A 144,179-nucleotide genomic window follows, 5' to 3' on the forward strand; every position below is an offset into this window, starting at 1 on the left:
AGAGTAGCTAATACATTGTTTATATTTAAATAGTCAACAACAAACTTGAAACAAAAGAAAATATGCAGCTGACTGTGCAATCTCCAGTACCAAATAATGAGCACATTATTTCAAAATAACAGATATAAAAGGGAATTGCATATGTTACCATTGTCCCCTTTTAACTACAGTTTTGAGTTTTTTTTTTCTGTCATTGCAGCTTATGGGACCAATATATCTAATGAGCATATATATATAAAAATGTTTTAAAAAACTGTTGTATGGTTAGCATTGTCCCCTTGTAACTATTATGCTGAGGCGGAATTCTGTGCAGCTGCTCTTACTGGAACTAATTAGATCATAGACGTCAGTTGAGGCAAACATTTTTCTTGATGGGTCCAACTTGATAACAACTATGATACACAAAAAGAGATCAGCTGGTAAAGGTCCTGTGATTACAATGCAAAGAATTACCCCTTGTTTGCAAAGGGGTGAAACTTTCCTGCACTCCTCAAGGGTCAGTGCCCTTCTTATCTTCTTTCTTAATTGTAAAGTAATATTTTTTGGAATTCAAGCGTATTTACTTGTATTGTCATTCACAATATTCAAATCTTGATTATTTCAGTTTCAGAAATCCAAAATACGTATTTCTACACACATTCAAAAATTATACATATTTTAATCCAGTGAGTCACAATAAGCAATCATTACAAAACCTAACCGGCTTTGTTGGCAATTATGACTTCCAATTGTATACCATATTCAAAATGCATGTAAATTACTTCAGTTAAAACATAACAATTTCAATTCAAACATACAGAATGTATCAAGGTGTGTCAAGTAGTTAACAATCCGCATATTCCCCATTAAGTTCATGGGGTTCTATGAATCGGTGTCTTTCGTTTATGAACCATCCAAAATAATCTTTTTCAATATAGGAAATATTTCCAGAGTCCAAAAGTTACTTGAAAAGATGTTATTTCTAAAGGGGATTAGTGCCAATGCGTTTCGAACTCATTAGAGTTCATCTTCAGGGCCATCAAGTACTCTGCTCCTTAGGCAAATATTCATTCTGTAGATAAAACAGAAATGGGCATAATTAAAGTATCTGTGTAATGTCTCTGTAATAACCATATAAGTATAATGGCTGATTATTACTTTTACAAGTTTCCATCTGTATAACGTGCAGCTTTCATTTCTATGTATGTGTAGAGGTCAGTACTCACCACAAGGGCGATTGTATTCTTTCCCTGGTAGGTACGGTATCAGAGGGTAGCTGGTCATTCACCCACAGGAAATGTTACCAGATACTAAAAAGATAAAGTTTGTTTCAATGCAGTGAATTTGTGGCATGATTTTCACAAGCTGTTAACTCGACGTGTATTCAAGTCTGTTGGGCGGCGGGATAACTCATACGTGTATTCGAGTCTACTGGGCGGCGGGATATCAATGCTTAGAAGTGCTGTTGATTAGCTAGGACGTCTGATTACTCATTAGTGCTCGTGACTTATGTAGTTTTATCTTTATTCGACATATCGTCTAAAAAGGTATTGCTCTGAGCCGGTGATGGTTATAGCAATTTGTAAATGCTAATTACCTTGCTTGCGGGGTTCTTCTCGCCGTGCGACTCGGGCGGTCACCATCGAGATTGTATTCTCGTAACTATGGTGACCGCGCGCATGCGTCTATCCTAATATAGCGCCCGCCATCTTGGTGTGGGCTCTTCACATGTAGTCATGGGAACTGTTTGTGTTTGTATCCTTACGATTATGTCACAATCTACATTTTGACCAATACAAGTAATCATGGATCACGAGCGCTTGTCAACTGTCAGATTAACCAAGTTTTTTCTACTATCTTTCTCAATTACAGCGCTGACTGTAAGATACATAGTTCTATGACCCTAAGTGCCCGGGTGTCGGAACGCTGGGAAGTAACCCTTCGTTCCTCTAAAGCACCTGGGTCATCTGCTATCGGATTTTTTGTGTTTTCATTCTAAGCTCATCTTTCACTTATTGCTCATACCAAATTTGCATGCGAGGGAGTTAAAAGGGATACTGTTTACCAGTTGTGTGGGGTGGCCCCATTATACAAAGGTCATCTTGAATAATCACAATAGGCGTATTATATATTCATGAAAGACGATTTTGGGGCAATCACAAATTGTACTGTACATCACATATCTCTAGATTGATTACATCAGACTCTTAGTTGGTATAAGGTATCTGTTGGAGATTCCACTCACATTCTATTTGTTTTGTTCTTCGAGTGATACAATACTGTTCATACAAAACACATCAAATCGAAATCACAATTCATTCCTCTTGGGTGTAGTATGTCTAGCTTATCAACCCAATAGATTTCTCGTTGTAATAATTTTTTCCGTAAATTGCCGCCCCTAGAGGCTACTTTAACTTGTTCCAAAATTACACATTTCAGCTGTGCAATGGTGTGTTTCTGTTCCTTAAAGTGTGCTGCGACTGGTGATTTTGTGTTCTGTGTTCTAATGTTGGATGTATGTTCGGTCATCTAATTTTGACTTTGCGAGTGGTAACTCCTACATAATAGAGGCCGCATGGGCATTTCAATGCATACACTACATTACTGGCATCGCAAGTGCAAGAGTGTTGAAGTTCAATGTTTTTCCCTGAGTGTGGATGTGAAATATATGTTCCTGTAATCACATTGCTACAATGTTGGCAGTTATGGCACGGCTGAGTGCCTCGATGCTGTATCTTGGGCTTCCGTACATCTGTCATTTCAGCTTTTATCAGGCTGTTGCATATGGATTTACTGTTTCTGTAAGCGAAAACCGGGTTTTCTGGAAAGAGTTCTTTTAGTTGTGGGTCTAATTGAAGCATAGCCCAGTTCTTCTTGATAATGCGTTTAATCTTCTTGCTTTGCGTAGAGTACGTAGTTACATATACTAGCTGTCCTTCAGTTTTTTTGTTTTTACTCTCGAAAAGACTCTCTCTTTCTATGGTCTCCACTCTGGTTGCCAATCCGCTGATGGTGCTCTGTTTATAGCCTCTTTCGAATAATTTAGCTTCTAGAGTTTTCCATTGTTGTTTGTACTCCTCTGTGTCAGAGATATTCCTCCTGTATCTTAGGAATTGACTGTAAGGTACACTGTCTAGTGTCCGTTGAGGATGAAAACGTATGCTTATAAGAGGCTGTTCCTATCCGTTGTTTTCGTGAAAATTCTTGTATTTAGACGGTCTCTCTCCCAGTAGATCTGTACGTCCAGAAAGTTAATTTTTGTGTCACTGGTTTGTGTGGTAAATTTAATCCGTCTGTTCATATTATTTATCATGGTGAAAAATTCCTCTAGTTCCTCTGGTGGACCTGTCCAGATCCCAAAAACATCGTCTATGTAACGGACAAATATTGACAAGTGTCTTAGCCATCGGGGACAGTTAAGTACATGTTCTGTCTCGAGATGTAACATGAAGGTATTAGCGTAGCAAGGGGCCATTGCTGCGCCAATGCTTGTTCCCGATAGTTGCAGATAATGTTTATCTTTAAATTTAAAGAAATTGTTTGTTAATACCAGTTTCAGTAATGTCAATATGAAAAGCCTATCTCCAAGGCATGTTTCCGCATTTAACAGTAGCCATTCCACTGCTTCCAGGCCATCCTCGTGTATGATGTTAGTGTACAATGAGGTCACATCCATGGTAAATAGTATATCTCTGCCTTTCACAAACTGAGTGTCCTTCAGCAGTGTGAGGAAGTGAGTAGTATCCTTCACGTAAGTGGGGCTATTTTGTATCAATGGTTGTAGGACTTTGTCTAGGTATTTTGCTAGCGGTTCCAAGATGCTCTCTGTTGCTGCAATGATAGGTCTCCCAGGTGGTTTTTCTAGGCTTTTATGCACTTTCGGTAATATATAGAAGACCGGCATAATTGGATGATCCTTCAACAGGAAGTTGTATGTTTTCTAACTAATAACTCCTCTTTCCAATGCTTCATCTACTACCTCTGTGATTAAGGTACGTACTTTCTCTGTCGGGTCAAAATTGATTTCTCTGTAGGTCTCTTCATCCTCCAATTGTCTATTGACCTCATCTATATAATCACTATTATCCATTAGGACTAGGGCTCCCCCTTTGTCTGTGGGTTTGAAATTAATATCTTGGTTGTCTAGTAATCTCTTAAGAATCAAACTCTCATGTTTAGAGAAGTTGCTGTGTTTTTTGTGAGTGTATGATAGTTTCTTAAGGTCTTCCAGAACCTTTTTTTCAAAGGTTGTAAGTATGTGGTTCTGTATAGGTGGGTTGAACACGCTTTTGGGTGCTAGTTCAAGGAACTCTGTTGTGGGCTCCATAACCACTTCTTCATGTGAGTTGAAAAATACTTTTAATCGCATTTTTCGTATTAGTTTAAAAAAATCTATTTTTTCTTTTAGAAGTGTACTTGAGTGTTGAGGGACAAAGGAGAGGACTTTTTGTAGGACCTTTGATTCCAGTTTAGAGAGGTGGTATCTAGAGATATTGATAACTAAGTTTTCTTTGGTCCCGTCTTCTTCCTTGGTGCGTTTTTTCTTCTTTCCCCTTCTTGTGGGTCTATTTCTAAAAAATCTGATCTATCCCTATCTATTATTGGTATGCTGGATGTTGTCGGTGCTTCCACAGATACTGGATTCTGGATGTTGTCTAACTCGGTGCTGGAGGCTTCCGAGGATGTTTGTTCTGCACTTGGATTCTTCTTTGGTTGTGGACGTGGTTGGAAGGGTCTCGATGTACGTTGTCCATAGTACTCCTGCCAGGAGTATACGATGTCCAGTTGATAATCCTTTGATGTGAGAAATGTTTTTCCAAACCCATTACATGAAGAATATTTGTGGATGAGCAAGGAAGGCGATTGTGGACCACTAAGAAATCATGACAGAACTGGAATGAATGGGGCCAGAAGACAGATGACTAACAGCTGATCAGTAAAAATGAGCTGACCAGATGATTGTATCATTTTGAAACTTGAATTGGACTTCTGAAACTCTATTTTGCATTTTTACATGCTCTTCAATAGGGCTTCTGAGAGATCAGGCATTTTATCATGATATGCTTTTAAGAGTCTCTTAAGATAAACCTATACATATTGTGGTACATGCCTGAATCTACTTCAAACAAAAGCCTTTGCTCTTGCTTTTACTTCTTCTATCTGGGACGATAGCCTCAAACTTGCATCTTGCAGAGTGGAGAGAGGAACAATACATGGATTGCTAATATTTGTTTGCTGTTATATTTTTGCATGGGCTAGATTTCCTTGTTGCTTCCTTTTTAATATTCATTAGATTTGTATAGGGTTCATCTGAACATTTTTAATAATTGTGTTGTCTCTGGAGTGACCACCCTGGATCCATCATGAGTACACACATTTCTAGTTCTATGATAGGGTTGCATTCAAGTATATTTTTGCTTAATGTATTCATCATGTGTTACTGTTTACAACAACATTTACACAATTAAAAGTCTTGTCATTCAGGTAAAATAAAATGAGCAGTTGTGTCTTAGTTAATAGGAAAGATCATCAATACAACCCTAATAGTAACTAACATAAAGAAAATTGGTATTCATTTAAAATTGTATGGCAGAATTCATCGGATGTTAAAATACAGTTATCATATACAAAAGTTTGAAAGCGTAATAATCTCATTGTGCTCAATTTTTGACATTCAGCTAGTATGTGTTGTAAAGTCTCTAAACTGAATCCATCATTGCAGATCCTACATAATGTGGATCTCTATGATATTGTGATCTAGCATCAATTAATTCAAATATGGGAAACAAATTTTGCCAAAGCCTCAAAAACTGTTATCTTCAGAAAGGATTCAGAATCTGTTTTAAATAGCGAGGAGGAGAATTTAATGGATTATTCATTAAATTGATATACCTAAAAAGAGTATATTATATAACTATTTATTTAGTTTTACACAAATCCCTCCAAAGGAGTTTATTTTTTTATTACTTCTACTGGACACAGTTTTATAACTTTAGAAAATAATTGATGATTATATAAAAGATTTTAACAAAAACTAAGCAAGCCACTGAGCTATTCTCCAGTAGAGGCAAACATTTACATATAGAAAGAAAGAGGATGAGGACACAATACTTTTCAGAAAAAACATAGGAACTTTCACCACACAATAACAGTTACTGGAAACTCATTAGGTAGGTTCAAAACGTGTCTCCAAAATAGTCCTTCTAACCTTGACCAATAGTTCATAGTAATTGTATTAAGGAACTCTGCATAATTAGTTAATCAGATACATATTTTGTTTTATAACAACTAACCACAGATATCATAGAGAAACTATCAAATTTTGACTGCATTTTGTTGGATTGTATAGCCAAAGCCAGAATTTTGTTTTTGCGTCTTGACTAAGAATGTGTTATATCTTTCTTCAAAAAAACAAATACCACCAAGATATGTAAAAGAGTTATTCACTTCTAACTTGACTTTGTTTAAGGGTCAAGGGAAATCTAAATATTTCTTATTTTTATGAGCTGACAAAACAAGGATTTCAGATTTTGCAGAATTGATTTCCTGGACCTTCTTGTTGACATACTGTTGAAGCTCATGTAGGGAAAGTTGTAAGCCAATGTGATGTTGGTTGCCACAGGGATGGAGCCTAGAGGTGGAAGAAATGATGTAGCATTGAGAAAGGCTTCCTCAATGTCTGAAATAAATAGATTACATAAAGCATGGAAAAGGACACATCCTTGCCATAGTTTGGGAAAGTACTGGTTTAGACATATGGCTGCCTGTGGTCTTACTTTAACTGTGGCACTGGTATGGATGTATTTCAAAATGTCAAGCAAAGCAGGTGGGCAGCCTTAATTTCATCATTTGGCCCAAAGCAATGGCCTATTTACCTGATCAAAACACTAGTTACATATATGAAAGCAAGAAGTGAGCATAAATCTATTTTGTAAAAATTGAAGTATTGTGCAATTCAGTCGGGAGGATAGTTTAGGAGCAGCGCGCTCGCCTTGGAAGCAAGACGACACGGAGCAACACAGGTTCGATCCCCGGGTCAGCACTTAGAAACCTCTGCACGTTATAAATAACCTATCATATCATATCATATCAATACCCAGGTCCTTCCTAAATCAAAATGGTATGTGTATTTCCAGCCACTATCTTAGGTCCAAGGACCTAGATCTCATAGAATGAGAGATTAACAAATCTTACTTGTAACATCTAAGAGAGCTATCGGATAACAACTTACAGGGCATAGTCAATCACCCTTCTTAAAAATGGGTATCACAAACTTACTAAAAGTGGCATGCTATGGGTTTTAAAAATTAAAATGAATAGGTAAGCCATGATTCAGGCCCACACCTTGGGTCTCTCTTTTACAGTGAAATTTGATAGGCCGCCATGGTCATGGGCTCAAGAGAATTTAGCTTTAACAATGAGTTCATAGATCAACCTGCGAGAGATTTGATGCGCCATTCTGAAGTAATAAAATCATTAGTCTTTGGTTACTGGACTTCATCAATTGGATTGGCTTGATAATAAATCAGAAGATCAGACTCTTTTTTTAATGATATTTCAGAAAATAGCTAGATTCTTAGATGCTAAACAATGTAACATATTTTCAAAGTCATTACGAATTAGATGATACATATAGAACCTTATCTAATTCTGTAGTGTAGTTTGAGGTATATGAACCGTTCTGTCCTTAAAAGAGAAATAGTCTTTTCAGTTCTCTGATGTTACATCCCAATACCCTTTTATTAATTGCACAGTAACATCAAAGAGGTGGTCAAACTAAGCTGTTTTCAGTGTTCACATATTATTTTTACATGAGAATAAATGTTGAATTGATGTCTGACACAATTTTTTGTTGGTTCTTTTTTAAGACTATAAAAGGCACAATGCTGCAGGTGTACATGTGTGCTGTTGTTTAGTGAGAAAACTGTCAGGACATTTAATACATTTAAATGTTAGTCATATGTACAAATTAACATGGACATATTTATGGATGTTCTGTTGGTAGGCCTATGCCTGTATTGCTGACTAATAATAAGACTGTAAATTGCTCATGATTAGAGGGTTTGCTTGCTATAGGTAAAATGAAGATCTCTCTGACACCCTCTACCAGATATAGTACTTTTTCCTGTCCTAAACCTGCCATAACCTGGTTGCGTATACTGACTAAATGGTCATAATATTCTGGCAACAAAAACTACAATAAAATAGCTAGGATGGACATTTACCTGTGATAAATTCAAGTAACTGGGAAAATATTTGGAAGTGCAGCAGCTCAACCACAGTAATTGAAAATGAAAGCATTTGTCCACTTAATAAGACACTTGGTTTATCCACCTGATCACAAGACTGGGTTATTTGCCATAAGAATGAAACCTCAGCATATCTACAGTTCAGAATGAAAGAACCCTGCTATAGATTGTGAAGCAAAGATATTGAACTGTAAGATATGTGGTCTTATTGGGGTAAATTTGGGGTTTGGCTGTATTTTCTTACTGTAAAAATGTTGGTGGTAATTTGGTGGTAAATTAGTCTTGCATTTGGATTGGGTATTTAGTGATGAGCATGGAGTTCTTCCTTATATTATAACCCCATCATAAAACAACACCTTCCTTTCTATTATAATACCTCCCAGTGGTCTATAGAGAGCGTTGGACCTAGGCACTGTTATAATCCAATAATGTTATTCACAGCACCATCTACAATTCGAGGCTGGCATCACTGGCTTATCTATATCCAGTGATCTATTTGTCATTAGGTATTACTGGCTAATGGACGTCCAGTAATCTATATATATTATCATAAAGTATCACTGGTTTATTTTCATCCAGTAATCTATGCCTTTCCCATCAGCCTGCAAGCAATGCACAGACACAGACACACACACAGACACAAACCTGCTTTATCTGTTACTTGACTTGCATTAGGAAATAGGCAAAAGCACTACTGCACTTAATATGAGCCTCCCCTTTAGACCTTGTCTACTAAAAAGAATTCATAGAAGCATGAATGACACCAACTACCATGTGTTTTCATAGGTATTCATTATATTAAGTTACATATACATGTCATCAAGTCTTACCATGTTTATTTACAGCAGCCTCTGGAATACAAAAAAGAAAACAAAGCAGAACAAGCAGGTCTATTTGCAACCTGGATTAATGTTCCCACATTTTGACATTGACAAAAATAACATGCAGTGATTTTCTAGCCTTTCTACACTATGATAACATTGTAACCATACATACGAAGTTCAAAAGATCCTCACTTGGCACAAAGCTTACCAAAATTAGCTCTGCTATGAAGTTCTTAGCCTGCCCTTGCTCCACTCACAAAGGCAGGCCCAGTCAGTTCAGAATGCTTCTGTAAATCTTGTGTGTGTGGGGAGTACCTGCGAGATATTTTCTCTAGCCAGCACTCTATAACCCCTTGGAACTCTGTCTGTCTTCACAGCCCAGTCTCCACTAACTTCTCTCTGCAGGTTTTTCCATTAGCAAAACTCAGAGCCTTCCCACTTTATTTACGTGGCACATCTGCCTATAATTCTCCCCCAATGAGGTTGAGAAGAATTCATACTGTATCAACCCTCCTGTCCCAAACAATGAGAGTTTCAGAAGAGAACAATTGTATCTCTTTCGTTTCCTGCTGCCTCTTCCCTCTGCTCTCCACAAGTTAACACAGAAGAAGAAAAAAAAAATGCCAGTGTGCATTTAAAAAACGAATTACAGCAGTGCCACCAAAACATGTATTTTCACCTCATTTTGCACATGAGACTACATTATAATGTTATGGAGGTTAGAATTTGTATTTATCAATGTTAATTGAGTTATTCAGTTATAAGAATATTGTAGTCTTCCATGTATGTGCTTTGTGCTTTCCTTTGTGCTGTAGCAGAGGAGGTGAGTGGATAGCATATTGGAACCCACCTAGGCCCACCACATTGTACATTTTGGTAGAAATCAAGCCCCCAGCCCCCGTTGTCTGTCCTTGCATTGCCGTACCGTCTTCCTGGTTGCTACTTCCCCTTGCCGCCCCCCGACCCTCCCACTGCCCATGATTGGCCCATTCTCTGTGTTGCCTGCAGGCCTTACAGCCCACGCTGCCTCCCGCTCTCTTCTTTGTGCTGTAGCAGAGAAGGTGAGTGGATAGCATATTGGAACCCACCTAGGCCCACCACATTGTACATTTTGGTAGAAATCAAGCCCCCGTTGTCCACCCTTGCATTGCCGTACCCTCTTCCTGGTTGCTGCTTCCACTTCCCGCCCCCCGACCCTCCCACCGCCCATGATTGGCCCATTCTCTGTGCTGCCTGCAGGCCTTACAGCCCGCGCTGCCTCCCGCTCGCCTCTTTGTGCTGTAGCAGAGGAGGTGAGTGGATAGCATATTGGAACCCACCTAGGCCCACCACATTGTAAATTTTGGTAGAAATCAAACCCGCAGCCCCAGTTGTCTGCCCTTGCTTTGCCGTACCCTCTTCTTGGTTGCTGCTTCCCCTTCCCGCCCCCGACCCTCCCACCGCCCCTGATTGGCCCATTCTCCATGTTGCCCGCAGGCCTTACAGCCCGCGCTGCCTCCCGCTCGCTTCTTTGTGCTGTAGCAGAGGAGGTGAGTGGATAGCATATTGGAACCCACCTAGGCCCACCACATTGTACATTTTGGTAGAAATCAAGACCCCAGCCCCTGTTGTCTGCCCTTGCATTCCCGTACCCTCTTCCTGGTTGCTGCTTCCCCTTCCCGTGCCCCGACCCTCCCTCCGCCCATGATTGGCCCATTCTCCATGTTGCCTGCAGGCCTTACAGCCCGCCCTGCCTCCTGCTTGCTTCTTTGTGCTGTAGCATAGGTGAGTGGATAGCATATTGGAACCCACCTAGGCCCACCACATTGTAAATGTTGGTAGAAATCAAGCCCCCGTTGTCCGCCCTTGCATTGCCGTACCCTCTTCTTGGTTGCTGCTTCCCCTTCCCGCCCCCGACCCTCCCACCGTTTCTGATTGTCCCATTCTTCGTGTCACACGGCCCATTACTGCCATCCCAGGGCAGCCCTCTGCCCGTGCAGCCCTCCGGCTAAGGACCGAAGGCAAAGGACGGCTCCTACAGTGAAGGCTCCAGATCGTATCTGCAGGTATCCGCAGGAGAAGCAAGAAGCCGACAATAAGTAAGCAGGGCAGGGTCAGAAGCAATTACTTCCCGCCATACTACCCTACCACTCAACCTAGAAACTAGAACACTGTACAATCTTCATATGGTAACACTACATTTAGAAATCTGCATTTACAAACATGTCTGTGATACAGTTGCATTCATAAAACATGAAACTAACAATTTAAGTTAGAACTGCACCCTATAGCCTCTCTGTGAAAGCTGAATTTAGAAGTGCGCCCAATAGCCTCTCTGTGAAAGCTGAATTTAGAAGTGTGCCCAATAGCATCTATGTAAATGTTGATTTTAGAAGGCCCAATAGCCTATCTGAGAAAGCTGAATTTAGAAGTGTGTCCAATAGCCTCACTGTGAAAGCTGAATTTAGAAGTGTGCCCAATAGCCTCTCTGTGAAAGCTGAACTTAGAAGTGTGCCCAATAGCCGCCCCGTGAAAAGTTGAATTTAGAAGTGCACCCAATAGCCTCTCTGTGATAGTGGAATTTAGAAGTGTGCCCAATAGCATCTATGTAATTGTTGAATTTAGAAGTGCTCCCAATAGCATCTATGTAATTGTTGAATTTAGAAGTGTGCCCAATAACCTCTCTGTGACAGCTGAATTTAGAAGTGTGCCCAATAGCATCTATGTAATTGTTGATTTTAGAAGTGTGCCCAATAGCCTCTGTGTGAAAGCTGAATTTAGAAGTGTGCCCAATAGCCTCTCTGTGAAAACTGAATTTAGAAGTGTGCTCAATAGCCTCTCTGTGAAAGCTGAATTTAGAAGTGTGCCCAATAGCATCTATGTAATTGTTGATTTTAGAAGTGTGCCAAATAGTCTCTCTGTGAAAGCTGAATTTAGAAGTGTGGCCAATAGCCTCTCTGTGAAAGCTGAATTTAGAAGTGTGCCCAATAGCCTCTCTGTGAAAGCTGAATTTAGAAGCGTGGCCAATAGCCTCTCTTTGAAAGCTGAATTTAGAAGTGTGCCCAATAGCTTCTCTGTGAAAGCTGAATTTAGAAGTGTGCCCAATAGCCTCTCTGGGAAAGATGAATTTAGAAGTGTGCCCAATAGCATCTATGTGAAAGCTGAATTTAGAAGTGTGCCCAATAGCCTCTCTGTGAAAGCTGAATTTAGAAGTGTGCCCAATAGCCTCTCTGTGAAAACTGAATTTAGAAGTGTGCTCAGTAGCCTCTCTGTGAAAGCTGAATTTAGAAGTGTGCCCAATAGCATCTATGTAATTGTTGATTTTAGAAGTGTGCCAAATAGTCTCTCTGTGAAAGCTGAATTTAGAAGTGTGGCCAATAGCCTCTCTGTGAAAGCTGAATTTAGAAGTGTGCCCAATAGCCTCTCTGTGAAAGCTGAATTTAGAAGCGTGGCCAATAGCCTCTCTTTGAAAGCTGAATTTAGAAGTGTGCCCAATAGCTTCTCTGTGAAAGCTGAATTTAGACGTGTGCCCAATAGCCTCTCTGGGAAAGATGAATTTAGAAGTGTGCCCAATAGCATCTATGTGAAAGCTGAATTTAGAAGTGTGCCCAATAGCCTCTCTGTGAAAGCTGAATTTAGAAGTGTGCCCAATAGCCTATCTGTGAAAGCTGAATTTAGAAGTGTGCCAATAGACTCTCTTTGAAAGCTGAATTTAGAAGTGTGTCCAATAGCCACCCCGTTAAAAGTTGAATTTAGAGGCACGCCCAATAGCCTCTCTGTGATAGTTGAATTTAGAAGTGTGCCCAATAGCATCTATGTGGAAGCTGAATTTAGAAGTCTGCCCAATAGCCTCTCTGTGAAGGCTGAATTTAGAAGTGCGCCCAATAGCCTCTCTGTGAAAGTTGAATTTAGAAGTGTGCCCAATAGCATCTATGTAAATGTTGATTTTAGAAGTGTGCCCAATAGCCGCCCCGTGAAAGGTTGAATTTAGAAGTGCGCCCAATAGCCTCTCTGTGATAGGTGAATTTAGAAGTGTGCCCAATAGCCTCTCTATGAAAGCTGAATTTTGAACTGCGCCCAATAGCCTCTCTGTGAAAGCTGAATTTAGAAGTGTGTCCAAAGGCCTCCCTGTGAAAGTTGAATTTAGAAGTGCGCCCAATAGTCTCTCTGTGATAGTTGAATTTAGAAGAGTACCTAATAGTCTAATATCATCTCTTGTACAGCTGAATTTAGAAGTGTACCTAATATTCTAACATCTCTGTGTAAAGTAGAATCTGGAACTGTGCCTAAAATTGTCTCTGTGCAAAACTTGAATTTAGAAGTCAGCCTAAATATCCCCTCTGCCCAAAGCTGAATTTAGAAGTGTCCCTAAATATCCTCTCTGTGTAAAGCTAAATTTAGAAGTGGACCTAATAGCGCACCTTGCCCGAATTTAGACGTGTGCCTGACAACGTGCCCTAGCTGAATTCAAAAGCATCCCTAATACCCTCTCTGAACTTGGAAGTGTGACTAATATCCTCTCTCTACCAACATAACATGACTTATGTGTACGGATAATGCATGGAGAAAGGATAACGTGGTAGAACGAATGAAAGGAGTAGTGCATAAAATGGTGGAGTGCATAAAATGGTTGAAGTACATGGAACGGATGGGAGTGCATGGAACGGATGGGAGTGCATGGAAAGGATGGGAGTGCATGGAGCGGATGGGAGTGCATGGAGCGGATTGGAGTGCACAGAATGGCGGGACGTACATGAAATGGTTTGGAGGGCATGGAACGTCTGAAAGAGCATTGAAAGGAATGGCCTGAGTAATTGAAACGGTCGTAATGCACGGAACAGTCGTAGTACATGGAACGGATGAAGTTCATGAAACTGTTGGAGTGGGTGCGATCTCAAGCACCTACAGTAAACCACCATATTCACATCTCCACGTTTACTCTCTTCTTTACACCACCACTCAAATAGAACACAGCGATACTATGACACCATTCGGTATAGCTGTTCCCATACCAACATCTGCTGCATACTCCACATCACTCTAACTAAACACTGCTGGTTACACACCCCCCAGCCAGGCGTTCTCCTCAGGCCTAACGCAGCCATGATCGGTCTGGATAAATCCTGCCAGAACAAACACATACTATTGACCTCTCAACCACCACACCTACCGCTAAGAAGCAGCTATTACACGAATGCCACACCAGCTGCACACATATTCGGTGCTCACACGCACCTTTGACTCTCTCTACTCTCTCTACTGACTTGAACTTCGGTTCCCACGGGAGTTCAACCTACCAGCGCCTTCAGACCATACCAATGGTTTATAAGGCGCTATATAAATGCAAAGTAACATAACATAACATAACATGAGGTATTAAAAAAATGGGGCACTTCATTGTTTGGCCTGGCAGCACTAAGCTGCTATGCGTGCATTTCATCATCTGCAGTTTGAAGTTGGGCTTGGCTGTGTTATAAATTCTGTACTTCCACTCAGGTTATATTATACTGGCTAAATAAAAATTCTATACTGCTGCTGGCAACATACCACTACATGCTGGCAGTAAAATGCCATTGCATTTGCAATAAAAAAAAATGCCATTACATTTTAGTAAAATATATATGTTCTTACATATTCCCTCCTTTTCCGACAATTTTGGCTACCCAAATCCACAATTGGAGGAAACACAAATTGTTATTCTTTCTTTTCAACATATAAATCACAATTGAAATAATAGCAACGTAATACAATGAACATTAACATATTTCGTAATAAACCACTGCTTAATCACAATAGCAGTAACATCTCCCAAATGGGTCCATGAGTCCTCATACACATGTGCATATGTATGTATAGTTTTTTTTTTTTTAAAACCAAGTGTCCGCCATCAACTAAAACAAATAATTAAAATAATAAACATTGATTCTGCACCAAACTCTTTTTCAGTTCCATAGAATAATAGCATGCTTTATCAGGAACACCGTAGAATTAAGTTCAATTCACTACTGTCCTTTTAAAACGTTTTTATGATTGACATGCACCTCCACGATGTTCTGATCATCAACTTTTCATTATCTGGTTCATTCAGTGAAATCCATCTTTCCACCCTTGCATTCTTTTCCAGAGATGTCATCTCTTTGGGCGTCCCAATTACTTTGTCTTCACCTCCATATTTTGGTCCGAAGGCATTACTTGAGCTTCATCCCGTGGACTCCAGGACTCCGTCATCTCTCGTGTCCTCCGGTCCTGCGACCTCCGACCTCAAAAGATATATTAGTTGTTCTAAATCAAATAGAAAAGAGACAAATTAAGTACATAGTACAATACCAATTTCACCCTTTCTACCATAAAAAAATAGTCCAAAACATTCTGCTTCATTCTGAAACTAAGAGAGAAAACAAACATATATAAGACACCATTATACATCAAAATATATTTCAACCTTACACCATAATAATTCATTCTACTTCAGCCCCTTACATCAATATTTATCATCTATGGTATTTTCATCTACATTTATCTCTATAATAAGGACCACAACTATTTTTATTTCTATGATGTGGGATGCTATGAAAACAGCCACTGTGTCTTCCCTTCCATGTCTTCAGGGCACCTAAACTGTTTCTACTTGCTCAAGTCTCCTGATTTCATGTTTGGGATGACAGGGCTTGATTTGGTTAACATGAACAAATTGCTCTGTTACCGTTTCACCCCCTGTCTTTAATATTTTGTACTCATAAATCCCAGCTGGAACATGCCTCTTCTACAAATTTCTTTCATATTTCCACAACAGATCTGTTGCAACGTTCAACATTTCCAGAAGAGGCGGGTCAGTATGCAATATGCAGTTTTCTTTTCACCCCCAGTATCTGCCACACTTTACTCATTAAAGCGCTTCTAAAATGACTTCCTCTGTCTGTTTGTGGTAACCCAAATCTTGAAAATATATGATTTACCAGTAATGTAGCTGTGGTTTGCGCACTACAATCTGGTGGCAGGAATACACTCTACCCATTTTGACATCAAACAAACCACGCTCAAAATATAATGGTTCCCCCTACTCAACCTTTTTACAGGCCCTACATAGTCTATTTGCAAATCTGACCATGGAAGGGTCAAGCCCCTTTTCATCAGTGGAGCTCTATGCATTGGTGAAGCGGGTTTAAATTGGGCACATACCAGGCAACCCCTAGTATATAATTCCACATCTTGGGACATATGTGGCCAGTAAGCATAATCTTTCAGCATCTCTAAAGTCTTTTGTGAACCTCTGTGTCCTGCAGTTATTGCATTATGTGCATGGTGTAGTATTAGCCCTCTGAATGAAAGAGGTACCACCCACTGTATTTGTCCTGTTATGGATTCCGTAATCATGAGTCCATCCTGTAGTTAAATTTGTGTTTTACTCTTTAATAATACCCTCAACTCCTCTTTTCCTGTACAATCATTCTCAGTTAAAGGATTTTGTTTGGGATACATCAAATGATTATAATAGATCCCCAATATTGGATCATCGTTTTGTGCCTTAATCAGATCTTGATCTGGTGCATCATAACTCAATTGCACTACTGGTTGTTCTACCTGTTTTGGAGCCTTAGAGCGTGTAACTGCATCTATCTGTATTTCACCAATTAAGTGTTCAATGGGTAGCAGCTCTCCCATCACAGCCCCAATTTTGGCTAAATGATCTGCTTCATCATTTCCCTCCTTATCTTCTCCTGGAGTTTTTAAATGTCCACGAATTTTCCTCCAATGCATTGTTAAATCATTCTCTGACACTAATTTGTCTATGGCCTGTATCATTTTTCCATGTTTGAGGGGCTTTTTGCCTACATGTAAGCATGCTTCTTGTCTTCCAGCCAGGAAAATACTCTACAGAACTATTTCAGGCATAATCAGAATCAGTCAACAGGACAATTTCACTGAATTTATTATCAACTGCAATAGTAATTGCTTTATAAATGACTGCGAATTCCGCTACTTGACTACTCCTATCCCCAATTCTCATCCCTATACTAGGAATGCCTTCACATTTCAACCAAACATTTCCTATTCCTGATACCAATTGTTTATTATTGTCATTTTCAATATGAAAAGCACAACCATCAACATATACAGTTGGTAAATTCTTGCATGTCTTTTCATCAAACGCTTTGTGTGGTGATTGTTCAAACTCCTGCAAACTAGATTTACCTCTACTTTGTCTGATACACATTCAGCTGCAGAGTCATGTACATCCGCTAAACCTTGAGCAACTGGACTATTTTTATTTTGGCCATAGCTCACTTCTACAGGAAAGTCTTGCAATGACAATGTCCATGAAGTAATTCTGGACTGTGCTAGGTTGCCTGACCTAATCCTTTTACTCTATAGAAACTGCAATGGTTGATGATTTGTCTCAATGATTACCTTTTCTTCTTGAACAATGGGGTGGAAATGCTGCAACTCCCACACAGTGGTCAAAAGGGCCTTTTCACATTCACTGAATTCAATTTCAACTTGAGAAAATGCCTTAATTGCATACGCAATGGTTTTGTGGTTCACAATCATGTTTTTGAGATAACACTGCTGACATACAATGTTCAGTGAAACATATTTCTATAAAGAAATCTCTGTTTTTTATGGGATATGCTAAACATGGTGCCTTTATGAGACATTCCTTCAATTTAGCAACTGCCTCAGATTGCTCATTTTCCCATTTGCAGTGCGTATTCAGCTTCAATAGTTTAGTTAATGGTTGAGTAATTTCAGCATAATTTTCAATAAATTTCCTGTTATATCCCGTCATTCCTAATAACATTTTTAAACTTTTCACATTTCTAGGATCTTTCAATTGCTGTATGGCGTCCACCTTTTTCTTTTGTGGATTTAGTCCATGTTCAGTTACTTCATGGCCTAGGAAATTCACCTTTTTCTTGCACCATTGTGCTTTCTGTAAAGATACTTTGGCACCCGCCTTTTGCAATTGGCCATGAACATGTCTAATTTCATCAAGTTTTCATTTTTTATCAGGACATCATCCATATAAACTATAGTTCCTCTTTCCGCTGCATCAGGCATAGTCTTTCTCAAAAATATACCAAATTCGTTCCCACTATTGACGTACTCGAATGGTGTTCTAGCCCATGCGAATTGCGTTTTATCAAATGAAAATGAAAACAAATTCTGAAATTCCTCTGCCAGTGGCACACACCAATATCCAGATGTGAGATCTAATGTGGTAAATACCTTTGAGCCATGCACCTGAGCAAGGCCTTGATCAATGAATTGCAGTGGCCATCCGGACACTGGCACTCTTTTATTTAACTCTCTGAAGTCTGCACACATACGCCATTGGCCATTTGGCTTTAACACACCCAAAATAGGAGTGTTGGAGGTGATATGAATGGCCCTGATAATTCCCCGAGCCTCCAAGTTTTTAATTATCTATGCCAATGACTCTAAACATGCCAGTGGTAATCTATATTGGTGCACAAACACTGGATTTCTACCACATCCTTCCGGTAACGTAGCAACATGTACATTAGTTAGGCCATGGTCATATGCATCTTGGGCAAAAACTTCTTTCAATTCCATAAATATTTTTCTCAATTCACTCTTATCCTCGTCACTATCACATGCATCTGCTAACAAAATCTGCTCCTCTACCATTTTCAAAATTCTGGGAAATCCTCCAGCAGAGGAATCTCTGTGCTTTCTTCCAACTGTGTAGCTGTGTCTCTCTGTAAAGTTGCCACTTTTAAATATTTTGGCATATCAACCTCCACTTCAATGTGCTGATTTTCTATTTCATTTTCATTTAATTCAAACACTATACAATTTCCCTTGGTGACAGCACACTGTCTTATTTGAATCATAAGGGTACACAGATTGAATTTTAAAGATCCCTTTGCGCTGAGAATTCCGATATTCTGGCAACACACCCTGTGCATCTACATATCTCTCAGGGATATTTCAAATCGCCATGTTACTGAAATCTGCAGTAATGTGATTTTTGTATGGCCATTCCTTATGAAGAATTGTCTTCTAAATTAATATCCTGACACCCTTTATTATTCACCATAATTTTAACAGATCCTTCCCCAGCATCTATCAATGGGGTGTATTCATAATCCAGGCCTTTTTGCTTCATGGATTCATTTAAGCACACAAATGCATCAGAATATTTCATTTGCTGTTCATTCTTGTACTTTAGTGTTATAGCAACTTGTTTGGTGAATGCAGGAATAGTAATATCCTTTTTCACCTGTAATTCAATTGTATATGGGACCAGTTGTGCACAATGATAAGCCTTTCTCTTGTCTTCAATTTCGGGCACAGGCTCACCTAGCCGGGACCATATTTTTTGGTTAAGGAAATCTAACACCATACACATTCTGTGCATGATATCATTGCCCATGTAAAAATAATGTTGTGTTCCACTCACTATCCACACATTGTGGTAGATGTTTTTTTTTGTCCAATGTTAATCTTTAGCATGCATCTTCCTGCAATTCAGTTTTCAAAATCTGGGTTGTCCAAATCAGAGATATATTGGTTTTTAATTCTAAATTGTGGGATCTCCTTCTTCTCCATTATTGTCTTCAGTATTTTCTCATTAATAAAGTTCCTTTCCTGTTCAAGCGCCAAGGTAGCTTTTATCACTTTAGAATGGTCATTTATACCAATGTAAATCCATGGCTGCTCATCTTCCATGTGCGTTTCAGCAAGGCTGGTAATGTGTTTTCCTGTGTCTGTTTTAGGAATAGTATTCTGTTTGCATTTCTTCTCTTTTAAATAGAAGCACAATGTGTGTTCATCTATTTCAGTTTGTGAGAGAGAACAGCAGACACCAGAAGCACACCCTTATTTAATGTTTAGGTATGTTGATAAAAAAGGAAAGTCTTAATGGTATAAAGAATGTATTTAAGGTGCAGGGGAGAAGGATGCAACCTTGACAACTAGGTTGCGTTAAGTGCCACAAAAAACAAGATAAGTTCCCTAGTCGGGAACTCAAGTCCCCTGCACACTTTCACTGACTGGAAAACCAGACCAGTTGTGTTTAAATTATAAATTTAGTAGTTACAAATGCTTTAGAAATGCAATAACTTAAAGAAATGTTCATTAACACAAACTCAGGTCACACAAAACCATCTTCTTTTTATTCATTTTCATGATGTGGTAGTCAAAAGGGGCCCAACGCGTTTCGAGTATTAAACACTCTTCATCAGGAATAATAAGCGATTTCTAAGAAAAAATATATATTTACATCCATATCAGTGGCGGGTCAACCTTAGTGTAAACAAAATACATTACTGACTGTCATTTCATGATTACATCCTTTTTTCTAATAGTAGACATTGTCTTTAAATAGAAGCATTTTAGCATAAGCTTAATTGGGAAGTCCTGATCCACATTTCTATACATATGGGTTTCAATAAATTTGAACCAATCTTTTTATAAATCAATGAGCAACAGAAAACTTTCTGTCTACAAATCCTGGTGTGCAGTAAATAGTACTAAAGAGAAAGAGAGAAACAAAGGATGCTAACCTTGTGATTGTTTTTGTCCTTACGAAAATATTATGGAGCTTGAAAGAAGTTGTCAAAGTGGAAAAGTCCAGTTCACAAACTCATCCGAATAATACTCCTGGTAAAAGCTTGGATTCTGCTTCTAAAATCTTGAGGAACCCGCTACCTGCAAGTAAGGCCAAGGTTATAACTCTAAACAAGAGAGTGGTCCACTAAATAGAGTAAGCCAAAGAATTTGTACTTACTTAGAAGCACTGAGGATATTTCTCTATGGGAAAGTCCAGCAGGTGCCTTATCTCTAAGATTCGAGGTCCCGAAGCGCAGACACCTCGGTGTCAACACGAATTCTAAGGGATAAAAGGTAACAAAAGGGGGGATAAAACTTAAGTTAGTCTAATGAAGTTCCTAAATAGGAAGGGTTTTATAACTATGCTAACGTTTCTCTATAGGGAGTATGGTCTCATCTGTAGCGTGTACTCCAGTCCAAAGGAAAACGGGAACCATCACGCTTGACAGTACCCGTGCTGATCTTTGTGGCATCTTTTAAGGGGTGCATACTGATGACGTCATCACGCGCATGCACGTGTGACGCATCATCTTCAAAAACATGAGCGCTCAGGCTCTCATTAATAAGGAGCGCAATGTCATAGTCCATGTTGGAGTAAACTCAGTGTGCGTAAGGAAACTCATGAAAAAGTGTGTTCAGTCTATATCTGATATTTAGGAGGACGCGCTCATTGTTTACATTGTGACGTCATCACGCGGCTCACGTGCATGCCATCACAAGTAAACAACGGCCGGCCGAACACGCACTAGAATGATATAAGCAGGCTGTCTATTTCATTATGCCAAAAAGGTAAAAAGAGCTCTAAGTTTCCTTGCTGATATGTTCAGTGTTAATGTGGTGGTGAAATGGAGGCAACATGGAGATAGAAGTGGAAGGATGCACTTGCATTATTCAATGCTTACTGAACGTGCTCCTAGAGGATTTAAAAGTCTCACAATGACATAAAGCACTTCACATCACTGTCCTGATCCAGGTTCACATTCTCATGGATATATGATCCCCACAGTGGGATATGTTTTTAATCATCTACACATTCTTATGGATATCTGATACCCCCAATGGGGTTTGTTTTGATCTTTTACCCCATAATAGAGTCCAATACAAGACTCCACTTGACATGAGTTTTAAGCCATACATTTTATAGACAACCTGATACAACTCATATACTCTATTTTTACTGGTTATTGAACTGGATAGTAATAGTCCTGTCCTCAATTGGGTTCACATTCTTTCACAATGCTGTTGATCCATAATTGTCAATCAAACTCTAACACAGCATTCCTCAGAGGGTTCTGAATATGTTTTTAAATGAATGGACCTAAATAATATTTTTCATTTAGGCCAAGTGGGTACATGGCATCAAGTTTGTGTATCCAGAAAAGCTCTCTCTGTGATAACAGTTTCGGAAGGTCTCCTCCCCTAGCTAGGGGATGTAAAACTTCCAGAATGGCAAATCTCATTTGTGAGATGTTATGGTTATTATCTCTAAAGTGACAAAATACTGGTGATTTTAGATTTTTTGTCCTGATTTGGGACTTGTGTTCCGTCCATCTGTCTTTTGCCGGTCGGCTAGTTATACCTACATAGTATTTCCAACAAGGGCATCTGATAGTATAGATCACATTTTTTTCGATTTGCAAGTTGCGTAACTTCTTAATGGAGTCTTTTTCCCATTGTTTGGATGCCTAATGTGATCTCCTTTTATGATATTCGAGCAGTGCTGGCAATTTAAACAGGGGAAGGTCCCTTGTTTTTGTTCAGTCAGTAATCTTTGAGTAGATTTTTTTGGTCTCTCCGCTTTAATTAGAGTGTCACGCAAGTTTCTACCTCTTTTGTAGGCCAACATCGGAGGTGATGGAAAAAGACGATTAAGGTTGGGGTCTGATTTAATGGAGTCCCAGTTCTTGTTTATAATTTTCTTAATTTGGAAGCTTTGTCCAGAATACTTAAGTGTATAGATGAGATTAGATTTGGCTTGAGTTGGTTGTTTTGTCAGCAGTGTCTCACAGGGATTGGTTTCTGTCCTTCGAATGGCTTGAGTAACAATTTCTGCTGGAAAACCTCTTTCTTGGTATTTATTTCTCATAATTTCAAATTCAGTCTGTTGTCTTTCGGTGTTTGAAGTGATTCGTTTTGCTCTTAAAAGTTGACTATATAGAAGATTCTCCTTCAAATGTCTTGGGTGAAAACTGTTGAAATGTAGAGTATTGTTGACATCAGTAGGCTTTCTAAAAATGGATGTAATTAGCTCCATGTCCTTCCATTCTACTGAGTCTACCAAAAAGTTCACTACTGGTTTCCCAATTTCAATGGTAAATGTAATCCTCGGATTACAGTGATTAGTATATTGCCAGAATTCCATCAACTCTTGTTCAGAACCGTTCCAAATTCCAAAAATGTCATCTATGTATCTTATCCAACAATGTATGTGATTCTTCCATTGTGGGTGGTCTAGTACATGTGTCTTTTCAAAGTAAAACATAAAGATATTCGCGTATGAGGGGGCCACAGCTGAACCCATGGACGTCCCTGAGACTTGCATGTAGTACTGATCATTAAACCTAAAATAATTGTTATACAGAATTAGGTTTATAAGTTCAATTGCAAAGATCTTGTGGATAGAGATCTCTTTGTTATTTACAAGGAACCATTCCAAAGCAGTTATCCCCTCATTGTGCGGAATTGAAGTATTTAGGGGGTAATTCATAGAAATCAGCGCACAAGTGGCGCACGTGGCTGGTGCACAGTGTGCACGTGCGAATCCCTGTGCCAGCCGCGTGCGCTAAAATACATTTCCGCGCACAGCGTATTGATGGATTCCAGCCACCAAAACCAGCCGTGGTGCACAGTGGCGCAGCGAACCTGCAGCAGCGCCAGTTACGCCCCCAAGAACGCCCCTTGCGCAGGGAAAAGCCGTCAAAATCCCCAATCCAGCGCAAAGGGCTGCGCTAACCCTGTACCAGCATGGCAAGCGGGGTACGTATATTACTTGGGTGCGCGGGAAGTTTCACACGCGATTTCAGCTAGGTACGTGTATTTCAGGGGTGTGTGGGAAGTTTCACACGCAAATTCAGCAGGGTACGTGTATTTCAGAGGTGTGCGGGAAGTTTCACACGCGAATTCAGCAGGGTACGTGTATTTCAGGAGTGCGCGGGAAGTTCCACACGCGAATGTCTTGTGTACGTGTATTTCGGGGTGCGCAGGAAGTTTCACACGTGAATTCAGCAGGGTATGTGTATTTCAGGTGTGCGCGGAAGTTTCACAGGCGATTGGCCCTGTGCGAGCGGGGTACGTGTATCACTGGGGTGTGCGGGAAGTTCCACACGCGATTGGCCCTGTGCGAGCGGGGTACGTGTATTACTGGGGTGCGCGGGAAGTTCCACACGCGATTGGCCCTGTGCTAGCGGGGTATGTGTATTACTGGGGTGCGTGGGAAGTTCCACACTCGATTTCAGCTGGGTACGTGTATTTCAGGGATGCGCGGGAAGTTTCACACGCAAATTCAGCAGGGTACGTGTATTTCAGGGGTGCGATGGAAGTTCCACACGAGATTCCATCAGGGTACGTGTATTTCAGGGGTGCGTGGGAAGTTCCACACGCGAATGTCCTGTGTACATGTATTTCGGGGTGCGCGGGAAGTTTCACACGCAAATTCAGCAGGGTACGTGTATTTCAGGGGTGCGCGGGAAGTTCCACATGCAATTCCATCAGGGTACGTGTAATTCAGGGGTGCCCAGGAAGTTCCACACGCAAATGTCCTGTGTACGTGTATTTCGGGGTGCGCGGGAAGTTTCGCACATGAATTCAGCAGGGTAGGTGTATTTCAGGGGTGCGCAGGAAGTTCCACACACAATTCCATCAGGGTACGTGTATTTCAGGGGTGCGCGGGAAGTTCCACACGCGAATGTCCTGTGTACGTGTATTTCGGGGTACACGGGAAGTTTCACACGCGATTTCAGCAGGGTACGTGTATTTCAGGGGTGCGCGGGAAGTTCCACACGCGAATGTCCTGTGTACGTGTATTTCGGGGTACACGGGAAGTTTCACACGCGATTTCAGCAGGGTACATGTATTTCAGGGGTTCCGGGGAGTACTACACGTGAATTTTCTGTGTGGGTCCTCCCAGGTGTTTGCTCTACAACCTCCACGGGCCCTGCAGGCAGCCCACAACACGGGGGACAACCCTGCACCCCTGCTCATGTCCCGCAGGCAGCCCATCCACCATGGGCATGCCCCCCAGCCAAGCCACATGTCAACTTGCACTAATGATCAACAACGCATGTCTCCCAGCACCCCCAACCCCCAGCAGTGCAGGGCACCCTCCACCAGGCCCACACACTTGTCTCCCAGCACCCCCACCCCCCAGCAGTGCAGGGCACCCTCCACCAGGCCCCTACACATGTCTCCCAGCACCCCCACCCCCACCAGTCAGGGGCACCCTCCACCAGGCCCCCACACATGTCCCCCTACACTCCCACCCCCCAGCATTGCGAGGCACCTGCCAGCAGGCCCCCACTCATGTCCCACTCATGTCCCCCTGCACCTCCAGCAGTGCAGGGCACCCTCCACCAGGCCCCCACACATGTCTCCCAGTACCCCCACCCCCCAGCAGTGCAGGGCACCCTCCACCAGGCCCTCACACATGTCTCCCAGCACCCCCAACCCCCACCAGTCAGGGGCACCCTCCACCAGGCCCCCACACATGTCTCCCAGCACCCCCACCCCCCAGCATTGCGAGGCACCTGCCAGCAGGACCCCACTCATGTCCCACTCATGTCCCCCTGCACTCCCACCCCCCAGCATTGCGAGGCACCTGCCAGCAGGCCCCCACACATGTCCCACTCATGTCCCCCCGGACCCACAGCCCCAGCAGTGCAGGGCAACCTCCACCAGGCCCCCACACATGTCTCCCAGCACCCCCACCCCCCAGCAGTGCAGGGCACCCTCCACCAGGCCCCCACACATGTCTCCCAGCAACCCCACCCCCCACCAGTCAGGGGCACCCTCCACCAGGCCCCCAAACATGTCTCCCAGCACCCCCACCCCACAGCATTGCGAGGCACCCTCCACCAGGCCACCACTCCCGTCTCCCTGCACCCCCACCCCCCAGCAGTGCAGGGCACCCTCCACCAGGCCCCCACACATGTCTCCCAGCACCCCCACCCCCCAGCAGTGCAGGGCACCCTCCACCAGACCCCCACACATGTCTCCCAGCACCCCCACCCCCCAGCATCCAGGGGCACCCTCCACCAGGCCCCCACACATGTCTCCCAGCACCCCCACCCCCCAGCAGTGCAGGGCACCCTCCACCAGGCCCCCACTCCTGTCACCCTGCACCCCCACCCCCCAGCAGTGCAGGGCACCCTCCACCAGGCCCCCACACATGTCTCCCAGCACCCCCACCCCCCAGCAGTGCAGGGCACCCTCCGCCAGGCCCGCACACATGTCTCCCAGCACTCCCACCCCCCAGCATTGCGAGGCACCTGCCAGCAGGCCCCCACTCATGTCCCACTCATGTCCCCCTGCACTCCCACCCCCCAGCATTGTGAGGCACCTGCCAGCAGGCCCCCACTCATGTCCCACTCATGTCCCCCTGCACTCCCACTCCCCAGCATTGCGAGGCACCTGCCAGCAGGCCCCCACTCATGTCCCACTCATGTCCCCCTGCCCCCCCGCCCCCCAGCAGTGCAGGGCACCCTCCACCAGGCCCCCACACATGTTTCCCAGCACCCCCACCCCCCACCAGTCAGGAGCACCCTCCACCAGGCCCCCACACATGTCTCCCAGCACTCCCACCCCCCAGCATTGCGAGGCACCTGCCAGCAGGCCCCCACTCATGTCCCACTCATGTCCCCCTGCACTCCCACCCCCCAGCATTGCGAGGCACCTGCCAGCAGGCCCCCACTCATGTCCCACTCATGTCCCCCTGCATCCCCACAACCCCAGCAGTGCAGGGCACCCTCCACCAGGCCCCCACTCCTGTCTCCCTGCACCCCCATCCCCCAGCATTGCGAGGCACCTGCCAGTAGGCCCTGACACATGTCCCCCAGCCAACACGTCATCACAATCTAGATCCCTGGCCCTTATGGGCAGCCTCCACATGCCAAACACCCACCCAAGTATTGCATCCACCCACTCAGAATTGCCAATTACATGATACAACCCCAATGGCAAGTATGTAAATGAACACATGTCCCTCACATACACACAATGGGTGTAAGTGAATGTCAAAACCCATATCATGACATGCATGAAACCAATGATATGATACTATTGAAGTTTGATGAAAACAATGTATTAAAAGCAACATAAATGGGATTAAAAATAAACAAACGACAATGGGAATTAAAAACAAAAAAGCAGCATGTCCGTAAAATAATGAAAAACCACAAATCATAATCCAAAGGAAAGGTGTCCAAAGTCACAGTTCAAAAAAGTACATTCAAGGGAAAAACAAAACCAAAAACCATTGCTCCATGGGTAAATCAAAAAAAAACATAATCCAACAGTCAACTATATACAGATAAACAATCCAGGGTCCATGATCCCAACTGAAGAAATGAAACCTATCTAAAAATACTACGTAATAAAAAAACTACATACAAAAATGTTGGCCATTGTCCAAAAGGTCCAAAATCAAGAAAAAAGCAAAGGAAACCTAACACTAACTATATAACTATTTACAAGGCCAGCCGGCTAGTCCAACTACTCACTGGATGTTGTCATGGGCCAGGGCATCATCAAACTCCTGTTCAATGGCTTGGAGGCGGGCATGTTCCCTGGCCCAGAGGTCTCGCAGGGATAAAGCAGTGTCCAGCTCCAACTCCCTGCGAAGACCCTCGAGGCACTCAGCCCGCCTCAGCGCCCTCCGCATGGAATTCTCCGCCCTGACCATTGTGAGCCGTTCCTCCTCTGCCCGCTGCCGCTCCGCACCTATCTGCTGGCCCAACCGCTCCCACACGGAAGCCACTCCCATTCCAGGGTTCTCCTGCCCTCCGGCCGATGCCTGCACCCCTGATGTTGATGGCCCCCAGCCATGATGCCTCCCACGTCGAACCTGCCGCTGCCTCCGACGCAACTACCTGTGCCAGCACGACAGCATCCAGGCTGATGGAATCCACCGACGCCATCGTGCACGTGCCCTGCCCGATGATGCCGTCACATCCTCCATCTGCTGGGGTCCAGTTGCTGGTGTGTCCACCCCTGCTGGACCTCTGACTCCCGACTGTGGCAGGGATGGGATCCCCACCGAGTTGGCTGCATTGGTCGGGGCAGGTCCACAGGGGGCCCTGGTGGCATCTGGGCCAGAAGACGGCATGGAGAACGACTGGCGCATAGCCTCCACAGAGGAGGAGAGGGTCGCCAAAGTGCCCGACACATGTACGAGACCCCCGACCACGACCGCTCCCAACTGGGCCACGTTGGCACGGTGCTCTTCGTGATGACGTGAGTGCTCCCCCTGGGAAGCACGCACCTCATCACGAATGACACCCGTGCGCAACACAACACCAATCAGGACATTCTCCATACGGCCAGGGGTCCCCTCGTCCGCAGGTGGAGGGGAGTCAGATGACATGGACATCCCCCCTACCTGCGGACGGGCCTGGGATGGGGCATCCCTGCTGGTGCATGGTGGTGCAGTCACAGTGTCAGGGACAGTGACATGCACAGGCACCTCCACGGCAACCTGTGCTGCCTCCTGCCCCTGCCCCTGGACTGCACCACTTGCACCAGCAGGGATGCCCCCACCAGGCCCCATGTGCGGCTCAGTAGCGGCCTCCTCCTCCTCTGTGGAAACCACCAACCTGGATGGCTCCACACCGTCTTCTGCCGTTGCAAGCCCCTGTGGGGGCACACCCACCCCTCCGCTGCAGCCGTGGGGGCATCCCCGCTGCTTTGCTCCACAGCGCCGTCTCCGCCCTCTTCTTCACTTTGCGCTGTGTAGAGGGAGACATAGAACACAAGCATCAGGGTACTGTACAATGGTCCCCTAGACAGGAAGCAATAGCAGATGAGTGGCACTGTCAAAGATCACTTCCATCATGTCCCTCCACAACACATGGGTCAGTGCAGGCAAAACACATGCAGTAACAGGCATGGTGCATGCTATGGACATAAGCAAACATGTCCAAGGGACTCTTGAAACATACAATTTTGTTTTTGAACTCACATGCATCATGGGTCATGTCTATCACATTCACACACTTCACCGTACTTTCATCCATCTGGACTCGTACACCCCAGACACAGTGGATGCAAGGATAGCTAGGCTGCATCATTGGATCTGAACATTGACACAGACATGTGTCATGCATCCATGGCATTAACAAGTCACAGACACGCAGGTCAGACACACAGACATGGAAACCATACATGTACATGGCATCATCACCCATCCCTCACCCCCACCCATGTCCAGGAACAGAGACTGGCATGCTCTCATGTGTCCATTTCGCATAGGGCTCCCCATGTAGCATTTAAACACATACACCAACCGTGTGTTTCACACATTACTGGTCTCACATGCATGACCATGATGTCCCTGCACACACACACGCGTACATGGCCTATGTCACACATACAGGCAAGTATCAGACAACCAGCACACTGCAACATGCCCTGTCTCACACAGCAATGCCTGCCCACTTACCGCTCGACTCCAGACGGGTCTGCTACTCAAGGACTTGGACGTGGAGCGCTGGGGATATGCATTCCAGGACCCTCATCTGATCTTCCGACAAGTGGCCCTGGCGCCCCTTAGCATCCGCTGCCTTCAAGAGGCGCCGGGCCTTGTTGAGGGTCCTGGACCTGAAGTCCTCCCAGCGCTTCTTGACATGATGTAATAGTCGGACTGCCACCCCCTCCGCGTTGATGGCAGTCACGATGTCCGTCCAGATCCTGTCCCGTCCATCCTTGTTGGCGCGTGATGATCCGAAGAGGGCATCATAATGCCCCAGGACATGCTCCACCAGGACACCAACTTCCTTCTGACTGAAGCTGGTGGCCCTCTGCCCCTCTGGCTGGGGGTCGCCAGTGGTCTCGGATGGTGTTTGCCCCGACATGGTGACCCCTGAGGCAGGCGTGGGTGGGCAACTGGGTCCTGGGGCTGGGCTGTGGAGCGATGGTATCCCAGTCGGGAGTCTTCTGTTCCAGCAGGGGTGGACACAGCAACTGGACCCCTGCAGATGGCTGATGTGCAGGCACCAAATGGCAGGGCACGGTGGCAGCAGGCAGGCAGCAGCAGAAGGCTTGTGGGAGGCTGCTCGGGCTCTGGGGGGCAGTAATTCGGCCTTTTGGGCAGGAGCGTGGTCTTCCGTGTGCTTATGCATGGCCAGCTTGATATGGAGTGATTTGGCACGTGAAAATTCTGCACGTCAGCGTGTAATTCGAGGAAAGGCCCTTAATGCGCAAGCGCGTCTGCACGCATACACGATTTCATTGGACAGCATGCCCTTCAAGCGCAAGCGCCTCTGTGATGTGACGCGTGCAGGCATGCATGGGCGTTTCAGCGCGCGTGAAAAACTGCACGTCTGTGTGGGAATGCGTGTAATCCGAGGAAAGGGCCCATGCGCGTAAGTGACGTGATGCGCGCGGGCGTTTCCCTCAGCACAGGTTAAAGGTGAGCGGGGTAGCAGTTCGCTGTACGTGCCTTTTGTGGAGACCGATGTGTGTTGCTGCTTCCTGTTGTTTCGAGCGCCATCACAACTTCACAGCTATCAAGGACGTATCTCTTCTTTTGGCGGGGGTAAAGGCTACGCGTGTTTTTCTGCATCGCGCTAGTCAAACGGTGAGTCGCACAGGCTAATTTTCCCACTGTGGGTGCCCCTGTGCATCGCACCCATTTTCAATGTCATAGTAGCCTGCGTGTCCCACGCGTACGCGTTATTCGTGTTACTGGGTGTCACCGCGTACTGTGGGAGGTTGATTCCACGCACGTAGGCTGCAGGGTTGCGTGCATGGTTTTACTGCAGTTTTGGGGTGCCTGAGCATTGCGTGACCCATCACTACATCACCGGGGTCACATACAGCCTTGCAGGTGCAGGGGGGCTGTTAACATCTTGCTTCCCACCCCCTTCACCCCATTTGCCCAGGAAAAATTGTGGTGTACACCTCCCATTGGCACTACTCCATCTGTGCCGACACTACTATATCTGTGCCATGATTGGGAGGACACCAAAGGTGAGGGGCGCCTTAGCTGGGCGTACTCCTCGTGGCGGGCGTGGTCGGGGATGTGGCCGTGGTGACCAGGGAGTAGGGGAGTAGGGGGACTCCAGGGTGTCACAGAGGGGGAAGAGGCAGGGGTGCGCCACTTGAGCACAATGTTGCGCCATGTGTCGGTGCAGTCATGCCACCACCCCCTGTGGTTCCGGGGATGCAGCTTCTGCATCTGGCACTGGCGCCTGTGTTCCATCGACTGCCACGGGCCCAAGGGTAGTGATAGCTGCAGGTGCAGCTGTGGACACCGCCACCCAGGCTCAGGGTCTGCCAGCGCAGGCTGCGTTGGCACTTGAGGAGCCCTTGGTAGATTTCCAACAGGCCAAGAGGGAAACCATAGGGGCAGGCAGGGCTGCTCAGATCAAGGCACGTGTCCCTGGGGCAGTTATGTCATCTGCTGCCCCGAACAGCCGGGTGTTGGCAAGTGCAGGGGCAGATGCACCCAACAACACCCCGGTTGTGAGTCTGCCAACCAGGACCGTTGCGGTCAATGACCCTGCCACAGCTGATGTTGCTGTGCAGGGTCCATTAGAGGGCACCCAGATGCCACTGACACAAGTCAGGCCTTTGGTCGTCCCTCCACCTGCCACTCCCTTGGCTCAATCCACCGAATCCACTGGCCATATGGGTCAGGGCGGCATTAGCCAGCCAGGGTCTGCGCCACAGTCCAAGAGGAGGAAGGTTGCACCTGCAGCACAGGCTGGGACCCCACACACAACCACGACCTCCTGCACGTCGAGGAAGAAGCCTTTCTGCAAGCAGGAACTGGACTTCCTCGTGGGCTACGTGCGGGGCCACAGCCGTGACATGCTAGTGGGTGCCAATAGTCAGACTACGGCTGCCCAACGTGACACGCACTGGAAGCATGGTGCGGAACATGTCAGTTCATTCGACCATGAGGTGCGCACGGCGCAAGAGTGCAAAAAGCGTTGCAATTACATCAAACGCAGCACTAAGGCTAAGCGTGCCTCTAATTACAACTTCACTCTGGTGACTGGCGGTGGGCCTGCACCAGAGGAGGAAGAGCTCACTCCGCATGAGGCACTCATTGCGGAGTTCATACCACCTGAATTGGTCGAAGGTGTGGGAGAGATGCTGGACTTTGATGCCCAGTCCAGTGAGTGTTGATGCGTGTTTGTTGAGGACGTGTGTGTTTCACTTGTGGGATGTGTTGTGCATGATTGCCACTACATGTGACGTGTACATGGTTCTGATGTGTAAGTAATGCAATGCTTCCGTGATGCATGTCTGCTCTGCTGGATGGTGGACATGTGGAGCAGACGGGGACTGTCCGCATCACCACTATTGCACCCTACTGACATGCTGGTTACAGGTATGCCCCTCCGGTCCATGTTCCAGCTCACTGGCCCTTCTGCATGTGGCGTGGGGTGACCTTCCTCTCAGCCCAGGCACAATGTCATTGCATGACTCCTCTGCCTGCATGCGGGACCTCCATGTAGGCATGCTCCCTTGCCCCTCCTCTGCCACTCTGCACCCCGGTTCCACCTTTGCACTGGTCTGCTTCAATCTTGCCAATGTGTACTTTCCTGTTCATGCGTCCTGTGTAGATGCTAACTTCCAGCGTACAATCTGCCAGACCATGCCGTGTGGTGCAGCCTTAGTACTTGATGCAGGGTATCTCACTTGTACTGTGCATAGGTCAGATGTCCCGAAGGGACATGAATGACCATTCATGCTCCATGTGCATTGCACGCATGCCCCTATGTGTCCTTGACTGGATGATCACTGTAATACAAGTGCTTGGTTACATACATTGCATTGCATCTCATCAGCCTTCCCATGTCAACTGTGGGTCAGTACTGCGTTGCACACATGTTTAGGGTCTGACAATCTGTGTGGCTCACAGCCTCAGCCTGTTTAATGGCCAATGACTCTGTCCAACTGTTGTAGTGTCTTCTTCACACGTGGGCGGCCTCCAGAGTTTTCATCATGTGTCCTGCTTACTCTCCCATCATCATTTGCAGTGTTGTCACTTGAATCACATTAAGCTGTTGATGCCAGTCAACACTGCCTGTCAATACACAGGTCTATGGTCAGCCTTTTGATACCATGCTAGGCATCCCTGCTTTTGTACTTGGGTGGAGGGGTGCTTGGCTTCTAGATATGGTACACATTGAATGCACAATGCACGTGATGCCTGAATTTGTCCTTGCACTGCCTTCACATTTCCTGACACACACCATGGAGTCCTTGTACATGTAGGTAGTGAGTGGCGTACACATTTTCTGCACTGCATAGACCCACTTCCATGGAAACTGCCACCTTTCAACAGGTCTGATCACAGAAGCAATTCAAAGTTGACCCAGCATGCATGCCAGGTTATGTGTTGTGTGTCACAAGTCTGCCTGATGCATTTGTTGTCGGTGTGTGTGTGTGTGTGTGTGTGTGTTGTGTGCTTCTGACATGTGTAGTGACCTTTTTTCTCTCTATTTTTCAGGTGATGACGCAATGGAGGCGGAAGATGGTGTTGTCATGCCAGACACAGGGTTGTTACCACTACATCAACCGGGCACAAGTGGGGGTCGTGGGGTGGTACGCCACGAAAACCCCCAAGTGCTACAGTCCATCTTGTCTCTGGCTGCCTATGAGTCCAGCCTTGATGACGACTCTGACGTCCATGTCGAGTTGGATGAGCATCAAGTCCATGTGTCAGGGGTGAGTGATTCTGATGTGGACACTCCTCTGTCCGCGACACCTGCACTGAGGGATCAGACAGTCTTGGTTCCTCCGCCCGTGGTGGATCGGTATACTGAGTGGGAGCAAGACATGACTGCCAATTCAGAACGGCAGGGGGTAGCAATGGAGAACATCGCTGAGAGCATGGAGCATGTGGCCTGATCTGTGCTCCCCCCTGCTAGGCAGGTGCTTCTCCAGCAGCAGACGGCACGGTCCAAGGCCCGCTCGCTCAGGCTGGGCATGGCGGCCTCAGACAGGGCACGCCAGGCTGAAATGTCGTCTCTGCGTCAAGCAATTGCTGCTCACGCAGAGGCGCACATGGATGCCCTGAGGGAGGAGTATGCTTCCCTCAAATCCACTCTTGGTGTCCTTATGATGTCCCAGAGGCAGCGGACTGAGGAGAGGTTTGCACAGCTTGAGCGTACCATCTCGGCTGATCTACAGGCTTGCCGGGAGGTGCAGCTGTTGTCCAGCCAGGCTTTGCAGGAGGAACTCCGTGTTACACGCGCTACCTTGCAAGAGGAAGCACGTGTATCACGTGAGGTTCTGCATGCAGACCTACGTCACATCGCCACACAGAACCAGGCTCACCCCTCCGGCACATTTGCTGCCGACGAGGGGCAAGCTGCGGCTAGGCGTGGCCAGGCTACTGTGCCACGTCCTCCTTTCCAGGATGAGCCAGACTCGGACGACCATCTATCTCCCACACAGGTCGGGCTGTGCAGGCGTTCAGCCCATGGAGGTTTTTTTTTTGGCTCAGCATCATCGCATGTGGGTGTTGAGCAGCACCCTGTACCTCCCCCCTCCTGGGTGCCTCCCCTCCCACCCGGGTCGTATGTGGCCATTTTTGATTTTTCTTTTAGTTTAGTTAGTTAAGTTTCTGTTTGATAGTTAGTTTAATTAGGTAATGTAGGTTTTTCATAGTTAGTGTAATTAGTTAATATAGTTTAAAATTGCTTGTCTATTGTGCTTTCATGTGACGGTGCGGTGCTTTGTGGCTTTTGAAGGCTTTTCCAGCTGGGCCTTCAGGCTTGTCTTGTGTATGTGTTTGCTGCTTGGGGTCCTTGACTCACATATGCCACTCCTGCCTCCCTTATCCATGGGCTCGCAAGGATGGTTCGGTGTGACAGCCTATTACACAAGGGCTTTGGACTGTCATATCTGTTGCATGTCTGGTGCTGTGTAACTTGTGTTGACACCCCTAGTGGTGCTGATTGCGGTGTTAATGTCCACTGCTCAGCTTTTACTAGATGGGGTGTGTCATGATTAATGTGTACATTTATTGCTATGCATTGTGTAGTATGTTTCTTATCTTTACTGTACACATGCTTGTTGCAATTCATGCCGTAGATAGTGTGTTCCACACTTTGGATGTGAAAGACGGACTGATGGTGTGATTTCTGATGTAAGTCTCTGACATGGTCCAGTAATGAGATGCCTGAAGAGACACACACAGATGACTTTAAAGCATTAATCATGTGTTTCATGCCCTTTCTGCAGTGGGAGTAGCCTCCAGACCACCTTTGCCAGCAGACATGCCCCATTGGACGTCTGAATTCTGGACACGTTTGTTGGTGCCCACATGCACATGTGTGCACAAGCAGAGAAACAGGGATTGCAGACCTACATCCTAGAACTGCTCACGTGTTCCAAGGAACTCCAGGCAAGGTGAGCAGCACAGGGGGGCCACAACACAGCAAAGCTTGCACCAGGGGAGTTGCACATGCAGGCTTAGTAACATCACTGAGGGTGAGCTTGGACGAATATTGGTGTTGAAGCACACAATACAGCTCAGATATGTTGGTGGATTGATGGCTGTTGATTGTAATGTTGTCTGGGGCACCTGCAGGGTCAGTGGCACATACCCTCCGGTACACCAAGGTCCATTGAGGCACTTGTATCAACCATGTAGCCTTCCGAGATATGGAAAGGGGCAGCTCACAGGGACATACAGCAAGGGACATACTCGGGTGCAGTGCATTTCATTTCCATGTACATTTTGAAACATGCACTGCCTACTTTGTTTTGGTCATGGTGGAACACGACTTTTTCTGAAGTCATGCCTTGCTATATGGGTCTGTCTGCTTACCCAGGGAACATTGCATGTTGTGTGAATTGTGACACATTGGTGTTCCATTTGCCACTCACCCACCGGCAGCTGATTTACTGCATTGACTGTGTATAACCCATCAAAGGGGTAATGTACGAAGCATCTACACCAGATTGTCTGTTTGTAGAGTAGTTTGTTGCTATGGGGCATATTTGGTGGTGTGTTTTTGTATTATGGGCACGGACAGATTATTAACTGTGGCTCTCTTTGCAGAATTGAAGTGCTCCTGTAACCGGACCTGAGAGTGCGCAGGCAGGAGGCCAGCACTCAAAACCAGAGCTAAGTGTCTTGTTGTTTTTCTTAACAACTCCTCTGCATTGGCTTGCTGGGGGGTGCACTAATGCATGGATGAATGTGTAATTCAATTTGGTATGTTTGTTTTCCCCTATTCACCCGGAGTCCTATCCAATTTTAAACCCTGTACCCTCTACCAGGTGTTCCTGCTTCCCGTACGTATCCAAGCAACGTTCCCTAACCCTCTTTCCCCGCTGGGGTTGCGGATGCCTCTGTAAGCCCCAAACTTGCAGGTGCCAAAACCCTAGAGGGGGTGGTTGGTTCGTGCCACTCCTAAGCCTGGACTACAGAAGGCCATGACAATGATGTCCAAGTTTGTTCGGACTGTGTATGTGTTCATGCAGGTAGTACATTTTCTTGCATTCCCTACTTTCATGTGTCATTCCTCCTCCCCTCTCCTGCCACTCATTCCAGTTATCCAGTGTGCCAACACCTGTCCCGACTGCATATCCCTGACCCTCCTTCCCCACCAGGGTCTCAGAGGCCTGTGTGAGTTTGACCTTGCAGGCACCCGGGCCACGGTGGGGGTGGTTGTTTCGTGCCACTCCTGCGCCTGTACACGGGACCTGTGACAGTACACATCCGTTCATGGTGCATCATTCTATGTTATGTAGCACACATGGTTCACATCCTGTTGTGACATTGTTTTACTGTGCTACCTTGGTTGTTACATCATTGTGGTAGTACTTGGCCTTTGTGAGGTGCTGCTACGTCAAGTCATCTACTGGAGGGTGTTCTGGTTCGTTTTTCTGGCTTGGATTTTGTGATTTTGCAAATGAGGGTGGACTCTGAGGGTGCAGGCACCTTTTTACACACAAGGTGGGAGATGGTGGCGAAGGGGAAGGGTGATCCTGTGGCCAGGTGAAATTGAGGGTTGAAGGCTCCATGACCCAGGTGCAGTTGTTCAGTGGGTCATGGTCATTTGTGAGGGAGGGGGGTGTTTTGTTGTTGATAGTTGCCTTGCCCTGCAGTGTGATGGGAACCCTGACATTGTAATTGTGGTATCCTATGTACATGTTGTGTTCTGCTGATCAATGCCTGTTCATGTGTTGTGTTTACCTTTCAGGTGTGAGGGGATAGTTGTGGTTTGACATGCTGGGGTGTACACATGGTGAATGTTCACATGTGATGTGTAGAGGACACTGATGGTCACTTGATTGCACATACATATGTTGAGTGCATGTCCTTACTGACCCACATACTTGCACTATGATGCACTACATGTACAACCACCCTTGGATATCCTTGTGTACCCTCTGTTTGCCTTCTGGTGCACACTGTGTCCCTGTAGCACATGTTCTGTGACCAATTATGGATCCTGTACATGCATAATTTGCTTTTTGATGTGGTTTGTCGCTTAGATGTGATGCTCAGGGTGTGCATCACACACAATAGCTGTTCACTGTGCTGTGCGCTGAGCAGTGTGTTGCAGGAGTTGGAGACAGCACACAGAAGCTGCAGTGTTGATTTTGCAATGCACAATGTGCATGTAGACAGGCATTCATTGTTATGTTACGTCTACAACTTTTGTAATGCATTTGGGAATGACTTATTTTGGGTGGGAGCTTGTTGGTCAGTCACTTCATCTGATTCCATGTCAGGCATCATTGTCTGATGCCACTGTACATTTTTGACATGGCCATGTGTACCTTATTGGTACTGTGCTGGTGTATGGCTTTTGCTTGCCATGTCATGTTGTGGTTTGGGAGGGTTTGAGTGACATAACAGTGATGGTCATGGCCTGCTTTGCAGGTGTGTGTGATTCACACCTTGCATGTCAGGGTCATCTGCTTCTCAAAGCAACTAGCTGGGGGTAGATCTCTCTCCGCGGCAGGGGCCTCCCCCTGGAACAGCCTTCCTGCCTCACTGGAACTTGAGGAGAACTGTCTCCGGTTCCGGAAGCACCTCAAGACCTTCCTCTTTGCTTCTGCTTTCTCTTTCCATCTCCCTTGCTAAATTCTTCACTGGAACTGCACTGGATCTGCAACTGGGCCACTCTCACCGACCTCGGTCCCTGGCCCAGCCACTCTCCACTTGCACTGCCTCCCTGGCAACCCCTGCACTGCGGGACTGTCTCTCTATCCCTACAGCCCCCCCTTCCCAGCACTTGTCTGCACTTACCTTTGCAGTTGCCACCAGCTGGCCTATTTATTTGTTTTTTATTCTACTTACCCTGTACTGCACTCCCCCCCTCCCCTTCCCCTTGCACTTTTCCCTTCCCCCTACCCCTGCGCAATCTAATTGACACCTGGCCTAGTAGTATTGTTGTCTGTTTTCCCTTGTTCCCCCTCCCTGCCCCGTCGCACCTTGAAACACTTGTGTATAGGCACGTTACAAATGCCATATCATGTCATGTCATATGTCATATGTGTGCCTTTTGGTCATACAGGATAGCTTTTGTTTAAGTAGCTAGGGATTCAGACAATGTGGCACTTCCATGGCAACTATCTCAGGGTGGTAGGGTTGTGACAGTTGACTGTCTCTTTGTCATCATCGATTGTCACCTGGTATGTGCCAGGCCTGTGTGCACTCCGCAGGGGTGGGAGTTTAGGTGAAAAATATGGCCACAAGCTGGGTCCGTGCTTCCTCGCCACATGCCCTGTCCCCTCCCATGGGCAGCGCCTGTGCCTGTGCTTGGGGATGTGGGGGCACCACCATGTCCACCGGTACGCTCTGCCCTGTTGCAACATTGTGCAGGACACATGCTGCCACAATGATCCTGCACAGTACTGGGGGTGCATAGAGTAGCTGCCCGCCAGAGCGGTCAAGGGAGCGGAAACGTGACTTGAGCACTCCGAATGTGCGCTCCACTATGGCCCTGGTTGCAATATGGGCGGCGTTGTTTCTTACCTGGGGTGGTGTGGTGGGGTTCCGGATTGGCGTCATCATGTGGTTGCTCAGAGGGTAGTTACTGTGTCCTGGGGAGGTGTAAATGGTTGTGATTATTGGGGTTTGCGTATTTGTGTGTGTGTGACATGCATGCATGTGCAAGGGCATTTGTACTCACCTAGGAGCCAGGTGTTGCCATGTTGCCTTGCTTCCAGGGCCCGGCTCAGGGCGGACATTCTGTATATGAAACTGTCATGGGTGGAGCCAGGGTAGTTTGCATAGACAGAGGTGATGATTCCCTTTGCATCGCATACCACCTGTACATTGATGGAATGCCAGTGCTTGCGGTTTCGGTAGATGTGCTCAGTGGCCCTAGGTGGACGTAGGGCCACATGGGTGCAATCTATGGCACCAAGCACTTTGGGGAAGTGTGCCACCCTGAAAAAATCCAGGACAACGGCCTGCCTTTCTGCGGGTGTTCTGGGCATGTATATGTGCCTGCGGACTGAGGGGCGCGCTGTCATGATTGCCAGTACCTGGTGTAGGCAGCGTGACTGCGTGGCCTGTGAGACCCCCCCACTATGGCAGTAGTCCGCTGAAATGACCCAGTGGCCAAGAAATGCAGGACATTGAGCACCTTCTCCAAGGGGCTCAATGCTTGGGGGCAAAGGGTGGGGGATTTAAGGTCATCTTCCCACTCCCTGACCAGATCTAGGATGAAATGGGGTGGAAACCTATACCTGCCGTAGACCTGGTCGTCAGGCATCCCAAAAAGGCTTGTCCTTGGTGCGAAAATGCGTGCCCTGGCTATTCTCCTCCTCCTGCGGTGTCCCACGATCAGTGCTATGACAAATGGGGCATTCATCGTAGCTGTATATACGTGTTTGTTGTTTGCGTGCACTTTTATACTGTGCACGGGGACGCTTCCGCCTGCCTTCGTGTGGCGGACGCGTTGACACCTGTGTGCGTCTTTTGCCGTGCGTGGGTTTCCCGTATTCGAATCCATGAGTACGGGTTGTTCGCATGCTTGTGGGCGTTCCATGTAGTTCCCTGCAGTACTTCCCCAGTTACGCCTTCTTTTTCAAGTGTTATTCCCCATTCCGCGTGTTACGCCCACTGTTCCGCCCACTTTGGTTGTGTGCGCCGCTCTATGTGAACTGTTGCTGTGCGCATAGCGCACGTCGTGTGTGCCCGAGTGCGCCATGGCATGATTTGGTGCACGGACAGCGGGAAACACGAGCAGCGTCATCCTTGAATCGCACGCGTGCGCGTGCGCTGGGTTTCTCACGCTTGCGCCACCTTGCGCCTGCTTGCGCTGGGATTTTCGGCGCACGTTTGCTCCATGAATCGACCCCATAGACTGCTGACGTCCATGGAAAACAACAGCGGGTTCGGAAAATTGATGTCCAATGCTCTGATTGTCTGTAAAAAATGCGTCGTGTCTTTTAGGTATGTGGGGATTTTCTGCACCAAAGGTTGAAGGCCCGTATCAAGGTATACCGCTAGGGGTTGGAAGATGCTGTCAGTTCCTGCGACAATCGGTCTAAATGGAGGGTCTCTAGAATCTTTATGTATCTTTGGTAATCCATAAAAAACTGGAATTATTGGAATGTTATTGATCAGGAACTCTTCAGTTTTATCTGATATCCAGTCATTTGCACTCGCTTTCTCCACCACTTGTTGAATGATCTGACAGATATTATTTGTAGGATCCATATCCAAAGGTAGATATGGATCTCTATCCTCAAGAAGTTTTAAACAGCCTGTGTTGTATAGGCTGGTGTCCATTAGCACAAGGGCTCCACCTTTATCTGCCTGGTTGATTGTTAGAGAGTTGTCTTCTGCTAGGTCTTTAATTATCTTTAATTGATGTCTACGGATGTTTTGTTTTCTTGGTGCTTCATATTTGATTCTTTTAAGATCTTTTGTGGTTTTTGCCTTAAAAAGATTCACTAGAGGATTGTTGATCTGAGGATGAAAATAACTTTTGTTTTTCATTTCAAGATAATCATGCTCTTTTGGTGTTCCAGTTTGACCGAGATTGTCAAAAAAGATTTTTAACTCCATTTTCCGAATTAGTTTAAATAGGTTGATCTCTTCTTCAAACAAGGTAGTGGAATTAGTTGGAATGAAGGAGGTGCCTAGACTTAATGTGTCTATCTGAGCTTTGGACAACTGTTTTGAAGAGAAATTTATGATTAGTGTACAAACTTAAGCACCAACAGGCCCACTGGCATTAACACCAAGAGCATCAGAGATAACAATTCCGTCGACTCTTCCACCTCCTCCTTTTTTAGGAGATGTCAGACCCGAAGAGAGAAAAAGAAAGCCAAGGCAAAAGAACAAGTGAACTCTACCCTAATCATAAAGTTTATATACTTCTATATACTTCAATTCTGCACAATGAGGGGATAACTGCTTTGGAATGGTTCCTTGCAAATAGATCTCTATCCACAAGACCTTTGCAATTGAACTTATAAACCTAATTCTGTATAACAATTATTTTAGGTTTAATGATCAGTACTACATGCAAGTCTCAGGGACGTCCATGGGTTCAGCTGTGGCCCCCTCATACGCGAATATCTTTATGTTTTACTTTGAAAAGACACATGTACTAGACCACACACAATGGAAGAATCACATACATTGTTGGATAAGATACATAAATTTGGAATTTGGAACGGTTCTGAACAAGAGTTGATGGAATTCTGGCAATATATTAATCACTTTAATCCGAGGATTAAATTTACCATTGAAATTGGGAAACCAGTGGTGAACTTTTTGGATGTCTCAGTAGAATGTAAGGACATGGAGCTAATTACATCCATTTTTAGAAAGCCTACTGATGTCAACAATACTCTACATTTCAACAGTTTTCACCCAAGACATTTGAAGGAGAATCTTCCATATAGTCAACTTTTAAGAGCAAAACAAATCACTTCAAACACTGAAAGACTACAGACTGAATTTGAAATTATGAGAAATAAATACCAAGAAAGAGGTTTTCCAGCAGAAATTGTTACTCAAGCCATTTGAAGGACAGAAACCAATCCCTGTGAGACACTGCTGACAAAACAATCAACTCAAGCCAAATCTAATCTCATCTATACACTTAAGTATACTGGACAAAGCTTCCAAATTAAGAAAATTATAAACAAGAACTGGGACTTCATTAAATCAGACCCCAACCTTAATCGTCTTTTTCCATCACCTCCTATGTTGGCCTACAAAAGAGGTAGAAACTTGCGTGACACTCTAATTAAAGCGGAGAGACCAAAAAAATCTACTCAAAGATTACTGACTGAACAAAAACAAGGGACCTTCCCCTGTTTAAACTGCCAGCACTGCTCGAATATCATAAAAGGAGATCACATTAGGCATCCAAACAATGGGCAAAAGATTCCATTAAGAAGTTACGCAACTTGCAAATCGAAAAATGTGATCTATACTATCAGATGCCCTTGTGGGAAATACTATGTAGGTAAAACTAGCCGACGGGCAAAAGATAGATGGACGGAACACAAGTCCCAAATCAGGACAAAAAATCTAAAATCACCAGTATTTCATCACTTTAGAGATAATAACCATAACATCTCACAAATGAGATTTGCCATTCTGGAAGTTTTACATCCCCTAGCTAGGGGAGGAGACCTACCGAAACTGTTATCACAGAGAGAGCTTTTCTGGATACACAAACTTGATGCCATGTACCCACTTGGCCTAAATGAAGAGTATTATTTAGGTCCATTCATTTAAAAACACATTCAGAACCCTCTAAGTTAAATTAGGAATGCTGTGTTAGAGTTTGATTGACAATGATGGATCAACACCATTGTGAAAGAATGTGAACCCAATTGAGGACAGGACTATTACTATCCAGTTCAATAACCAGTAAAAATAGAGTATATGAGTTTTATCAGGTTGTCTATAAAATGTATGGCTTAAAACTCATGTCAAGTGGAGTCTTGTATTGGACTCTATTATGGGGTATAAGAGCAAAACACACCACATTGGGGGTATCAGATATCCATAAGAATGTGTAGATGATTAAAAACATATCCCACTGTGGGGATCATATATCCATGAGAATGTGTACCTGGATCAGGACAGTGATGTGAAGTGTTTTATGTGATTGTGAGACTTTTAAATCCTCTACGAGCACGTTGAGTAAGGATTGAATAATGCGAGTGGATCCTTCCACTTCTATCTCCATGTTGCCTCCATTTCACCACCACATTAACACTGAACATATCAGCAAGGAACTTAGAGCTCTTTTTACCTTTTTGGCATAATGAAATAGACAGCCCGCTTATATCATTCTAGTGCGCGTTCGGCCGGCCGTTGTTTACATGTGACGTCATACACGTGAGCCGCGTGATGACGTCACAATGTAAACAACAAGCACGTCCTCCTAAATATCAGATATAGACTGAACACACTTTTTCGTGAGTTTCCTTACTCACACTGAGTTTACTCCAACATGGACTATGACATTGCGCTCCTTATTAATGAGAGCCCGAGCGCCCATTTTTTTGAAGATGATGCGTCACACGTGCATGCGCGTGATGACGTCATCAGTATGCACCCCTTAAAAGATGCCACAAAGATTAGCACGGGTACTGTCAAGCGTGATGGTTCCCGTTTTCCTTTGGACTGGAGTACATGCTACAGGTGAGACCATACTCCCTATAGAGAAACGTTAGCATAGTTATAAAACCCTTCCTATTTAGGAACTTCATTAGACTAACTTAAGTTTTAACCCCCCTTTTGTCACCTTTTATCCCTTAGAATTCGTGTTGACACCGAGGTGTCTGCGCTTCGGGACCTCGAATCTTTGAGATAAGGCACCTGCTGGACTTTCCCATAGAGAAATATCCTCAGTGCTTCTAAGTAAGTACAAATTCTTTGGCTTACTCAATTTAGTGGACCCCTCTCTTGTTTAGAGTTATAACCTTGGCCTTACTTGCAGGTAGCGGGTTCCTCGAGATTTTAGAAGCAGAAGCTAAGCTTTTACCAGGAGTATGATTCAGATGAGTTTGTAATCTGGACTTTTCCACTTTGACAACTTCTTTCAAGCTCCATAATATTTTCGTAAGGACAAAAACAATCACAAGGTTAGCATCCTTTGTTTCTCTCTTTCTCCTTAGTACTATTTACTGCACACCAGGATTCGTAGACAGAAAGTTTTCTGTTGCTCATTGATTTATAAAAAGATTGGTTCAAATTTATTGAAACACATATGTATAGAAATGTGGATCAGGACTTCCCAATTAAGCTTATGCTAAAATGCTTCTATTTAAAGACAATGTCTACTATTAGAAAAAAGGATGTAATCATGAAATGACAGTCAGTAATGTATTTTGTTTACACTAAGGTTGACCCGCCACTAATATGGATGTAAATATATATTTTTTTTAGAAATCGCTTATTGCCCCTGATGAAGAGTGTGTAATACTCGAAACGCGTTGGGACCCTTTTGAGTACCACATCATGAAAATGAATAAAAAGAAGATGGTTTCTTGTGGCCTGAGTTTCTGTTAATGAACATTTCTTTAAGTTATTGCATTTCTAAAGCATTTGTAACTACTAAATTTATAATTTAAACGCAACTAATTGTTGGTCTGGTTTTCCAGTCAGTGAAAGTGTGCAGGGGACGTGAGTTCCCGACTAGGGAACTTATCTTGTTTTTTGTGGCATCTATTTCAGTTTGCCATTTCTTCTGGGATCCAAATAAATCTGCATAGATTGTTTTTCTTTTTCATTTTGCATTTTATCCTGACATCAAAATGACAGTAACACTAGGCACACAGCTATTCTGTAGGTATACCTCCACTGCACCATTCATTTTAGCAACAGTGTGGCATTCATTTATACTATTGTTTTGTGATTTTATTTTCTTAGGTCTTAATGGTTTTTTGGTCAAAGACCACAGTACCCGATTTACCCCATCTATGAGAGGAGACAATCTTTTCGAGCAATCTGTTCCCATCAGGAATGGAATCTCACAAATAGGTGTGATCAATACTTCCTGTTTCATTCTGTACTTTCCTATCTTTATGTTAACCTCAGTGACACCCACAATAGGCACCTCCTCACCGTTAAAATTATGCACTGGGTCTTCACTCTGCCTCACTGTGATCTGGTTCTGTGGAGATCTCCCTTCATTGATACTTTTTACCAATACTTTGGACATCATTTTGGCCTGTGCGCATTTCTCTTCCACAGTAATGGGAGCATAGTATCTGTCTTCAACTTCCTCTAACACACACACAAAGTGTGAACTCTTACTGATTTCATGACTCACCTTTCTCAGACCCTTCTCACTTTCGGCTAAACACATTGGTAAATGAAAGGACATTTTTCCCTCCTTTTTGTCCATTTTCCTTTGAGAAACCTCAGTCATTTCCCCATATTCAGAGGTTCTTTGTAGTGCGGCCACTGTTTGCCCTTCCATCTGGTAATCATCAGAGTTCACACTACAATCCTCCAACTGAATATGCGTAGAAACATCACTTGATAATTTGTCATTTTCTATCTCTGGGCATTTGTGGGTATTTGGCATGGTACCAATCTTTTTAACTTCCTCAAAAATCTGTGGCTCAAATAACTCTTCAAGTGATTGATCTGTACCCTCCTTTTGAGTACTTATTTTTTCTGCCTGTATTTGGTTAGTGTTTTGATTGTCTAGGGAAAGCGTTCTAACATCCCCACTTACTCTCTGTACAATTGCATTACCCATGCATGAGTTGTCTAAATCTGTCCCTTTGTTCTTTTGGAATTTCATTTTTTCATTTTTCAAATGTGCAAATCTCCAACGTTTGATTTAACTCTAGGTTAAACCGAACTTCTTTTTTATATGTATTTGTAATTCCAGTCACATGTTCATTTACCAGTATTTTCCTTTTTAAATCATTAAGCATTTCAGAGTCATTATGCAAAATCAAATCAGGGCAACCTGTCTTTTTAGCACTGCAGGCATCATTCTTTAGTCACTTATTATCGGACATCACTGTAACGCTCACCTGACTCCCACGGAGGCGCTGGCCTGGTTCGCGCTGCTGTGACCTCTTCTAAGGTGATGCACAGGGTTCGGAAGACGGACTGGACTGGGCCCCCAAATCTGGCTTGTCTGGCTCGCAGAAGTATCCTTCTGTAGACGAAAATAGGGGATTAACTGTCTGCGGGGTAATGCAATCGGCCTCCCACTTTCCCCTCTCACCCTCCTCTAAACCCTTCTGTGATTCCTCGTAGCGTCTCACCTTAGGGTCTGGAAGGACGAGCTCTCCATCCTGCTTCTGATGCAGGGGCACGTTGGTATCCAGTTACTTCACTGGATTTTCGGATTGGTGAGAACCAAACTTGCTTGGCTTCCAGGTAAGTTTTTTGATAAGAGGTTCCCCTTGTGTCCATGCATTAATGCACTAATGCTAGTGTCTTTTTCCCCAAAGGGGCCGGGGTACGGAATGCCGGGGAACAGGCACCGACCCGAGATGAGAGGTGAAATCCTTGTAGAAATCAGGTAAGTCTTTAATGAGCGTTTTTTGGTAACGTCTTTTCATTCGCTGATTAACGCTGATGTCTCTTTTTCCCCTTAGGGGCTGGGGTCCGGAAATGCCAGGATGCGGCGCGGACCCGAAATTAAGAGGGAATGAATCAACAGGTAAGTCTTAACATGGAGATTTAGCTTTCCTTATTCCCTTCTCTCTCTCACCTTTTGTTCTGGTCTTTTTCTCCCTAGGCGCTGGGGCGTGACTGCGAATCCAGATGATCGCTGCTGAACATGGAGACGCCCTGTAAAGGTGAGTGGAATGCGGCGCTGCAGCGATCGACGCGATGAGCTTTTAAATAAAAGTCTTCCTTTTCAGGATTGTCGGCGAGATGTCTCCGGGATGCGGATTTAGCAGGTAAGGACTTTTCCTTCTTCTGTTCTCTTCTTCTCTTCCTTTGCAGGTGATCCAGGGTGCTGGCAGGCGTGGCAGAAGTCAGGATGCAGGAGCAGACACGGTGAGCGTCCAGTTGCTAGATGCAGAACAACGCGAAGCACGTGTGGCTTGTCGGGTGGGGTTTAAATAGCCTTGGAAGATGTTCCAGGTATGTATCCTTCCTCCAATCAGGTATGTATCCTTCCCCGACCACGCCCGGATGGTAAATTAGTCCCACAGGTAAAGTAGTTCCTTTCATGCCTCAAGGAGGCCGGGATCCTTCAGCATGGTCAGCATCAGGTAAGTGCACCCAAGCACTCCCATAATGAGCCTGGCGCCTATGGCGCCAGGACTGATGTCTTTTAAGAGCCTGGCGCCATAGGCGCCAGGACACTGTCCAAAGGGCCCCGATATGGGGTTGCTGGGTCCTTCCTTGGGGACTGGATGTCCGCTTTCGGGGACGCAGGGCTTGAACCGGCTCCCCGGGAGTGGGCATCATGACAACCACCCGGTCATTACTATGGCCTTCTACCCACTCCTTTGATGACTGTTTTTGTGCTGTACATAGTTTTCCTATTTGCTCGGCCAACATTTTCGCTTGAGCCTCGAGACACTGGAATCTTTCCATCTCTCTAGAATCTTCTCTCTGCGACCTAGATCGATATTGGTTGTTTTCCCCTTGATTGAATCTATTCTGATATCTCTCAGGAGAATGATTTCTATTGGGGTTGTTTCTGAACTCTTGATTCATATGTGGAGGGGAGCGGGGTGCACCCATCCTTTGGTTGTAGTCCCCTGGTGGTGGTGATTCATTGTATTGACGTGAGGCATAATTCATACTCTGCCTTATGTCCTGTCTCTCATTTTGTTATTATTGTCCCCTATGCTGATTCCCATTTTCAGTAAATCAACCCACATATCGGGGTCTGTCCTGATTACCATATATCATGGTGTTAGGGTCAAATCTGCTCTGTGTCCCCAATGCCTGGTAGGGACCATTATTTCTTTGATCCTGACTTTGTCTCTGATTATTGTTCATACCTGACATAGGCCGATATCCTGCCCTGGGCCTATCTCCTATGTACCTAGGCCTAATGTAGCTCTCCCTATTACTAGGATCATGTGATTGAAACATTTATGCAGTGAGCGACAACCGCTGTTGATTACCCCTCTGTTCATGTGTCACATTATTTTTACCTGGACTTTGAGTGGACTCAAGAGATATTTTGGCTGACCTGATCTCCATCACTGTTGCTGAGGATTCTTTAGATTTTGGTCTAGTGTCTTTCATTTTATCACTCTCTCAACAATATAGCACCTCATATAGTTTTGTACTTTGGTGCACAATCCATTCAAGGGACTTGTCACGGTCAAATTCACAGACTAACTATGATATGATGTCTTTCTGCAGCCAATAGAAGTAGGCAGTTTTAAACTCATTGGAATTGGGGTCAAAAGATACATCAAAGCGAGAAAAAGCTCTTTTTAAGTCTTGCAAAAATTGGCGAGGAGACGTATTAGGCCCAGTCGTAATTGTGTAAGCAACTTTCTTCGCCTCCTCTAATGACTGGAATGGAGAAAAATGACGTCTAATCTCTTTCTCAAACTCTGCCCATGTCATATTTTGCTGTTCATTTAACTCTCTAATGATACTGGCTGTGGGAGTGTCCAGAGTTAAGTTAAAGTATTGTCTGTATTGTTCCTTGGGTATCTGGAGGGCCTTAAATATATAATGCACTGCTTCTAAGTGGTCCTCTATACAGCACTCCCCTCATTTTTTAAATGGTTTGATCAGAGCCTTGATTGATTTCCTTATTTTAATAGGGCTACTCGTTGCTATGCATGGAATTGCACTACTTTGTGATTCAACCCTTGTTTCAGGCGTATGGGATTGGTGGTGACCCCCAATGGGTGTGTCAAAGCCCCCAAGGGCGCTGCAACCAAGTTCAGTCACTGACCCAGCCACTGGGGCACTAGTTCTCTGTGTGAAATAGAATTCACCTCAACTCCATTGAATGTTAGTCTGCGTTGCACGTCCTCTCCAGCTGGCATTGCCTACTTCCAGCCAGCAAAAACATTCAGGTTCAGCTCCTGGCTCAATTCATGTAGCAGGCTGTCGTGGCATCAATATCCACCGGTGCACTCTGCCACGTTCACTTGGGCTCCGCTCTGAGGGCGTCTGGCCGCAGCAGCAATCAACCCAAAGGGGTGGGTTTGGCAGTAGTGTGTAGGGGTACGTCCAGCGCCATGGTGCCCCTCCCTTCACTGCTTCACAGATACCACCAATAGAGCAGCTTCCAGTGCCTCCAGCGAGTCTTGGACCATGTGTGCACTGCCTCCAGCGTATGTCCATGCTGTTCACAATTACTGTTGCCAGCTCTTCCCTATGCGTTGCATCTCAGTCTCACGGTCTGCTCTGACTTCGGTCAGACCCTTTGTTCTGGGGCTGATGCCATTTTCCTTTTCTGTCTGCCGAGTTACATGCTTGCTGTACCGAACTGGATATCTGCTTTCCAACGTTATGAACCTCTCTTGGACCACGGCACTTGCGTTCCCATAATATTCCCACAGCAGCAGTTGCAATTATGGTATGTGTGCCCTTGAATCAATCCATATTTCAATAAGAATATTGCAGGATCCGCGGGAGAAACATAAAAGACACGTCCTGTACCATGGCTGTTAAGCCATGCCCCCCAAAATAATGCCACATCTAGTAGTTGAATCAGAAAAGAACTAGGAATTTGATGGAAGCCTGGTCTAAGATCCAAAACTTCCTGCATCACTATCAGTGACTCCATTTGAGGTTTTTTCGAATACAAAGATTCCACGTCAAGTGTGATTAACACATCTGTCTCTGCATTGAAGGGCATCCCCTCTAGGTGTTTAATTGCATCTGTGATATCGGACAAATAGATGTCTGTATTTGCTGCCAACGGTTTCAGAAGAGAATCAAGGAATTGTCCAATTGGTTTCAAAATGGAGCTACATGAAGATACAATTGGTCGCCCGGAGGGTTTAATAGATCTTTGTGCATTTTCAGCAGTATTACATGGCCACGGTAGTGGCCATGTAGTTATTGTTAAGTTGCTGTTTCCATAGGAAGAGCACTTTTTGGGTGGCTTATAACTTCGCTCTCCCTGGACGGATCCTCACCAAACTTTGCAAAAAAAGTATTTGGGTCACTCTGAATTTATTTGCAAAGTTTGGTGAGGATTCGTCTAGGGAGGGCAAAGTTATAGGGGGGGCCCAAAACTTTTTTTTTCCCATAGACTGAATGGGAAAATATGTTTGCTCGCGCCTACAGCCCAAACCGCTGGACGGATTTCCACCAAATTTGGCAGCGGCTTGGTCCCGAAAGCGTGGTTTTGCAAATTTGGTGAAAATCCGTCCAGTAGTTTTTTTTAAAATGACCAAAAAGTAGGTAAAAAAAAATTTGTGATATTTGTGTTCGGTTCGTGGACACACTTCCCTGTTCGCTCCGCGGACAGTGTCCTGATTGGCCAATCGTCTTGCGTGATGTTCGCGGACATGCAACGTGTTCGGTGATTGGACGGCGTGGAGCGTGAAGCGCGTCAGATTTTTCGGTAGCGCCCGCCATCTTGGATTCGCGGACGTCCGCGGACAGCGCAGTGAAAATTTGTTCAAAATGTGTATTTTGTAGAGTGTGTTGGTGTGTAGGAGTGTTTGGGGAGGGTGGGAGTGTATGAGATAGGATGAAAGTTGTGTTTTTTATGTGTTAGACGTTCTTTTTGTGTTCGATTTGTTTGCGGACATCACGGGTGTTCTAAATAAACTGACTGGGTTTTTTTTTCTAAGGACTCAATATGTGTCCGTTTTGTTCGCAAGCAAAGTGAAACTGTTCTAAGAACACTCGCGGTGTCCGGGGAGTGTTCGTAGGGGGTGTCCTGAGGACGCTGTCCGTATTATTCTCTGTCAAGTTGAAGGTGTTCTAAGAACACCCACGGTGTCCTGAAATGTTCGCAAATAAACAAAATGGGGGTGTTCTGAAGACGTTTTTGAGAACACTCCCGGTGTCCGAAATGTTCGTAGGGGGTGTCCTGAGGACGCTGTCCGTATTGTTCTCTGTCAAGTTGAATGTGTTCTAAGAACACCCGTGGTGTCCTGAAATGTTCGCAAATAAACAAAATGGGGGTGTTCTGAAGACGCTTCTAAGAACACTTGCGGTGTCCGGGGAGTGTTCGTAGGGGGTGTCCTGAGGACGCTGTCCGTATTGTTCTCTGTCAAGTTGAATATGTCCTAAGAACAGTCGCGGTGTCCTGAAATGTTTGCAAATAAACAAGTTGGTGGTGTTCTGAAGACGCTTCTAAGACCACTCGCGGTTTCCGGGGAGTGTTCGTAGGGGGTGTCCTGAGGACGCTGTCCGTATTGTTCTCTGTCAAGTTGAATGTGTCCTAAGAACACTCGCGGTGTCCTGAAATGTTTGCAAATAAACAAGATGGTGGTGTTCTGAAGAAGCTTCTAAGAACACTCCCAGTGTCCTGGAATGTTCGTAGGGGGTGTCCTGAGGAAGCTGTCCGTATTGTTCTCTGTCAAGTTGAATGTGTCCTAAGAACACATGCGGTGTCCTGAAATGTTCGCAAATAAACAAGATGGTGGTGTTCTGAAGACGCTTCTAAGAACACTTGCGGCGTCCGGGGAGTGTTCGTAGGGGGTGTCCTGAGGACGCTGTCCGTATTGTTCTCTGTCAAGTTCAATGTGTTCTAAGAACACCCGCGGTGTCCTGAAATGTTTGCAAATAAACAAAATGGGGGTGTTCTGAAGACGTTTTTGAGAACACTCCCGGTGTCCTGGAATGTTCGTAGGGGGTGTCCTTAGGACGCTGTCCGTATTGTTTGTTGTTAAGTTGAAAGTGTTCTAAGAACTATCGCGTTGTTCTGAAATGTTCGTAGGGGGTGTCCTGAAAACGGTGTCCGTATTGTTCGCTGGCAAGTTCAAAGTGTTCTAAGAACACTCACATTGTTCGCGGACATTAAAAGTTTCCCATAGATCATAGTTGAAATGTTTGACTCTATGGATGTGATATGCGGCGGTGGTTGTTGCCAGGGCATAGAGTCTTGGGTGCATGGCCTTTTCTTGAATAATAATTCCCTCGGGACTAGATCAAAAGCTGCCTTAAAATCAACAAAAGCATTATAAATTGCCTGTTTGCGCTGCATGTTCAAATGGATAATGGCTTTTAAGGTTATCAAATTAACGGCAGTACCCAAACCACGAACAAAACCCATTTGAAAGGAATCTCGAAGGTAAGATTGATCCAGCCAAGTATTAAACGCTCCCAAGATAAGACGGGCGAAAATTTTTCCAGGACAGTCCAGCAGCGCAATTGGTCTATACGATGCTGGATCCATTCTGTCTCCCTTCTTAAAAATTGGCAGGATAATTGATGTTTGCCAATTCGCAGGAACCAAACCAGTGATCATGATGTGATTGAACATATCAAATAAAATATCAGCCCATAAATGCTTATGCTGTTTAAACATGACATTATGTAATCCATCTGGACCTGCTGCTCGGGACACACTCAATTTGGATATGAGAAATAATATATCCTCACGATCGAAATGAATAATGTGATTAGACGCGCGGCTGTCCCAGGTTACACCAAGATCAGGAAAGGGTGAGGTATATAAAGTGCCATAAAAAACATTCCAGGATTCATGAGTAATAGAATTGACCTGTAATGAATGTTGTCTCTTTAATCCAGTGTTGTTTAATAGGGCCCATATGCCAGCCGATGACTTAAGGGTGATTTGACTTAGCATGGCCTCTCCATCTAATTGATATTGGATCGCACGTCGGGACCTAATCCAGTTCTTGTACGTCTTTTTTAGTTGATTAATCTGTTCTTGGATGGCACCTGGGACGTCAGCCTGCCTATTTAACAAAGCTTTAACATTACTTCTCAATTCGCATTTCTTACGTTTTACTTCTGGGTCAAAAGCATGCTGATGTAGCTGAGTATGACCCTTGGAATGGGATTTATGAGAAGCTATACGCTGAATAGCATGTACATAACAACCACTAAGGCAATCGGCATCATCGTCATATTGTGCCAACAAGTTGTTTCTAAGCTGGAACAATTTCCATTTGGACAAATGAACACGATTACCAACATTATTTAGTCGTAGGTTAGCTACATTCCTATTTAAGGGAAGTTGGTCTGTTTTAGGCCACTCGTATGTTAATTGTAGCCAACTGTGGTCACTGAGATGGGATTCCTTAATTGATAAGTCAGAAATATTGTTTAAAAAGTTGGAATTAACAAAAATATAATCCAGCGTTGCGAAGCCATAAGCATTGTGCCAGGTAGGTTTATGGGGAAGATCACTAGATAAAGAACCATTGACCATAATAAAATTACGGTCAGCCATTAGGTTTAACCAACAACACTCATCTGATAAGGGGCACCATTTTTTGGACCAAATAGATGCAAGTTTAGATCCCCCATTATGAGTGTATTTGTGATGGTAACATTTAAAGAAAGTTGGTCAAGGATCCTACTAAGTGTTTCAAAAAAATCTTTTGAAGAAAGATGTTTTTTTCCCCAATAGATGTTTATCAAGGCACAAAAGCTGTTTGCAACACACATTTTTACATATTGAAAGCATGGTGAAGGAGTCTTGTGCCAAATGATTTCAATATTGTTATCCTTACGGAAAGCCATAAAAAGCCCTACCATCGGGCGACCTTTAACTGCCTCCACAGCTGGAACCATCAAAATATTGTACTCGTCCCACGTTGGAACATTACGTAGCCAAGTTTCCTGGAACACTAAGATATCAAATTGTAAGAGGTCTTTGGTTCCATTATTAAGGAAATGCTTATTCCCTCTTGTGTTCCAGGAAAGTAGACTAACTGAGGCATACTTCGGAGCTAGTTATGAATTCACATAATCGTTGCTACGAAACCCAGCATGATGTGCGTACCCTTTCTCTGTTGTCTTGACGGCCACCTTTTCACCGTATGTACGGGTCTTAGAAAGATCATCGTATACTGGTGACAGAACTTCTTTGTGTACATCTTGTGTCACTATAAAACCCAGATGGTAAAAGGCAGTACAAGCCAGCCATAATGTGTTTAATACCATTCTTGACTGCACAAATACACAAGCTTCTGTAAGATCTTGATCATTGATGAATTCGACCAAGCTAAAGTCCGCCGATGTAATATCCTCAAGAGCAGGGATATCGGCACAAATATTCAAGATGCTTGCTCGATTAAGATCATATGTGGGAAAAGATTGGCCACGACATCTTATAAGAAGATGGAAATGATTTTTATATTGGACATGACCAATGTGCCTAGATGATCTTATTTAGGTCTCGCTCTGTTGACTCACACTGGAGGCTATGGAACCCTTATATCTTGCCTCCAAGGACTCGCGTGGAGGAACATTTTGCGATTTCATTGGTCCCTTTAATAAGGGGGCAATATTTGGAAACCCCTTTTGGCAGTTCTGACTGGTCATATCAGATTTATCTAAAAGCCCCAATTGTAATGACTTGGTAGCTTCACTTTCACTCGCGTACCTTTCAAAGGATGCATGAATCTCTTCCTGTAGATCCTGTAAAAGGTCAATAGAGTGCTGTGGCTGTGATATTTCCTTCTCCTCCTGTAGGACGATGGAATTTATTTGTTTGATCTTATCTACATTAGGTAAAGCGCTATAGCGTTGTACAAGTTCCTCACTCGCTTTAATTTGCTTGTCAAAGGAAGCTCTCAATTCAGCTCGCACTTCTTGGATAATATCCAAGGCTATTCTTGATGGATTGACAGCCACCTTAGCAACAGAAACATTGTCACTATCTGTGACCGAGACCTGCAAACCTTGTTTGGTGATTAATGGTTGAGGACCTTCACTGCACCCAGTTTGGAGTAGAGGCTCCGCTCGTGGCAACTCGGTGCTGTGATGCGTATTATTAGTGGTTACAGAGTCTACTGCTTCCACCAAATCATCTAATGGCCGATATTTTAAATTGTTCTGCCCAATAGACTGGGATTCAGTATTGCCATGTAATTTTTGCTTTCTTCTGGCCGATACTGCTAGCTTGATGATCTTCTTCGCTTTAACTTGTGTGTTTGAGGAGGTGGAAGGTTGAGATTTTTTTGATTCCAAAACGTCTAGCACCGAGCCTGATGTCACTATAATCGATGATTTAGGGTTAGTAAATAATGGGGCAAGTGTTACACCTGAAAGTTTTGGGGTTAGCCCATTAATCATTACAGAGGATAGAGGTAAAGAAGGTTCAGAAACTTCGGGCAGGGTGATGAGTCCTTCTAATACAGACTCAGATACAATATCATTCGGGCAAATGGGTCTAGCATCATAAATGGATATTACAGATTCCGAACATGATCTTGTCTGTGTAGATTGACTCGTCATCTTCTGAGTGCTAGGCTTAGATAACAAAGAATGTGCATTTTGTTCTTTCTTCAAATGCAAGTGTAACATATGCAATTCGCTATTCTGCCTGTGCATCTTATCATCAAGTGTCTCATACAATTAAGCTAGAGATAAAAGAGCGGTGCTCATGGCATTCAGTGTATTATTTAGAGCCGGTGCCTCTGGAAAAGAGAATCTATTATCTTTGTATGGCATTTGACTATCGTGAATAAAATAAGGATGACTAGGATCAGGTTCTAAAAATCTGGTACGCCTAGGAGTGGGAGCAACAAATGAGGTATTAGACATGGAGGATGGAGATTTATCAAATAAAACCGGGGATTTATATAAGTCAGGATTTTTGGACCCAGATGATGGAGACGAGTTTGACTTATAATTTGGATCAAAACAGTCGCCTATTTGAGGCTGAAATGTATCAATTAATTGATTCAGATCCCCCGTATTTGAGCAGATATAAAGTACATCATGGATTTCAGATTCATGAGGGCTAGAGGACAAAATGGAGGCCAAAGTGTCCTCTCCGAACTCCCCTGCTGTTGTTAGATTCTCATGCTCTGCGCCTAATACGCGCTGAGCTGCAACAGAACACGGGGGAATGAGGGGAGGGGGTTTTAAGGACTGAACATTCGCCAATACCACAGCAGGCCTAGGAGATTGAGTGGTTCCTATTTCGCCCGTGGCATAGGCCGAGGCAATCTAGGCGTCCGCTACCTCAATTCCCAAAGAAGGAGGGCAACAAAGTGCAAAATCAACAACACAGGCCGGTACAATTATTTGAGAACAAGCTGGATTTGCAATCTGGTTGTGCTCACTGTCATATGAGGCCATATCTACAGGTAATATGACCTTATTGGCCGCTATTGGACCCTCTACCACCTCAGCCATATTAACACCATTGGAATGATGAGCCAGGTCCAGGTCAACCACCGGGATAGTACAATTCAGCGGCTGTTTGCTTTTTCCCAAGGCACTACTCTCTGTTATACAGAAAGACCGAATGTCCACATGGAGTGAGGATGATCGGATTCTTTCTTTTTGTGCCTTGGAGCGCTTACTTAAGAGGACCTTATTTGTTCGAGGAGGCAATATATTATAGGTATTAACAAGGGAAGCAGGCATACCTGATGTCAATGAGTTAATCTTGCGTGCCATGAAAGTATTAACAGTTAAATAGATAATGGCTTACAATCCAACCCACACCCGCTCTCTCGCTAGACAACAAACACTTTAGCAATTCACTATTTGCTATTTAATCTGGATTTGAAATGACTTATGTTAGTAGCTGTAGCGTCATGTAAAAGTACCTCAGACAATGTGGATAAGTACCACCATCCGACCAACAGCCGCACAAAAGCCGGCGCCCTTTACCCCTGTCGGGCTTCACGCCGCAAGGGTGCGTGTGGCTGGTCTTTAAGATGGTAGAGAGTCACGTGATGGTCACGTGACCGGCAGCAGTCTCCGCCCCCTGCGGAGAACGAGCGTAGGACAGCAAGAGTCTCCTGACTTGCAGTGCTGTACAGGTAAGAGAATAGCAATGCTAACGCAAGTTCGTTTTTCAAAATAAAATGATCAGCTGTAGCAGCAGGAACACTCCGCTCGGCAGCGTGTGGCTGGTCTTTAAGATGGTAGAGAGTCACGTGATGGTCACGTGACCGGCAGCAGTCTCCGCCCCCTGCGGGGAACGAGCGTAGGACAGCAAGAGTCTCCTGACTCGCAGTGCTGTACAGGTAAGAGAATAGCAATGCAAATGCAAGTTCGTTTTTCAAAATAAAATGATCAGCTGTAGCAGCAGGAACACGCCGCTCGGCAGCATGTGGCTGGTCTTTAAGATGGTAGAGAGTCACGTGATGGTCACGTGACCGGCAGCAGTCTCCGCCCCCTGCGGGGAACGAGCGTAGGACAGCAAGAGTCTCCTGACTCGCAGTGCTGTACAGGTAAGAGAATAGCAATGCGAACGCAAGTTCGTTTTTCAAAATAAAATGATCAGCTGTAGCAGCAGGCTATTGTTTCTATATCTTCATATGATTTTAGAACTATTTTTCTAGATTTAGCTGGACCAGGACTTAGCCATACTGTATTTTTAGATTTACCCTACAATGAAGTACCAGTTAAACGATCAGCTGCTTCATAAAATCCACATTCTCTATGGGTGATCATTTTTATGCCCAAGCTGTATAATTTCTGAGATACTGTTTTATCTGATGACAGGTCATTCCAGAGGTCTTGGAGCTCTGTCTTTTCTGCTTTAGTTAAGTATGCTGTGACATATCGTGCAACTGCAGTAGAATTGTCTGCAATGTACTGCACATCTATGTTTGCATTCCATAAGTGGGCAATGATTGCATTATAATCATTGATATATTTTTCTTCTTCTTTTCTTTTTATGTAATATGTATTTTTAGGTGACTTACCTTTAACACTATGTCTAACTGAAGACATGAGGTTGTTTACCTGACCTGTATTTGTAACTGGTCTAGGGAAACCAAATCGGCATTTGGTGTAGTATTTGTCTTTGTTTTTGTATTTGCGATGACAATATTTTCCACATTTGTGTCTTTGAAATTGTAAAATTTGTGCATGAAGATCACTATTTGTGGCTTCTGATGGAATTTCACAAGTGACATATTTTTCAATAAACTGTAAAACAGTTCCATCACTGTCTTGACCAAATTTAAGAGCATCTTTAATCCATAAAAGCATGTGGATATGTGGTGCTCCTCTGGCTTGGTATTCTTTTCTCCAAAAGAAGTGTTGCACTTCTCCAAGGGGAGGAACAGTTTTATTACAAATAAAATGTAGCATAGCAATGAAGCAATGGTGAAAATATCTTAATACATTAACATGATCCAAAGAACAAAGTTCTCCAGGTGTTAGAATATCTATGTTTGTTTTGTTTTTATTTGATATACATAGGAAATCATGTAAATCTTCCCATGCATATTCTGCACAACTTAATGTAACAAACCAAGTGGGTGGGCCAAGGTTTCTGATCATACAACGTACATCTCCATGACGTTGAAACCAGTACTCTTTAGTACCACGCATATTTGCTAATAGATTTGTAATATTTGATTGTAAAACCTCATCCTTTTGTTGCACTTTCTCTAATAATTGTGTAGCTGTCATATTTTGAAAGTGTGATCCTGATATTAATATGCGTGCAACTCTGTAACATAAAGTTGCTAGTTCACTTTCAAAGAGTAGGTATAATATGTATTCCACATTTTGTCTAAATCTGGCATCTTCAGAATACATCCGTAATGAGCGGCATTCTGAAGCTGATATTTGAATAGGTCTATCATCATACCTTCCTCCTTTGCCAGTAGGAAAGAGTAGAGGAAAAGCACGTGCTTCTATACTTTTTTCCCATATACTGATTGGCGATCCTTTTGTTTGACGCATTTGGTACGTTTCCAGTACATCTTGTACGGTGTCATTACAGTGCAAAGGATGAATTGTATAATGGTCTAAAGTATTTGATATTGTAGCAGGATCTAGTAGCTCAAATTGACCAGCTTCTTGTGTTTCTTGAATTATTTCAGTTGTATCTTTCAAGTTTTCTTCAATATTAATTTCTTTGTAATATTCATTATTCTCTTTAAGATATTGGAAGGCTTGTCTAACTTTATATAAATCTACCAGCTGTTGCCATATTTTTTTGTCTTTTGTAGGTACTCCATTTACTAATATAATTAAAGATTGCTGCATTGGACGTTGCACTCCTACAGTATGCACATTTTCTTTTAGATTTAATGGTAAATAAACTACTTTTCCACGAATGCCTTTTACCAATTCAGAGGGAGGTAATTTTGCTGTTTTTGGTTGAAGGCGTATTATTGCTTGAAATGGGTGTACTGTTTGAATTATGATGCTCTCATATAAATTAAGTTGTTGTAGAGGTTTTGGTACTGGGTATAATTCCAAATTATTTGTGATAGAACGTGAAGGAGTTTGGTTGTTGTCAAGTTTTGTAGTGCAATAACTGCAAAGTATTAAGGGCTCAGTTATTTCATATTTGTTTTCTGCTACAAGGTAGAGAGCTAATTCAAACCATTTAGAATCTTCATTGTCTTCTATTTTGTATGATAGGTCCACAGTTTTTGTGTTACTTTTATAAAAAATTCTACGGCAACATACACATACATGGTTTGGTGATGTACTTTTAAATGTTAGTATTTATTTTTTGTATGTGTTTAGCAAAGGGTTGCCATGTGTAGAATTGTTGCTAAATTGGTTTAAAGCTATTTCATTCTGTAAATGGCTTTCACTTCCAAAATATTTTTTCTGGATATAGTGAATTTCTTCAAGTAGGTCTTTTGCTGTACCGTGTAGAAGGATGTTATTTAACTTTGCTAGTGCAAAAGCAGGACTTTTAGCATAGTACAGTTTATAGACTAAATTTCTTATAGTTGAATGATGTGTTGATATCGTTTTGATATCATGGAAAGTGGTTTTACAAGTAGGTCCTGTAATGCAGGCCAATGAATGTCCTTGTAGTCCTGTGTACTTGCGCACTGGACAGGTATCTATATTTTTCAGTAATTTAATTTTGATTTTGTCTTTGCTTTTTACATATTTATTGAGGAATTGGCGTAAAGATTTGAAACATTGTTTGGGAATGTTACACATTGATGTGCATGGCCATTTGTACACTAGACGTTCTGATTCAGTTGAATGGAGGGGTAATTCTAAGTTTTCAGGGCATATTTTTGTAAGAAGTACTTCTTGTTCCATTATGGTATTATTCACTTTTTCATAACCTCGACCACTGCTATGTATGGCAATTGTATTCGTTTGCTTTTGTTTGTACGCTTCTTCATTAAAATATGGTTCTGTGCTTGTAGTGTGATTCCATTCACCTCCGCTGATACTTAAGGAGTTCTTTCTGTTGATATTTCGCTTATTGAGAAGTCTTTTTTGTAATTTAGTTATTAGTTTTGTTAGTGGTTTCATTTTGTTTAACAGTAAAATAAATACATTTCTTTTGAGAAGAATTGCACTGTCCATCAGTGCTTCTAAGATTAATTTCCTACGATAGGTTTTAAGCTTTGAACCTGATTTCTCTCCTGTTTTTATAAGATTTTGAAGGACTTTGTGACGGTATATTTTGGCTAAAATACTTTTCTTGGTATGCTTACTTTGCACTATATTAAAATTTGAAGAAGTAGTTTTAACTGTACTGATAGCTGATTTTTTGTTAATTGTTTTTTGGTTTGTTTTACATTTTGATAGAGGAAGCGAAGTTGTTGTACTTGAAACTTCTTGTGTTTCACTAAGTGATTGTATTAGCGGTTTTGTTTCAACTTTTTTTACAAATTCTGCTAGAGATGGATGCTTATGTTGGACACCTTTATTTTCATTTGCTCTACTTTTGCGTTGCTTTCTACGGACTTGACTTTTGTTAGGCATTCTTTAGGGTCTGTTGAAAAAAATAAAGAAGATATGGGTTGGGGTGTTCTGGAATGTATGTGTGCTGTGTGCATGAGTGTTTGAGTAAGATGATAAATATGTATGTAATGGTGTGTGATTGTGCATTGGGTACTAAAACTAGTAGGGATAGGTATTCTTGAATTTATGTGTTACTAAACTGGGGTTCAGATGACAAAAAAAAAGTAAGCTAGTGGTGTGGAAAAGTACAAATAGTAAATCTAATGTATACAATTAAAACAGTTGTTTGTTCTATAATATGAAAATTGTAGTGGTTCAATTGGGTAATTTGTGTGTCCAAAAATAGAAATTCGTGGGCCATTCTGGCCATAAATCGCTGTTTAAGACATGGAAATTTTTGGACAAAAAGGTACAAAATCTCTATTTTAGAAACCGAAATAGCTCGTATTAACGTTATAGTATATTTGATTAATAATACAAATATTATGGTGATATTTTACTTACTTTTTTTTTAAATTAACAGGTAACTTCTTAGTTTTTCTTTCTTCTTCGAATTCGGCTGTTTCTTTTCAGGAAACTGGTCTTCACTGCAATTGTACAATCTTCAAATTAGTAACTTTGTTTGTATATAGCACTGTTTTCAATTTAGATATTGATTTTTTTAATTGAAATCCTCAGTGCCTTCTGTAAAACCATTAAACTAATTTATTTACATAAGATACATTGCATCAGTTCAGTACATATGATATGTTCTTAATGAACACATTGTATTGAATGACTAACTGTAGCAAAAAAAAATATATTTACTATGTCTTGTGAAATTTATAATATATTAGTGAATACCACTATTTTTGTAAGTAAACTGTTATAGGTAATAGCGCCTCAATGTCATGTCTAATTTAAAGTAATTAAGTAAATAAATAAATAAAAACAAAAAATATGAAATTGTATAAGTATTTTTATAAAGGTTTAAACATAGATTGTGTTTGCATGCAATTTTGTTTGAATATATATAGTCTATATATTTCATTTAAAAAATGTTAGTTTAACATGATTTGAGTGTGTGTGTATAAAGAAAGTAAACAGTATAACCGTTTATAAGTGATAGTTGATTTTAGGAAATTGAAAAAAGTACAGTAAATTCATTTTACAGATTTTACAAGGTAAAAGTCTGTTTGAAAATGTGTTCATCTACTTACAGAAAATATGCATTCCTGAAGTTTGTGTTCATGCATATGGATATGCATGGAGCTGCAAGTAGAAATCTTGAAGACTTGTACAGTATTTCTGGTAGATGCTGCTTGCCAATGATATGACACTTGTACTCAGAGAGATTCAGAGTACATTTGCAGTGCTGATCTATGATAATGCAGTTAGATGTAGAGGTCTTGAATGTGATTGGTGCATGGTCATGTGAATTTTGAGGTACATCCAATGAGGGAATGGCAGAGAGAGTGTAGTGGAAATGGTAGAAGGGATGTTCATGTTACGATATGTCCGCGGACATGGCGGTAGTTCGCGGACATCGGGAGTTACATCCGGGGATTTTTGGGTTCAGAAGTCATGCAAATGAGAATAAGCACTGAAAGGGATTGGTCAGGAAAGTTTGGTGGGTGTGTTGTGCCAGGAGAGATTTTCTCAGATACTCTTTCTGCTGAGAGAACAAAAGATAGCTATGGCTGTGTGTTTCAGAAAACAGATTGTTTGGATTTTAGGAGATTCGTGGATACATTGGTTGAAGGTGCATGCAGAAAGCTGTGGAGTAGCTGTAGATCTTGGATTCCCACATGTGGAAGTACACTGGCATGGAGTACGTGGAATGGTTGGACTTGCTACCTCTCTGTGCTACTTTGGAGACAGAGCAACATCCAGACATAAGTGTAATTCATTGTGGAGGGAACAGTTTAGGACATGTGACTGGAATTGTTTTGCAATTTGCTATGAAAGAAGGACTTAGGAAGGTTATGGACATGTTTCCTAATTCTCAAGTGATATTTTCACGGATTGCGCAGAGACAAATGTGGCTTCGTTCTTCTTTATTTGGTCCACAAATGGAAAAAGCAAGGCGCAATGTTAGTAAGGCTGTTTGTGCCTTTCTAAGAGATTTTGGCATGTCTTCTTTTCACAATGAAAATATTATGTTTTGTAGTACATACATTTTTCGCAGAGATGGAGTCCATCTTACTTATGCTAGCAATCAGATTTTTCTGAGAAATGTACAAAATGCATTGCGACCTTTTTTGGAATTACAACAACGATTTTGAAGTAGATGTTAAGCATTTACAATTTGTGACTTACAAACACCACCCAAAGGCTCTTTTCAGAGCCACCACTTCTTTCCAGAGAAAATTACAATGTTTGTGATGGAGTAGCAACCCAATTTTTTTAATGTTCGCGAACTGTCCGCGGACTTCTAAAAAATACAAAGAGCCCTGCTTCATTTATTTTCACTTCTATTTTTTAACTGGGAAAGGCGGCTCTGAAAAGAGCCTTATTTTTTTTTGATTTTTGTAATTTTGTATTTTTTTTGGTTTTTCAGACACGACACACTAGGAGAGGAGGGTAAAGGAGGGTAAAGGGGGGGACACCAACCACAGGGATAAGAAAGGGCGAGCTGAGAGAGGAAGATGTAGAGTGGGTTTTATTTGGGTAGTGAGCAGGTCTTCTCGTGCTCTGAGACGATAGTCTCAAAAGCACTCCGAAGTCGCTCCCCCCTGCAGGGTCATCAGCATTCTGTATGGCCTGTGAGGCAGCTTGAGGAAGACACTGTCCCACAGAGGTGGTCCTTGTGGTGACAGGATCAGAAACAGAGGATGAAGTAGAGGAAATCAACCTGCTACGTTCTTCGCAAGGTACAACCCTGCGAATAGCCCCAGAGTGAAATGACCTCAGGTGTCGCTTCATAGTAGTGGTCCCAAAGCTGTACTTACCGTGCTTCCCGCGACTGAGTATCATTTTGCACTCATTGCAGGTAACATGGTTCGCACGAGCCTTAGGAACATTACCATGAATGGTAAATAACCGCCACACAAATAACTTGGGTCTCTAGCCACAACAGCCTCGGAACCCACGTCTGGTCATCAACGCCCCACTTGTGATGACATTAGCAAAAATGAAGGTTAATTGCTGGAAGGTTTTTCATGTATCAGAACCAGTGTCACTGCTCTTTGCAATACTCCAGACCATTGTTTTCATCATGATATGCCCATGCAGAAGGAGAAAGACCACATTCAAACCAGGTTTGATCCCACCGGAAAAGGGGATGTCCAGCTCGAAATGCCAGACCACATCCTTTATGCTTGAGACAATAAGCAAAACCAGACATGTTTCAAGAGATGTGATACCATGATCTGTCGCTTAGGTCTAATCAGGAAATATAGCACCACAAAAATCATGAAAAGCACAAGTATTCTATTATAACTAATATTTATTTAACATCCATATAATAGAAAATAAACAAAAAGAAAAACAGTCTGGTTTGGGCGGTATGAAAGGCGAGGCTTGGAAAGGTGCTTGAAGGGGATGAGGATTTCCACTATTTTGAAGGAACACCTTCAAGCCAGGTATCAGGTAAATTCAAGTCATGGGGTCATGGATTTAGCTGGGGTGCGAGACAGGGTTTCTCTGGTACCGTTGCAACAGTAAGAAATCAAAAACACATCTTAAAACAAATAATACATTTTTGTACATTTTTACTTTCTTCATTCAAAATGTAATTTTTAAGTTCTTACATCATTTTGAATGTACAACTATGTATGTGTAACTCTTTATTTGTACTGCTTCAGTTTTATTCATGATTATTATTTACATAGAACAATGGCACCGCTGAACATGCAAAGAAATACATGTATCATGTTCTCCACTGATCTTTTTCTTTCATCTGCAGCAAATATAAATATGTCACTCACCCACGCTCTCTTGTCCTTCTTCATTCAATAACAGAAAGGTGAGTTTCTTCCACCAGTATGGGTTCAGCTTTAAATTGTGAAACAACCTTCTGACTCTAACTCTTACATATATGCCATCAACTTGAGCATGGCCTACCATATTCCTGATGATGATGATGGGAAGTTTTCTAGCCGAATATTTGAGGGTGCGGTCAATACTCATTTTCATTTGCTGTTGGCCTATGTTCTATGAAGAAACACAATAGAAATTAGGCATACATTAAGCTCACAAAACATAATAACAACAGGGAATAGACATAGAGGAAAGCAGCCTCGAACACGAATTCAGGATGGCAGGTTATTAATCAACAGAACATGAAACATACGAGTAATTCTTGGAGTGTGCATCAACACTCCTCTTCATTCTCTTCATTCTAAGACAAGATCAGGTCCTTCACGTCCTTCAGGTCCTATGGAAGAGACTCAGTGTGGCCAATGGGAGATAAATGGCCATTTTGGAACTTTTAGCTCACTTTCATATTCAGGGTTAACTTTGTGACTCACAATTATGTGATGGGGCAAGTGGTCGGCTTGAATCTAAGGGGCATGTTCAGCTTGTGTTAAGCTGTAGGAGGGTGGTTTACAGAGCAGGGACACATTAGTGTTAAGAGCAGTGGTCGAAGTGAGCAGGAGTGGTGGGGAGCGGTGCTCCTCTACTTTTTTAAATTAAGTTTTACTGTTCCTATACTTTTATTTTAAAAAGTAATCATTCCGCAATGGTTCCATTTTAAAATAAAAGTGTAGGAAGACGTTGAAACTTGCACTTTCAGTGCACTACACTGAACGTTTCCTTAAACAGCAGGTGCATGTGTTTGGGGGTTTGTATTGTGTGTGGGAGGGGGCGTGGTGATGGGGTTTGTGTGGAGTGGGTGCAGGCCAGCAGGGAACATAGTTCCACTACTTCTTTTCATACACTTCGACCACTGGTTGAGAGGTGGTTTGTGTTGTGTTTTAAAAAGTGGTTGAGGTACAGGCAGGTTCCTAGAACCTGTAGGTCCAATCCCCACAAGAAGAGCCCTCAGATCACAGTGACGCTGTGCATAGTTGAGACACTGAGAACCCCACAGCATCAGGGTCTAGTCGAGATATGGGCACCAAGAGGGACCATCAGGCTTACTCCAGAGTCTTTGGGCAAGGCCACAGTTTACACACAGTCAGATGGTACTGGATCCTTTTTTAACGGCATTGACAAAAAGATAGGTTTGTAGACATGCAGGAAGAAATACCCATGCAACATTCAACCAAGTGATCATATTACCACTGGGCCTAAATATGACCATTGCCACAGGCAATGCGTGCTTGGTATTCAATGTTCTTCAAGTATATGACCTCAATTTAGTGCTCCAGCAATGACATCTCCACTGAACGCTGGAGCTAACTGAAGCGTGCAGATTTTCCACCTCTGCACCAGGAATCTTCCTCACTATGCACCCAGCATCCTAAGAGCACCTGTTCAACAAGCAATAGCGCAGTATTTCATCATGTGCTTTATGAGTGCAGGTGGTGCTTAATTGTTATCTCAGTTGCATGCTATACCACAGCAAAGTAAGAAGCTCAATTATGCTTACCATTTGCATACAGAAGAATCCCTCAAATAATCCGACCATTCATGCTAAGAACTGCCTGCAAGCCTAGATATCCAAATAGAGATTTAGCACCACTACTTCAGACCTCGGCTTCCAAGTGGGTAAGTGATATCCATTACATGTGAGGGGACATGGATAACCTTTACGGAAGGACTAATCTCACATGCGAAGTAGCATGCATATTTTCTAAAGAAAGAGTAATTCAAGCATCTGAGATGACCCTTTGTGCATGTGAGGAAAACTGCATAAATGAACATATGTTCCAAATAAAACCAGTGTGCATTGTAAGGAAGGCATGGTATCAAACAGTAAGACAGACACAAGTGATCACAGTGCAGGAGTGTTTATTGAACTTCAACTGGGTTTGAAAAACACCTATCTAATCATAAATCTAAAGCTGGGTGCAAGCTTTGACCATTATAAAAGAAAAAAGCAGTCCTAATGGTGTTTTGTCAAAATAAAAGGGCCTATACTAATAAACCTATTGCCAATCCTTACCTCTAAATACAAATAGTGTGGGAAACAATGTTATGCAAAAGAAAATTGTTCAAGATATGTACGTCAGAATATCTAACCCATATGCTCCCCTTCCCCACATTTTCAGCACCTGACATGGCGGCACACTCAATCTTAGCACACTCTCTGGCTTCTCTAACAGGAGGATGCAATTCAAAACATCAGCATCAGGGCCTATTTGCCCAAGTCTCTTTGCCTTTCAAAGTCTCTTCTTTCAGAGGGCTTGATGCGACAAACAATAAAATGATTTTCCTCTTAGCATTTCACATGTACTCAATTTCTCAGGTGATTTACTATTCACCTCGGGTCACCCTCTGCTGGGATCAGACCCACTGTGATACAATGTTCTCAGGATTTTCACATATCCAATTTCTTGGGTGCTTCTCTGTTCACCCCTTTGCACAATATTTTCAAATGGTCTTCCTCTGCCGGGCTCAGACCATTTAATCTCAATTTATTTCAAAACCTTCCTTTCTGCATCACAGATCAAAGACTTTCAAAGGTTTACAGGATATTGCTTGATCTGTCGCAGGACCACTTCAATTCACGGTCTCTTTTTGCAACTCTAAATTTTCAGTTCAGCCATGTCTCTGCTGGAAACCATACAAAGACCTTCGACTGAGCATCCACGCGGTGCCAGACCACTGTGTCAAGGGTATTGTAAAAGTGTGCTCACTCATCAACAGTTCAACTTTTCTTGTGCCTTTCATCATGTGTTTCTTAACACTGTTTGTTCCAACACTCTCTTCAATTTACCAAAAAAAAACTTCAAGTCCCATAATACCTTTCATGGGCATTTTTTCCTATTTATTGTTTTCTTCCTCAAATTAGATTTTAGGTTCTTGCTCCAGCCACACGCATGCTTATTGGGATTGCCTCTCTTTTCCACGAGACTCACCCAGTTGGCGCAGCACTGCCGAGGAACCTCTCATCAGCTCTCTGAGTCAAGGTCAGGGTCTTCTCGTCTGACACCTGGGCTATTCTTCTTGAACCCAGCAGAAATGAGCCCACCATGGGACACAGCCAGCAGGCTGCAGTCTGTCTTCTTTGTCCCTCTGGAGACACAGCTCCCCTGTTAAGATGCAGCCTTTCACAGGCACAGAGTCAGTGCTTTCTTTCTCAGCTGTTCTCCTCTGGCCTCTTCCGACAGTTCCTTCAGCTCTCTCCTGCACATGTGAACTACCGGTTCTATCTTCAGTTTCAGCTCACTCATTGTCTACTCTCGTGCTCTGCCTTTTTTCTGTGTGGGGAAGTTTAATGGAAGCCAGGTGTGAGTAATTTTTAGTAATTGCCTGAGCCTGCCTGACCTGCCTGACCCTGCCTCTTTGCTTTCTTCCCTTTCAGTGTATTTGGTATTCGACCGAATACCTAATCATGAGTCAACTAGGTGGCCAAAGCCCAAGAAAACTCAAGACCTCTATCAAAACAATGTCTACATTAAATAAATCACTCACTTAAATGTATGTTTGTCTTTCTTATGTTTCTCTTCATTATCATAAGCACATCATATTTATTAAAAAATCATGGAAGTTAGAAAAAGAAGGTTTTATCAGAAAGAAGGTTAATGCAGTGCTTTTTCTTACCAATTGGTAACCCTCTCATTCCTGGTGACTTCTGCTTCCATCTTCCCCCACCTATGCATGACACTCTGACACATGCAAAGAACCCTTTCAGTGCTCAAAATTAACTTACAGAGGTACACTGGAAAACTACAAATGAAAATATAGGTGACTCCAACATGTAGAACTATCAAAAGGAAGCAGTAACTAACCCCTATTAAGCCTATGTGAACCATATTGGATAATATAAATAGACACCTGCCATAGAGGTCTCAATACAGACAATACATAATATTTGTTTTGGGAAAATTATGTATTTAAGAAACACCATGTAAGATAATTTACACTTCTATCCTTTACTTGATTTCCTTTGACTCGACTTCACAGCTGCAGAATTACTATGATGGTGTTTGTTCAGTTTGAAACATGGATTGCATTCTCAGTTAACAAAAGCCTACATTCTTCAAGGGATTGTTACAGCAATTCATGAATCCATCTCACAGCCATGCACTACAAGTTGTAAAGGTCTATATATACCATAACTTCAGGTAAATGTGGTCTTACCTACATACACCTGTTAACATACTCTTAGGTTTCTGCATAATAAATGTCAGGCTTATGGGAGAATCATGCACCCAAGCTTTCACAAAGAATGCTTCACTCTATTTTTCGTAAAGTGAATATTGTTCCTTTCTTTCCCTGTTCGTCCTTTATTTATTAATCCTTTGTGTTTCCTCTATGGCCCCCTCCCCCTTTTTCTTTTCCTAGCAGACTACAGTTTGGAAACTTAGACAGGCGCTCTAAACTATTTCCTGGACAAATGGCATGGACTCTGAGACTAATATGGTATTGATTTGGAGCACCATAAAAACCCAGGGCCTGATTTACAAACATGTTTTCAATGGGACTTTCCCATGTCAAAACATTTTTGTAAATAATGCCCTTAGTGACATAACGTGGTTTTCAAAAACTAAAGTATAAATGTATGATAGCCACAAGCCATCAAAATAAAAATACATACATGCAAGATAGCACAGGTTTTTAAAACATAATAAACAAACATACATATATTAAGAATCTCAGGAAGCAATTACATACAAATACTTCTATTTACATGGTTTTCTTTTTTAGTTAACTCAGTTAACTTTTAAATTAATTTATAAGAATCGGATATGCTGACATAGTCATTATATGGAATTACACTAACACAGAAGTACATTATGTCTAAGTATTTACCCACGCACATGTCAACATAGCTTTGATCTTGATCGCTGTTAATCATAACATACCACCAGTGCATGAAATACTGCATTAAACTACCATTTTGAAAACGTAGTATGATTCCGTTTGTTTTGTTCCTCATATGTATGGAAGAGCTGATGCGATCATTTATACAATTACAACTAGAGGTATACTGATATACATGAAACAAGTATTTTTTCTACATAGGTGAGGTTTTCCTCATCAGTAGTAAGACCATTCAAGGCACACATTACTTAGGAATCCTAATATCATGCTCTCTTGCATACAGGCTCCCCAGAAAGAACCATCCAATCAGGTATGGGGAGTTTTTTAACAATCACCCTTGGAACAATTTTGTGCTAACACACTCTCAGGCCGATTCATGGAATAATTAGCGCGGCGCAAGTGGGCAAAAACGTGCGAATCGCAGTGGAATAGCGAAAATCGCAGTGCAAGTGCGAAAATCGCACGAAAAGCAGCGCACATCGATTCATGGAAGGCCGTGCGCGAGAAAACCATCGGATGTGCGATAAAAAAGTGCACGGCGCACGTTGGCGCACAGGCCATCTAACTGCGTGCGCCAGGTCACAGCAAAAATCGCACAGGCCACAGCAAAAATCGCACATAGCGCGGCGCACGCAACAAAAGTAGGCGGAACATGGGGCGTAACACTCGGAATGGGGAACAACTTGCCAAAACGTGGGCGTCACGGGGGAAGTACAGGGTACAAGTGCGCGGAACGCCCACACGCTCGCCTACAACACGTATTCATGGAAAAGAATAGGGCAAAAAAGCGCACGCTCAAACCAGCGCACAGGCACAAACACGACCGCCACAAGAAAGCAGGCGGTAGCGTCTCTGCGCCTGGAAGAAATGTGCGCCAAAAGGTGCGCCAACAAATAGCACCTATATACAGCCATGATGAATGTCCTATACTGTGGCCCTCCAGGACAAATGACGTGCAAAGGGGTACCCACAAACACGGACACCCGCTGACAAAAAATACGTGTGCGTGTATACCGGGGTGCGCGGGAAGTCTCACACGCGATTTCGGCAGGGTACGTGTATTTCAGGGGTGCGCGGGAAGATCCACACACGATTGGCCCAGTGCGAGCAGGGTACGTGTATTCCATGGGTGCGTGGGAAGTTCCACACGCGATTTCGGCAGTGTACGTGTATTTCAGGGGTGCGCGGGAAGTTCCACACGCGATTGGCCCAGTGCGAGCAGGGTACGTGTATTCCAGGGGTGCGCGGGAAGTTCCACACGCGAATTCAGCAGGGTACGTGTATTTCAGGGGTGCGCGGGAAGTTGCACACGCGATTTCAGCAGGGTATGTGTATTTCAGGGGTTCTGGGGAGTACTACACGTGAATTGGGCGTGTGGGTCCTCCCAGGTGTACGATGCACAACCTCCACGGCCCCTGCAGGCAGCCCACACCACGGGGGACTACTACCCTGCACCCCTGCTCATGTCCCGCAGGCAGCCGATCCACCATGGGCATGCCCCCCAGCCAACCCACATGTCACCTTGCACTACTGATCAACAATGCATGTCTCCCACCACCCCCACCCCCCAGCCACCATGGCCAGCCCCACCAGGCCCCCACTCATGTCTCCCACCACCCCCACCCCCCAGCATCCAGGGCACCCTCCACCAGGCCCCCACCCATGTCTCCCACCACCCCACCCCCCAGAAGTGAAGGGGCAGCCTCCACCAGGCCCCCAGTCATGTCTCCCACCACCCCCACCACCCAGCAGTGCAGGGGCAGCCTCCACCAGGCCCCCACTCATGTCTCCCACCACCCCCACCCCCCGGCCACCATGGCCAGCCCCCACCAGGCCCCCACTCACGTCTCCCACCACCCCCACCCCCCAGCAGTGCAGGGGCACCCTCCACCAGGCCCCCACTTATGTCCCCCTGCACCCCCACCCCCCAGCATCCAGGGGCACCCTCCACCAGGCCTCCACTCATGTCTCCCACCACCCCCACCCCCCAGCAGTGCAGGGGCAGCCTCCACCAGGCCCCCACTCATGTCTCCCACCACCCCCACCCCCCAGCAGTGCAGGGGCACCCTCCACCAGGCCCCCACTCATGTCTCCCACCAACCCCACCCCCCAGCATCCAGGGGCAGCCCCCACCAGGCCCCCACTCATGTCTCCCACCACCCCCAGCAGTGCAGGGGCACCCTCCACCAGGCCCCCACCCATGTCTCCCACCACCCCCACCCCCCAGCCACCATGGCCAGCCCCCACCAGGCCCCCACTCATGTCTCCCACCACCCCCACCCCCCAGCAGTGCAGGGGCACCCTCCACCAGGCCCCACCTCATGTCCCCCTGCACCCCCACCCCCCAGCATCCAGGGGCACCCTCCACCAGGCCCCCACTCATGTCTCCCACCACCCCCACCCCCCAGCAGTGCAGGGGCAGCCTCCACCAGGCCCCCACTCATGTCTCCGACCACCCTCACCCCCCTGCCACCATGTGCAGCCCCCACCAGGCCCCAACTCATGTCTCCCACCACCCCCACCCCCCTGCCACCATGGGCGCCCCCACCAGGCCCCCACTCATGTCTCCCACCACCCCCACCCCCCAGCAGTGCAGGGGCACCCTCCACCAGGCCCCCACTCATGTCTCCCACCACCCCCACCACCCAGCAGTGCAGGGGCAGCCTCCACCAGGCCCCCACTCATGTCTCCCACCACCCCCACCACCCAGCAGTGCAGGGGCAGCATCCACCAGGCCCCCACCCATGTCTCCCGCCACCCCCACCCCCCAGCAGTGCAGGGGCAGCCTCCACCAGGCCCCCACTCATGTCTCCCACCACCCCTACCCCCCTGCCACCATGGGCAGCCCCCACCAGGCCCCCACTCATGTCTCCCACCACCCCCACCCCCCAGCAGTGCAGGGGCACCCTCCACCAGGCCCCCACTCATGTCTCCCACCACCCCCACCACCCAGCAGTGCAGGGGCAGCCTCCACCAGGCCCCCACTCATGTCTCCCACCACCCCCACCCCCCAGCAGTGCAGGGGCAGCCTCCACCAGGCCCCCACCCATGTCTCCCACCACCCCCACCCCCCAGCCACCAGGGGCACCCTCCACCAGGCCCCCACTCATGTCCCCCTGCACCCCCACCCCCCAGCATCCAGGGGCACCCTCCACCAGGCCCCCACTCATGTCTCCCACCACCCCCACCACCCAGCAGTGCAGGGGCAGCCTCCACCAGGCCCCCACTCATGTCTCCCACCACCCCCACCCCCCAGCAGTGCAGGGGCAGCCTCCACCAGGCCCCCACCCATGTCTCCCACCACCCCCACCCCCCTGCCACCATGGGCAGCCCCCACCAGACCCCCACTCATGTCTCCCACCACCCCCACCCCCCAGCAGTGCAGGGGCACCCTCCACCAGGCCCCCACTCATGTCTCCCACCACCCCCACCACCCAGCAGTGCAGGGGCAGCCTCCACCAGGCCCCCACTCATGTCTCCCACCACCCCCACCCCCCAGCAGTGCAGGGGCAGCCTCCACCAGGCCCCCACCCATGTCTCCCACCACCATCAACCCCCAGCCACCAGGGGCACCCTCCACCAGGCCCCCACTCATGTCCCCCTGCACCCCCACCCCCCAGCATCCAGGGGCACCCTCCACCAGGCCCCCACCCATGTCTCCCACTACCCCCACCCCCCTGCCACCATGGCCAGCCCCCACCAGGCCCCCACTCATGTCTCCCACCACCCCCACCCCCCAGCAGTGCAGGGGCGCCCTCCACCAGGCCCCCACTCATGTCTCCCACAACCCCCACCCCCCAGCAGTGCAGGGGCACCCTCCACCAGGCCCCCACCCATGTCTCCCACCACCCCCACACCCCAGCAGTGCAGGGGCAGCCTCCACCAGGCCCCCACTCATGTCTCCCACCACCCCCACCCCCCAGCAGTGCAGGGGCACCCTCCACCAGGCCCCCACTCATGTCTCCCACCACCCCCACCCCCCAGCAGTGCAGGGGCAGCCTCCACCAGGCCCCCACTCATGTCTCCCACCACCCCCACCCCCCAGCAGTGCAGGGGCAGCCTCCACCAGGCCCCCACTCATGTCCCCCACAACCCCCACCCCCCTGCCACCATGGGCAGCCCCCACCAGGCCCCCACTCATGTCTCCCACCACCCCCTCTCCCCTGCCACCATGGGCAGCCCCCACCAGGCCCCCACTCATGTCTCCCACCACCCCCACCCCCCAGCAGTGCAGGGGCACCCTCCACCAGGCCCCCACTCATGTCTCCCACCACCCCCACCAACCAGCAGTGCAGGGGCAGCCTCCACCAGGCCCCCACTCATGTCTCCCACCACCCCCACCCCCCAGCAGTGCAGGGGCAGCCTCCACCAGGCCCCCACCCATGTCTCCCACCACCCCCACCCACCAGCCACCAGGGGCACCCTCCACCAGGCCCCCACTCATGTCCCCCTGCACCCCCACCCCCCAGTATCCAGGGGCACCCTCCACCAGGCACCCACCCATGTCTCCCACCACCCCACCCCCCTGCCACCATGGGCAGCCCCCACCAGGCCCCCACTCATGTCTCCCACCACCCCCACCACCCAGCAGTGCAGGGGCAGCCTCCACCAGGCCCCCACTCATGTCTCCCACCACCCCCACCCCCCAGCAGTGCAGGGGCAGCCTCCACCAGGCCCCCACCCATGTCTCCCACCACCCTCACACCCCAGCCACCAGGGGCACCCTCCACCAGGCCCCCACTCATGTCTCCCTGCACCCCCACCCCCCAGCATCCAGGGGCACCCTCCACCAGGCCCCCACCCATGTCTCCCACTACCCCCACCCCCCCTGCCACCATGGCCAGCCCCCACCAGGCCCCCACTCATGTCTCCCACCACCCCCACCCCCCAGCAGTGCAGGGGCACCCTCCACCAGGCCCCCATTCATGTCCCCCTGCACCCCCACCCCCCAGCATCCAGGGGCACCCTCCATCAGGCCCCCACTCATGTCTCCTACCACCCCCACCCCCCAGCAGTGCAGGGGCGCCCTCCACCAGGCCCCCACTCATGTCTCCCACCACCCCCACCCCCCAGCAGTGCAGGGGCACCCTCCACCAGGCCCCCACCCATGTCTCCCACCACCCCCACACCCCAGCAGTGCAGGGGCAGCCTCCACCAGGCCCCCACTCATGTCTCCCACCACCCCCACCCCCCAGCAGTGCAGGGGCACCCTCCACCAGGCCCCCACTCATGTCTCCCACCACCCCCACCCCCCAGCAGTGCAGGGGCAGCCTCCACCAGGCCCCCACTCATGTCTCCCACCACCCCCACACCCCAGCAGTGCAGGGGCAGCCTCCACCAGGCCCCCACTCATGTCCCCCACCACCCCCACCCCCCTGCCACCATGGGCAGCCCCCACCAGGCCCCCACTCATGTCTCCCACCACCCCCTCTCCCCTGCCACCATGGGCAGCCCCCACCAGGCCCCCACTCATGTCTCCCACCACCCCCACCCCCCAGCAGTGCAGGGGCGCCCTCCACCAGGCCCCCACTCATGTCTCCCACAACCCCCACCCCCCAGCAGTGCAGGGGCACCCTCCACCAGGCCCCCACCCATGTCTCCCACCACCCCCACACCCCAGCAGTGCAGGGGCAGCCTCCACCAGGCCCCCACTCATGTCTCCCACCACCCCCACCCCCCAGCAGTGCAGGGGCACCCTCCACCAGGCCCCCACTCATGTCTCCCACCACCCCCACCCCCCAGCAGTGCAGGGGCAGCCTCCACCAGGCCCCCACTCATGTCTCCCACCACCCCCACCCCCCAGCAGTGCAGGGGCACCCTCCACCAGGCCCCCACCCATGTCTCCCACCACCCCCACCCCCCAGCAGTGCAGGGGCACCCTCCACCAGGCCCCCACTCATGTCTCCCACCACCCCCACCAACCAGCAGTGCAGGGGCAGCCTCCACCAGGCCCCCACTCATGTCTCCCACCACCCCCACCCCCCAGCAGTGCAGGGGCAGCCTCCACCAGGCCCCCACCCATGTCTCCCACCACCCCCACCCCCCAGCCACCAGGGGCACCCTCCACCAGGCCCCCACTCATGTCCCCCTGCACCCCCACCCCCCAGTATCCAGGGGCACCCTCCACCAGGCACCCACCCATGTCTCCCACCACCCCACCCCCCTGCCACCATGGGCAGCCCCCACCAGGCCCCCACTCATGTCTCCCACCACCCCCACCACCCAGCAGTGCAGGGGCACCCTCCACCAGGCCCCCACTCATGTCTCCCACCACCCCCACCACCCAGCAGTGCAGGGGCAGCCTCCACCAGGCCCCCACTCATGTCTCCCACCACCCCCACCACCCAGCAGTGCAGGGGCAGCCTCCACCAGGCCCCCACCCATGTCTCCCACCACCCCCACCCCCCAGCCACCAGGGGCACCCTCCACCAGGCCCCCACTCATGTCCCCCTGCACCCCCACCCCCCAGCATCCAGGGGCACCCTCCACCAGGCCCCCACCCATGTCTCCCACCACCCCCACCCCCCTGCCACCATGGCCAGCCCCCACCAGTCCCCCACTCATGTCTCCCACCACCCCCACCCCCCAGCAGTGCAGGGGCACCCTCCACCAGGCCCCCACTCATGTTCCCCTGCACCCCCACCCCCCAGCAGTGCAGGGGCACCCTCCACCAGGCACCCACTCATGTCTCCCACCACCCCCACCCCCCAGCAGTGCAGGGGCACCCTCCACCAGGCCCCCACTCATGTCTCCCACCACCCCCACCACCCAGCAGTGCAGGGGCAGCCTCCACCAGGCCCCCACTCATGTCTCCCACCACCCCCACCCCCCAGCAGTGCAGGGGCAGCCTCCACCAGGCCCTCACCCATGTCTCCCACCACCCCCACCCCCCAGCCACCAGGGGCACCCTCCACCAGGCCCCCACTCATGTCCCCCTGCACCCCCACCCCCCAGCATCCAGGGGCACCCTCCACCAGGCCCCCACCCATGTCTCCCACCACCCCCACCCCCCTGCCACCATGGCCAGCCCCCACTAGGCCCCCACTCATGTCTCCCACCACCCCCACCCCCCAGCAGTGCAGGGGCACCCTCCACCAGGCCCCCACTCATGTCTCCCACCACCCCCACCACCCAGCAGTGCAGGGGCAGCCTCCACCAGGCCCCCACTCATGTCTCCCACCACCCCCACCCCCAGCAGTGCAGGGGCACCCTCCACCAGGCCCCCACTCATGTCCCCCTGCACCCCCACCCCCCAGCATCCAGGGGCACCCTCCACCAGGCCCCCACCCATGTCTCCCACTACCCCCACCCCCCTGCCACCATGGCCAGCCCCCACCAGGCCCCCACTCATGTCTCCCACCACCCCCACCCCCCAGCAGTGCAGGGGCACCCTCCACCAGGCCCCCACTCATGTCCCCCTGCACCCCACCCCCCAGCATCCAGGGGCACCCTCCACCAGGCCCCCACTCATGTCTCCCACCACCCCCACCCCCCAGCAGTGCAGGGGCACCCTCCACCAGGCCCCAACTCATGTCTCCCACCACCCCCACCCCCCAGCAGTGCAGGGGCACCCTCCACCAGGCCCCCACCCATGTCTCCCACCACCCCCACACCCCAGCAGTGCAGGGGCAGCCTCCACCAGGCCCCCACTCATGTCTCCCACCACCCCCACTCCCCAGCAGTGCAGGGGCACCCTCCACCAGGCCCCCACTCATGTCTCCCACCACCCCCACCCACCAGCAGTGCAGGGGCAGCCTCCACCAGGCCCCCACTCATGTCTCCCATCACCCCCACCCCCCAGCAGTGCAGGGGCAGCCTCCACCAGGCCCCCACTCATGTCCCCCACCACCCCCACCCCCCTGCCACCATGGGCAGCCCCCACCAGGCCCCCACTCATGTCTCCCACCACCCCCTCTCCCCTGCCACCATGGGCAGCCCCCACCAGGCCCCCACTCATGTCTCCCACCACCCCCACCCCCCAGCAGTGCAGGGGCAGCCTCCACCAGGCCCCCACCCATGTCTCCCACAACCCCCACCCCCCAGCCACCAGGGGCACCCTCCACCAGGCCCCCACTCATGTCCCCCTGCACCCCCACCCCCCAGTATCCAGGGGCACCCTCCACCAGGCACCCACCCATGTCTCCCACCACCCCCACCCCCCTGCCACCATGGGCAGCCCCCACCAGGCCCCCACTCATGTCTCCCACCACCCCCACCACCCAGCAGTGCAGGGGCACCCTCCACCAGGCCCCCACTCATGTCTCCCACCACCCCCACCACCCAGCAGTGCAGGGGCAGCCTCCACCAGGCCCCCACTCATGTCTCCCACCACCCCCACCACCCAGCAGTGCAGGGGCAGCCTCCACCAGGCCCCCACCCATGTCTCCCACCACCCCCACCCCCCAGCCACCAGGGGCACCCTCCACCAGGCCCCCACTCATGTCCCCCTGCACCCCCACCCCCCAGCATCCAGGGGCACCCTCCACCAGGCCCCCACCCATGTCTCCCACCACCCCCACCCCCCTGCCACCATGGCCAGCCCCCACCAGTCCCCCACTCATGTCTCCCACCACCCCCACCCCCCAGCAGTGCAGGGGCACCCTCCACCAGGCCCCCACTCATGTCCCCCTGCACCCCCACCGCCCAGCAGTGCAGGGGCACCCTCCACCAGGCACCCACTCATGTCTCCCACCACCCCCACCCCCCAGCAGTGCAGGGGCACCCTCCACCAGGCCCCCACTGATGTCTCCCACCACCCCCACCACCCAGCAGTGCAGGGGCAGCCTCCACCAGGCCCCCACTCATGTCTCCCACCACCCCCACCCCCCAGCAGTGCAGGGGCACCCTCCACCAGGCCCTCACCCATGTCTCCCACCACCCCCACCCCCCAGCCACCAGGGGCACCCTCCACCAGGCCCCCACTCATGTCCCCCTGCACCCCCACCCCCCAGCATCCAGGGGCACCCTCCACCAGGCCCCCACCCATGTCTCCCACCACCCCCACCCCCCTGCCACCATGGCCAGCCCCCACTAGGCCCCCACTCATGTCTCCCACCACCCCCACCCCCCAGCAGTGCAGGGGCACCCTCCACCAGGCCCCCACTCATGTCCCCCTGCACCCCCACCCCCCAGCAGTGCAGGGGCACCCTCCACCAGGCCCCCACTCATGTCTCCCACCACCCCCACCCCCCAGCAGTGCAGGGGCACCCTCCACCAGGCCCCCACCCATGTCTCCCACCACCCCCGCCACCCAGCAGTGCAGGGGCAGCCTCCACCAGGCCCCCACTCATGTCTCCCACCACCCCCACCCCCCAGCAGTGCAGGGGCAGCCTCCACCAGGCCCCCACCCATGTCTCCCACCACCCCCACCCCCCAGCCACCAGGGGCACCCTCCACCAGGCCCCCACTCATGTCCCCCTGCACCCCCACCCCCCAGCATCCAGGAGCACCCTCCACCAGGCCCCCACCCATGTCTCCCACCACCCCCACCCCCCTGCCACCATGGGCAGCCCCCACCAGGCCCCCACTCATGTCTCCCACCACCCCCACCCCCAGCAGTGCAGGGGCACCCTCCACCAGGCCCCCACTCATGTCTCCCACCACCCCCACCACCCAGCAGTGCAGGGGCAGCCTCCACCAGGCCCCCACTCATGTCTCCCACCACCCCCTCCCCCCAGCAGTGCAGGGGCAGCCTCCACCAGGCCCCCACCCATGTCTCCCACCACCCCCACCCCCCTGCCAACATGGCCAGCCCCCACCAGGCCCCCACTCATGTCTCCCACCACCCCCACCCCCCAGCAGTGCAGGGGCACCCTCCACCAGGCCCCCACTCATGTCCCCCTGCACCCCCACCCCCCAGCAGTGCAGGGGCACCCTCCACCAGGCCCCCACTCATGTCTCCCACCACCCACACCCCCCAGCAGTGCAGGGGCACCCTCCACCAGGCCCCCACTCATGTCTCCCACCACCCCCACCACCCAGCAGTGCAGGGGCAGCCTCCACCAGGCCCCCACTCATTTCTCCCACCACCCCCACCCCCCAGCCACCATGGGCAGCCTCCACCAGGTCCTCACAATCCCCAATCATGTGCGTTATGGTCAGCCTCCACAGCCAAAAAGCCTTACCAAGTAACCCATTCACCCACATGGAAATGGAAATTACATGTTACACCCCCAATGTTCATGAAGCTAATGAACCCATGTCCGTCACACACAATGGTTGCAATTGAATGGGAAAACACCCAACATGACATGCATGAAACCAATGAGATGATACCACACAGTGAAGTATGAAAACAAAATTGTATTGAAAAAAATTAAAGAATGCTAAAGAAATGAAACAAACTACAATGGGAATGAGAAAAAATAAGCTGCATGTCCGTATAAAAAAAAAAAACAGCAAATCAGAATCCAAAAGAATGTGGTCCAAAGTCAAATGTAAAAAAATTTCGAACCAATCAAGAACTATGTAAAAAACTTCCAAGGGTCCATGAGCCCAACTGAACAAAGGAAACCTACAAAAAAACTAAAATGCAACTATATACAAAAAGTGGAGCAGTGTCCGTCGACTCCAAATCATAATAAGAAACAAAGGAAACCTAAAACAAAAGAACTATATACAAAGGCGGCGGGCAAGTCCAGCGGCTCACTCCGCGGTGTTCCGGGCCAAGGCATCATCGAACTCCTGTTCGATGTCCCGGAGGCGGTCCTGTTCCATGTCCCCGAGGGTCCGCAGGGACGACGCCGTGTCCTCCTCCAACCCCCTGCGGATTGCCTCGAGGCACTCGGCCCGCCTCAGGGCCCTCCGCATGGAGTTCTCCGCCCTGACCATTGTGAGCCGCACCTCTTCCGCCCGCCGCCGCTCCGCACCTATGGCGTGGCCCAACCGCTGCCACACGGAAGACACTCTCTGTCCTGGGTCCTCCTGCCCTCCGGCCGATGCCTGCCCCTCCGATGTCGAAGGCCCCGAGCCTTCATGGCTCCCACCATGTTGCTGCTGCTGCTCTGCCTCTGCCCGTGCACTGCCTCCTGCTGCCTGCACATCCTCCGCCGGCTGGGGTGCAGTTGTTGATGTGGCCACCCCTGCTGGACCTCCGACTCCCGACTGTGGCATGGATGCCTCCTCCACCAGCCTGGCCGCACCGTCAGAGGCAGCTCCACAGGGCACCCAGGTGACTGATGGGTGGGAAGATGGCACAGAGGACGACTGGCGCGTATGGGGTCCAGTTGAGGAGGGGGTCGGAGCAAGCCCCATCAGACGGAGGAATCCGGCCTGGGTGACCTGTCCCAGCAGGCTGACGTGGTCAACGAGCCATTCGAGATGACGTGCAGTCTCTCCATGAAAAGACTGCAGGTCACCTCGCATGGCCTGTTGACGCAACGCCACACCAGCCAGGACAGGCTCAACCCAGACCTGGATGGCCACGTCCGCAGGCAGAGGAAGGCAAGTTGACGTCAGCTAATCCCCTGCCTGAAAACGGGTCTGGACGTAGGCATCCCTGCTGGTGCAAGATGATGCAGGGACAGGATCGGGGACAGGATTGCACACAGGCACCTCCGCGTCGGCCTGTGCTGCCTCCTGTCCCTGGTCCTGCACTGCACCACTAGCACCAGTGGGATCCCCACCTCCAGACCCCGTCTCTGGTGCTTGCACGGCCTCCTCCTCCACCAAACCCCCCACCAACCTGGATTACTCCGTGCCATCTTCCCCTGTTGGGCCCTGTGGGGTCCCAGCTGCCCCTTCTGCTGCCGAGGAGTCCAACTCCAACCTCTGCCTCTTGGACCTCCCCCCGGCAGCTGCGGCATGGGACGCGGCACCGGACTCCTCACTCCCCGACGAGATGACAACACGGGAGGGGAGCCGGGCCTTGCATCTCCGGCTGGCGGTCGGATCCCCGCCGCTGTGCTCCACAGCACCTTCTCCGCCCTCTTCATCAGTTGACGCTGCAGACAGGGAGAAACAAAACACAGGCATCAGGGCACTGTACAATGGACACATACACAAATGACAGTTGCACATGAGTGGCATTGGCAAACCTCAGACATGTCATCACAATCCCCAACACACATGTCATTGCAACTCGCACACATGAGCCATACCACAGCCATATCGCAACTGCCAGCACCATCCCTACACATACAACAGCATGAGCAGCCAAAGGGGAGCCAGACATCACATGCAACACAGGAAGTGCACCACACATGTACACACACCACCACACTTGCATGCATGTGTACACCTCTGCCAAGTGTGGCACTGTTCAGACAGGCATCCATGTCACATCTGCCAATCAGGCTTCCACATACCGCTGTCACATGCATCCATGTTGCACCCATGTCAAATACACACACATGCACATGTAGACAGTGCTCATACATGCAGCCGAAAACAACATACATGCGAGACATCACGGACATGTCTACTTACATACACATTCATCCAAACATGTGTGCACGCACAACTGCATTTGGCATGCAAGCCTACACACACAAGCACCATCCATGTCTCACACATTACAGCCCTCGCATGTGTCAGCCCTACGGCCCTGTACACCCCCACCCATACTCGACCCCATACAAACAGATGTGCAACCTGCACACTACCGAATAATCACCACACGCACTGCTCACAATCAGGATGCATGTACACTCACCGCTCGACTCCAGACGGGTCTGCTTCTCCAGGACCTGGACGTGGAGCGCTGGGGATATGCGTTCCAGGACCCTCATCTGTTCTTCCGATAAGTGGCCCCGGCGCCCCTTGGCATCCGCTGCCTTCAAGAGGCGCCGGGCCTTGTTCAGGGTCCTGGACCTGAAGTCCTCCCAGCGCTTCCTGACATGTTGTAAGTCCCGGACTGCCACCCCCTCCGCGTTGATGGCAGTCACGATGTCAGTCCAGATCCGAGTCCGTCCTTCCTTGTCGGGGCGGGAACTTCCGAAGAGGGCATCATACTGCCCCAGGACTTGCTCCACCAGGACACCAACTTCGGTGGCACTGAAGCTGGTGCCCCTCTGCCTCTCTGGCCGGGGGTTGTCAGAGGTCACAGATGGTGTTTGCCCCGACATGACAACCCCAGAGGCAGGAGTGGGTGGGCAACTGGGTCCTGGGGCTGGGCTGTGGAGCGATGGAATCCCAGTCGGGAGTCTTCGGTTCCAGCAGGGGTGGTCACAGCAACAGCACCCCTGGCTGATGTGCAGGCAGCAAATGGCAGTGCACATGGGCAGCAGGCAGTCAGGCCCTCAGCGCGTAAGCGTGTCTGTGACGTGACCCGCACGGGTGTTTCCCACACAGCACGTGATGACAGAGCACACGTGGAAAGACTGCACGTCAGAGTGTCATCGCGTGTAATTGGACAGCACGTCAGAGTGTCATCGCGTGTAATTGGTGGGAATGGGCCTAGCGCGTACACGAGGCAGTGACAAAGCGTGTGATTGGTGGAAATGGCCCAACACGCAGAAGTGACAAAGCGTGTAATTACAGGAGACACCAGCATCCCCTTGTTCAGCATCTACCTGAACATTTGGCAAACTTGTTTGCATTCCAAGTCACGGTCCTGAAGAAGATGGTTCGAATCTCCCATGCCATCGAAACCGGTCGACCTCTTTCGGTCATGAGGGCTCTCATGACCTACCTATGATCTCTTTCACACTAACTCAAGAGACTGTATTCTTTGAAAAATTGCTTACTGTAGCACACTCACCTTCACAGAGTGAGCTACACCTTTTTACAAGAGCCATTTTTTAGCCCTACAGCCCTTAGGCTGGGTTTGTTTTTTATTACACTATCTAGTGATGCCTCCAGCAGTACTGTTTTACACTCCAATCACAATGACCTACGGGAATCATTAAAGCTATACATTCTGGATGGAATATAAGCAGTAGACCTGTCTTGCAGGTTGTATCCATACTTTTTAGCAGCCTCAAGATCTAATATACAGTTTTGTTGCACGCTGCCTAACCTGCTGAAGCCTACCACTTTTTACATGTCCCTGTTGGACTACTCGTGTCTGTTTCCAGACACCGCCACCAGTATAGAAGGTTGAGGGACAGTACTCTCCTCTATATCTTTTTAGTAGGCGATACATCACGCGTAACCCAGGGAAAGGCACCCCGTCAGGGTCAGGGTGTTCTTCCTTAGGGTGAGAACCCACAACTGCTGCAGGTCGTGCTCTCAAGGGGTGTCTCTGGCTGCACCTCCCCCGAGCTGTACTCAGGTGTTGATTCGGATGAGACCTACGTGCCGTCGCAGGTCAGTGTTCCAGGGAGGGATTCTGTTCTGTCCCACCCACCTGCACCAGGGTCAGAACCCTCAATGGGGATGTCAGTGTTGGCAGCTACGCCTTTGGTGGTTACGGATGCAGGGTCACACTCCGCGACATCTGATCCTGTTCCTGGGCCAGCAGATCAGAGGGGGAATGCAGTCCTGCAGCCTCAGGCAGTGCCGGCACAGCAAGGCGCAGTTCGCCTTGCCCCAGACAGGTGTGGTGCCCGCCGACGTGGTGGCCGTACGCCACTTGGCAATACCGCATGGGAGCAATCCATTTACGGTATGGCAACCCAACAGGCAGCATCATCCGAGATGATGGCTCAGGCCATGGATAGGGTGGCCACTTCCATTGTCCCCCCTGAAAGGCTGATGGAGCGACTACAGCAGGCAACCGACTCCATCTGCCAGTCACACAGGGAGGACATGTTGGGGTCCAACAGGGACAGGCGGGCGGCACTGGCGACTCTGCAGGAGGCCATCTCCATTGAGTCCCAGGGCCACAGGGAAGCCCTGAGGCAGGAGCTCCTTCACCTCAGGACGACTCTTGTTGAGCTTGAGGCTTCAACACACCAAAGGACAGAACAGCAGCTGGAGCGTCTCACCCGTACGCTCTCAGCTGAGATGCAGGCAACGAGGGCGGAGGTCCGGGCATCCCGTGAGTTGTTGCATGGGGACCTCCGCACACTCATCCTCCAGAACCAGACCTACCACACCCGCATGCTTGCAGCCATGGAGGAGCAGACTAGGGCCTTGCTTGGGCTGCCTCCCATAGTGCAACCACCTCCGGATGCAGCTGCACAGGGTGATAATAGCGACAGCAGTGATACTCCCACAATAGGGTAGCCGTGTGGGCCATGAGCCCATGGAGGTGTTTTTTTTCCCAGGATCCACACAGGTGGGTTCTGGTGTGCACCCTGTCCTCGGACCTCCTGGGTGGCCTCCCCATTTTTTTTTTTTTATTTTTTTTTTTATTTTTATTTTTTATTATTTTATTCCCAATTTTTTTGGGACGATTTGTTGGCTTCCGTGGTTCCTGTGGGCATACGCTGCATTGTGGCTGGGCACATGCAGGCTTGTAATGTATTTGGTTCAGATGCTTGGGTTTGAGTCACACACACCCCTCCTGCTTCCCGTTTCCATGGGCTTGCAAAGGGTGTGCCCAAGTGACATTGACGTACATGGTGACATTGGACTCCCACTACATGTGTGGGTAGTCTAGTCAATACTGTGTATACATTCCTAGTGCATATTGCTGTTGTGTTGTACACTGCATGTTGCATTGATGTGTAACTCATCATCTGTGTCTACCTCCCAATTTGCAGGTCCCTTCCTCATGTCTACACAAGGCCCTCTAGTCTGGAGATGGGGTCCATGTTGGCAGCAGTGCACCTACAACTCTACATGGCGCCAACACTGCACAGTTGGTAGTGGTGGGAGTGCAGGCATTTCCAGGTGGTGAGACTACTAATATATAACATTTGTGATGTCATGTTAATGGTAGTACCTGCTCAAGTTTGTTGTTGGTCCTGCATTACTGTGAGCATTTCAGGTGTTGCAAGTTTCAATTAGGGACACTGTACATTGTGACACTAGTGTCATGTTGTGGGGATTACTTTGTTTACCTGCAAATAGCATGACATGGCACGGTGTGTCGTGTGGCGGTGCTGGGGTTGGGTTTGCTGACATGGCACTGTCCTCTTGTTGCATTTTGCAAGTGGGTATTCATTTTAGCTGCTTGAATGTGTTACTTCACAAAACTGCATTGGTGGTGTCTGTGTGGGTAGGGATGCACACATTGTGACACTTCCAGGTGAACAATCTCAGGCTGATATGGTTTTCACGCTTCATTCTCCAGACATTCAGGATCAGTGTCAGGTTGAGTCATCATTGATTGTCAGATGGACTGTGCTAGGGCAGTGTGCACTCCACAGGGGTGTGATTTCTATGTGAAGTAATTAGCCACTAGCTGTGTACGGGCTGCCTCCCCCCGTGCCCTTTCCCCTACCATGCGCAGCGGCTGTGCATGTGGTTGGGGATGTGGGGCCACCACCATGTCCACGGCCAGGCCCCGGCGTGTTGCAACGTTGTGCAGGACACATGCTGCCACTATGATCCTGCACACTACTGGGGGAGCGTACAACAGCTTCCCGCCAGAACGGTCAAGGGAGCGAAAGCGTGACTTTAGCACTCCGAATGTGCGCTCCACTATGCCCCGGGTTGTAATGTGGGATGTGTTATATCTTACCTCGGGTGGCGTAGTGGGGTTCCGAATTGGCGTCATCATGTGGGGGCTGAGAGGGTAGGCACTGTCCCCTGTGGAGGTGGTGATTGGTATCATTGGTGGGGTTGTGACCTTGCTCAGTATCTGACATGCATGCATGTGCAGTGGCATTCATACTCACCAAGCAGCCATGTATCGCCATGCCGCCCAGCTTCTAGGTCCCGGCTTAGGGTGGACATTCGGTAAATGAAGCTGTCGTGGGTTGACCCGGGATAGTTGGCATATACTGAGGTGATGATTCCCTTGGCATTACATACTACCTGCACGTTGATGGAATGCCAGTGCTTGCGGTTCCTATAGATGTGCTCTGATGCCCTGGGGGGACGTAGAGCCACATGGGTGCAGTCGATGGCACCTAGCACTTTGGGGAATCGTGCCACACCGTAAAAATCCAGGGCGGCAGCATGCCTTTCTGCAGGTGTTCTGGGCAGGTATATGTGCCTGCGGACTGATGGGCGTGCAGTGATGATGTTCAAGACCTGGTGTAGGCAGCGTGACTGGGTGGCCTGTGATACACCACCCACAATGGCACTTGTCCGCTGAAATGATCCAGTGGCTAAGAAGTGCAGTACATTGAGGACCTTCTCCAGGGGGCTGAGTGCTTGGGAGCACAGGGTGGGTGATGTGAGGTCATCCTCCCACTCACTCACCAGGTCCAGTATAATGTGTGGTGGAAACCTGTACCTCCCATGCACCTGGTCATCAGGCATCCCGAAAAGGCTGGTTCTGGGTGTGAATATTCTGGCCCTGACTATCCTCCTCCTCCTCCTTTGGTAGCCCACGCCCACTGCTGCTAGGAACGGTATGTTCATCCTGGGTCTGAGCTTGTTATTTTGTTAGCGCGCAAATTTATGCGTTGCGCGTGTTGTAGGCGAGCGTGTGACCCGCGCACCCCTGAAATCCAGTACCCAGTCCAATAGCGTGTGGAAATTCCCGCGCACCCCGGGATACAGGTGCGCTGACGTACTTGCGTGTGTAAGTGCCCGCGCACCCCTGATATACACGTACATAGGCCAATCGCGTGTAGGCGCACTTTTGTCCAATTACACGCGATGACACTCTGACGTGCTGTCCAATTACACGCGATGACACTCTGACGTGCAGTCTTTCCACGTGTGCTCTGTCATCACATGCTGTGTGGGAAACACCCGTGCGGGTCACGTCACAGACGCGCTTACGCGCTGAGGGCCTTTGGTCCAATAGATTCGAGAATGCGTGCTGACGCGTTTACGCGCTGAGGGCCTTTGGTCCAATAGAATCGCATATGCAAGCTGACGCGCTTACGCGCTAAGGGCCTTTCCTCGATTTTCACGCAGACGTGCAGGATTTTCACGTGCAAAATCACTCCGTACCAAGCTGGCCACGCGTAAGCACACGGAAGACCACGCTCCTGCCCAGAAGTCCGAACTACTGCCCCCCTAGCCCCGAGCACGCTCCCACCTGCCATCTGCTGCTGCCTGACTGCCTGCTGCCCACATGCACTGCCATTTGCTGCCTGCACATCAGCCAGGGGTGCTGTTGCTGTGACCACCCCTGCTGGAACCGAAGACTCCCGACTGGGATTCCATCGCTCCACAGCCCAGCCCCAGGACCAATTTGCCCACCCACTCCTGCCTCTGGGGTTGTCATGTCGGGGCAAACACCATCTGTGACCACTGACAACCCCCGGCCAGAGAGGCAGAGGGGCACCAGCTTCAGTGCCACCGAAGTTGGTGTCCTGGTGGAGCAAGTCCTGGGGCAGTATGATGCCCTCTTCGGAAGTTCCCGCGCCGACAAGGAAGGACGGACTCGGATCTGGACTGACATCGTGACTGCCATCAACGTGGAGGGGGTGGCAGTCCGGGACTTACAACATGTCAGGAAGCGCTGGGAGGACTTCAGGTCCAGGACCCTGAACAAGGCCCGGCGCCTCTTGAAGGCAGCGGATGCCAAGGGGCGCCGGGGCCACTTGTCGGAAGAACAGATGAGGGTCCTGGAACGCATATCCCCAGCGCTCCACGTCCAGGTCCTGGAGAAGCAGACCCGTCTGGAGTCGAGCGGTGAGTGTACATGCATCCTGATTGTGAGCAGTGCGTGTGGTGATTATTCGGTAGTGTGCAGGTTGCACATCTGTTTGTATGGGGTCGAGTATGGGTGGGGTTGTACAGGGCCGTGGGGCTGACACATGCGAGGGCTGTAATGTGTGAGACATGGATGGTGCTTGTGTGTGTAGGCTTGCATGCCAAATGCAGTTGTGCGTGCACACATGTTTGGATGAATGTGTATGTAAGTAGACATGTCCGTGATGTCACGCATGTATGTTGTTTTCGGCTGCATGTATGAGCACTGTGTACATGTGCATGTGTGTGTATTTGACAAGGGTGCAACAGTGATGCAACATGGATGCATGTGACAGCGGTATGTGGAAGCCTGATTGGCAGATGTGACATGGATGCCCGTCTGAACAGTGCCAGACTTGGCAGAGGTGTACACATGCATGCAAGTGTGGTGGTGTGTGTACATATGTGGTGCACTTCCTGTGTTGCATGTGATGTCTGGCTCCCCTTTGGCTGCTCATGCTGTTGTATGTGTAGGGATGGTGCTGGCAGTTGCGATATGGCTGTGGTATGGCTCATGTGTGCGAGTTGCAATGACATGTGTGTTGGGGATTGTGATGACATGTCTGAGGTTTGCCAATGCCACTCATGTGCAACTGTCATGTGTGTATGTGTCCATTGTACAGTGCCCTGACGCCTGTGTTTTGTTTCTCCCTGTCTGCAGCGTCAACTGATGAAGAGGGCGTAGAAGGTGCTGTGGAGCACAGCGGCGGGGATCCGACCGCCAGCCGGAGATGCAAGGCCCGGCTCCCCTCCCGTGTTGTCATCTCGTCGGGGAGTGAGGAGTCCGGTGCCGCGTCCCAGGCCGCAGCTGCCGGGGGGAGGTCCAAGAGGCGGAGGTTGGAGTTGGACTCCTCGGCAGCAGAAGGGGCAGCTGGGACCCCACAGGGCCCAACAGGGGAAGATGGCACGGAGTCATCCAGGTTGGTGGGGGGTTTGGTGGAGGAGGAGGCCGTGCAAGCACCAGAGACGGGGTCTGGAGGTGGGGATCCCACTGGTGCTAGTGGTGCAGTGCAGGACCAGGGACAGGAGGCAGCACAGGCCGCCGCGGAGGTGCCTGTGTGCAATCCTGTCCCCGATCCTGTCCCTGCATCATCTTGCACCAGCAGGGATGCCTACGTCCAGACCCGTTTTCAGGCAGGGGATGAGCTGACGTCAACTGGCCTTCCTCTGCCTGCGGACGTGGCCATCCAGGTCCGGGTTGAGCCTGTCCTGGCTGGTGTGGCGTTGCGTCAAGGGGCCATGCGAGGTGACCTGCAGTCTTTTCATGGAGAGACTGCACGTCATCTCGAATGGCTTGTTGACCACGTCAGCCTGCTGGGACAGGTCACCCAGGCCGGATTCCTCAGTCTGATGGGGCTTGCTCCGACCCCCTCCTCAACTGGACCCCCTATGCGCCAGTCGTCCTCTGTGCCATCTTCCCACCCATCAGTCACCTGGGTGCCCTGTGGAGCTGACTCTGATGGTGCTGCCAGGCTGGTGGAGGAGGCATCCCTGCCACAGTCGGGAGTCGGAGGTCCAGCAGGGGTGGCCACATCAACAACTGCACCCCAGCCGGCGGAGGATGTGCAGGCAGCAGGAGGCAGTGCACGGGCAGAGGCAGAGCAGCAGCAGCAACATGGTGGGAGCCATGAAGGCTCGGGGCCTTCGACATCGGAGGGGCAGGCATCGGCCGGAGGGCAGGAGGACCCAGGACAGAGAGTGTCTTCCGTGTGGCAGCGGTTGGGCCACGCCATAGGTGCGGAGCGGCGGCGGGCGGAAGAGGCGCGGCTCACAATGGTCAGGGTGGAGAACTCCATGCGGAGGGCCCTGAGGCGGGCCGAGTGCCTCGAGGCAATCCGCAGGGGGTTGGAGGAGGACACGGCGTCGTCCCTGCGGACCCTCAGGGACATGGAACAGGACCGCCTCCGGGACATCGAACAGGAGTTCGATGATGCCCTGGCCCGGAACACCACGGAGTCAGCCGCTGGACTTGCCCGCCGCCTTTGTATATAGTTCTTTAGTTTTAGGTTTCCTTTGTTTCTTATTATGATTTGGAGTCGACGGACACTGCTCCACTTTTTGTATATAGTTGCATTTTAGTTAGGTTTTTTTGTAGGTTTCCTTTGTTCAGTTGGGCTCATGGACCCTTGGAAGTTTTTTACATAGTTCTTGATTGGATAGAATTTTTTTTACATTTGACTTTGGACCACATTTTTTTCGATTCTGATTTGCTGTTTTTTTTTTTATACGGACATGCAGCTTATTTTTTCTCATTCCCATTGTAGTTTGTTTAATTTCTTTAGCATTCTTTAATTTTTTTCAATACAATTTTGTTTTCATACTTCACTGTGTGGTATCATCTCATTGGTTTCATGCATGCCATGTTGGGTGTTTTCCCATTCAATTGCAACCATTGTGTGTGACGGACATGGGTTCAATAGCTTCATGAACATTGGGGGTGTAACATGTAATTTCCATTTCCATGTGGGTGAATGGGTTACTTGGTAGGGCTTTTTGGCTGTGGAGGCTGACCATAACACACATGATTGGGGATTGTGAGGACCTGGTGGAGGCTGCCCATGGTGGCTGGGTGGTGGGGGTGGTGGGAGACATGAGTGGGGGCCTGGTGGAGGCTGCCCCTGCACTGCTGGGGGGTGGGGGTGGTGGGAGACATGAGTGGGGGCCTGGTGGAGGGTGCCCCTGCACTGCTGGGGGGTGGGGGTGGTGGGAGACATGAGTGGGGGCCTGGTGGAGGGTGCCCCTGCACTGCTGGGGGGTGGGGGTGGTGGGAGACATGAGTGGGGGCCTGGTGGAGGCTGCCCCTGCACTGCTGGGGGGTGGGGGTGGTGGGAGACATGAGTGGGGGCCTGGTGGAGGCTGCCCCTGCACTGCTGGGGGGTGGGGGTGGTGGGAGACATGGGTGGGGGCCTGGTGGAGGGTGCCCCTGGATGCTGGGGGGTGGGGGTGCAGGGGGACATGAGTGGGGGCCTGGTGGAGGGTGCCCCTGGTGGCTGGGGGGTGGGGGTGGTGGGAGACATGGGTGGGGGCCTGGTGGAGGCTGCCCCTGCACTGCTGGGGGGTGGGGGTGGTGGGAGACATGAGTGGGGGCCTGGTGGAGGCTGCCCCTGCACTGCTGGGTGGTGGGGGTGGTGGGAGACATGAGTGGGGGCCTGGTGGAGGGTGCCCCTGCACTGCTGGGGGGTGGGGGTGGTGGGAGACATGAGTGGGGGCCTGGTGGGGGCTGCCCATGGTGGCAGGGGGGTGGGGGTGGTGGGAGACATGAGTGGGGGCCTGGTGGAGGCTGCCCCTGCACTGCTGGGGGGTGGGGGTGGTGGGAGACATGAGTGGGGGCCTGGTGGAGGGTGCCCCTGCACTGCTGGGGGGTGGGGGTGGTGGGAGACATGAGTGGGGGCCTGGTGGGGGCTGCCCATGGTGGCAGGGGGGTGGGGGTGGTGGGAGACATGAGTGGGGGCCTGGTGGGGGCTGCCCCTGGTGGCTGGGGGGTGGGGGTGGTGGGAGACATCAGTGGGGGCCTGGTGGAGGGTGCCCCTGCACTGCTGGGGGATGGGGGTGGTGGTAGACATGAGTGGGGGCCTGGTGGGGGCTGCCCATGGTGGCAGTGGGGTGGGGGTGGTGGGAGACATGAGTGGGGGACTGGTGGAGGCTGCCCCTGCACTGCTGGGGGGTGGGGGTGGTGGGAGTCATGAGTGGGGGCCAGGTGGGGGCTGCCCATGGTGGCAGGGGGGTGGGGGTGGTGGGAGACATGAGTGGGGGCCTGGTGGAGGGTGCCCCTGCACTGCTGGGTGGTGGGGGTGGTGGGAGACATGAGTGGGGGCCTGGTGGAGGCTGCCCCTGCACTGCTGGGGGGTGGGGGTGGTGGGAGACATGAGTGGGGGCCTGGTGGAGGCTGCCCCTGCACTGCTGGGGGGTGGGGGTGGGGGGAGACATGAGTGGGGGCCTGGTGGAGGCTGCCCCTGCACTGCTGGGGGGTGGGGGTGGTGGGAGACATGAGTGGGGGCATGGTGGAGGCTGCCCCTGCACTGCTGGGGGGTGGGGGTGGTGGGAGACATGGGTGGGGGCCTGGTGGAGGGTGCCACTGGATGCTGGGGGGTGGGGGTGCAGGGAGACATGAGTGGGGGCCTGGTGGAGGGTGCCCCTGGTGGCTGGGGGGTGGGGGTGGTGGGAGACATGGGTGGGGGCCTGGTGGAGGCTGCCCCTGCACTGCTGGGGGGTGGGGGTGGTGGGAGACATGAGTGGGGGCCTGGTGGAGGCTGCCCCTGCACTGCTGGGTGGTGGGGGTGGTGGGAGACATGAGTGGGGGCCTGGTGGAGGGTGCCCCTGCACTGCTGGGGGGTGGGGGTGGTGGGAGACATGAGTGGGGGCCTGGTGGGGGCTGCCCATGGTGGCAGGGGGGTGGGGGTGGTGGGAGACATGAGTGGGGGCCTGGTGGAGGCTGCCCCTGCACTGCTGGGGGGTGGGGGTGGTGGGAGACATGAGTGGGGGCCTGGTGGAGGGTGCCCCTGCACTGCTGGGGGGTGGGGGTGGTGGGAGACATGAGTGGGGGCCTGGTGGGTGCTGCCCATGGTGGCAGGGGGGTGGGGGTGGTGGGAGACATGAGTGGGGGCCTGGTGGGGGCTGCCCATGGTGGCAGGGGGGTGGGGGTGGTGGGGGACATGAGTGGGGGCCTGGTGGAGGGTGCCCCTGGTGGCTGGGGGGTGGGGGTGGTGGGAGACATGAGTGGGGCCTGGTGGAGGGTGCCCCTGCACTGCTGGGGGGTGGGGGTGGTGGGAGACATGAGTGGGGGCCTGGTGGGGGCTGCCCATGGTGGCAGGGGGTGGGGGTGGTGGGAGACATGAGTGGGGGCCTGGTGGAGGGTGCCCCTGCACTGCTGGGGGTGGGGGTGGTGGGAGACATGAGTGGGTGCCTGGTGGGGGCTGCCCATGGTGGCAGGGGGGTGGGGGTGGTGGGAGACATGAGTGGGGGCCTGGTGGAGGCTGCCCCTGCACTGCTGGGGGGTGGGGGTGGTGGGAGACATGAGTGGGGGCCTGGTGGAGGGTGCCCCTGCACTGCTGGGGGGTGGGGGTGGTGGGAGACATGAGTGGGGGCCTGGTGGGGGCTGCCCATGGTGGCAGGGGGGTGGGGGTGGTGGGAGACATGAGTGGGGGCCTGGTGGGGGCTGCCCCTGGTGGCTGGGGGGTGGGGGTGGTGGGAGACATCAGTGGGGGCCTGGTTGAGGGTGCCCCTGCCCTGCTGGGGGGTGGGGGTGGTGGTAGACATGAGTGGGGGCCTGGTGGGGGCTGCCCATGGTGGCAGGGGGGTGGGGGTGGTGGGAGACATGAGTGGGGGCCTGGTGGAGGCTGCCCCTGCACTGCTGGGGGGTGGGGGTGGTGGGAGACATGAGTGGGGGCCTGGTGGGGGCTGCCCATGGTGGCAGGGGGGTGGGGGTGGTGGGAGACATGAGTGGGGGCCTGGTGGAGGGTGCCCCTGCACTGCTGGTTGGTGGGGGTGGTGGGAGACATGAGTGGGGGCCTGGTGGAGGCTGCCCCTGCACTGCTGGGGGGTGGGGGTGGTGGGAGACATGAGTGGGGGCCTGGTGGAGGCTGCCCCTGCACTGCTGGGGGGTGGGGGTGGGGGGAGACATGAGTGGGGGCCTGGTGGAGGCTGCCCCTGCACTGCTGGGGGGTGGGGGTGGTGGGAGACATGAGTGGGGGCATGGTGGAGGCTGCCCCTGCACTGCCGGGGGGTGGGGGTGGTGGGAGACATGGGTGGGGGCCTGGTGGAGGGTGCCCCTGGATGCTGGGGGGTGGGGGTGCAGGGAGACATGAGTGGGGGCCTGGTGGAGGGTGCCCCTGGTGGCTGGGGGGTGGGGGTGGTGGGAGACATGGGTGGGGGCCTGGTGGAGGCTGCCCCTGCACTGCTGGGGGGTGGGGGTGGTGGGAGACATGAGTGGGGGCCTGGTGGAGGCTGCCCCTGCACTGCTGGGTGGTGGGGGTGGTGGGAGACATGAGTGGGGGCCTGGTGGAGGGTGCCCCTGCACTGCTGGGGGGTGGGGGTGGTGGGAGACATGAGTGGGGGCCTGGTGGGGGCTGCCCATGGTGGCAGGGGGTGGGGGTGGTGGGAGACATGAGTGGGGGCCTGGTGGAGGCTGCCCCTGCACTGCTGGGGGGTGGGGGTGGTGGGAGACATGAGTGGGGGCCTGGTGGAGGGTGCCCCTGCACTGCTGGGGGGTGGGGGTGGTGGGAGACATGAGTGGGGGCCTGGTGGGTGCTGCCCATGGTGGCAGGGGGGTGGGGGTGGTGGGAGACATGAGTGGGGGCCTGGTGGGGGCTGCCCATGGTGGCAGGGGGGTGGGGGTGGTGGGGGACATGAGTGGGGGCCTGGTGGAGGGTGCCCCTGGTGGCTGGGGGGTGGGGGTGGTGGGAGACATGAGTGGGGCCTGGTGGAGGGTGCCCCTGCACTGCTGGGGGGTGGGGGTGGTGGGAGACATGAGTGGGGGCCTGGTGGGGGCTGCCCATGGTGGCAGGGGGGTGGGGGTGGTGGGAGACATGAGTGGGGGCCTGGTGGAGGCTGCCCCTGCACTGCTGGGGGGTGGGGGTGGTGGGAGACATGAGTGGGGGCCTGGTGGGGGCTGCCCATGGTGGCAGGGGGGTAGGGGTGGTGAGAGACATGAGTGGGGGCCTGGTGGAGGGTGCCCCTGCACTGCTGGGTGGTGAGGGTGGTGGAAGACATGAGTGGGGGCCTGGTGGATGCTGCCCCTGCACTGCTGGGGGTGGGGGTGGTGGGAGATATGAGTGGGGGCCTGGTAGAGGCTGCCCCTGCACTGCTGGGGGGTGGGGGTGGTGGGAGACATGAGTGGGGGCCTGGTGGAGGCTGCCCCTGCACTGCTGGAGGGTGGGGGTGGTGGGAGACATGGGTGGGGGCCTGGTGGAGGGTGCCCCTGGATGCTGGGGGGTGGGGGTGCAGGGGGACATGAGTGGGGGCCTGGTGGAGGGTGCCCCTGGTGGCTGGGGGGTGGGGGTGGTGGGAGACATGGGTGGGGGCCTGGTGGAGGCTGCCCCTGCACTGCTGGGGGGTGGGGGTTGTGGGAGACATGAGTGGGGGCCTGGTGGAGGCTGCCCCTGCACTGCTGGGTGGTGGGGGTGGTGGGAGACATGAGTGGGGGCCTGGTGGAGGGTGCCCCTGCACTGCTGGGGGGTGGGGGTGGTGGGAGACATGAGTGGGGGCCTGGTGGGGGCTGCCCATGGTGGCAGGGGGGTGGGGGTGGTGGGAGACATGAGTGGGGGCCTGGTGGAGGCTGCCCCTGCACTGCTGGGGGGTGGGGGTGGTGGGAGACATGAGTGGGGGCCTGGTGGAGGGTGCCCCTGCACTGCTGGGGGGTGGGGGTGGTGGGAGACATGAGTGGGGGCCTGGTGGGGGCTGCCCATGGTGGCAGGGGGGTGGGGGTGGTGGGAGACATGAGTGGGGGATGGTGGGGGCTGCCCATGGTGGCAGGGGGGTGGGGGTGGTGGGAGACATGAGTGGGGGCTTGGTGGAGGGTGCCCCTGGTGGCTGGGGGGTGGGGGTGGTGGGAGACATGAGTGGGGGCCTGGTGGAGGGTGCCCCTGCACTGCTGGGGGATGGGGGTGGTGGGAGACATGAGTGGGGGCCTGGTGGGGGCTGCCCATGGTGGCAGGGGGGTGGGGGTGGTGGGAGACATGAGTGGGGGCCTGGTGGAGGCTGCCCCTGCACTGCTGGGGGGTGGGGGTGGTGGGAGACATGAGTGGGGGCCTCGTGGGGGCTTCCCATGGTGGCAAGGGGGTGGGGGTGGTGGGAGACATGAGTGGGGGCCTTGTGGAGGGTGCCCCTGCACTGCTGGGTGGTGGGGGTGGTGGGAGACATGAGTGGGGGCCTGGTGGAGGCTGCCCCTGCACTGCTGGGGGGTGGGGGTGGTGGGAGACATGAGTGGAGGCCTGGTGGAGGCTGCCCCTGCACTGCTGGGGGGTGGGGGTGGTGGGAGACATGAGTGGGGGCCTGGTGGAGGGTGTCCCTGCACTGCTGGGGGGTGGGGGTGGTGGGAGACATGAGTGGGGGCCTGGTGGGGGCTGCCCATGGTGGCAGGGGGGTGGGGGTGGTGGGAGACATGAGTGGGGGCCTGGTGGAGGCTGCCCCTGCACTGCCGGGTGGTGGGGGTGGTGGGAGACATGAGTGGGGGCCTGGTGGAGGCTGCCCCTGCACTGCTGGGGTGTGGGGGTGGTGGGAGACATGGGTGGGGGCCTGGTGGAGGGTGCCCCTGGATGCTGGGGGGTGGGGGTTCAGGGGGACATGAGTGGGGGCCTGGTGGAGGGTGCCCCTGGTGGCTGGGGGGTGGGGGTGGTGGGAGACATGGGTGGGGGCCTGGTGGAGGCTGCCCCTGCACTGCTGGGGGGTGGGGGTGGTGGGAGACATGAGTGGGGGCCTGGTGGAGGCTGCCCCTGCACTGCTGGGTGGTGGGGGTGGTGGGAGACATGAGTGGGGGCCTGGTGGAGGGTGCCCCTGCACTGCTGGGGGGTGGGGGTGGTGGGAGACATGAGTAGGGGCCTGGTGGGGGCTGCCCATGGTGGCAGGGGGGTGGGGGTGGTGGGAGACATGAGTGGGGGCCTGGTGGAGGCTGCTCCTGCACTGCTGGGGGGTGGGGGTGGTGGGAGACATGAGTGGGGGCCTGGTGGAGGGTGCCCCTGCACTGCTGGGGGGTGGGGGTGGTGGGAGACATGAGTGGGGGCCTGGTGGGGGCTGCCCATGGTGGCAGGGGGGTGGGGTGGTGGAAGACATGAGTGGGGGCCTGGTGGGGGCTGCCCATGGTGGCAGGGGGGTGGGGGTGGTGGGAGACATGAGTGGGGGCCTGGTGGAGGGTGCCCCTGCACTGCCGGGGGGTGGGGGTGGTGGGAGACATGAGTGGGGGCCTGGTGGGGGCTGCCCATTGTGGCAGGGGGGTGGGGGTGGTGGGAGACATGAGTGGGGGCCTGTTGGAGGCTGCCCCTGCACTGCTGGGGGGTGGGGGTGGTGGGAGACATGAGTGGGGGCCTGGTGGGGGCTGCCCATGGTGGCAGGGGGGTGGGGGTGGTGGGAGACATGAGTGAGTGCCTGGTGGAGGGTGTCCCTGCACTGCTGGGGGGTGGGGGTGGTGGGAGACATGAGTGGGGGCCTGGTGGAGGCTGCCCCTGCACTGCTGGGGGGTGGGGGTGGTGGGAGACATGAGTGGGGGCCTGGTGGAGGCTGCCCCTGCACTGCTGGGAGGTGGGGGTGGTGGGAGACATGGGTGGGGGCCTGGTGGAGGGTGCCCCTGGATGCTGGGGGGTGGGGGTGCAGGGGGACATGAGTGGGGGCCTGGTGGAGGGTGCCCCTGGTGGCTGGGGGGTGGGGGTGGTGGGAGACATGGGTGGGGGCCTGGTGGAGGCTGCCCCTGCACTACTGGGGGGTGGGGGTGGTGGGAGACATGAGAGGGGGCCTGGTGGAGGCTGCCCCTGCACTGCTGGGTGGTGGGGGTGGTGGGAGACATGAGTGGGGGCCTGGTGGAGGGTGCCCCTGCACTGCTGGGGGGTGGGGGTGGTGGGAGACATGAGTGGGCGCCTGGTGGGGGCTGCCCATGGTGGCAGGGGGGTGGGGGTGGTGGGAGACATGAGTGGGGGCCTGGTGGAGGCTGCCCCTGCACTGCTGGGGGGTGGGGGTGGTGGGAGACATGAGTGGGGGCCTGGTGGAGGGTGCCCCTGCACTGCTGGGGGGTGGGGGTGGTGGGAGACATGAGTGGGGGCCTGGTGGGGGCTGCCCATGGTGGCAGGGGGGTGGGGGTGGTGGGAGACATGAGTGGGGGCCTGGTGGAGGCTGCTCCTGCACTGCTGGGGGGTGGGGGTGGTGGGAGACATGAGTGGGGGCCTGGTGGAGGGTGCCCCTGCACTGCTGGGGGGTGGGGGTGGTGGGAGACATGAGTGGGGGCCTGGTGGGGGCTGCCCATGGTGGCAGGGGGGTGGGGGTGGTGGGAGACATGAGTGGGGGCCTGGTGGGGGCTGCCCATGGTGGCAGGGGGGTGGGGGTGGTGGGAGACATGAGTGGGGGCCTGGTGGAGGGTGCCCCTGCACTGCCGGGGGGTGGGGGTGGTGGGAGACATGAGTGGGGGCCTGGTGGGGGCTGCCCATGGTGGCAGGGGGGTGGGGGTGGTGGGAGACATGAGTGGGGGCCTGGTGGAGGCTGCCCCTGCACTGCTGGGGCGTGGGGGTGGTGGGAGACATGAGTGGGGGCCTGGTGGAGGCTGCCCCTGCACTGCTGGGGGGTGGTGGGAGACATGAGTGGGGGCCTGGTGGAGGCTGCCCCTGCACTGCTGGGGGGTGGGGGTGGTGGGAGACATGAGTGGGGGCCTGGTGGAGGCTGCCCCTGCACTGCTGGGGGGTTGGGGTGGTGGGAGACATGGGTGGGGGCCTGGTGGAGGGTGCCCCTGGATGCTTGGGGGTGGGGGTGCAGGGGGACATGAGTGGGGGCCTGATGGAGGGTGCCCCTGGTGGCTGGGGGGTGGGGGTGGTGGGAGACATGGGTGGGGGCCTGGTGGAGGCTGCCCCTGCACTGCTGGGGGGTGGGGGTGGTGGGAGACATGAGTGGGGGCCTGGTGGAGGCTGCCCCTGCACTGCTGGGTGGTGGGGGTGGTGGGAGACATGAGTGGGGGCCTGGTGGAGGGTGCCCCTGCACTGCTGGGGGGTAGGGGTGGTGGGAGACATGAGTGGGGGCCTGGTGGGGGCTGCCCATGGTGGCAGGGGGGTGGGGTGGTGGGGGACATGAGTGGGGGCCTGGTGGAGGCTGTCCCTGCACTGCTGGGGGGTGGGGGTGGTGGGAGACATGAGTGGGGGCCTTGTGGAGGGTGCCCCTGCACTGCTGGGGGGTTGGGGTGGTGGGAGACATGAGTGGGCGCCTGGTGGGGGCTGCCCATGGTGGCAGGGGGGTGGGGGTGGTGGGAGACATGAGTGGGGGCTGCCCATGGTGGCAGGGGGGTGGGGGTGGTGGGAGACATGAGTGGGGGCCTGGTGGAGGGTGCCCCTGGTGGCTGGGGGGTGGGGGTGGTGGGAGACATGAGTGGGGGCCTGGTGGAGGGTGCCCCTGCACTGCTGGGGGTGGGGGTGGTGGGAGACATGAGTGGGGGCCTGGTGGGGGCTGCCCATGGTGGCAGGGGGGTGGGGGTGGTGGGAGACATGAGTGGGGGCCTGGTGGAGGCTGCCCCTGCACTGCTGGGGGGTGGGGGTGGTGGGAGACATGAGTGGGGGCCTGGTGGGGCTGGCCATGGTGGCTGGGGGGTGGGGGTGGTGGGAGACATGCATTGTTGATCAGTAGTGCAAGGTGACATGTGGGTTGGCTGGGGGGCATGCCCATGGTGGATGGGCTGCCTGCGGGACATGAGCAGGGGTGCAGGGTAGTAGTCCCCCGTGGTGTGGGCTGCCTGCAGGGGCCGTGGAGGTTGTGCAGCGTACACCTAGGAGGACCCACACGCCCAATTCACGTGTAGTACTCCCCAGAACCCCTGAAATACACATACCCTGCTGAAATTGCGTGTGCAACTTCCCGCGCACCCCTGAAATACACGTACCCTGCTGAATTCGCGTGTGGAACTTCCCGCGCACCCCTGGAATACACGTACCCTGCTGAATTCGCGTGTGGAACTTCCCGCGCACCCCTGAAATACACGTACCCTGCTTGCACGGGGCCAATCGCTTGTGGAACTTCTCGCGCACCCCTGAAATACACGTACCCTGCTTGCACGGGGCCAATCGCGTGTGGAACTTCCCGCGCACCCCTGAAATACACGTACCCTGCTCGCACTGGGACAATCGCGTGTGGAACTTCCCGCGCACCCCTGAAACACACGTACCCTGATGAAATCGTGTGTGGAACTTCCCGCGCACCCATGGAATACACGTACCCTGCTCGCACTGGCCCATTCGCGTGTGGAACTTCCCGCGCACCCCTGAAATGCACGTAGCCTGCTGAAATCGCGTGTGGAACTTCCCGCGCACCCCTGAAATACACGTACTCTGCTGAAATCGTGTGTGGAACTTCCCGCGCACCCCTGAAATACACGTACCCTGCTCGCACGGGGCCAATCGCGTGTGGAACTTCCCGCGCACCCCTGAAATACACGTTCCCCGCTTGGCGTTTGCTGTTTGCCAGCCCGGTGAACTGGTCCAGGGTTAGCGCAGCCCTTTGCGATGATTTAGCGATTTTGATGGCTTTTCCTTGCGCGAGGGCGTTCTTGGGGGCGTTACTGGCGCTGCTGCAGGGTCGCTGCGATTCTCTGCGCCACGGCTGGTTTGGAAGCCTAAAATCCATGAATACGCTGTGCGCGGAAATCGGTTTTAGCGCACGTGCCTGGCGCAGTCAATCGCCCGCGGACACTCTGCGCCAGCCGCTTGCGACACTTTTCTGCGAAATTCTATGGATTACCCTGCAAATCTGCACGGATTGTGCACTAAATCTGAAGTCCCCAAATACACGCAAGAAGTATAAATTAGCACCTGGCATGCACCTGGGTCACTCACAATGCCACAAACATAGCAATGTGCCATGCAAGTACAGCCATCACTCACGAGCACCAGCCTAACTGCATGGGAAGCATCTCACCTCAGGTTCTATTAATTTGATATTTTCATGAGTCACAATGCAGAATGAACCAGGTTTAAAGGAATAATATATTGTGCTAATGGGATGTCATCACAACGAGTCATCACTTTTTTGGAATATTTTTGAATATGTAATTTCAATAGTGTAACTAATTGCAGAATGTGTTTTCTCGCTTTTTGTTTTTTTTCTCTCCATGTTTTTGTTTTGGTTTTTGTTGTTTACTGTTTAATGCCCATTTTACCTGTAAACTGATGTGACATGTTAATTTCTTGTTTTTGCCATATTCTTGTATGATATCATGATTGTTGACCAGAGCCCTGAAGAAGAGCAATTGTTCGAAACACATGTCGACTGGGCACAACATTTTGATTTACCCATTTCAACCCACCTCCTAAATGACTATCAGTCAGTGTTCCGCCCAAAGTGTAGAATCGAGACAGCCACCATTCAATTGATGGGTGATGCTCTCCAAATCATAGATAAGAGCGTCCTCCTTGTCCTCCTTGACCTCTTGGCTGCATTTGACACTGTTGACCACTTCATCCCTTTCTCCCTCCTTGCTGATTTGATGGGATTGTCTGCACTGTCCTGAATTGGTTTACCTACTACCTCTCAGGCAGACACCAAGCAGTCAAGATGAACCGACTCCAGGTCCCCTGCAGAGTCCCTCAAGGCTCCATCCTCTCACCAATTCTTTTTAACCTTTAGATGGAGCCGACGGGCTCTCTCCTCAAAGATCCCAATATAGCCATCCACCAACATGCAAATGATAGTCAGTTGTATATGAGAGTAAAATGTGCACAGGACTTTATTCATCCCCACCATTACCTTGCCATCATCCAGTCCTGGATGTTGACTGCCTACATCAAAAATCAAACCCTTCATTCCACTGCAGGACTTTCCGAACCATAGTTCAGGCCCTTGTGGTCTCACACATCGATGGGGGAAATGCTCTCCTGACAGGGCTCCCAGCTGCTCACTTGGCTCCCCCAAAAGCAGTACACCATGCTACCACACATGTCATTACACAAACACAGAAACTTGACTGCATTACCCCATCCTACGCAGCCTACATTGGCTTTCACTCCAAGCCAGGATACTGTTCAAGACTGCATGTATCATCTACCAAACAGTCACAAATAGCACACCAGTGTACCTGGCAGCTAAGCCCCACATATCTGGTGCACACGCTCCTCATGCAGCAAATTGACCAACTGGCTTGAATCACAACTCTTCTGCGCTGAGAGGACCTGCAAACAATCCTTTTGTCGATGCCTCCACAATTCTCCAATTTTACAAATCTCTGAAAACATGGCTTTTTGAACAACACCTGACCAAGGACTGATTCCAATGGACACACATACCAATGCACAGACTTCACAGTACTGTGCTACTGATAAAAGATTCTAGATCAAATGCCGGCTACCCACACTCTGTACAGTGCTCCGCTGCTCTCGACCTAGGTCCGTGCATTAAACAATCAAATGAAATAAAACAATGGATAAAAAAAAAAAAATGAAAACTATCAATATGTACTCTATTTAAATACACCTCATTTTAAAGATAGTCAATAACAGAAGTATGTTTTGACCATCATTGCATGAATGTATGTATGATTGTTTGTATGTATGTATGTATGCTTGTGTGGTTACATAGTGGAAACCAAGCCAGCAAGCAGGAGGGAATAATACAAATATATGAATAAACACAAGGGGGGCAGGGTGAACCTTTCAGTTGGGTAGGAGGAAGCATTGCCAGCTGAGTGATATACTTCTCTTTTGCTCTTTCCTAAACTGAAGGAATGATGGTGGCATGCATGTGTGTGTTAGGATGGTGCTCCACAGTGCGGGGCACAAAGCAAGAGATGGTCTGTCCCATTGTTTTCGATACAGTCTCACTACATTGAGGCTTCTGGAAGTGTACTGGCCTCAATAGCTAATGAGCTTTTTGGCTAAATTCAGCCTTGAGTGAGTTGCCATATGATTGTATGTGATACAGGAAGACTCATAGATACCCGTGTTGGCATTGGTATGCAAAGCAGTTCCCTCAGCCTGGGTGAGATGTGATCAAATGCTAGGATGTCGGCTATTAGTCTGACTTTAGGGTGAAGTGCTCCTCTGAGTGATGTAAGGGTAGAGGTGGGGACACTGAGAGGAGTCTCTAATTCCACCATACCCTTATTTACCAGTTCTCTCTGCTGCATTCAACACATTTTACCACAAGGCTGTATTCTCACAATTCGCTTCAACAATTGGCTTATATGGTCCTGCACTGTCTTGATTTGCCTTTCACCTGTCAGACTGGCATGAAATAAACCAGATGGAAAATATGATATTGGTGATATGGTGGAATCCAGTAAATCTTGCACTACTAATATCTGTTGTACTTAAGTATAGTGATCCATGATAGATGTGATTGATCACAAATAAGGGTCAGACCTGCAAAAGAAAGTCATCTAACATGGCAGCTTTTCTTGCATTTTAATAATGATATTGGCATGTGTTGTATTTGGGAATCATATAAAATGGCGAAGGGGGCAGTGGTGCAGTGAACTTTAGGCACATAATAACAGAGCTACATAAGTATGAGTGAGAGCCTTTTGTGGCTTGTTCTGATGTGTCTCTGCTGAATTCCTTCAAATGACTTCTACTATGCAAAGGGTCTGCCATGTCTTTTTAGACAAAGGGACATACTATCGGATGAAAGGGGATCTCATGTGATTGCCTGATGGAAAGAAATCACGGCACATATTTAACAAAACATAAATCACATATTATGATATTGTTGAGTGCGCTGCTGAGGAATTGAACCTATTTTCTGGCTGTTGTTTACAAAGAGGTTTCTTATCTGATCAATTAATCCTGATTTATGTTTTTGCTTTAGTGTCAAATTGTGTGTTCCCTACAGCAAAACTCATTTAGCATGTTCACCTTTCTTTGGGGAATGCAGCACCTAAAGTTAAAATGTCTATTTATAACTTTGAGTGACAAGATGGATAAGAAGGTAAATATGAGTGATAAACAGTTAATGGACAGATCTGTTTTCATATGCCAGATCAAATTAACAAATACTTGCAACATTTATTCAGCCTTTGCTCAATTAAATTATTAAACTTGAGTATATCAATGTTGATGATAGTAACATCTACTGTACTAGAAAACAGGATTCCTGCAAAAGAAAGAGATATACAAACTAGAGCATAATGAATATGGTACAGGCCTAAACCTTGATCTCTCCATATTGGACAACCACCACCAATGAAAAACATAATGCATTGGTTTGGAGAGGAGATTAGGTAACCACATTTAAAACAGTGGACTCAAAGTTTGGAGATTTATATCTTGACTTTGTCATTAGATGATACTGTACTGCCTCTTCCTCCTCCTCCTCTAACACTCCTGGCCTGTCTGAGGCCATCTCACCGCCTCTGTTCTCATCCTTTGCCCTGTTCACCCCTGATGATGTTTCTAGACAAGTTTGATCTATGAAAGTCTCGTCAAAACAGGTTCTACCCAGCTCATCCACAACCATCAAGGACCACATGATACCCTTGCTCCAGCCTTGGCCGATTTCTGTAATCACTCCTTTGCCACTGGAACTTCCCCTCACGTCTTAAGCACTCCCTTGTGCAACCCCTTCTAACTAAGCCCTCGGCCAATCCTTCCTCTCTTGCAAACTATCGCACGATCTCCATCACTCGTTTCCTGGGCAAATTCTTGGAAAAGCTGCCCATCTCCCAGTTTAAGCTGCATGCAAATCTGTTGCTTATCTCCATGACCACCAGTCTGGCTGCATAGCTGCCAGAAGCACGGAAACAGCTACCTGAACACCCGTGAAGACCTGCTCTCCAATCTTGACTCAAATCTCCCTTCTGTCCTCATTCTACTCAATTTATACTCTGCTTTTGACACGGTCAACCATGCCATCCTTCTCAATCACCTCTGTGACAACCTGGGTATCACTGATCAGGCCCTGGCCTGGTTGACCTCCATTCTCACCCACCGACCCTCTCAGGTCCAAATGGGGTCTTTCCTGTCTTTTATCTCTCTCTCTACATCTGGTGTTCCCCAGGGGTCTAATCTCTCTCCCTGGCTTTTCACCCACTACCTGGCACCTCTTGCCCACTGCATCGCTACTTTCTGCTCCAACTTTCAATGTTATGCGGATGACACCGAGCTGTCTTTCAGGCTCCCCTCAGCCACTGTTGCTACTTCTCTCATACCAGCCTGTCTGCACGCAATTTAGGAATGGTGTGCCACCAATGGTCTCTGGCTTAATACCAGTAAGTCCGAGATCCTCCTCATTGGGACACCTGCTCTCTCCTTTCCGCTCTCTCCCTCCCTCTCCTTCTCTACTCACATGTCTGACATCTCTAAGAAGTCAAACTGTCTGCTGCACCTCCTCAGAGGTATTCTTCATTTTCTCACTTTCCCCCAGAAGCTCACTGTCTCATGAGCTCTGGTCCTCTCTATGCTGGACTACTTTAAAATCCTCTTTCTAAATCTGCCTGCCTCTACTCTTCGACCTTCACAACTTATCCAGAACAGGACTGCAAGTGTGTCCTTGGCCTCAAGCCCATGGATCTTATCTCTACAGCTCTGAAATTTCTTCACTGGCTCCCGGTGGCTACAAGGATCGAGTTCAATGACCTATGCATTGTCCACATGGCTTTCTGGGCCTGGGTCGTGGGACCACTCTACCTCCAACTTTCTCTTCCAAAACATCTTCCTTCTCAAGCACTCCATTCATCCACCTCCAACTCTCTGAGGGTCAGACGTTTCTCCAAGCAGAGAGTTTGGGGCAGATCTTGCTCCTCGGCTAGGGCCTTCCTTTGGAACAGCCTCCCTGCCTCTCTAAAACTTGAGCAGAACTACCTATAGTTCTGGAAGCAACTCACGACCTTCCTTTTCACTTCCCCTTTCTCTCTTTCTCTGCACTGCTGATGTACCTGACTGCTCCACGCACTGGTCAACTGGATAATCTTGGAAATGGGCCCAGGCTCTTTCATGTCCAGTTGGCCCTGCACTGCCTCTTGGCTTCCCCCAGCACTTAAGGGTCTGTACCTGCAACCCTACAGTCCCTTCTCTCTACACTTATGAGCCACCCGCTTCATGCACTTACTGAGTTACCTGCACTTCTCCCTTCCCATCCCCTCCTGGCACTTCAGAAACATTTGAAAGCTCAATGAAGAATAGTACATTTGTGCAAAAGACAAAATCATAAAAAGCATATAATTACAAACAAGCAAAAAAAGTAATCGATAAAAGTATTAGTAAAAATTTAATATGGGGAGAGTAGAAATACCAAGAGAAAAATAAATGCAGTACATATTAATGGATGCATTACCAAAACAATTCGGAAATAGATTCTGCTTTCATTATTTTATGTCTTTTGACTTGATTATTAAAACACTTATGTTGTGTACCAGTTATCTGTAGGAATGCAGTAAGAAAAGAGAAAAAGAAAAAGAAAAACGAAGAAACAGGCTAGTTAAAATTGCTAGGTCTGTACTGATGTACATGTTTTGATGTACAACATATACTGCTGCTACCTCCTTACTTACCCTATAGTTTCCCTGCCTGTGCTTCTTGGATTAAGTTTTAAAATATGTGTGGATAAATCTCACTTTCTCGTGAGTCACAGTTAAAGTTAGGAAGCATTTATTTGACTCATAATTATGAATATAACACTTTTCCCTGACTGTTGTAGAAGGGAGCTATGCATCTAATGGTATATCCCAAAAGTAACAAATATGAACAGAAAGTAAAAGACTGTGTTCTGCTATGCGAGAATTGATTGCTGCCCTAGACTAGTAAGGAATCAAAACAAAAAGGGGCATTGTCTGTGCTTGTGCTGCTTTCCTACCTGTTTGAATGGTGGGGTGAATGGTTCACCTGCTGTGATCAGCATGAGCGCGGCTTTGGTGTTGCTGTCTGCCATCTTGACAGTATTTATAGTCAACTAATGTGTGCTCACCTTGGCTCATGATGTCATCGATTTTGTGTGTATTGTAGCCATGAGTGTGCAAGAAATGGTTACCTTGTGATATGATATGATAGTTCATTTATATAGCGCCTATACACAATGGGCCTCATTCCGACCCTGGCGTTAACCAAGGCGCTATTAGCGCCTTGGTTGACGCCGTTATTTTTCCGACTCCGCCATGGCGAATGGTGGAATTTCCACCCCATTCCAAGGTTGCCGGGGTCGGTAATTCCCCATTCACCAAGGGCCCTTCCCCATTCCCATTTTTGCCCCATAGGGCTCAATGGGAATGGGGAAGGCGCTAATTACGGCACCGTAAATTACAGTGCCGTAATTAGCTCCTAGGTCCCTTTGCGGGTTGGTTTTTTAACGCCTGCAAAAAGCAGGCGTTAAGTACCAGCCCGCAAAGGGAACTCGGAATAGGGCGGTAAGGGTTTAACGGCACCGGTCTCGTTAACGGTGACCGTTAACCCTTACCGCCCTACTCGGAATAACCCCCAATGTGTTTAAAAGCGCTTCAAGGCAGGGGAGGGAAACCAGGGAAAATACAATGACCTTCTTACATGGCCATGAACAACAAAAAGGTGAAATTAACTATCGTACTCGGCCTGGCGACATTTCAGATAGTGCAAGAGCTAAGACACAGATAGGAAGGGAGGGGGTGGTAGGAAAATGGGAACAGACAGGCGACTACCGTACTAGGCCTGACAACATTTCTGGAAGAGCCGGAGATTAACAAGAGGTAAGAGGAGGAGAAAGGAGGGAGAGGAACAAAACAAGCGACTATCATACTGGGCCTGGCAACATTTCAGATAGTGCTGGTGGGGATGGTGAACAAGTAAGGGAAGGGGGAGGAGACAAACATTTGATGCTATCATACTAGGTACTGGGACACTTGTGATAGAGTAAGTGCATAGAAAAAAGTAAGGGAGAAGGGAGAAGAGAGGAGAGAGAGATAAGGGAGAGGAGCAGAGAACAGAGAATAAAACAGTTTGTGGTAGTTAATCATACCCAATAATATTTGAGCCCAATTCTTGGCATAACAATTATTTTGCTATGCATACGTATATTCATTGCCTGACTAATTGACTAAAACCTGCAGTGTAAACTCCCAAAAGTATAGCTACTGATAATATTTTCTATTTTTAACATATGTAAAACTATAGATTTAGAATTGAAACATTGAATCTACCCCAAAATGTGAGTCTACTATCACCAAAAAATGTATTTGCATATGTTAAATCAAATGTAACTTTGTCTAACGAGGTGATTGGTTATCCGTAAGTAAATAGCCATGTGAACAAGAACAGTGGATGATATGTGTTGATACGGACACATTCCCTGCCAATGTATGAGTATTTGTTCAGTTAAAGCACCCTATAGCGTACTTTATGTTACTGTGATTGCATGTGATAACCATGCAAGGTATGTTGGATCGCACCAAAGTAGTCCAACGTTTCATAATCGTCCATAAGTATCAGAGAAAAACTGACATCTTGTGTTCAGTATTTAATCCGAAAATGGTTGTTATGAGTTGGCAAATTAATTTGGCGTCCTCTTAGCGTTAACATAATTCCTGGTTGCCACCTCCGATGGTGCTCCGTACATGTTTCAGTCCCAAAGATCTGATCGCAGTCTTATCATCTTCCTGGTGTTCCTTGCTCCAGTGTCAAGCCAGGGGAAGTCTGGGATCTTGACTCCCTATCATTGCTATAGTCTCTCTCGTTCGCATTCCAAGTTCTTGCATTTTGCTGCAAATGCAGATGTTGCCACATAAACATATAACCACATATACCACATATTTCGTCTTGCAGTTAATTAAGTCTGTAATGTTAATAGTATGTCCCTCCTTTGTGTCAATTTCCTTCACATTGTTGTGTGCATATTTGCATGTCGCACACGCTTCACACTTATAGAAGCCCACTGTACCCAGTCAATTGTTTGTATTGCATGCATGTGTCATAAAACCTGGACCTAATCTATTGCGTAGTGGGAGTTTCCTAGTATATGTGACATTTGGTTATTCGCTAATTTATTCTTTGAGGTCTGCCTCCATTTGTTGCAGATGCCAATGTTTGGACATCATTCTTGAAACGTACTTACTTTCACTCAAAGACATTGGGACACATCTTACTTTATTTGTTTGTGATGTGTGTTCTAGAAGTGAGGATGTGTCCCAATATCACATTTTGTGGAAAGCCTGAGTTATAGTATTAGCATCAGAATTGTGCTGTCTAAATCTGGTATTTATAAAATTGCATTACTTATCAAAGGCTCTATCTGTGCTACCATTTCTGCATGCACGTATGAATTCACCTGTGGGAATATTTCTGATAGTGCTATTGTTGTGACAGCTTTGCAAATGCAGTAACTTCAGTGGGTTTTTTGCATATCCTGGAGAGTAGTCTGTCTTCCTGTACATAAATGTTACAATCTAAAAAATGTATAGCATTGTTGCTGGCTGTGCTGCTAATTTATATACCAAAATTATTATAAATAAAGTACGTCAAGTTCCTCCACTGTGCCTTGCCAAATAAAACATATGTTGTCTATATACCCGTACCAGGTGTTGACATATTTGTGTAGCTGGGTATTGTTAACAGTGTGTTTGGTTTAAATAAATCCTATGAACAGGTTCGGAATAGATGGGGCAGAGCAAGATGCCATTGCAATACCTCTTGTCTGCATGTGAAACTGTCCATCAAATTGAAACATATTATTACCCATAGGAATTTTCAACAGTTTTTTTAGCTTTTCAATGTAATGGAAATAAAATGATGAACGCTTTTTAAGCAAATAATACAAGGTATCTAGTGCTAGCTCATGTTTCATCGATGTGTATAACATCAAATGCTTTCACATTGATCATTACTAAGATGCTTAGTATGTGTGACGAATCGTGGGATCGTGTCACTTCTCCCCATGGTGGAGACCTTGCCTGTGAGGCTAGAGAGGTGAGGCCACTACCCAATACTCCACCTAGAGGTGGTAAACAGCAGGGGACCTCACAGGGGATGGCGACTCCTGTTCCATGGTGGAACTCCTTAATTCTTTTACCTTTGAGTCCTTGAGATCCATAGGATCTGGAAGAAAAGCTGCTGATAGATCCACTGATAGTACCACTGTATGTTCTGGGTTTTTCGAGCTACTCCACCTGGCTGCTCGACATGACCCAGCAGGACACATTTCACTCTTCTTAGTTCCATTATTTATTGTCCCTTGTTTCACATCACATAGCCCAACATTAGTTTTGAGGCTTCCTCTGTTTGGAAACGTAGACGCATATCTAAAACACTAGTTATGATACATTGAGTACTAAAATTTTAATTTGGTTTTTCATTTCTTGAAATGTGATGTATTATTTGTTTTTTCACTCCACGGTATAAACCATTAGTAAAACAATACCTTATCAGTTTAATGCATATTTGTTATTTGGTCTGTGTGTTCCCTCTGGCACCCAAATATATTTAGTTTGACTGAAGCAGTTTTTAAATTATATTTTGATCTAATAAGGATTTGAATAAGCTAACCATTTTGATATCAACCTGCAGCAACAGTTTCTTGTTTTTGTTTGAGTATTTGCAACTGCCCAATCTTCTTCCCGCCCACCAGGGCAACCAAAATCTTTTTGTTTTGACTTTACGTGACACCTCAGGTTGATTGGACACTATTTATGGCAAGAGATAAGTATTCAATTGATTCCCTCTTTGCCCTCACAATGACAACTCCCTTCCATGTAATCATTTCTGCATACTGGCCCCGAGCATTGTTTTGCCTGCTGTCTGACTCAGAGTTTATTATGGACAAAAATGCAACATTAAGTTATACGGAGGAGGAAACCATAGAATTGATACAAGACCCCTCATTTTTTGATCGTTCTGGTCCAAACCAACACAATACTATGACTAATACAGGTGAGAACCTTTTGAAACTTAAGAAGAAGGTGTTCCATATGGAACTACACAGACATTGGGCCTCATTACGACTTCAGCGGTAGCCATGCCGCTATTGGCGGCATGGCTGCCGCCAAAATCAGGTCTGAGTCCCAGAATGGGGAATTACTGGGCCATTCCGAGTTTGGAGGGCCTGGTAATTCCTCCCTCCAGGAACTCGGGCCCGGACCTTCCCCATTCCCATCTGAGCCCCCATAGGGCTCAATGGGAATGGGAGAGGGTGCAAACAACGGGTCGATTACGACCGGCCCATTGTTTGGTCCCTCTTCCCCTCGCGGGACCCGGTAAGGACGTCTGGTTTGACCCGGCGTTACTTACCGGGTCCGCCTCCTTTAGCGGAGCCCGTTAACCCGTTCTGCCTCACTCGTAATGAGGCCCATTTTCTCCCTGAATATCTGAAGGCTAGCATAATACCGGCAGGTCTGATCGTTCGTAAGGAACGCTGCCTTTTCCTGAATGATAAGGAGTACACTACCAACTTTAGTTTCAGTGCAACAAAGTGTAGTAGGGACCTTACGGTCCTTAAGATCACTACCGCCCAATTCATCAGCGCTGATCTCCAAAAAACTTTGGAGGCTGAAGAAGCCAAGTTCAGCACTAGCAACCTGATCAGCAACGCCGCCGATCGATTACAAGACATTAGCAAGACATTAGCAAGCAATTTGAAATCGTCAAATACAATACATTAACCAAAGAAAACTACAGAAGGACATCAAGGATTTCAAAACTGAATTAATTTATCCATACACTACTGAAGACTACATCAATTCCATATATAAACAGGGAACGTCGTCCTCACTATTAAAGGCGGTAGGAGTCAGGGTCGAGTAGTAACTCCTCAGATGCCGGGTCTGATTACAACCTTAGACCCTATAAATACAATCAATTTGGCCAACCTCCACCCCTGCCCCCTTTTTTAGACAGAAGCGGGCAATGGCGAGGATGGGGACCTCGAAATTGGAGCATGCCCTACCAGGGCTGCCCGAGACAACCTCCGCCAGCGGAGATAAGTTCTACTCTTGACAAACACACAGACTTGCTGATATTCAATTTAGCCCAAGTAGACCTCACACCAGCTCAGGTCTCGGTCCTGTCTAAAGGACTTTGGTTCGTGCCTACCATATGCACAGATTGGTATAACATGGAGCTTGAGGTACAGCTTTTTTACGCACAGTTAGGCTCCATACGTTTTTTCAGGATAGGTCGTAAGGGCAAACTGAACCTGATACTCGACTCCATCCGAAATCCTCCTTTAACCCCAAAGACAACCTAATCCCGAGTGATTTACAAAATGTTGAGAGGTGCATTTTGAGTGACATTAAGAGACTTAGCAGTAAAAAAAACAAAGAATGCATCAGAATCTCACAAAGGAAGAAAGAGATGCTTTACAACAACTATCAGAAAATTGGGATCTGGTGATTAAACCAGCCGATAAAGGGGGAGGAATTGTCATTATAACTACCAATCAATCCACAAGCATGGTCATGCTTTTCCTGGATGTCAGAGAAAGTTACAGGCCCCTCAAGAAAGACCCCACTAAGGAGATACAATTGGAAATCTCAGAAATGGTGGCCTTCGCTTCGGAATGGGGTTGGATCCCTGACAAAGAGGCCTTACCCATCTTGGAGGAATTCATAATTTAATATTCCAAGCGGGTCACCCTTGTGGCGAAGCCTGCTGGAGAAAAGGGCACTGGATCCATCTCCTGTTGTGACGTGGTTTGCTGACAGTGAGGAGCCACACTGGGTTTGGAGGCCCGCCCCCACCCTGGTGGAAGAAATCATTAAAAATTCCAAGTGGGTCGCCCTTGTGGCAAAGCCAGCTGGATCAAAGGGTGCTACATGTCCTTTTGTGCCTTGCTGTGCTGACAGTGAGGAGCTGTGCTGCATTTGGAGCCCCACAACCACCTGGTGGAAGGAATCATTTAAAATTCCAAGTGAGTCACCCTTGCGGCAAAGCCCGCTGCAGCAAAGGGTGATGCATCTTTTTTTGTGCATGTTATGCTGTGAATGATGAGGGCTACCAGTCTGCTTCTGGACATTGCAGCATAGGACATTAACGCTGTAGTGATAGAAGTAAAGTTCCTCTTAACGGATATGATTTGTCATTCAAAAGGTACTTCAAAGGTGGGAGGCCACCCACGACAGATTTTACAAGCACAGTGGGACTGCTCATCCTATCCTACTGTTAAATAGCCAGTGTGGGCACAGTGGGTCCAGGGCACAGGCTAGACTAACGTTGCTTCTCTCGCTGTTCTCTGCTGACTATATAATATTCTGTTTTTCCCTGCACCCTCTCTTTAGTAGCACAGTATCACTGCTACACAGTACTATCAACCAATTTTATCATGGCATTTTGTATGTAGAACAGAGAGAATGGACTGAGCCATTTGGCATGGAAAAGCAGACATTTTAGCATTCCTACAGCTAGTACATAGCTTGATAGCTGCATGACCATTTCATCTGGATAATCTACAACAGTTGACTGTCTGGGCTGTCTAGGACTGTCACACAGGGAGTGAGAGGAGATCAGACTCTGACTGCCCCTGGAATCAATCAGGTGTTCTGTGCTCCTGTGCTTTGTCTTTGCAAAATACAGGTGTTGTTAATTGGATTAACTTTGAACTTGAAATTTTACATTTGATTCTTGAAATTTTGTTTGCACACATTGCATGCATGTAGACATATTGTTGCTGCTATCCCATATATAGTATTGTTGCTATCTTATATATTCGATTTCTTCGATCTTATATATTAAATTGCTGTTATTATTGTTGACATCTATCATCATAAGAATATTAATATTAGCGTTCTAACCAACAAGTCTTTTTACACTGTCCCAAGGTTTTAACTTTATATCGGTGTTATTTAGAAATTGGCTGTTAGCAAATCCATTATAGATGTAAAAAAGTGTCAGCATGTGTCTTAATTTGTCTCAGCCTGTCAGTTTGGCTGGGATATGCTAATATGGGAAATTAGCGACCTTCGGATATTGAATGTGGTAATTCTGCCCCTACAGAAAAGTCCATCACATCCAACTGTGTAATTTTTTAGACTGACGGTAATTTATTGGGTATAAGTGAGATAGCCCCAGCACTAGGAATCCTACTTCTACTAGTATGAACTTGAGAGGTAAGGTAGGTGTACTCCAGAAAAAAATCCCTGGATGCATTTGAAATGGGGAAAAGGGCCGATCAGTTGGGAGACAGGAACTATCAGCTACCTGTTGGCAAATCAAGTTTGGATAACTCAGGTTTGCCATTTATTTTTGAGCATTCGAATAGCAATGGTAGTGGGGAACCTTTAGTTCCAGTTCAAAATGGACATTCTGACCAAATAATGCTAGAAGCATTGAATAATGCTATGGAATTGATCACTCCCATAATTGCACAAAAAATAGATTCTTGGCATTAAATGAATTAAATGTTCTAGGATCTATAGAGGAAATAGAAATGAATGCAGAAGGTAAGGAAGGACATTAAGAGTTCAAGTATGTTGCTGAGCATAACCCTAAGCAAGCCCCTTTGGATCTTGCAAAAGGCGCTTTTCGGTTAAAACTAAGGCTAAAGGGTCCATAACATGACCTATATGCAAATGTCTTGAAGGGTTTAATCCGACTGAATTGGTTGCCGAATCAACATCTTTAAAAGACATTGTTTACAAATTAAAGGATTCTGTGAATTTTCTAAGGGAAAAGGTGGAGGAACTATGCAGAAATAAACTGCATGCCTTTGGGCTAGAAATCATCGAGGAAAACTTAGCTTATAAAATAACAGCCCCAGCGGGGAAGGCTGTAGAAGACATAAGCAAGAAACACACCTATGATAATGCCTCAGGTAGTTTATTTAAAGGCCTACATTCAAGGGCCTTAAAAAGTCAGGACAAAATGGAGTGGGCCAGACCAATTACAGATGTCCTAAAGAAAAGGTTTAGGCAGACCCATAAATCCCCACCCCCCACTTAATGACTACCCGCCAAACCTATAACTTGGGGGCAAAATGACTAATGGGCTAGATAGGGGATGGGGGTTTATAGGTTTAGCCTTTTGATAGGGCCTAGTGGGAGGAGAAAAAAGGAACACTTTGTAGTATTGCACAATGTCCCGATAATCTCAGAGGGCTACTATGAAAACTACAAAGGTCTTAATATTAAGACAATCGATTGGATCCGCTATAAAAAGGGTTGTGCTTCCTTGATTCGAAAGGATATTACTCATTGTAAATACCAGCATATGCCAAATGGCTTTGATGATTATATCCAGATGTTCTTTAGGGAGGGGTGGCTTGAGCAGGGGCTGTTATCGATTGAGCTCAGAACATACCCACTGCTTGGATACAAAATCACTATTAAACCTAATATCCCACAACCCGAACAACATGACACCTGCTCCAACATGGGTGGAGCAGTGAGGCTACCTGTAGGTCGACAGCAAACCAATAATAGAATAGACAACCCCTTAATGACTTCAGAAACCCAATGTTTGTTGGAAATGGAGGAATTAGAAGGAGTTGACTAAATCAAGTCTATAAGCTAATGTCCTGGAATATTGCAGGGGTTAAAAACACCTTGTCAACAGCGATTGGTGCACATTCCTGGAGGGGTTTAATATTATCTGTCTTCAAGAAACATGGGTGGTGGACCAGTATGAAATTCAAGAATATATGTTGTTCCACATAAAGGCCCCAAAAGCGCAAAGGGGAAGACCGTATGGGGCTTTTTGACTTGGGTGGAGGCTGGATTCAACTGCGTGGTTGAGCAGACTAATACTGGTTCTTTTGACTTGCAGCATTTTGTGATAAGAACTTCAGACGGTTATTGCTCACTATTATTCAATGCATATAATAGACCAAATGACAGAAAAAAGTGACCAGTACGGTTAGCACTTTACAAGAGTGCGTATCCAATTGGGAGTGCACTAATTCCAGGAGTTTCCAGCTCATTGTTATGGGGACTTTAATGTCCAGATGGAACCTCTGAGGGAGTTAGATGGGTTTTGGATAGACTAAAACAAAGCCTGGGGTATTCCCCATCTGGAAGCGAGCCGTGATGTTGTTATAATAATATTCTATTGTTCACTGGGCTTTGAAAAGCTTCTGTATGTGTACTGTCATTATGCATGAAATACCTGCACAATTTAGGGAGCATGTATTTGTTAGTCTGCCTTCATAATGACTGGATGGTCAAAACGCTTGTTGGAAGGAATTTCTAATAGACAATGATCTGGCATAACAGACAGTAATATCAAACAGCCATCTGCATTGCTGGCAGCACATTTAGAATATAATAAATACTCTGTAATACATTTGTATACATTTTTTTTAAAGTGTCTTTAATTGAATTGGGATTTCACATTTCTATTTATTACGCAATAGTACACACCCTCATTTAAAAGTGCATTTTCTTTAATGTGCTTGGCATTTGCAGTGCGCCATTGTTATGTGTACAAATGCATCTCTATTTATTTCAACAACAATGTTTTTAAAAATGCAATACGGTGCAGGACTAACATGGTGTACTGCTGTTTCTTTTGAATGTAAGATTATTTGTAGGTCTGCTTATTTGTGACAAAAACTTGTTGCGTCTTTTCTGCAATTTCAAATGTTTTTCTTAGAATAGAGAATTTCGTTCTGCAAGTCTTTGTCAAAGAATCACTGCAAACAGCTGACATGATGGCATCATTTATTTTGCTGGGTGCCTTTTAAGCTTTAAAATACCCGGCAAAGGGTGTGCAGCAGTCTCCCAGTCAATGAGGAGGTTCAGAATGGGGTCTTTACCACACAGTACAGACTGCACTTCGAGCCACCTCAAAGCAGTAGGCCACCATGTTCCCTCAGCGGGAATTAGGTGAGTGCATATCGCCATCCCTACCCCAATTTTCCATATATTTAAGTCCCCCACCTCCTCCCCACTTACCTAGCGTTGCATTCTCCCTCACCAGAGCTGGCAAAATAGTTTTCCGGGCACATCTACGACTCCCGAATTGCTGCCATGGAAAAGGAGAAGGGACTAAAAGTAGTTCAATATTCCCCAATCTATCGTGAGAAGAGAAACGGCAAGCACACTGTTTCTTAGCTTGTGATAAAAACATTATTAGTACCTCGGTACAAAGTGCCAGTGTGCCAATAGCAATATAACCCTCACAGGGGCATTACCAGTCAGGTAATGCCCCACGGTTTACGTTAAAGCCCTCGCTTTGCTCTGACTTGTAACCAACGTGCAGGGCCATTACTGTAACGCTACGTGGGTTATATTGCTTAAATAGTAAAACCCAGAAGTGATTTATTTAGACTTGCAACAATTAGTAGTCTGGTAAATGCATACTTCTCTTGATGATGGAAAAAATAAGACTAGGATCATTCGCCTTTTTCATAAAAAATGTTTATAGTAGTGTATCAAAAGAAAATTGCATGTTGTTTTGTAATGTGATTTGGGTACTTTGACAGCCAGGTCTACATAACAGGGTAATGTTTGAATGTATGGAAGTCAAACAATTACAAATAATGTCACGTTACGGTATGGCACTAACTGTTAAACAATGCGTTAAATGCTGAAATTGTTACCTGAGCTAAAATCCCAGCTTCCTCCCCAAATCAAACAGTGCGCCCCTGAGCAACCCATTTAATCTCATAGTGCCTAACCTGTCAAAACGGTCAGTCCATAATACTCCAGAAGCGTGATTTAATTTTCACGGTGCTCTCTTCAAAAAAGTGTAATTCATAATTAAACTGGTTATAATGCTGTTTCATATATATAAATAGTAACTCTTGGTATATTGCTGTAGTGTCTGGTGTTTACATGAGACGATATGCAACATGAGATGCTGCACAGGGAGAAAGAAGAGCTCGTGAGGTGAAGGTAGCCAGCGGGCGCGAGAGAGAAGAATGCTCTTGTGTTTGGAACGTAGAGAGTGATGGTTGGAGAGTGAAGACCGGAGCAGCACTGAAGAGATTCATGTCCCCTTTCTCCTAAGCAACAAACTCATATTTATTTATATTAAGTCAGAAGTTACATTAATAAGTATATTCTATTAAACCCTTTAAACACCTTATCCCGTGTCAGCCCCCTACTTCAATGGCGACGAGGATCTTACTCATTGTTCGGCCCTTGAGAGGGATCTCTGGCCAGTGATCAGGTAGGTGTGGCTGCCCCCTGTTTCGCCTACGCATGTTCAGCTTTGGCGTTACATGCAGCGTATTAAATAAAGTTTCCAGTGTGCCGCCATAAATGTGCCGTCATAAATCCACCGTGTAACCAGATAACACAAGCTGCTTTCCCCGAACTATCCAGCTCGAAAGCTGCGCATGCGCCCCATGTAAAAGTGAAAGTGAAACGGAAAGGTGTCTCTGCCACAGCTGTGCCGAACATTAAAGCAGAGCTACGCATGCGCTTTGTGTCCAGCTCCGGTAGCCCTCAAAAGCCTTTGAAGTGAATCGCGAAGCGTTTCCCAGAGTCAATACTGACCGTTTGCTCCACTAGTTCGTTTGCAGGCACGTCCATGTTGAATCCAACCTGCTTGTGACATGCTGGTAATCCTCAACACTCCTCCTCATCCTCCACCCAGTAAAAAAAAAAAAAAGGAAACAAACGAAGCAGCGACAATCCATATCAAGTGCACAGATTAGCCCAGTTAAGTGTATTGGCGGGTGTAATAATACAACTCTGACCTAGGTTTGAAAGGTAATCCTCAACTAACCATAACACTACAGTACCGACCAGTGAAGCTAATAACATGGCTATGCATGGGGTTCCTGCCCCTCAAATGTTTTTACCAGAATTAGGTGAACCGTCGCTTCCTTGGAAAAGGTGGCTCAAGTCATTGGAGCATTATGCAAATGTAGTTTGTGGGACCAATTACAGTGTTATAAAGAAGAAATCCTTATTGTTACATTGCCTAGGACCGGTAGGACAAGAGAAATATGAAGACCTACCAGATCTTTCAGAGGAAGAAAGTGGGGACATGAATGAATACGTAAAAGCCATCACAAAACTCAACAAACATTACGAGAAGAAAGTAAGTACCATATTAGAAAGATTCAAGTTTGGTAAGAGAATTCAAGAACAAGAGGAGACTGTAGAGCAGTATGTTACAGCTTTAAGAAAGTTAGCACGCACCTGCAAATTTGATCAACAACTGGAAGAAAGAATCAGAGACCAGTTCATGTTAGAATGTAGAAGTGGGAAAGTTAGAGAGAAGTTCTGGTCAGAAGATGACCCTTCGCTGGATGTAGTGCTAAGGTTAGCCAAGGAAGTGGAACACACCGAAACGTGCGTGCAGACGTTGGAGAATAGAATGAAAGAATCATCGATCAAGCCATCAGATAGTGTTGTAAAACCTGATCAGGATGAGATTTTAGGAGCAGTGAGAGGCTCCAACAAAAAAGTGTTGACAAAAGCAAGCACAGCTCAAAGGGACACAAAAATGAGAGTGGATGAGAGGCAAGAATCCAATAAGAAAGTAAATCGGTCTGCGTCATACAGAATGGCGACACCTGAATTTGATCATCAATACAAAGTATGCAGTGCCCAGAGAGGAAGAGGTCGGACAAGGCTGAGGACTTGTTACAGATTTGGTAGTACATCGCATTGGGCGAATAGTAACACATGCCCTGCACTAAAGATAATCCGCAGTAGATGCAGTGGATGAGGACACCGAGGTAAATGCTGTAGGAGCAACTGATGAGATGATCAGAATTTGAATTGGATTGGTGATAATAATGAAGGAGAAGAATGGGTATTCATGGTATCAGATGAGGATATGCAAATTGACAGTCCAAGAGCAATAATATCAGTGAATGGACATTCCATTGTCATGATGGTAGACTCAGGTGCTAGATACACGTTCATTCCTGAAGATGTATGGAAGAGCTGTGGACCAGAGTACCTACGAGAGGTTGATGTGAGGCCAAAGGCTTATGGAGGAGCAAAGATTGACCTCATTGGCTGGTTTGTTGCTACTATCAAATTCAAAGATAGAGAAGCTGTTGGTCGTATTTATGTATCAAAGAATGGGCAAACCTCACTACTAAGTTGGACTCATCAGAAGTTATTGAAAGTTCGTTTAGATCCCAATGCAAGTGATTCTGTATTTCTGGTGGAAGGTACAGGAATAGATTACATGCAGAAGATTAAGGATGAGATCTTTAAAGAGAACACTATAGGATGTTTAAAAGGATTTTCCCATCAAACTATGCTTAAATCGGGCTCCAGGCCTTTTGCTCAAAAGTTGCATAATATTCCTTTAGCACTCAGGAGTGAAGTCAAACAAGAACTAAAGAAGTTGGAGGATTAAGGAATAATTGAGAGGATAGATGCTTCTGAATCGGTATCACCCATGGTTGTGGTCTGGAAAAGCTCGGGGAAGGTGAGGTTATGCATAGATATGAGAGAATTAAATAAATTCATAATCCCAGAGAGGCATCATTTACCCAATATTCAGGAATTGATATCAACACTTGGTACAGCGAGAATATTCCCCACCTTGGATCTTACTGCTGCCTACCATCAGGTGAAATTGCATGAAGGTTCCAAGCATTTAACAGCCTTTATAACTTCTGAGGGTCTTTATCAGTACAAAAGGCTGCCATTTGGGTTGATTTCCACGGCATCTGTTTTCCAGAAAGTCATGTACAGGATCCTGGAAGGAGAAGAAGGAGTTCGATTTTTCCAGGATGATGTTTTAATATATGCCAAAGATAAAGAGGAACATAACAGAAGGCTAAACATGGTGTTGAGGAAATTACATCGAGCTGCAATGGTGCTCAGCAGAGAAAAATCTAAAATCAAAAGGACAGAGATCAAATATCTAGGCCATGTAATTTCTGGTGAAGGAATTACAACAATAAAGGAATTGGCAGACTCTATCAGACTCATGATTACACCAGCAAATAAGCAACAACTCAGGACCTTCTTAGGCATGGCCGAGTACTACGCTAAATTCATTAAGAACTTTTAAGATCACACAGTCAATTTAAGAGCTCTGTTGAAAGTAAACAATACATTTGCATGGGATGAGGAATGAAAAAATGAATTTCAGTTCATCAAAGAGGCTCCAGCTCTTCAAAGTTATGTAAGGAGTATCGCTGATTCAATATCATGATGGGAAAGAATTTGTAATAGCTTTTGCTTCAAGGCTACTCAAAGGTGCAGAGAAGAACTATGCAACTATAGAGAAAGAAGCATTAGCAATAAAATGGGCAACTGAGAAATGTAGGAATTTTGTGTGGGGTGTAAGGTTCGAAATCCACACGGACCACAAACCACTTGTGGACGTTCCCAGAACAAAAGGTTTGGATAAGATATCAAGCAGGATAAGAAGATGGGTGTCCAGACTTCAAGAGTTCAATTTCAGTATTGTATACATCCCTGGTTCTAATAATCATACAGCAGACTCTCTATCACGTTTAACCAATTGCAGTTAGGTGGATGACAAATCAGAAGAACAAGAATTGATTTGTGAAATGTTAGATCAAACATTGTCTAGACAAGAATGGGATGAGGAAATGAGCAAAGATGTAGCGCTCAAAGAAGTAATGCAGAATGTGGAAGAAGCAAAATGGAACAAAAGCTAAATAATAGAAGCTGGAGTAAGTAAATTCTGGAACATCAGAGATGAATTGTATATACAAAGCGGATGTTTGATGAGAGGAGACAAGCTCATTCCTCCAGATGGTCTCAGAGCTAAAATTATTCAATTTGGACATAAAGGCCACCAAGGCATTGTGAAAAAGAAAGAAAGGATTAGAAACACCTACTGGTGGCCAGGATGTGATTGACAAGTGGAAGAGAAGATTAAAAGTTGTATCCTTTGTTCAAAGAGTGACAAAGTGTGTGTGGGAGCGAGTTATCCAATGGTGTTGAGGGACATACCAGAGGCACCTTGAAAGAGAATTGCAATGGATGTGTTGGGTCCCATTTGTAGTGAGGGTTGTTCCACCTTCTGTCTAGTAGTCATAGATATGTTAACTAGGTGCGTAGAAGTTACTTTCCTGTCTCAAGTCACCACGCAGAAGATTATTGATTTTCTTGAAGAGTTGTTTGGGAGTGAAGGGTATCCAGAAGAAGTGCTGACAGATAATGGTTCACAGTTCAAGTCTAAGACAATGGAGAAGTATTTGAGTGATAGATCTATAGTTCACAAAGTATGTGCAATATATCATCCACAATCCAATGGCTTTGTTGAGAGATATAATTGTGTATTAAAAGATGCCATTAAATGGGTCTGGGCTAATGGGAATGAATGGAAAACGATAGTGAGAGAAACTGTTTGGCCCATAGATTCACCCCACACAGCACCACAGGAGTTTCTCTATTTGAATTAAGCAGAGGGAGAAAGGTGAATACAAAACTATTCCCAGGATGGATGAATCCAGTGGTTGGTAAAGCAGTGGATTTGGATGGTGTGGAGATGAGTATCAAACAAATGCAGGTGTCCAATAAAAGACAGCATGATAACAAGTGTTACAGAAAAGGGAATGAACCGTATGTGGGATGCTTGGTTCGAGTTAAGGTTACTATTCCGTTAAGAGAGAATGGCTGTCATTGGTCTAGACCGGTGAGAGTAGTAGAAGTGTTTAGCCATGCAGTGAAAACCATGGATGGTAGAGAGTGGAATAATGACAGAGTGATGGCATTAGGAGAGTGTCATGTTGATGATGGAGAATTGAATGTGACTAGACAAGATGTGAGGCGAGGTACTGAGAATGGTGATGGTTTGAGAGAATGTGGCAATGATGATGACAGATCCAGAGTTAGTTTTAGTCATTATTGAGTGAGATCATATTCCTTGGCAAACAGTACAGATACTCGTTCGGAAACGCCCAGGAGGAAGTCCAGAGTAAGAAGGAACTACAGGCAGCCAAGGCGTTTGATGGACTATGTGAATTCATAATTTCAACAATGTTTTCATTAAGGAAAGGGGATGTGTAATGTCTCGTGTTTGCATGAGACGATATGCATCATGAGATGCTGCACAGGGAGAAATAAGAGCTTGAGAGGTGAAGGGAGCTAGCGGGCGCGAGAGAGAAAAATGCTCTCGTGTTTGGAACATAGAGAGTGACGGTTGGAGGGTGAAGGACAGAGCAGCACTGAAGAGATTCATGTCCCCTTTCTCCTTAGCAACAAACTCATATTTATTTATATTAAGTCAGAAGTTACATTAATAAGTATATTCTATTAAACCCTTTAAACACCTTATCCTGTGTCAGCCCCTACTTCAATTGCACACCAGGCACGTCATTTGTTTCGGGGCTCACTCATGAAAGCACCACTTTGAAAAGATGTCCCTCTTCTAGTGTCTGTTTACATTTGGATACACAGACATTCTGGTAACTCCTCTACAATCTATGCTATTGCTTGCAGACCATCCTCGTTGCTACCAAACTGTCTCCTATATTTTTGCTTGAGCACGTGGACTTTCTGTGAGGCTGCCAATCTAAGTTATGTGGCTCTGTTTTGCAAAGCCCATGTTCACTCTTTGTGGCTGCAATGTTTTACAATGTTAACTGCACCTCTAGGGGTGGGGGGGGGGCAGTATCCACATTGTGGACTACTGTTTCCCTTGAAAAGCCCCTTGAATTATTATTATTCTGTTTCCAGTTAGGATAGAATTGGTAAGCGGTCCTCTGGGGATAACAAGGGAGTTTCCATGCGTATTTCCCACCAGGGAAGTTTATCAAGCAATGGGTTGTGATCACAATGAAAAATGCATGACACCCAAAGATTCTTGAAACATGCACCGTCCCGGTAATGCTTCATCCATAGTAACAAGCTGTGCTATGGCATGTGAACCTTTTTTGTTGCTCCCGTTCTGTCTCGCGTAGTCATGCTTGAGCAATGTACTTTCTGTGAGGCTGCAAATCTGAGTTCAGTGGTCATGCAGTGGTATGTGCATGTTTTTCATAAGGATATTGATCTATGTCCTGAATCTATACTCACTCTGGTGTGCATTCTTTATACCTGTTGTTGTTTAAGTATTTACTGTACCTATGCTAGAGCACCAGTGTCATCAATGAGGACTCCAGATGCTTCCTTCGAAATGCTAATTCTTTATTTTTCTGATGCCATCTAGGGTAAAATGGGTGAGGGGACAGCTGGGGATATCAAAGGAGATCACAGAATTATGGTGATTGCTGCCTGAGCAGCATATAAAGCAATGGGTTGTGATCACAATGAAAGGCATAGGGCATCCAAAGATTATTGAACCGCTTACTTAATGGTCTGTGGGTGTCCACATTTGGCTCTGTTTTCCCTGGTCTACAATCTCTTAAAATGGCCCAGAATACACCATCTGCATCTGTGCCCTGGACATCAAAGGCATGTTCGGGCCCGCAGAATTCCCCACTCTGGATCAGACTAAATAACCAGGGGGACCTACTTCTGACAATTGACAGAAACACTGAGCCAGTGCGGATATGAATTCAGATGTAAAGTATGAGCTTTGAGGTAGGTTTGGTCATGTTGAATCCATTGGCAGTAGTGGTGCTGTTCTCTCACCGCAGGATGGAATGAAGGTTCTCTGACAGCAGTCACTGTCGGTGCATCTCATGATATCTTGGAGGTGCGCGTAATGCATGATTGTATATGCAAAACTATACCACCAACAGTTTACCCTCAGAGATTCTTCAAGAAATTGATTAGTTATTGCCCTTTAATCAACGCAATTAACTGTTTATGATATGATATGATATGACATTTATAACGCGCCTATACACAGTGTTTCAAGGCGCAACAAGGCAAGGGAGGGGGAAACAAAAAAAAAAAAGGGACGATAAACAATGATCTTAATAGGCCTGGTGTCATTCAGATCACGCAAGTGCATGGGAAGGGGGAAAGGCGAAAAGTGCGAGAGGGGACGGGAGAGGGGAAAGTGCAGTAAGGGGTAGTAGAATAAATAAGATAATAAAACAGCCAGATAGTGGCAAGTGCAAGGTAACTGCAGACATAAGTGCTGGTAGGGGGACTGTAGGTAGACAGAAAACAGTCCCTAAGTGCAAGGGTTGCCAGGGAGGCAGTACAGGTGTGGAACTGGCGGTGCCTGCGCCTGAGATCAGACAGGGTGGCTGGGTAGTTTTGACCAGTGTAGTTTCAGCCAGGAATTCAGCAGGGGAGAGAGGGAGAGAAAGCAGAAGCAAAGAGGAAGGTTTTGAGGTGCTTACAGAACCGGAGGTGGTTCTCCTCAAGTTTCAGGGAGGCACGAAGGCTGTTCCAGAGGGAGGCCCCTGCCGTAGAGAGAGATCTACCACTAACTCCTTGCTTAGATAAGTGACTGATCCTGAGGGAGTTGGAGGCGGATGAGCGAGAGCTCGAGAAAGAAGATATTTGGGAAGAGAGAGATGAAGGTATTTTGGCCCCAGAAAGCCTTTTGGACAGTGCAGAGGGTTTTGAACTTAATCCTTGCATCCACTGGGAGCCAGTGCAGAGATTTCAGTCCTGGAGAGATACAATCCCTGGGCTTGAGGCCAAGGACATGTCTCGCAGTCCTGTTCTGGAAAATTGCAGAGTGCGGAGATTAGAGGCAGGCAGATTTAGATAGAGGCTGTTACAATAGTCCAGCCTAGAGAGAACCAGGGCTTTGGAGACGGTGAGCTTCTTGGGGAAGTTGAGGAAATGAAGAATACCTCTGAGGTGGTGCATCTGGTAGTGTGACTTCTTAGAGACATCAGTTATGCGAGGTGAGAAGGATAGTGTGGAATCAAAGATGACCCCAAGGTTTTTAGCCTTCCAGGTGGGAACAGGAAGTGGGCCAAGAGAGGCCGGCCAGAGAGCTGCATGGAAGGAGGGAGTGGGTGTGCTGATGAGTAGATTCTCAGTCTTACTGGCATTAAGGCAGAGGTTATTGGCGGCACACCAATCCTGGATAGCAGACAGACAGTCAGAGATGAGGGAAGGGGAGGAGGAGGCAGAGGGTAGCCTGAAAATGAACTGTGTATCATCCGCATAGAAATGAAAGTTGGTGCAGAGAGCGGCAATGCGGTGGGAAAGGAGTGCCAGGTACTGGTTGAACAGCCAGGGAGAGAGGTTAGATCCCTGGGGTACACCACAGGTAGAGAGAAAGATATCGGAGAGGAAGAACCCCAGTTGGACGGTCGGAGAGGAAAGAAGTCCGCCACGCCGGAGCCTGATCAGTGATACCCAGGTTATCACGGAGATGGTTGAGCAGGATGGCATGGTTGGCAGTGTCAACGGCAGGCGAGAGCGCAAGCAAGATGAGGACGCAAGGAGTATTGGAGTCATGGTTGGAGAGCAGGTCTTCACAGATGTTCAGGAGAGCAGTTTCCATGCTTCTGGCAGCTCTGAAGCCCGACTGATGGCCATGGAGACAACCAACAGATTTGGTGTGAAAATTTAGCTGGGAGATGGCCAGTTTCTCCAGGAGCTTGCCCAGAAAGGGAGTGATGGAGATTGGGCGATAGTTAGCTGGGCAGGAAGGGTCGGCAGAGGGTTTCTTAAGAAGAGGGTGCACAAGGGAGTGCCTCAGGGGGGATGGGAAGACTCGAGTGGCGAAGGAGTGATTGCAGAAATCGGCCAGGACAGGAGCCAAGGAGTCTATGTGGTCCTTGATAGTTTTGGAGGAACAGGGGTGAACCTGTTTCGACGAGACTTTCATAGATCAGGCTTGTCTAGAAACCTCGTCTGCAGAGAAAAGGGGAAAGGCAGAGAAGGAGGGAGGAGGGTGGCTGAAGATGGGCCAGAGGATGAGCAAGGAATAGAGGGAGGAAGGCGATAGGAGGAGAGTGAGGACAGGATGTCTGGAGTTTTTTAAATGAAGTGAGAAGCCAGTGCTCTGCAGTGGGCCTGGGAAGGGACAGGAGAGGTAGAGACTGCAGCAGGATTGGCCAGTTCCTTGCAGATTTTAAAGAGTTCAGCCGAGTTGTTTGATGCCGCAGAGATGCGGGCTTGGATATGAGCTCTTTTATTGGTGAGGACGGAGAGCTGGTATTGCCGTTGCAGCAGGCGGCAGGCCAGTTTGTCAGAGGATGAGCATGAAGCACGCCATTTCCTCTCGACCAACCTGCACTTGCGTTTTAGGGTGACAAAGTCTGAGTCATACCAGGAGTTACACTTGGATTTGGGCTTCAGGTGTAGTCTCATGACAGGGGCAAGGATATCAAGAGTATCAGATATTGAAGAATGGAGCGTGGAGAGGGCTGTGTCAGGGTGAGAGTCAGCCAAAGGTGGAGGAGGGGGTGAGAAGGTGGTGGTGAAAGCCTCAACTGACACACGCTTCATGGGTCAGATGACCGAGAAGGTGGGTGGCAGTGATGGAGATGGCTTGGCCTCAGGGGTAGGGAGGGTGAGGTGGGAGGATAGGAGAAAATGATCAGAGGTGAAGGTGTGAGGAGATCAGAACATCGAGAGTGTGCCCTGCAGAATGAGTTGGTCCAGAGGGGAGAATGTTGAGTGAGAGTCACAGAGGTTTGCGAAAGAGTCCAGGGGGGGACAGGAGGCATCCAGGTGGATGTTGACGTCTCCCAGAAGGAGGAGTTGAGTAGTTGAGGCCAGGAGGGAGGAGGAGAGGTCCGCCCACTCAGAGAGGAAGGAAGAAATCTGACCATGTGGCCGATAGATAGTAGTCTCAGTAAGGGAATGACTAGGGGAGAGAGAAAGCCTGCAGACGAGGCATTCAAAAGAGGAGTAAGTCTGCGTAAGAGTGACAGAGGTAGGAATGCACTCGGGGAAGATAAGGGCTACGCCCCCACCAGAGCAGTTGTGCCTGGGCACAGAGAGGATCTTGTAGCCATCAGGTAGGAGCGTGTCAAATCTGGTGACAGAGCTGGCTGTGAACCATGTCTCAGTGAGACCGAGAACATCGAGTTCAAGTTCGTCCCGAAGGTGGTAGATATCAGAGGAATGTTTGACCACAGAGCGAGAGTTAAGAGTGGCAATGTCGAGAAGGTTGCCATCCTTGAAGGATTTCCGAGGAGGGGTACAGATCAGAGGTACGCCCTGCGAGGTGTAGAAGGAGCCCGAGAGGGGGCAGTGAGGGAGGGGGAAGGCACGGTGGCCAAGTAAATGGGAGGGGGGACAGCCGGAGAGGAAAGGAAGTTGATGAGGTGCGGGAAGCATCTATCAATAAGGTTAAGGTTGGCCTGAGGGCCTTGGACCAAGACGGTCCCATTGGAGTAAACATTAATGATTACCTCTAAGGCTTAGAGGAATGGAAGGAGGTCAGGAGGGCGCCCAACGGGTGCCACCATTAATGGGAGAAGAGGAGAAAGGAGAGAGTACAGAGACCATATGAAGGGTCCATAAATCGCATGCAGGAATGACAAAGAGGATGTTGGTGAGTGTTTCCTTGTAGGAGGCACTGGTGTAGGTGTCAGCGTTAGAGAGGCCTGGGTTGGAGACCAGGATGTCCTTTATAAAATCCTTCCTACAAGATTTAGTGAGGAGAGCAGGATAGTCAATAGAGAAGCAGTTAGAGATGATAGGAGAGACAGAGAGCACCATAGAGTAGGTGGGAGAGGAGGGGGGGTGGAAGGAGAGGGGGAGACACTGCCGAGAGTAGACAGACAAGTAAGCGAGCAGAAGACAAGTTGCCCAGTAGGACAGACTCTCAGGCTTAAATAGCTCACAACTGCTCAACCTTAGAACCGGTAAGAAGCCACCTAAGTTTGAGAATCATGTAGGGGAGAAAAAGGCCTAATATTCACAGTGCAACATTTTAAATACTGATACAGTGCATATTACAGCAGCATGCGGGGAACCACCTGAGTTTGAGAATCCTGTAGGGGAGGAAAAGGCCTCACATTCACAGTGCAACATTTTAAATACTGATACAGTGCGTATTACAGCAGCACGGGGGACAGCATAGCTGTGTTTAGGAATCTAAAGGTGGGGTAGGCAGGGAGGCTAGTGGGAATAACCTGTGGAGACTGACTGGCAAATGTACAATGTATGTAGCACAGCTTCTATATTCATGGCCTCTTGGTGCTTAGAAAACCTGGTCAGGTCAGAGGGGAAGAGCCACAGCTTGTAATTTAAGCAGCCATCTTGTGTGTCAGCTTGGGAGGATAGATTAGGGGCAACGTGCTCGCCTTGGAAGCAAGACGACACAGAGCAACACAGGTTTGATCCCCGGAGCAACACAGGTTTGATCCCCGGGTCCGCGCTTAGAAACCTGTGGGTATTAAGCGCGTTATAAATAACCTATCATATCATATCAGCTTGTCATGCCCTCTTGGTGGTAGCATTTTCAAATCATGCAGTCATAGGTGAAGTGAGCTGGAACTAAAGGCTGCCCACCATCGTTCCCTTACTTTTTGTAATTTGGAGCGACATACCTGGACGGCAGGGAAGAGCACCTTTGTTTGTTTCTACCCTTCCTACTGGGGATTCAAAGCAACGTGCCACTTCAAACATTCTAGGCTCACACCTTAGTGTGAAATCGCATAGGCATTGGTGTGCTTGTGTTCATTTGAATGGCGTCCTTGGGATATGACACTCATTTTCCAGCTACCACACAGCCCAGCACCTGAGCAATATGTGTTTGTCTTCTGCAATTAAGCATGATTAAGCTGAAAATTGTTGCAGGCACAGCTCTGTGTGCTAGTAATGCGCGTAGTGTTTGCTATAGTCCTGGGAATGTCTCCTCGCAGGCTATTCAGTATGCGAATGGTGGGTGATTGGATGTGAGAGGGTGTATGGAGATTCATGCTGTGGGGGGCAGTGACTGAAATTGATGTTGGTCGTTTAAGATTAATTTGTTTCAGTTTCTTTGAGTGTTGATAGTACAGTTTCAAACCAAGTTGGGGAATGAAATGGAGGAAAGGCAGGAGACCCAGTTATGGGTTTTGTGTTCGGGGTGACGGTGGGTTTATGTTGGGTGGGCAGCGGATGTGGTGGGCAGAGGGAAACATAGCTCTTCTTCTGTTTCGTAGACTTCCACCCATGTGCAGAGTTTTTATATGTCATGCCTGAAAACTGCAGCAGCTGCATTTTGTGGTTATCATGATCTTTATTCGAACTGATCACCATACAGCGATTCTTATTGCACTGTAAGCAGCAAGTGTGCTATCACCGAATATAATGATACCTAACTTGTCCACCACAAAATGGTGACGGTCTAGTCAGCTCCGCTGGTACGTGAACCTCAAATGTACAGCAATTTCTTGAGTGGCCCTGCTGTCAGACCTTCTTCAAAAAGTGATTCCCACAGTCTAGGCAGTTCCCAATTGTCCACAAGTCGCATGAGCTGCCAATGGACCATGTTTGCTTGGTCAATACCGAGCTATGCAATTAAGACCATTTTCAAATAGTGGCAATTGCTTAGATGTCCTACAGCGAACGGTGCCAAGCCTTCATTCACAGAAGAACTTGTCTAATAAGAATCACGATGAGCAGCAGGTGGCAACGCCTGAACCTATACATCAGAACGGTGTTAAAAAAAGCCACTCTTCACTGAAAACTTTCGATATGTTTAAAAATAGAATGGACTTATCGAGTCTCGGTCGTCGGAAGCAAGATGTATATATATATATGCGATGGAGAGATTGAAAAAAAGACATTAGTCATCATATGGGGAAAGCTAAGTACTGTCCCAGCTGCTGCTTTTGTCATTATTTAAATTGTATGTATTGCACACAGGGCGGTGAGTGCGCCGCTGCAATTTAAATCAATCACTTGAGATTTACTGCACAGTACAACAATGAAAGCACTCCGGATGGATGGGGAAATGCATCCTGCTGCTGTTAGCATTGCACCCCATTGTGGGATGCTATTTGCGGTTCACAGGAAATATGTTGCAACTTTATATATCAAATGAAAAGTCTCCCAAACAACGTTACTATAAGTAAGACACCTCTCGAATATCATTACAATTACTACTTGCTAACATCCTATATCTGTCTTGCGGATATACACAGTCCAAATGTTACATTCTGTGGCTTTTCAGTAGATCTCTTCCACACTGCCTACCACCAAGAGCAACCTCATGCAAGTAGACCTTAACTCATGAAGACATTCGCTGATCAGATGACTATGAGCAGTCACACGAGGGGGGGGGGGGGTCTGGGAACCACAAGTGACCCTGGAAACGCGTTTGAAGTGGCCCTGTATTGCACTGTGCGAGCGAAAGTAGCGAGCAAGTCCAATCCTGCCAAAGGAGGGTTTGAGCGGTTCTGAACAAAGAAAATGTGAAAAAAGGGTCAAAATATTGACTTTTAAAGCATGCTTGCCATTAAATAATAATGAAATGTGGGTGAGAGAGGAATAACTTGCTGGTGGATGAAAGAGAGGGCAAAAGGAGAACACCGGTATACTTACACAAAGTGGCCTATAGGGCGAGGCCCACTGGGAACTCTCCAGAGATTCCTGTAGGCCAGGCCACCACTGGCTATTTGGCAGCCACAGCAAGTCACAATAATCTTTGGACATATGCGCCTCGCCATCGTAACCCCAAACAATAGAGGGGACTACTGGAGGATCGCACCCTTTACTCTTATGTAAATAATATCTGGCCGCTAGAATAGATTCTCATGGTCTGCTGAGTTTCCCTTTGCAATTTCTGGGTGGACTATTCCCAAAAGTTCTTGGAAAGTGGTGCTTTACAGATGACATAAATATTCATTTTAAAAGCAATGCAAATTGCAGGCAGGGAAAAGCCAACATTAGCATTCACATGCTATTTTCATCATTTGAAAAGCAGAGTATAACAGTGAAGCGTAAAATAAGTGCATAGAATATATTACTTTTACATAAGGACATTCAAAAAATTATAAAACAACAGGTCAATATCATTTGTATCCTCTTTTTGTTGTATAACATGAGCGTTTTCAACAGAATCACAAGACACTACATGTAACATATATATATATATATATATATATATATATATATATATATATATATATATATATATATATATATATGTATATATATATATATATATGTATTACATGGCCACAGTAGTGGCCATGTAGTTATGGTTAAGTTGCTGTTTCCATAGGATGAGCACTTTTTGTGCGGCTTATAACTTCGCTCTCCCTGGACTTTGCAAAAAAAGTAGTTGGGTCACTCTGAATTTTTTTGCAAAGTTTGGTGAGGATTCGTCCAGGGGGGGAAAAGTTATAGGGGGGGTCCCAAAACTTTTTTTTTTCCCATAGACTGAATGGGAAAAAACTTTGCGCACGGCTACAGCCTGAACTGCTGGACGGATTTACACCAAATTTGCGGCAGGAGCGGCGGCCTGGTCCCAAAAGCGTGCTTTTGTAAATTTGGTGTAAATCTGTCCAGTAGTTTTGTTAAAAATGACCAAAATGTAAGGCAAAAAAATGAGTGATATCTGCGTTCGCTACGCGGACGGACTTCCCTGTTCGCTCAGCGGACAGCACCCCGATTGGCCCATGGGCTTGCGTCATGTCCGCGGACATGCGACGTGTTCGCTGATTGGACGGCGAGGGGCGTGGAGCGCATCAGATTTTCTGTGGCGCCCGCCATCTTGTATTCGCAGTCGATCGCGTACAGCGTAGTGAAACGTGGATAAAAAATTGTATTTAGTGCCGTGTGTTGGTGTGTAAGAGTGTTTGGGGAGGGTGGGGGAGTATGAGTTAGGTTCAATGTTTTGTTTTTTTATGTGCTAGACCTTTTTGTTGCGTTCGATTTGTCCGCGGAGAACACGGCTGTTCTGACATTTTGTAAATAAACTAAATGGTGGGGTGTTTAGAGGACGGAGTATGTGTCATTTTTGTTTGCAAGAAAGGTAAAAATGAGCTATGAACACTCGCGGTGTACTTAATTGTTCGTAAATACACAAACTGGGGGTGTCCTCAGGACGCTGTCCGTATTGTAATCTGTCTAGTTGAATGTGTTCTAAGAACACTCGCAGTGTCCCGAAATGGTTGCAATTACACAGAATGGGGGTGTTCTGAGAACGTTGTTTGTATTGTTCGTTGTCAGGGTGAAAGTGTTTTAAGAGCACTCCTTTTGTTCGCTAATAGTACAATTTCCTAGGGGCGTCAACCGACTTTTTGTCCACTAAAGAAACGATAAATCCGGCTGGTCTGCGCCGACATTATGTGATAATCCTATGACTGGCGCTATTGACCTGGCTGACTTGCTTTTGCGACACTAAATCATATCTCCCGCCCCTAAGCCTGATATTATCAAAGCATTCATATTCCCCGCCTTTCTCCGTGACATTACAGGGTGCGTAATGAAACACGCCCAGTCGTCTCCAGTACTAAGCGACTTTACACAGAACCTGGAAGACAACACACATTATGTCACAACACAGCGCGCCACAATTCGGAATATGAAACTGTGATTTAAAAGCAAAGAGCAAGATTGTAAATGTTGTAAAGTACATTTATTTGACATCAAATGTTTAGAGAATATTCAGCAATTTGCATTTGTCTTTGTTGTCGATCCGCAAAAGTTCATGTTGAAACACGGGATGTTCCTTTGCGGTACAGAGAGTGTTAGATCAGCTTACAACTCAGTGCGCCACAATTCGGAATATGAAACTGTGGTTTAAAAGTAAACAGCAGGATTGTACATTTGGTAAAGTACATTTATTTCACATGAAATGTTAATGTTTAGTGAATATTCAGCGATTTGCTATTGTCTCTGCTGTCGATCAGCAAAAGTTTATTTGGAGCCACGCGTTGTTCCTTTGCGGTAGATAGGCTGTTGGTTTATGATAAAAGCAGTAAATGGTCTCTCTGATAATCGGAAGGTTGCTCCAACAACGAGCCATTAGACCACCCTATTGGTTGGTATGTTGTTTGTAGCCGCTAGTACTGCGTAAGGGCATATTGGTCCTTGGCGATTGTCCCATAAAATGGTGAGGGTCATGAAGTTGCATATTTGGACTTGCACCTGGCAGTTGAAGACCCCATCCGCTGGAGTCTGTAAACCGTGACATAGACAAAATGGGGCCACGTACCTGTTTTAAAAAACATAAATTAGTCTCACCAGCCGATCTTCATTAAAAATCATCATTTTATTTATTAGGGCGTGAAACTATTTGCTATCGAAGATAGTGCAACAGAGTATGTTAATAATAAAATAATAATATTTTCCCATTAATATAGCGCTAAGAACCGTGAGGTATGTAAGCGGTGCTTATTATTAACCACGGTGTGTGGTGCTCATTTATCGACCACGGAAGGATGAAAGGCTGAGTTTCACTTTGCCGGGATTCAAACTTGCGTTAGCAAGCTGTGCACGGATGTCAAAGCGAGCGCTGTACTCGCTGTGCCACTTGACAGGCTACAGTGAAGTGGCACAGCGAGTAGAGCGCTTGACTGCCTATAGACCGGTTAAATTATTTCTATTAACCCACCCTGTGTCATCTGCCTTTTTCAGAGCCCTCTAAACGACAGGGGATCAATTCGGCGGTGATAGTGCGCGGTAGAAAACATTATGCCACTTTCAACGAACAAGTTCAACTTGAGCGGTCTTTAATGCTACGCTATTGTAATTATATTTGGTATAAAGTAATCTAAAGGGTTACTTACAGTACAATTGCAATTTCCATTGTCTACGAGTGGTGCAGTCCCAAAATACGACTCCGCGTGTGCCAACGATCTTTCGTATAGTGATATAATATGTAAAAGTGGTTTCGTTTCAGAAATTTCATCTTTATCTTCTCTTACGTTTTAGCAACACTCCTTCAAGAGAAGTCTTTCATCACAATCTCTGTCTGTCAAGGTCAAAACACAATACAACCTTATAGTCCGCTTCGTGAGCCTCTCCGGGGCCCGAGAAAAAATTGGAAGCAGCTGACCTTCACTGTGAACGAGCATAAATTCTTACTTTGCAACATTCTGTGTAAAGCCATCTGTAGAAGTTGATTTTTGCATGCCATGTTTGTATATTGTTTGCGTGATATTAAAAAAACTTTGTTAAAGGGACGTTATGGTTAAGTTGCGCTATTAAAAACCTATGATATTCAGTGAAAAAACTTTGTTAAAGGGACGTTATGGCTCAAAGTAAAACCGAAAAACTCCTGAAATTCGCCAGTTATGGTAACATAAGCAACCATAACTCGCGCCACCGTGCACTGCTAACACTAACACCCAGGACATCAAAGATGACACCACAAATGTCATTGATGACATAACTGATGACATCACATGGCTGGCTCTCCCTTTTTATCCTTTACTGACATATCAAAGCCACATAGTTTTCTTCAGTAACAGTCAGGAAGTAAAAATTGAAAAGGTACTATATTTGTAGACTTAGGGTCCTGTCACATCATATGAAACATGTACATAGCGGAAGATACAGGCTTGAAAGAGAGCAATCCTTTCTGTGCATGAAGATAATCATTATGGTTATCAGCACTTTCTCATAGTTTTATTTTTATTACTCTACCTTCCCTCTATATGCTCATATTTGTATACATTATACTAACTCTCCATAGAGTGAATGGGAAAAAAATGTTGCTCGCGCATACAGCCCAAACTGCTGGACGGATTTCCACCAAATTTGGACCAGGAGCAGCGGCTTGGTCCTGAAAGCGTGCTTTTGCAAATTTGGTGAAAATCCGTCCAGTAGTTTTTTTTAAAATGACCAAAAAGTAGGTAAAAAAAAATTAGTGATATCTGTGTTCGGTTTGCGGATACACTTCCCTGTTCGCTCCGCGGAAAGTGTCCTGATTGGCCAATCGTCTTGCGTGATGTTTGCGGACATGCAAAGTGTTTGCTGATTGGACGGCGTGGAGCGTGAAGCGCGTCAGATTTTTCGGTAGCGCCCGCCATATTGGATTCACGAACGTCCCCGGACAGCGCGGTGAAACTTTGTTCAAAATGTGTATTTTGTAGAGTGGGTTGGTGTGTAGGAGTGTCTGGGGAGGGTGGGAGTGTATGAGATAGGATGAAAGTTGTGTTTTTTATGTGTTAGACGTTCTTTTTGTGTTCGATTTGTTTGCGGCCATCACGGGTGTTCTGAAATGTACTAAATAAACTGACTAGGGGGTGTTCTAATGAGTCAATATGTGTCCGTTTTGTTCGCAAGCAAACTAAGAACACTCGCGGTGTCCGGGGAGTGTTCGTAGGTGGTGTCCTGAGGACGCTGTCCGTATTGTTCTCTGTCAAGTTGAATGTGTTCTAAGAACACGCGCGGTGTCCTGAAATGTTCGCAAATAAACAAAATGGGGGTGTTCTGAAGACGTTTTTGAGAACACTCCCGGTGTCCTGAAATGTTTGTAGGGTTGTTCTGAGGACGCTGTCCATATTGTTCTCTGTCAAGTTGAATGTGTTCTAAGAACACTCGCGGTGTCCTGAAATGTTCGCAAATAAACAAAATGGGGGTGTTCTGAAGACGCTTCTAAGAACACTCGCGGTGTCCGGGGAGTGTTTGTAGGGGGTGTCCTGAGGACGCTGTCCGTATTGTTCTCTGTCAAGTTGAATGTGTCCTAAGAACACTCGCGGTGTCCTGAAATGTTCGCAAATAAACAAAATGGGGGTGTTCTGAAGACGCTTCTAAGAACACTCGCGGTGTCCGGGGAGTGTTCGTAGGGGGTGTCCTGAGGACGCTGTCCGTAAGGTTCTCTGTCAAGTTGAATGTATCCTAAGAACACTTGCGGTGTACTGAAATGTTCACAAATAAACAAGATGGTGGTGTTCTGAAGAGACTTCTAAGAACACTTGCTGTGTCCGGGGAGTGTTCGTAGGGGGTGTCCTGAGGACGCTGTCCGTATTGTTCTTTGTCAAGTTGAATGTGTCCTAAGAACACTCGCGGTGTCCTGAAATGTTCGCAAATAAACAAGATGGTGGTGTTCTGAAGACGCTTCTAAGAACACTCCCGGTGTCCAGGGAGTGTTCGTAGGGGGTGTCCTGAGGACGCTGTCTGTATTGTTCTTTATCAAGTTGAATGTGTCCTAAGAACACTCGCGGTGTCCTGAAATGTTCGCAAATAAACAAGATGGTGGTGTTCTGAAGACGCTTCTAAGAACACTCCCGGTGTCCTGGAATGTTCGTAGGGGGTGTCCTTAGGACGCTGTCCGTATTGTTCGTTGTTAAGTTGAAAGTGTTGTAAGAACTATCGCGGTGTCCTGAAATGTTCGTAGGGGGTGTCCTGAAAACGTTGTCCGTATTGTTCGCTGGCAAGTTCAAAGTGTTCTAAGAACACTCGCATTGTTCGCGGACATTAAAAGTTTCCCATAGATCATAGTTGAAATGTTTGACTCTATGGATGTGATATGCTGCAGTGGTTGTTGCCAGGGCATAGAGTCTTGGGTGCATGGCCATTAGGCCATTTGGCCATGCACCCAAGACTCTATGCCCTGGCAACAACCACCGCAGCATATCACATTCATATTTGCTTATAACTTTTGGTGAAAAACAAATGTATAAGGACAAAGGTATTAGATACTATGGATGTGATATGCTGCTATGGTTGTCCTTATTATTGTATACTTACTGTTTGGTCTAGTAATGGGAGTCCATGTTTTTCTTCTTCTTTTCTTCTTTCCTGGAATGTTCGTAGGGGGTGTCCTTAGGACGCTGTCCGTATTGTTCGTTGTTAAGTTGAAAGTGTTGTAAGAACTATCGCGTTGTTCTGAAATGTTCGTAGGGGATGTCCTGAAAACGGGGTCCGTATTGTTCGCTGGCAAGTTCAAAGTGTTCTAAGAACACTCACATTGTTCGCGGACATTAAAAGTTTCCCATAGATCATAGTTGAAATGTTTGACTCTATGGATGTGATATGCTGCAGTGGTTGTTGCCAGGGCATAGAGTCTTGGCCATGCACCCAAGACTCTACGCCCTGGCAACAACCACCGCAGCATATCACATTCATATTTGCTTATAACTTTGGGTGAAAAACAAATGTATAAGGAACAAAGGTATTAGATACTATGGATGTGATATGCTGCTATGGTTGTCCTTATTATTGTATACTTACTGTTTGGTCTAGTAATGGGAGTCCATGTTTTTCTTCTTCATTTCTGTGATAAAAGAAAATAGCATGTTAGTATTAGTATTTTGTAATGACTTATTACATTGTATAAGCAATATACTTTTATTTTTTTTTCGACCCTCATATTTAGTAGAGTACAAATCAGAGTACTGTGCAATTTTCTCAGTTTCTGTATTTGTTGCTAAAATCATTGGGTCTGTGGGAAAAAAAAAAATCCATGTTGGATTAAAAAAAAAACCTTTTTCTGTTATGCTACAGTTTATTTGTTTGTTTGTTTTCAGTGTTCACTTGTTGTTTCTGGCTAATGCTTTATACTTTGCTTTGTTGTATTTTTTTTTGGAGCAGTAACAGATTCTTCATTTGTTTTGATATTATACAATTTTGGAGCAGTTAGATACCAATTGGCATATTCTAACTGTCTATTTTTTAAATATATTTTAGTGGTTTTGATTTACCTATTTGGATATTGTTAAATTTTGGGACAGTTAGATACCAATTGGCGTATTCTAACTGTGTATTTTTTGGCCTAATTTAGTGGCATTCATTTATCTGATTAGTTGTTGTAGAATCGTTGAGCTGTTAGATAGCTTTTGGAGTATTCTAACAGTTTATATTATTTTAACACAAATTTATAATTTTGGGACAGTTAGATACCAATTGGCGTATTCTAACTGTGTATTTTTTGGTCTAATTTAGTGGTATTCATTTATCTGATTAGTTGTTGTAGAATCTTTGAGCAGTTAGATAGCTTTTGGAGTATTCTAACCGTTTATATTGTTGTAACACAAATTTACTTAAAAATTTAAATACAGTTTATTTATCAAATTTTGGATTTAAGAACATCAAATAAGCGTTTGTAAGATTTGCTGGTAATCACTGCTTTATCATTACATTCAAACCATCCACATTTCTTTTTTATGTATGCAGTGTAGTGCCCTGAATTGGTTGTGGCTCCTGCGTGGTAGATTATACCTATTGTTGTGAAGGTTTTCTTACCAAGTGATATTTGACCATGTGTGAATCCAGTCAGCTTGCAGTTGTTTTTGGTACCATCTGCATTGTAACGTAGAAGCATTAGTATTACGTATTCACTATGTGTTTGTATTACTAACGTGGAGCGATTATCTGAATTGCAGGTAGAGCATAATCTACCATGGTTTGCATTTTGTACAAGTTGCTGAAATGGAATGGATTCACAATTTGGTATTGATATATATATATATGAAGCGTTCATTGGGGATTTCTTCTTGTGTCACATTGTTGCAGAGAGTGTATGTATGTTTCCACATGTATGAAATCTGAAAGATTTCATTTATAGGTATGTTTTTGTTTTCCAGTACTTGTAGTAAGTACATTAGAAATTCTTGTGGATATTCCTGTGAGTTTATAGTGAATTTCACCATTCCAGCACAGTAGTCCAATTGTCGTCTTATTCCAAAAACACTATATGTGTTGTCAGGATTGTTTGCTGCATTTCTGTGAAGTACTAACATTTGCAAACACAATGGGTCTGTACTGTGTGAGTAAATGTTGTCAACAATTGGTGGTAATTGAAATAGAATATTCATTGCTACATTTGCATAGAAACTTACACCAACTATATTTGAGAATTTAAATGGTCCAGGTAGTTCTGTATCTAACTGCTTTTTTTGGAGTTTGTCTTCCTTCTTTAAAGAAGTACCTGGTTTACTTTCTCTAATTGATTCTTTTTTGTTTGTGGTACTAGATGAAGTATTAGTTTCTTTTACTCTCTTTGGAGGATTTGCAGTGACGTCCTGTTGCATTTCTGTTTGATTTAGTTTTCTTTTACAAAGTTTTAGTTTTTGTGGAACAGAATATGTGTTTAGATGGGGAGTGTATAGTGAGCGAAGTCTATTATATTCTTAAATGCAAGGAATATCAGTGTTTACTTCACTTGCATCAAAGTTGATTAGAAATAGACTGTCAAGTGTACGTAAGCGTGATAGTGCTACGTAGCTCATGCCTTCTTTATAGACTGTGTTACCAATATCTATCATTGCTTTGTCTAGGGTAAGACCTAGTGATTTATGAATTGTGACTGCATATGCAAGAGTTCGAGAAAATTGTTCTCTGCGTACATACATATCTTTGAAGAGAAGGAATCTAGCTGTTGAGCGTCCTATCCGTTTTACTTCTGAAAGTTTGTCAAAGAGTATATTGACAAATGAATTTTGTTGTCACGTGGGTATGTTTGAAAGCCAACAACTGTACCCAGTGCTCCATTAACTAGTCCTTGGTCCACGTCAAGGTTACGTTTAAGCATTACTCTGCAATTTAAGGATAATTTTAACATCTTTTCTAAGCCTGCTGTGTTTGAGATTGATTTTTCTAAATTATTTAGTCTTGTTGTGGCTTGGTCACACATGTGTAGTGTCATACCATGTACATCTAGTTTGTCTGTGGCGCTAATTTCCATTATTGGTTGCATTTCTTTACTTAGCATGATTTCATTGAATTTGAAACAGCTTGCAAGAGTTGGCATTAAGGCCATACAATTGATATTTTTGTGGGCTAATTGTTCCATAACATCTGTAGCACATGCATTATCGCCATAAAGTGCATTAATGTGCCGGGTTTTCAATGTTGCTTCTGCTTCTTTAGAAAGTATACCAACTCTCAAACTTTTTAAAATGTTGGCATAAGTTAGATCTGCAGATTGGCGCATGTTTTCTGTTAATTCTCTGTATTGGAAATGTTGCCAAAGGTTGACATTTCCAATGCTGCCAACAGTTTTACGGCAGAGTTTGTGCCCTAATGTTTTAAAAATAGGTTCACCTTTTACTGGTGTTCATTGAAGCAGATCTCGAAAAACAGTAATGTGTTTTCCTGCAAAGAGCTCTTCACTTGTAATCTGAGGTGAATGAAAGCTAACATCAGGTTGGAGACCATGCTCACTTCATCTATTAGTAGCATTTTCATTTGTTTCAATACTCTGCGTAATTCCATTGCAGCTTCTGCAGAAAGTTTGTAATAGTCTAATTTGTTCTGGTGTTCTACTGGTAATAGTAGTAATCGGTGTAATGTAACACCACCTATGTTGTAGGCAGCTAAACCTGTGGGGGCAGTGACAACAGCTGACAGTTTGTTGTTTGTCAATTGTTGAAGGAACTTACTAATGATTTTGATTAGGAATGTTTTGCCAGAACCAGCTTCACCACTGACGTACAGTAGTATAGGTTTATAATTATGGCAGGAACATACTTTATTTTCATGTTTTACACCATGTGCAATTTCTTTTGTTACTTCTTGAAAAATGCTACTTTGCTCATTGTTTAGTTTTGATTGTAGTATAGTTAAGTCTTCCTTATCTTCATACTGACACATGGTGTTTTCTACTTCTATCATAGCTAATTCTGCCTCATTTGTTATTAGTGGTTCTCCCAGTGGTTCTTGGCTTCCTGTTACAGAAGGTTGACTACTGTCAGGAGTATCCTTATCTAGTTGGGCTTGGAGTTCTTCTTCATGTTGCTGTTCATTGTGCAACATTGTTTTGTACTGTGTAAAGTTTACATCAGTTATAGTGCTTTCATTTGCTTTGAAAGCATCCTCATATGAGTCATAGTTATCTAGTAATTGTTCTTCTTTTCTCCATGGTTTGAAGAGTTGTAGCAGGGACATGTAATATACTTCTTTATGTTGAGGAGTCTTCAATGACAATTTGATATGATTAATTAAATTTGGTTTAGTGAGTTTAACTAAGCTGCCTTCACAGTCTGTCACTCTATATTTACCTTTTTTTCATCGGGTTTCATATTATTTGTGTATGTGTAGTTTTGGGCTATTTGGTATAGACACATGTTTTCCAAAGTATTACTTCTGTTTGGGTAGTATGTGTCCAATAAATTGTTTTTTAAAATGTCTTGGCTGTTGGGATCATGTTTGGCTATTGTTTCTATATCTTCATATGATTTTAGAACTCTTTTTCTAGATTTAGCTGGACCAAGACTTAGCCATACTATATTTTCAGATTTACCACACAATGAAGTACCAGTTAAACAATCAGCTGCTTCATAAGATCCACATTCTCTATGGGTGAGCATTTTTATGCCCAAGCTGTATAATTTCTGAGATACTGTTTTATCTGATGACAGGTCATTCCAGAGGTCTTGGAGCTGTGTCTTTTCTGCTTTAGTTAAGTATGCTGTGACATATCGTGCAACTGCAGTAGAATTGTCTGCAATGTACTGCACATCTATGTTTGCATTCCATAAGTGGGCAATGATTGCATTATAATCATTGATATATTTTTCTTCTTCTTTTCTTTTTATGTAATATGTATTTTTAGGTGACTTTCCTTTAACAGTATGTCTAACTGAAGACATGAGGTTGTTTACTTGACCTGTATTTGTAACTGGTTTAGGGAAACCAAATCGGCATTTGGTGTAGTATTTGCCTTTGTTTTTGTATTTGCGGCGACAATATTTTCCACATTTGTGTCTTTGAAATTGTAAAATTTGTGCACGAAGATCACTATTTGTGGCTTCTGATGGAATTTCACAAGTGACATATTTTTCAATAAACTGTAAAACAGTGGCATCACTGTCTTGACCAAATTTAGGAGCATCTTTAATCCATAAAAGCATGTGGATATGTGGTGCTCCTCTGGCTTGGTATTCTTTTCTCCAAAAGAAGTGTTGCACTTCTCCAAGGGGAGGAACAGTTTTATTACAAATAAAATGTAGCATAGCAATGAAGCGATGGTGAAAATATCTTGAAACATTAACAGGATCCAAAGAACAAAGTTCTCCAGGTGTTAGAATATCTATGTTTGTTTTGTTTTTAATTGATATGCGTAGGAAATCATGTAAATCTTCCCATGCATATTCTGCACAACTTAATGTAACAAACCAAGTGGGTGGGCCAAGGTTTCTGATCATACAACGTACATCTCCATGACGTCGAAACCAGTACTCTTTAGTACCACGCATATTTGCTAATAGATTTGTAATATTTGATTGTAAAACCTCATCCTTTTGTTGCACTTTCTCTAATAATTGTGTAGCTGTCATATTTTGAAAGTGTGATCCTGATTTTAATATGTGTGCAACTCTGTAACATAAAGTTGCTAGTTCACTTTCAAAGAGTAGGTGGAATATGTATTCCACATTTTGTCTAAATCTGGGATCTTCAGAATACATCCGTAATGAGCGGTATTCTGAAGCTGATATTTGAATAGGTCTATCATCATACCTACCTCCTTTGCCAGTAGGAAAGAGTAGAGGAAAAGCACGTGCTTATATACTTTTTTCCCATATACTGATTGGCGATCCTTTTGTTTGACGCATTTGGTAAGTTTCCAGTACATCTTGTACGGTGTCATTACAGTGCAAAGGATGAATTATATAATGGTCTAAAGTATTTGATATTGTAGCAGGATCTAGTAGCTCAAATTGACCAGCTTATTGTGTTTCTTGAATTATTTCAGTTGTATCTTTCAAGTTTTCTTCAATATTAATTTCTTTGTAATATTCATTATTCTCTTTAAGATATTGTAAGCCTTGTCTAACTTTATGTAAATCTACCAGCTGTTGCCATATTTTTTGTCTTTTGTAGGTACTCCATTTACCAAGATAATTAAAGATTGCTGCATTGGACATTGCACTCCTAGAGTATGCACATTTTCTTTTAGATCTAATGGTAAATAAACTACTTTTCCACTAATGCCTTTTACCAATTCAGAGGGAGGTAATTTTGCTGTTTTTGGTTGAAGGCGTATTATTGCTTGAAATGGGTGTACTGTTTGAATTATGATGCTCTCATATAAATTAAGTTGTTGTAGAGGTTTTGGTACTGGGTATAATTCCAAATTATTTGTGATAGAACGTGAAGGAGTTTGGTTGTTGTCACGTTTTGTAGTGCAATAACTGCAAAGTATTAAGGGCTCAGTTATTTCATATTTGTTTTCTGCTACAAGGTAGAGAGCTAATTCAAACCATTTAGAATCTTCATTGTCTTCTATTTTGTATGATAGGTCCACAGTTTTTGTGTTACTTTTATAAAGAACTCTACGGCAACATACACATACATGGTTTGGTACTTCAGCTGATGTACTTTTAAATTTTAGTATTTCTTTTTTGTATGTGTTTAGCAAAAGGTTGCCATGTGTAGAATTGTTGCTTAATTGGTTTAAAGCTATTTCATTCTGTAAATGGCTTTCACTTCCAAAATATTTTTTCTGGATATAGTGAATTTCTTCAAGTAGGTCTTTTGCTGTACCATGTAGAAGGATGTTATTTAACTTTGCTAGTGCTAAAGCAGGACTTTTAGAATAGTACAGTTTATAGACTAGATTTCTTATAGTTGAATGATGTGTTGATATCCTTTTGATATCATGGAAAGTGTTTTTCAAATAGGTCCTGTAATGCAGGCCAATGAATGTCCTTGTAGTCCTGTGTACTTGCGCACTGGACCGGTGTCTATATTTTGCAGTAATTTAATTTTGATTTAATTTTGATTTTGTCATATTTATTGAGGAATTGGTGTAAAGATTTGAAACATTGTTTGGGAATGTTACTCATTGACGTGCATGGCCATTTGTACACTAGACATTCTGATTCAGTTGAATGGAGGGGTAATTCTAAGTTTTCAGGGCATATTTTTGTAAGGAGTACTTCTTGTTCCATTATGGTATTATTCACTTTTTCATAACCTCGACCACTGCTATTTATGGCAATTGTATTTGTTTGCTTTTGTTTGTACGCTTCTTCATTAAAATATGGTTCTGTGCTCGTAGTGTGATTCCATTCACCTCCGCAGATACTTAAGAAGTTCTTTCTGTT

Source organism: Ambystoma mexicanum, chromosome 10, assembly GCF_040938575.1.
Source record: "Ambystoma mexicanum isolate Mex_15411 chromosome 10, UKY_AmexF1_1, whole genome shotgun sequence".
Lineage (NCBI taxonomy): Eukaryota > Metazoa > Chordata > Amphibia > Caudata > Ambystomatidae > Ambystoma > Ambystoma mexicanum.